This window comes from Acomys russatus, chromosome 9 (assembly GCF_903995435.1).
Source record: "Acomys russatus chromosome 9, mAcoRus1.1, whole genome shotgun sequence".
Classification (NCBI taxonomy): domain Eukaryota; kingdom Metazoa; phylum Chordata; class Mammalia; order Rodentia; family Muridae; genus Acomys; species Acomys russatus.
Window position 1 is genome coordinate 50,482,743 of NC_067145.1, and position 144,179 is coordinate 50,626,921.

Here is a 144,179-nt window from a genome sequence, read left to right on the forward strand (position 1 = left end):
TAGTAGCAGGGGCCATAGAGACTGAAGAGGACACTCTAATTAGACAAGTCTCCTAGCAGAGGGAGGAGAACACCAACCAACCCACAGAAATTTCAACACAAGACTCACCCTGCCTATAAGATGAACAGGGATAAAGACAGAACAGAGATTGGGAGAGCCTCCAACCATTGCCTGGCCCAAGACAAGGTCAATCCCACAGAGAGAGCCAACCCCTGACATTGCAGACAGGAGCCTAGCAGAGTTGTCCTCTGAGAGGCTCCACCCAGCAGTGCTTCAAAACAGATGCTGAGACTCACAGCTAAACTTTGGGCAATGTGTAGGGAGTGTTGGGGAAAAGTGGAGGACAAGAAAAAAAAAAAAAAAAAAAAGGACCTGGAGGAGACAAGAGCTCCACGGGAAGGACCAACAGAGCCAACTAACCAGGCATCAGAGGAGCTTGCTGAGATTGAAGCATCACCCAGGGACCATGCATGGACTGGACCCCCTACAAAGATGTAGGCAATGAGCAGCTCAGGTTTCATGTGGGTCCTCTAGTAATGGGAGCAGAGGCTTTCCCTGACATAGACTCTGTTGCTGCTAGCTTTTTAATCAACTCCCCCTGGTGGAACTGCCTTGTCAGAACACAAGGGAAGAGAGCATGCTCAGTTCTGATGTGACTAGAGTGGATTGGAAGTGGGGCTCCTCTTTTATGAGGAATAGGTGAGGGGGAGGGAAGGAGGGTGGGACTGTGAAGAGAGGAGGGATGGAGCTATAACCAGGATGTTAATTGAGTAAGTAAGTAATTAAAAATAAAGACAAATCTACCTGTGAAACCACATCAAACAAACAAACAAAAGAGCATGCTACTTGAAACCCTACATCCCATAGTCACACCCAGAGGACCAGTAGACTTTTTCTCTTTCTATAGCATACACCATTAAACCTTGCACATGATAGGCAGGCTCTTTGAAATTGAGACTACAGCCCCAACATTACGGTCAGCAAATTTTATGTAAAAAGGCTATATGATAAATATTTTAGCCTTTGTAGAATATTGAGCCCCTGCCAAAGCTACCTGATTTTACTTCTATGCAAAAGTAGCCTTAGACAATCCTAAATGAAAGCATATGTCTGTTTCAATGAAACTTTATTTATTAAAAAAAAAAAAAAAAAACAAGCAATGGCATGGAAATAAGATGAAAAGATAGTTGACTATCACCAGGTCAATTCTGTATGTTTTTAAAAATTAGGTTAGCAATATTATTGGGAAAAGAATTGTTTGATTCAATTCTGTTATGGATAACAAGATGACTCAGAAGGTTAAGGTACCTGCAGCCAAGCCTAATGATCTGAGTTTGATGCCTGGGACCCAGGGGGCTTTTTAATTTCACAATGTCTCATATGCTACTGGGGTCTAATTCAGGAATTTCTTACATCCAAGAACATGAGAGGTCCTTCCATCTTCTAGTGTTTTAATTTAATTTCTCTTGAGTGTTTTAACATTTTCATTATAGTGCTCACTTCCTTCCTTGTCTAAGATTATTCCAAGGTATTTTTTAAAGTAATTTTGAATGATATTGCTTCCATGCCTGCTTCCTCAACATGTTTCTTAGTAGTATATCAGAAGACTACAGAATTTTCTAAGCTAATTTACCTAATTCTAAGCTAAGCTAATATCCTCCTACTTTGTTGAAAGGTTTTAGTGAAAATTTCCCTATTGGCAAAAAAAAAAAAATGTGCTCTTTGAGAATAATATAATAATAATATGGTTGCTGAATAGTTAGCAAACCATAGAATCTGTTAATATCCATGGATTCAGGAGAATAATTTTTTAAAGTGAAACACCTGGAAATATCATCAGCAACATGTTTAATGTTGAATTACCAACCAATTTTCATGGAAACCAGAGGAAAACTACACACAGGTATCTCTGACTTGCCATGGGGCCAGTGCTTCACAGTGACTAAATGATGCCAGTTCATGATGGAATGCTTCCAGCCAACCCTAGTGACAGGAGAAATTAATTAGAAAGGAATCATTATTCTGTAATATCTAATAAAATTATATATTCAGGCAACAATTGCAAATTGGTTAGGGCCATGACATGAGTGACTGGTTGAGAAGCGAATATATAACGCCCAAGGACACCACATGGGTTTCTCACACTTGGAACAGGAAATGTTAATGTCCAGGGAGTGAAGAAGGCCGTTTCTAACACCCTGGCCAATGTTTTAGTGCTTTTCGGGGACCACAGGACATATGGCACGTTTCCTGATTTTCACAATAGGACATCCGCGTCATTTTTCATACAGTCCACTACATACTTAGCATAATCAAGATTTTAGGACCAAATTCCAGGGAACGGAAAATGCAATGCATCAAATTATAAGTTAAATAACATTGTGAGAAAGAAATGGAACAATATCCTGGGAAGTTGAACATTCCTCAAAACAATTGCCCAAGTCTCTATGTTATGAAATGACTTTTGATCAAATGAGAGTTTTGTGAGAGAGGATAACCAGATGAACTGCCGGGCCCTGGATTCAATAATGCTTGTGGTAGTCAACACACACACACACACACACACACACACACACACACACACACACACGGGACATTTAACCAAGTGTGGGACATTTAACCATGAATTGACCATTAGATAACACTTAAAATAATATAAATTGCATTAAGCATGCTTCTAACAGACTTTTAAAATGATTAATCTTGGAAATCACATACCTGGGCAATATGTTGACAGTCTTTCATTAACTTTTTGACAGATGGCATCTCTGATTGAGGCTATCTAACAGGTTTAAGAAACTGGGTAGCAAACAACTCACCCTATCTTTTAGCAGAAACATGCTGTTTTCTAAGTCTCCTGGGCCTGAGGTGAAGGTAGCTTATTTTCTATCTTCCAGCTCTCTGGGAAAAGGAGACCTTTCCTATCATTATAATTAAGTGAAGAGTTAACTATTCTCAATCAGCAATTCCTCATCAGTATTTCCCTAGAATCACAAGGTACAGAACATCCCAGTGAATTACAGATGAAAGAAACCCGTATCTCAGAAAATCTGATTACAATGCATTTATACCACCCTTGATGCCCACCTAAATCACTACATTTCCTTACAGTTCCTTACACAGCCTTTGTATTTCTAACACCCAGGGAACATGGTCTCTTTACAGCCTCTGTAGCCTTCAGTTTGCTAGATATTCAAAGAAATCTTATCTGTTGACCCAACTACTTGTCCATCAACCTAGGATCATGGTTACAACATCAATTATTAGCTTAAAAAAAAACTCTTTATAATAATGAGATTAAAAAAATACTCTCTTCATTCCAACTACCTCACACTGTACAATGCTTCCTATAATAATTCCATTCTTGAGTACAAGCTGTATTGTTTTCCCCCAAGGCAGTTTTAACTAACTGAAAAGACTTGAGCTGTTGGTTGGTATGCTGTTGGTTGGTTTCTCACCTCCCAACTCCAGAATAAAATCTTCTTTGTTGTAGTCACAAATGTCTGCGTATCCCTTGATAACAGGCATGGTGCATAATAGGTGCTTCGTAAAATGTTAATTTGAAATATATATACATATACTTACATTAAATCACATTTCATATTGTATTCATAAAAATTGTGGATGGAAAAATCTGTTTTTCTTCGTTAGACATATGGCTTCCTGTGGAAATGTGTTGACACAAATCGGGAAGGGGACACTTTTCATTTTCTATATGAATGCAGCTTCCACCATGCAGTGTCAGTTAACAAAGAGAGAAAGCAGATGGAGAGGTAAGGGATTCTAACTCACTGTGATTTAAAATCACATGTGAGCATTCTGCTGTGCGCAGCTGGAAGACACCCCTGCGAAGTTCAGGGAGCTGAGTCTTGCAGCACCTGTTTCTGAGCTATAACCTGTTTACACTTTTCATAATAAGATGAAACTCGATGTTTTCAGAAAGCCAGTACATGAATGTTCTAAACATATCCTGTTGGAATTAAATCTTCAGTCCTAAAAATAAAGCTTGCTGTGTTCCAATGAAAGAAAATTAAAACATTTTATTTTTAAAAATGTGACACTGGAAATTATAATCCAAAGGAGCTGTTCCAGTGTGAATAGGAGCATCTTCTCCATCTACAGGCGGCATATATTATCTTAGCATCAGATTTAAATTTGCAGACTACAGAGGCTCTGGCTCAAGAAATACTAGTAGCAAATTTGTATCATATATAGAGATTATATCCCCTAATAATACTGCCATATGCTTAGTATTTTATTAGTTAGCATTGAAAATTTCTATCTTAAATAATAAAGTCCATTCAAAGAAGCCACCGGGGTGATTTGCCTAATGGCTTTGTATCTTTTGGATCCTTCAATATTTCTTTTCATATGGTGTGTGTGTGTGTGTGTGTGTGTGTGTGTGTGTGTGTGTGTGTAAGTGCACACATACCAATGTCGTGGTGTATGTATAGAAGTCAGAGGACAACTATAGATAGTCTGTTCTCTCTTTCCATCTTTACATGGGTTGCAGTGATCAAATTCCATTCAATAGGCTTGACACCAAGCACTTTTACCCACTGAGCTGTGTTGCTAAGTGCTCTTCATGCTATTCAAAACATAGGGCATGATGAGCAAGTATCAGGCATAGCAACATGGTAGCTTTTCTGTCGACAAGTTACCAATTTTATATAACCAGAATTCTTCCCTCGTTGGGTTTAACTTGTTGTTCTTAAGCTTAGTTATCTAAGAAATATAGACTCATATTCAAGGGAAAACCTGCACATGGATGGGATGAAAACAATCTGTCTTTGACAGTAGCTGCATCCAATCAACAGACTGACTGCATAAGCCAGGGAGATGGCTCAAGGGTTAAGGTACTTGCCGCCAAACCAGATGCCATGAGTTTGATCTCCAGGACTCACCTGGTGGAATAAGAGAACTTGCAAGTTGTCCTCTGAAATCCACACCCACAAATGTGCATGTGCACACACGCACACACACACACAAACACACACACTCACACACACACATTTCAAGGTAAATTTTCAAAAGAAGTGGACACTTTTGGAAAACTTACCTAAAATATGTAAATACAAAAGAACAAATTAAAGCAATAAAAACACTAAAGCCAAAGGGGATCTGTTCTAGAAATACAGGGAGATCTTAATTTAATGCATTGTTTTCAATTATATGATTTTTGAGTAGCCACAATACCCTTTTGGCATGAAAGACATTTTCCTGACTTAAGAACACAACAAATCAATACTAAAGTTTATGAGTTTTCCCTATAATGTTTTCTACATGAGCAACAGTACTTGTCATCTAACTTTATCATGAGAATTAGATAAACTATTATTTAAAAGGAACTTATAGCAGTGGTTGATATACAAAATTATTTAAATTTTTATACCTGAAAATGCTAAAAAAAAAAAAATTTAAAAATAAAAACATTCTTAGGAGATTACACCAGACATGCCAGTGACCAGATTTAGTCCATGGGCCACAGTTTGCCAACTCCCAGTCTAGAACTCCATTTCAAATAAAAAAGTGTTTCCATTAAAATTAACACAGGATTCTGAGAAGACTGGATAGCAAGAAGCACTCAAAACTGCCTCCTCCCTCAGACGACGATTGTGGGGGCAGGTCTCACTGATGACCCTCAGACAACCATTGTGGTGGCAGGACTCACTGATGACTCTAGACAATCATTGCGGGGGCAGGTCTCACTGATGACCCTCAGACAACCATTGTGAGGGCAGGTCTCACTGATGAAATCACTTTGAATCTCCTGTATCCACTGAAGGAGGTGACACCTGGTAAATGTCTTGGACAGTAAGCGTAACTAGTTTTTGTCATGTCAGCTCTTGGCTCAGCTGCATCTACTTTACCTCTAGCACCAGGAGAGGCACCGCTGCTCACATTCCTGGAGCAACCTGTACACAGCATGTGGCCGCAAACATGACCCTATCTATAAACGTGGGAGACTTGTGATTGCGCCATCAGTTACTGCTATTGATGACAGGACAGACAAATGGGCAGGCGGCCGCTGTGGTTAGAGCTCCCATGATATTGTAAGCCACTTGTCTGACTATTTATTTCCAGGAGATTTAGAGTGCCAGTTCCCATCTCCCCCACCTTAACTGTTTTCGCCTTTTACAGAAGCTATGTATTAAACACAAGGACAGTCCAACCCAACAATATAGAAGGAGAAAAGTAGGAAGTGACTACATATGCCCATGGAAAGAGGATCGATTGATTTTATACAAGGTCACATATTATTTCAAAGTTGTCAAGACTAGGACAATTGCCATATCACATGAAAATTAAGTTGAATCATAGATATAAAATCTGAAACTATAAAGTCCCATTTTATACTTTATATCTTTATATAATGCATACTTATAAAACAATATATTCACAGCCAAGGACAGGAAAGATTTTTAAAATATGGAAACCAATATGACAAGAAATAGCTTACGTATAAACAAAATTCTAATTACCTAATTATCAAAAGGCATTAAGAAACTAAGAAATTATAAAACTGTGTATTTAAAATTGAGTAGAGAGAGCACTTCAGTTGCAAAATAGGTTATTAGTGCATATATCTGAAAAATTAATAACCAAGAATTACCAAAGGATTCCAATAAATCAACTAGAAAAAGTGTCATCCATCTGGATGTAAGAGAAAAAACTTGAGAATTTCACAATAATACCAATAATACCAAAAACAATTGTCCATAAGCAAAGTTTCTAAGACTCACTAGTCATGAGTGAAAGGGATATTAAAGGCGAGATCCTTATTCTTAGCCTCAAAACGTAGAAGCTTCGAAGAAACAGCCAAAATTGAAGACTGCCAACACTCTATGATTTTAAAGAAAGAAAAAAGCCACATTATTCATGGGACAACTCAGTTGGCAAAGTGCTTTTGGGGTGGGGGTGGGAGGCTGGAAGCATGAAGTTCACAGCACTATAACGTTGGGGGGGGGGGGTGGGCTGCTCCAGTGCTCTGTGTATTCAGACTCTAGATACTGGCCCCCAGGATTTGGTTGCTGTCCAGATAAGCATGTTCTCACGTACACCAATGATGTATAAACTTTGATCCCCGATATTCTCTGACTGGTTAAAATAAAGAAAGGCTGGAGCCTGGACCTCGGCAGAATAGAGGTAGGCGGAGCTTCGGTTCAAGGCTGGAGAGGTTCTCAAACAATTATGATCAAAGAGCAGACACTTGTCATTGCATTTACATTGGCGCTGTAACAGCCACACCGGCTTTTTGAGGTAGAGATCAGAACAGCGGTTGTTTTCCAGACTCTAGATCAGAAAAATAAAATAAAATAAAATAAAATAACCCGAGTTTTCATCTGGGCTAGCCCACATTTGCTGCTATGAGACAGACTGGGTAACTTGTAAACAATGGAATTTGGTTTCTTGCCCATCTGGGGGCAACAGCAAAGTCAGTGTTTGGATGGAAGATGCGTCTTTCTGGCTTCAAATGCAGAATTCTCACGTGAAAGAAGAAACCAAGCCTGAGTTCACACAGTGAGCAAATATGCTTTAGCACAGTTTAAACGGTGTTTATCCCACTCATGTAACCAAGTCAGTGTGACTTAGTCATTTCCAAGGGTCCCGCCTCCTAATAGTCCAGCACTAGCGCTTAGGAATAAATGAATTTCAGAGACGATAGCAAAGCCTAAAACTAGACCAAAACTATTGCCAGTTTTCCATCTTAACACATTCCTTTTCTTCCTCCTCTGTCCTGTGTAGATCTCGGCTCATTTGACCTTCATTTCATAGCTTGCAGAGATATCAAATCTATTCATGGTACAGTCATGCAAACTCTGGACACAGGTTTCCTAGGCAGGTTATTCAGTGGAGAAGGAGACATGGTTTACTATCCTTTAAAAAGCTTTAAGACAATGCAAACCCTCAATGCTTTTCTACAGTGCTCAGGACCTTCCCCCCCCCCCCCCGGGATTCTATGACCCAGTTTCCAGATGTGCTCTGGGCTTCTTCAGTAATCGGAATTTGCCTCACATGCTCTTTTCTCTCTTCTCTTCGCTCCCCTCCGTCCTTTCTCCTCCTCCACCTTGATTTCAAGCACACTTCTGCCCTGAAGAGAACAAAGCCTCTGTAACTACCGTGGAGAGAGAAGATCACACTTGAATAACCCAGCTGGACAAAGGAAGAAGAGGTGAGGGCAGACAGACATACGGCGCAGTTACACAGTACAATGAAAGAGAGTATAGGTCATCTGACTGGGAGAAAGGAATTGCTTTTCTTGGGACCCTGTGTGTCATGACTAAGGGCGAGCTGCAGGCAAACAGACCCTGTCAGGAAGTCCAGTCCACCTTAAAAGCTTGTCAGACTCTGAAATTTCCCTGAGGTGATCTCCAATAGTACAGCTCCCAAGGACCTGGCAAAGCCCATTCTTATGGGCTGAAGAGATGGCTAGGTAAGTGAGATCCTTTGCCCTGGAACCTACAGAAAAAAAGCCTGGTCCCATGGTATATGTCTATAGTCCATGTCTCCTCCAGGGAGATGGGAGGTGGAGACTGGAGAACATCTGGAAGCTAGGTGGCCGCTCCTGGAGTAGAAAGCATGGCAGAAAAACTAGAAAGACCCTGACTCAACCAAATGGGAAGAAAGAACCAATTCCCCAAAGTTGTTCTCTGACCCCCATATGAATGCAATAGCACATGCGCACCTGCACTATACACACACACACACACACACACACACACACACACACACACACACACACACACCTTATACATACACAATAATGACATAATAAAAACCAAATAAAAATGAAAACCCTGTAAATAGAAAAATGATATCTTATTCTCAATATTTTTTTTCTGAAAGCAGCCCTGTGATTTCTAACACCCGGCCTCTAAATAATACCTAAGATCCAATGGAGGCATGGCACCTGAGAGAACACAAGCAGACGTTCGTAGAACGTGTCCCTAAGCTAGAGACAGACCATTTTTAGCGTTTCAGACCCAAGTGTATCACCATGGATTTGGCCTTGGAGGACCATCCCTGTCAACCTGACCTAAGGCTCTACTGTAGCTGCTATGTGGTCCCTGTTGGCATTGTTCCCTCCAGTAGTTATCATAGCACCGAACATTGTCTAGAGTGTCCAAAGATAGTTATTGGACAGATATATTCACTGATGACTTAGGTGAGGCATTGAACGAATTTGGCGTTAAGCAGAAATATACTGATAATCGATAAGCTACATAGCCACACAAGTCAGTGAATAAAGTGGTATTTAATTTAAAATTAATAAGAGCTAGTGGAGCATTAAAACATACATACACTGTTCTGAGAATACACAGACTTTGAAAGCTCTATTTGGCCTTATTTTGAAGTTCTCTGAGAATCCCCACTCCCACAAATAAGAGCACCAAAGCACAGACACACAACGGTTTCCTTGGCTTGTGTGACGACTCAGGGTATAGGGTATAGGATGAGGATTCAGACGGGTGAAGTCAGGGGCCAGTGAGATGGAGCTGCGCCTACGGATACTTGTGAGCAAGCCTGATGCTCTGACTTGGATCCCTGGGCCCCACATGGTGGAAGGAGAGAGCTCACCACATGAATGCAGGAGGTTCAGATTCCAGAGGCCAGGCTTGTGGTCATTTCCTCTGACTGTGTGGAGGATGGTGGATGCAGTCTTTAACCTCATCCTTTCAAAATGTTTCATTGGGCCATAGTTCACTCTAAGACACAGCCAGCTTCTGTGCCCCCTTGATTAAATGTTACTCTCCTTGAAGCTCATCTTTTAATTTTTAAATTGGTTTCCATAGCTACCTAGTTACAGCCTTTAGTCTTCTGTTTACTTTTTAACCATATAAAAGTATTGATGTTCTGAATAAAGCATATTGATATTCAATGAGTTTCTTGTTAGTGGATTCCAATCAGCCCTACTTGTGACAAAACTTAACCCAGCTATGACACAAACTATTGAAATGACAACACGCTTTTCCACTTAAGGTTACTCATATAAAACACATTAGCTGACCGCACTGAAATTTTCCATACAACACCCACATTTTCAAGTTTAATATTCTACACTATGCAAAGATGTGACGTTGTTTAGAATGACATAATCGTTGAGCCCTATCATGTCTGTGCATGGTCTACTGCTTTTTTTAAACTTTTTTTTTTTCAATGTGTATGAGTGTTTTGTCTGAAATATGTGCACTGTGCGCAAGCTTAGTGCACTCAGTGCCCAACAGAGGGTGCTCCGTACCCGGAACTGGAGTTAACAGATAGTTGTAAGCCACCATTTGGATGCTGGGAAGAGAACCCTGGTACCCTGAGCAGTGCTCTTAACTGCTGAGCCATCCCTCCAGCCCCAGGTTACCTGATTTTTAAGCTATTGGTTTCAGTCAAAAGTCCACTTAATAGACTTTCTTATTTGATAACCATGGTTTCTTTGTCAGAAAACAAAGCCATGCTTTCTGTTCTATATACACATTTTTTATGGCATTCATTTCTTCCAATTTTAAGAAGCAAAAGTATACTTCATATCTATTCTGTGATAAAATCAACGTATATAAAATCTTCTATTCTCAGATTTGTTTAGACATCAATATTCTCTTTAGCCAGATATGTGAAATTTGTCATGTATTTAAGTCCAATAGAGATAATATAGAGAATTTCCATAGAAGGAAAGCATGATTTACTTAGATTTAATTTGAAGGTGATAAACTAAGATGATACGGCATTTTAAAGCATGCACACTGTACGGCATCTTAAAGCATGCACACTGTACGGCATCTTAAAGCATGCACATTGTAGACGAGCCACAATGGATTCTGTTGGAGTATTCTCTCCACATTATTTTTTTTCAACACTAATGCAAGATTTCAGAGCATTGAGAAATGCATTCCCTTATTAGATGAAATATTCAGTTAGTGGAAATGTGTCCTGGACTCTCATATGAAGGTAGACCTGGCGTCTAAGAGAATGCAATCCAGGGTACACAATGCACCCCCAACTGAACTAAAACTGTACAGTTAGAATCTCCCATGGGACTCCCATATCTTGCCATCCCATATAGGTCCTAAGAACCAGTTTTGCTTTCATTTCAGTTAAAAATAACTACACAGTAATTCCAGCTACAGTGGGTATCTGCTTGCTGGCTCGAGGCTCTCTTCCAGAAGCATGAACATCTTACAGAGAAAGCACCTTCCCTTCATTACACCGACCAGTCTCCTCAATTTCCTTCCAGGTCACTCTCCAGTCTGCACTTTGCCTTGGTGGTGGTGGGGGCAGGGGAGGGGAGGGTCAACAGATAAGGACCACAGGACAGGTAGGTTCTCCTGCTTCCCATGAAGTTTGTTCTTGGCCAATGAGAGACAAGAGTACTGTTGGGTTGCCTCATGATTGTCACACTCTTCCATGAAGGGTGACAGTTTTCAAAGCATGTTTTCTCCTTCTGCTTCCCAACACCCCATTTTCACTCTTCCCATTGGCCCTGGGGTGACCACAATCCTTCTGTTATTCATTCTCTCTGTCTCTGTCTCTGTCTCTGTCTCTGTCTCTCTCTGTCTCTGTCTCTCCCTATTCTTCCCTGCCTGTCTTTCTTCCATGTCTATACTGCCCATCACCATCTTTACGAAGTACACAAGCATGTGGATTAATGCACCATCAGAATGGTTTTAAAGCTGGAAGATACTCAGACCTGTCATAATTTAGAGGGAAGAAGTGAATTCCTAGAAGAGATGCTGGCATATAAAATAAAACCCACTAAGGGTGTCAAAAAACCATCTCAGTGATGACACCTGTAATCCCCAAATTGGGGAGATGAGGCAAGAGGATTTCAAGTTCAGGACCAGCCAGAGCTGCATATTGAGTCTTCTTCCTAAAAATTAAAGTCTCAACAACCAATAGTTTATCTTATATAAAAAGTAAGAAATATCTTTTGTTTAGTTGGATGATGTAGGTAGAGTATTTTAAATTATTAAAATCAGTTTCTGGTGCTGCAAGCCAGAAGGGCTCCATCTCCACCTGAGAATTTATTACCATTCAGCCATCTGTGACCAATAATCCCCAAAGAATTGTTCCAAATTTATTCTTCCAAGTTAAATCTATGAAAGAAGAAATCTGGCACCTTTTCAGCAGGTGAACAGCTGGGTTCATTTTGAGCAGGTAAAAACCAGATACCTGATATTTTAAATATTTAATGACCACAAGGAATAATGTCAAGATACATTATCCTATTGTAATAAAGTACAAAGAATTAGTTACATAAATTGGAGGAACATGGAAAGTGGTTGGAAGGCCCAAAGGTCTACAAAATTGCACATGTTTAAGAGGGGAAAAGCCGCCATGGTGGGTTGTGTAATCTTGGATTGGAAGTCCTAACTTTTGTTTATATTGAAATTTTATTCATTTAAAATTATTTTCCTGAAGGTGCACATTTAAATATCTGTAAGTTTGATAATATATAAAAGATATGGTAGCATGGACCTCATTCCCTGAGAGCAAAATATATATTTAAAAACTGTGGTAATTAACCTCCTCAGGACATCAAAGCAGGAGAGGAGGAGCAATCAGGAGAACTGTGTTGAATCTACTGCTGCTAGCGGTTCTGTAGCTGGTAAAATGCCTCACAGGTGTCTGCTTTCCCAAGATCCCTTTGTTATTTGACCACCCTGGGCATCAGTGTGGATAGACACGGACTTTGTAACCTCTAAACTTTCTATCTACCTCAACTCGTACTTGGACATAGAGTAGAGGAGAGGAGTCTGTCTTGCCAGGCCACAGGAACAGGATAAGTGCAGGCTTCCTCCACAGAGGACTGTGGGCCCATGAGACCATATGCAGAAGAGGGCAGAGTGTGGTGGAAGAGACAGATCTCAACAAGATAAAACAACTATCACCAGGGTATTGTCTAAAATGGGCGTGCCAATAGTATATGAAGTACCACCAATATCAAGTAAGTACTTTACACTCTCAAAATTCTTATCTAATTGATAAAACTAAAACTACATAGTGGTATAAATTGTATTTCTTTGTCAAAAAGGAACTCCAAATAGTTTTAAGATTTGTACGTGACTAATTAAAGTCATAGTTTTATGTGTGTGTTGCTCACTGTAGACTGTTGTACTTCTGTTTGTATTTATTTATTCTAATTGTGAATATTAGTGTGAGGGGAACACATGTGAGTAAGGTTGCCCACAGAGGCAAGAAAAAAGCATTAGACCTGCCCCCCACCCAAAATCTGAAGTTACATGAAGTTTGGGGCCATGGTAAGAAGGCTGAAAGCAAAACTGAGGTCCTGTGGAATAGCAGCAGGCACTCTGAACCAGTGTGCCATCTCTGTAGCCCTGTTGCTCTTTAAAATGGACTGTATTGGTATATTTTCAACTCTCTCTCTCCTGCCTTCACAGGAGGACATAAAACTCTTAGCTAATTATCCAACACCATGCCTGCATGCATGCCACCCCGCCCTACTCCATGACGAAAAATGACTCACCCTCTAAAACTGTAAGCAAACCCCCAATTAAATTCTTTTATATTATATTATATTATATTTTTATTTATTTAGAGTTGCTTTGTCCATGTCTCTTCACAGCAATACAACAGTAGCTAAGACAGTGAAAGAACACATGTCTTGCAATCTCAAAACCTGACTCAATCCTTGATCCTGCAAATAAAAGCCATGGAGCTCCAGTTTTGCCTTATAGTAACTGGGCTTGCAGATATTTACAATCAAGTATACAGAATAGATTTATTTAAATGGGGAAGTACTAGGGCATTATTTTCTTCTTACTTTCCTTTGTGTCAAAGTAACAGGATAAACTCATTATTTTTAAAAATGTATAGTATTGGTAGCATCTTTTTATAATTTTTTTGTCTTTTTTCATACATGAAACATCCTTTAGAACCATATATATTTTTTTCTTCTAGAGGATCCATAATCATTTTTCAAGAGAATTTTCTTAACCTGCATAATGTTTCTTAACAGCTCAGGGAGATATTTTAAGGCACATAAAAATCTTTTGATGTTCCCTCCAATTTTTATATTTAAATCCTTAAATTTCTACTTAGTACACAGTTCTTCCCTTCTTTCTTACAACGGCTTTCTTTCTTATTCTTTTTTAGAATGAGTAAAAATTCACTATCAGCACAATGATGCAATATTAATGCTAATGATTCAAAAGAAAATGCTGCATTTAAAAATAACTTGGTCCCATGTCACAGTTTGACCCTTTGATTTATTGAGCAACCATGACAAAATGACACAGTGGTCTATGATCATGATATGAACAGGACAAGACTCTGCGGTCAACGTGATTATAAACAGTTATCAGGCTTACCAAACAAAGATGCAAATGTCCAGTTAAATATGAATGCTAGGTAAACATATGTTCACATAAGCATGTCTCAACTATTTCAAGGTATATACTGGTACTTAAAAACAGCTCTTTATCTGAAACCCTGTAGTTCATATGGAAGTTTCAGATGAAGTATCTAATAGAATATTGAAATCCATATATTTTTCTAATGACTGTAAGACAACAGTAGCATTGAGCAATGAACCTAAGTATACTGTATAGAAAGGCAGAAGACAAGAGACTCTCAAGTAAACAAGGATGATCGTATTTTACAGACGGTAGTCACCAGCTGTCTCCAAGAAGGGAAAATTACAAGCAAAGAGGGAGACAAGCAAAGGGCCCTACATAACCGGGACTGCAATCCATTGAGCTGGGAAAGTAACCCACACAAGGAAGTTTATAACAAGGCATAGCATAACCGTTTATTATTCTCAAGTTTAAATTGTGAGAGAAAAATACAGAACATTACACTTCCTTTGTGTTAATTACAAGTCTAAGGGTTATAAGATGTGACATTATTTCTGGTGGAAGAGCTATTTATGGTAAGAGCTATTGCTCCCTCTACTGGTGATAAGAAGGAAAGGCTTCCATTGATAGGAAAGACTGGTATAACATTTCATTATAAAACATTCGCTATTATTCAAATTTTTCTTGGGATACATTATTTTAATCTGTATAAGCGCTCCTTTTATAGAATCTACAATTCACGTATTAATTAGTGAGTGAAAATATACAACAAATTGAGGGATACATTTAAAGTCGTTACATGTTACAAGTCAAGTTGCCTAAATGAAGCTCATTAGAATCCTGGAATTTCTCCCCAAGGCTAGATTTCCTCCCTGTATCATCCAACTGAAATTCCCTGGAGAGAAAATGTAAAATCTGTTACTGAATACATTTTCTAACTACCTAGAATAGAGCTATGTATTCATAAATAAGACTCATCCTGTGAGCTTGGGTGGCGGCAGGGGCGGGGGGGGGGGGGGGGGGGTGCGGCGGAATGGGTTAACAGGGCGACTTGTTTCTAATCTCAAACCTGAAGAACACAAGCATCTCAAGGAGGGCTTAGCGATCCCCACTTGTAGCAGGTGCCCCCAAGCGACTGTTATCGAGCCCATTTGGGAAGCACTTCTCCTTTGCCAGCGCTCCTTAATAAATTAAAGCTCCTTAGCTGCCAACTTGTTGCTGAGCGGCTGATTGACTCCTAAGTACCCTCAATTCATTAGCACCACCTGTTTGACAAATGGAAATTGTTCCCTATTGTCTATTAGATCAACTCTAAAACCTCTCTCTGTTAGAATCTTATTCCCTCCACCAGCTGGGCTTTTCTCTCAGCTCACATCCCTACACAGGGTCCTGATTTCGGAAATGCGTCCCTCTCATTGGCACCTTCTCTGTCATGTGTCTCCTTGCAGAAAAAAAAAAATGTGATTTCATCTTTTCCAAGGCCTGCCTCAAGTTTCAACACCTACCATACTAACCTCTCTACTTAGTCATGACCTTACTAACTTGCTACGTCCTGCACGTTCTTCGTAGTTTGGGCTTGCTCCTATAAGCTCTATACTTGTTCCTTGAGTCTTGTGAATTTTTAGGCTGGGAATATATGCACGTATGAGGAGGGCTTACCACTGGCCACCCTCCTAAGCACACTGGTTCATTGTTACTTCAACATGGATGGGTAAGACAGATGAGCAAAGTAAGAAGACCACAGAAGGACCACAGTGACTACTTTACAATTCCCCAAACTTACCTACCACACTCACCCTGGATGCCATCCCTACAATGTATCCTCTAAAGAGAGCATCATCCCTTTCTGATCAAGGAACTACATAAAAAAATACTCACTGAAGCCACACAACACACACCCCCTCAGGGAAGTTTTAGAAGGATCTTCTTGGTCTTGCCTTTTGATTGCTGTTTATCACAAACTACACCTGGTGTCGACAGCGTTATCTGTCTAGCGTATTCCATGGTCAGATCTCCATCTATTGGTAGATCTTAGCTCTCGCCTAGAATCCATATTCTGACCTTCCATACATCCCCTGGGTTCTCACGAGTCACTGTATGATAAGGCTCTTGATGGGTATGTAGCGAGTTCACTATCATCATAGACAACCACTTTCAGGTTGCCTGATATATCTGCTTCAGGGTATTTAAAATGCTGTAGGCTCAGCTACTAATTACACTATTTCAGTTATCAAGATGCTGGGATACAATTCCTCTCAAAATATATCATCACTTCAACAAAAGCATGCTTTATTAATGTTTTCTTAGAAAATCAGACATTAATAAATCCATAATAGTTACATTTCTAGACTTATGACTGACTAGGTAACTTAATAATAGAAGCATAAAATCATTAGAAAAGATAGTCATTAACAAACATATTTTGAATACAACAAATAGAATGTGAGTATATAGAAGAGAAAAAAAATCAAATAGCCTTAAAAAGTCAAAATTTGCTACATATTTAAGAAAGAATCAAGCAGAATATTAATTTGAAATGTACACATTTTCCCCTGCAACTTTAAAGCATTCTGACTTTAAAGCTATCGTGTTCGCCTTTTGACATGTATTTATCTCTGTCACTATGTCTCTGCTATTTATTACAAGATATAGTAAGGGCTAACTGTCAGCCTGAACTCAGCACAGAGCACGAGACATGGACTATAAACAGTAACAATGGGTGATTTGATTTGAATTGACTGCCCTAATCTGGTTAATAAGCATCAGTTTGACTTAGGAGCAATTATAAATTAAAAAGACAAGTAAATTATCAAAAGGCAAGAAAGCCATGTTCATATAATTGATTTAATGCCTTGTTGTAAAGCAAGTTACTATGAACAGCAGCTTTAACACTGTGAACATTTGTTTTGTCCCAAGTCGGTGGATCAGAAGTCTAGAGTGACAAAGGCTGAGGTGCTTCCGATCTCCAAAGATTAAAGTCAAGTGTCAGCAGATCTGTTTGGTATTTGGAAAGTCTGGAAGGATCCATGCCCAAACCCATGCAGGTTAGTGGGATGTCCCATTCCAGAAGCTAGCAGTGCTGGTTGTCAGGGAACGATCTTGACTCTGATGGCATCCTTACCATCCAGAAAAACAGCAGAAGCCCATCCACTCCTACCCCTTCAACTTTTCTTCTCAGACTGTTTCTCACCAGCTAAACTTTGCTTGCACGATGCTCCTATACAAAATCATACCCACCCAGGCAATTCTCCGTGTCAATATAGGATAGTCAATAGTTAATTTTGTATCCGTAAAATGAGAATGAAACTTAAGCCTATGCAGAGACTTCCCCAAACTCAAAGAGAAGCAGGTGATACAGAGGCAAAAGTGTGATCTTTCAGAGAATTGTGCCTTGTGCACATGTTAAGCAGATTATTTCGTTGATGGTTATGGTTTGCTTAAAAGGCTGAGCATCTATCTATTAACTAACAACTCCAAGTATGTCCCCATGCTATTTTTGAAAACGATGCAAATCATAGTCACACAGGCAATTTATTAATAACTCTTACTACGGTAATAGGTGTAATACAGATGTGTAACCAGAGTCGTGATATAAAGGAGGGAGGAATGGGTTTGACTCTTAACATAGGAGGTAGGTGAGCAAAAACAAGAGACGACAAGGTTCAAGTGGTGGGTCAGATGGCTGAGATTTTACTTCAGTCAGTAATTGAAAAACACAGTGATTGTTCATTATTTAGTAAGAGAAAGACTCGAGATTTCTGCAAACATCAGAAAGCTAGATTTAGCATTGTCAATAGCAATAAACAGTGCAATACCACCTACTATCACTGGTCCTGCACTGGGAGGTGAGAATTTGATAAACCTAGTGGCCAAACACGTTAATACAATTTTACCATCCCATAGTTGCTAGGAAATCTGACTCAGCCTGGCATCTCTTCCATCAGTCCTCCCTGACAACTTCCTAATTTTTCATAATCTACTGTGTCACACTTCCAACATTCTGAGAGCTTCCCACCCACCCTCTGCCAGACTTTTCAACTACTCACAAAGAGTTTCCTTTATAGACCAGAGTTGAGGCTTTGCACACGCTAAAAAAAAAATTAAAAAAAAAAACCCTGCACCTTTTATGCCTGCTGTTGCTTCCTGAGAAAAGGTTACAGGAATCACAAGTAAATTTTAATGAGTAAGCTTTTAAGTTCTCAGAACTGATTTATGTGGGGAAGAGTTTGAGATTTTGTAGTAAGTGCATGGTTGGCATGAATTATCCTGTAGATGTGCACCATTCCACAGGCATAGTCCTCCTGCTTTAAAGAGTAGCTCAGAATAATTTTTAAATGTCAATGTTGGGTCTCTGCTAACTACAAAGCTCTAAGCACTTAGAAAATCAAGTCCTACCCTTAATCCCAGCACTCAGGAGGCAGAGGCAGGTGGATCGCTGTGAGTTCAAGGCCAGCCTGGTCTACAAAGTGAGTCTAGGACAGCCAAGACTACACAGAGAACCCCTGTCTTGAAAAACCAAAAAATAAAAAAAGTAAACATGTGGAGGAAAGTCCACTTCCTGATTGACAAGGTGATCACATGACTGTTTCTATTCCTTTCCCTACTTTGAATACGCCTCCTGTTCTTTCTGCTCACAGACACATGCGTGAGTGACTCCTGAGATTCTATTTGAAATTTTATCTCAACCAGTCCCCTCACAGAATGGAGTTTTCTGTCAAAATCCATGAAAGGAGGGAAAGAAGAAGCCTGAGTTCTCAAAGTTCCAGGTTACTGAGAAAATAGGTGAATCATTGTATATAAAAACAACGATCAAAATATGATTAATAACTTAGAGAAGCACAGTTTCATGCCTCCAAGTGGCACTAATAAACAACTGGATCGGTAAATTAATTCAAGAAACTTTAGATCTATAAATTAATAAAAGAAACGTCTGAATTTCTAAAAAAAAAAAAAAGTTTGCTTTTAGTACTATTGTTTTTAAATTACATGTATTATCAGTAGGCCTGGCTAGCAATCAATTAAGACACAGACACTTGTTATATTTTAAAATAGCCTTAGTTAACCTGGGGCAGGGCAGATATCAATCTTCTAAACTATCTCCCATAGTGTGGCAGGCATGGGATCTCTGCCTCAATCCCATGTCATCTGTTTCTAATAACTTCTATTAAGCTACCTCCCATTCATAATCCCAAATACTTGTTAATGTTCTTCACCTGGGCTGGACCCTCCATCCACGCTGGCCATGTGCTTCTCCTCCATCTAACCCATGGCAGCCTTCCTTTCTTTGCTTCATGTCTCTCTCTTTTTTCCTCTTGGCAGTTCTTCTTCCTCCCAGAATTCCTCTCTCTCTCTCTCTCCTAGCCCCACCTATCTGCTGCCCTGCCCAGGTGGGATGGCTTTTAATTAAGCAAAAGTTGGGTCACAGAGACAGCAAGCTGTAATTAGCATCAAAATACATCAGACCATTCCCCCAACAGAGTACCTACTGTGTGCATAAACTGTCATGGACCTAGGTGACGAGATGGTGAGGAAGGCACCTTTGTAGACTCCACTTTGAGTCCTCAACCATGGAGTGTGTTGGGAACCCACACCTTCTCCGGTCTTCAAATATTCACATCCCAATCCACATGTTAGAACTATAGTAATCTTCCCAACAAAATATTATGATGTCCTATAGTGAGTAATCAAATTTATTCGTGTCTCTTTTGAACCCATTTGTTCATTTTTCTTTATATTCAAATTCAAAATCAAAAGTCAGTTGTCTTTTTGTCACCATTGTCATCCCAACACTATTCACTATACCTTAACAGTCCAACGTCATGAACGCTAAACCTTTCCAGATAAAGACTGTTCCAGATAAAGAACAGGAGGAGTCTAGATCCCCAGAACCAACATAAAGGTAAAGTGATCATGGCAATTTGCCTATAATTCCAGCTTCAGAAAGCAGGGACATGGGATTTCCAGACAAGCTGGCTAATTGTGAAAGACTTGTGCAGCCATTAGTGCACAAGTGTCTTCACATTTGTGGAAGGGTGCTGGTCAATCTGAAACATTCCTGTCAGTTACATTCAGCTGTTCACAAGAGCTAAGGCACAGTGAAGACCCAAAGTACAGGATGTGGAGGAAGAGGCAAGTTATTTAGGCTTTCCTGAGTCTCACACACTGGTTCCTGTGATCTTGTAGACTCATTGGAGAACCTACTACTTTCCCTTTTCCAAAATTACCCCAAAACATAAAGGTCATTGGATTGCGCAAAAACAAGATCCTGTTTTGTGATAAAATAGTATAAAATGTATTTTCTATGATTTAAAGGCTAGCTTACCGTTCCAAGAATACCTCTCCATCAGTTGGCAATCACAAGTGCCAAGCCAACTTGTGTGCAATAAAACCCCATGTGCAATTTTGCAAGCTGAAAAGCTGACTCCTCCTTATCTTCAAAATACAACATTTGGATCGTTTTGATCCACATGTATGATAACATTGAAGTCTAATCTGTTGGGAAAATAGGTTAATAAAGGAAATGCCTTCTGAAGCTCTGAAAAATTAACTAACAGCCTTCAAAATTAAAAACGATTAATTTCGTCTACCCACAAAATCCACATTTATACACATATGTGGAAGGACGGCAGGCGTTGCCTCAGGTGAGGGTGGTCTTGGCGGGCTTTGCCCCTTGGAAACACCTGGCATAGCTCACTGAGATGGACATTGTGATGAACTAAGAGGAGTCATCCTGGGTCCGGAATTGAGAGAAAGAAGCAGAGGTGCCAGCCTGGCTACCGTATTGCAAATCGACCATGGAGGGGAGGAGGGAAGTAGAGGAGAGTCCAGGGGATTGGGCAGAGAGAGAAAGCTGAGGTGGTGTGGATTGCTGCTTCCTCTGGCACTGAATCCGCTTACAGGCTTACAGGCCGGGAGACCCTAAGGAATTTGCCCTGCGGAACAGTTTCCTAGAAGGTTTACTCTTGTTCCCCTCAACCTCTTTTCCCTCCTGTATAGCATAGTTGGGTTGTATAATAAAGTCTAATTGATAAGAGCCAACACACCCAACTTTGCTGAAAGCTCTATTACTGGGAAAGCAGCTTGTACTTTTTCTATCAGTAGCCATGCAAGCTGGCTTGTGAACATTTTTCTTGGTTATATGACCCAATCTTGCATTTTGCACATGAAATGTGGACATAGTGAAAGTATCCTTTGTGTATATATTATGGATTCCGGTTTTGTGTTTTCAGGGGATTCTCAAGTATACAAACATCTGTGTCTCTGCAGCTGTTTCTGGTGCCTTTTCTTTGGTTCTTTTTTCTTCTGGTGTTTTGTCCTATTCTGGTTGTTTTGTTTTATCATTATTTAGATGCCTATTTGTTTTCAAACAAGAGAAAGAAAGGCTGTGGGTTCTGATAGACGGGAAATTGGGGAGTTAGAAGAAGGGACTCTAATCAGAATATATTATAAAAAAATCTATTTTAATAATAAGAGGAAAATAACATAATTACCATTGTCAAACATACTATATCATTCTAATATTTCAGAGTGCTCATTGGATCAATAAGCTTTTTAACAATGTTCTATTTTTACTTTAGTCCATTATTATTAATTATAATTAACATTTTAGAAGAAAGCCTACAGAGCACGCTGAAACAAAAACTTGATTCACCAATGCCTAGTATCTGATATTTTCTCTTGGAAAAGAAGCTATACATCCTAAGGCTCTGATAGAATTGCATCGTAATAGCTAGTGTCAAGAAGGGAAAAAGTAGGGCCAGGCAGAAGGCTCCATAGTTACAGCATGTGAGAACAGGAGGAGTCTAGATCCCCAGAACCAAGATAAAGGTAAAGTGATCGTGGCAATTTGCCTATAATTCCAGCTTCAGAAAGCAAGGAGATGGGATTTCCAGACAAGCTGGCTAGTTGTGAAAGTAACTTTTATTCTCCTGATGTAATTGTCATCTCAGGGGCTTACTGCCTCCATCTGCTAACCTAGGCCTAGTCCTAGAAGCTTCTATCCTCCATACAATCTAATCTATGCCTATAATGTTTTCAGCCTCTGAGACTTACTACCTGAATAAGCTCATCCTTTTTTAGTTCTTTCTGAACTCTGGCTGCATGGTTCTACTCAGCTGTCTCGCTCAAAACTCCTCTCCTAGCTGACTAATACAAACTGGCTTCTCTCAGCTTCTAACTGAATTGCTCTGTTTGGACTCAAACTAACTCTAGCAATCTTTCCTAATCTTCTGGCTCCTTCTGACTCTCCAGCTCTTTTTGTCTTCACCTGTGTCTAGCTTGTTCTTTCTTTAACGTATCTCTGTACAACTCTCCTTGTAAAACTGTCTCCTCCTTCCTTCCCCCTCCCTTTCTCCCCACGCCCTTTCATTCTTTCTTCCCTCTAAGTGACCTCCCTTTTCTGTGCTGTTTTTGTAAGAGCTGGGCACATCCTATTCTGTTAAATCTTTCTCTGATTCATCACTTTTTCTGCCCCTCAAACATGGGTACTTCCTTCTACAACCTAACTTTGCCTTCATTGCTTGGGGTTAAAGGTGTGTACTAAGGGCATGTCTGCATTCCAGCCAGATCACACACCCTAGAAGGTCTTTGGGTGTGATCAGAGCAGCCATGTTGTTGGATGAGGCTATCAATGTCAGCAAGATATCCTTTGACTGCGAGCCCCTGCCTCCATGAACACAATTGGAAGAATGATGGAGGATGATTCCCTACATCAACCTCCAGCCTCCATTTGCATATTCCCCCATGCTCATACACACAAAACACTCATACATGCACAAGTGCACCCTAGGCATATAAGTATGGAGGGGAATAAAATAGAAAAACTATTCTTGTATCGTCGTAGCCATTGTTTGATAACTTGACTTGAAGAATAATGGAGAGGAACAGTTAGTAGCTAAAATGAAGGAAAAGAAACAGGGGAATGCAGCTGTTAAGGATAAAGAAAATCAGGCTGGAGAGATGGCTCAGAGGTTAAGAGCACTGGCTGCTCATCCAAAGGTCTTGAGTTCAATTCCAAGCAACCATATGGTGGCTCACAACCATCTATAATGCCTCTTCTAGCATGCAGGCATCCATGCAGGCAGAACACTGCGTACATAATAAATCTTTTTTTTTAAAAAAAGGATAAAAAAAAATCACATGTTTCCTTGGAATATGGCGAAGCCCTTCAATGCTTCCCACATCAGATAGTATATGTAAATTCTAAATAAAATAATAAAATCAGCTTATAACAAGATGTGTATTGACTCTTTGTTATTGTGACAAGTAACAGAATCATCTACTTTAAAGAAGAGGAGTTATTTTGGCTCACAATTACTGAGGTGTTAGTCTGTGATCAAGTGGCTCCTTTGCTTTTAGTCTGTGGCTAAACAGCATGCCACAGCAAGAGCAATTCTTGCTGAAAACCACTTACATCATGGCTATCAGGTAAAAGAGGAAGAGATCGAAATCCCACTGCCCCCAACAACCACTAGGCTCAAGGTCCGGTGGGTCAGCCTCCTCCCCAAAAGCAACAAGCTAAGAACTAAGCCCTTGACAAATGTGCCTCTAGAGGTGACCAAAAGTGCAATAAGCAACAGTCCACAAAAGCATTTTTGTCTTGTTTTGTTTTTCTGTGTAGCCTGAACTCACTTTGTAGACCAGGTTGGCCTCAAACTCACAAAGATCCTCCTGCCTTTGCCTCCCTGAGTTCTGAGATTACAGGCATATGCCGCCTCGCCCAGCCCACAAAAGCTTTTATTTCAGTACTTTTGTTGTTCTAGTAATTTGTATCCTACATGTAGCATATGTGTGTGTATATTTGTATGCACATGCATATATGGGTATAGTTATATATGTGTAGATAAGCTTATTTGAATGTATAGTGCAAATTACATCAGTTTGTTATGTAATAACATAGATTTTGTTACACATTTAATAAACTCCATTGATTGTCAAAATTTTATGCAATGATGGAATTACTTCCTAGTTGAAATAAATTTCATGGACTGAACAGACAGCTCAGTGATTAAGAGCACATACTACCACTCTTGCAGAGAGCCCAGGTTCAATTCCCAGCACACAAATTGGGTGGCGTATCACCCACTGTAACTCCAGCTACAGAGAAGAATTAGATGGCTCTGGCTACCATGGGCACCTGCATTTATATGCATGTTTACCCGCCCAACACACAAAAACAAAATACACCCCCCCCCAAAAAAAACAAAAATTTCAGACACACACACAAACACACACACACACACACACACACACACACACACACACACACACAACCAGCTTTTAATTTTAAAAAAAAGTTATCAATTTCCTTTATTAGTTACACCAGGTTTTTCTGTAATTGGAAACAATAATTAGGGTTGGTTATATGACAGCTACAGGCCTTTCTGTTTTTTCTTTCTATGTAAACCACAGCATTGCTTTTGTTTTATGTATCATTGGATTTTTTTTTTCTCTTCTTAACATGATTATTTAAAACCACTACTGTATTTAAAGTGATCTGCTAAGACATCATAGAGTTGTGGTTTAAAGACTTTAATTTACTTAAGACAAAATAATGTTATCCCTAGTAATGAGTATGGCTTGCACAGGAAAAGTATGTATTTATTCTCTCTGCCACATATACTTTTTGCTTAGCAATTCATGCATATGTATTTAAATAAATAACTTCTGGTGTTAAGTTCTACAGTAGTATACCGGTAGATAGCCACAATGTACTGTGTCCTTCAAAAAATGAAGGAAAGGGTCTTGAGTGTTTTTCCACAAAGAACTCTTTAATTTGGGCAGATGGGCATGCTCATCTTAATGTACCCTTCTACTGAAATAACATTCAGGCTAAGAAAGAGCAAAATGTGTATTACCTTTCACAACTTTTTTTTTCAAGCAAAATAGTAATGTTGATAATAAAGATGAAAAAAGCTGTATAGCACTCAGAAATGTGTATATTTTATGTGTCATTTAAGAAATAAATAATTAAGCTAGGTGGTAGTGCCTTATGCCTTTAATCCCAGCACTTAGCAGGCAGAGACAGTCTGATCTCTGTGAGTTTAAGGTGAGCCTGGTCTACAAGAAGAACACAGGATAACCAGGGCTATTACACACAGAGAGAAACCCTGTCTCAAAAGACAAAACAACAACAAAAAAAAAAACAAAACCCAAAAATAGTAATTAATATCACATTTTCAAAAATATTGATGAAGAAACAAAAGCTAGAAAAAAAACAAATGAGACAAATATAGTCAATTTTTAAGTATTCCATAATTTTACTTTCTGGGTGATAAGCAATATTAAGATTCTGTTTTATATCTTTTTACCATTATTTTCACATCTGTGTAAGTGAATCATACATCGTGGAGACAAATAAAACATCTTCAAGTCTGTGTGTCTGCAGACTGTCTGGTGCATACTGTACTAAATGATATTCTAAGAAATAAGGAATAAGGACAGAAATAGCTTAAATGGCTTACAAAGGAAGTGACAACAAAGGAGAATAAAATAGATCTGGGACATGGAATAAAAAGGAGAACTTACAAAAATGTAGATAATCTAGAGAAAAGGAGTAAGCTTTAACTGATAATTTGACAGAGCCTGTAGCCATGTCTGTGAGAGCAATCAATCAAGACACAGACACTTGTTATATTTTAAAATAGCCTTAGTTAACCTGGGGCAGGACAGATATCAATCTTCTAAACTATCTCCCATAGTGGGGCAGGCATGAGATCCCTGTCTCAATCCCATGTCATCTATTTTTTAATAACTTTTATCAAACTACCTCCCATTCATAACCCCAAATACTTGTTAATGTTCTTCATCTGGGTGGGATTCTCCATCCACACTGGCCATGTGCTTCTCCTCCATCTAACCGATGGCAGCCTTCCTCTCTTCCCTTCAGGTCTCTCTCCTTTCTCCTTTCTTGTGTCAGTCCTTCTTCCCAGAATTCCTCTCTCTCCTAGCCCCACTTGTCTCCTTTGCCTTGCCCAGGTGGAATGGCTTTTTACTAAGCAAAAGGTTGGTCTCAGAGACAGTAAGCACAAATTAGCATCAAAATACATCAGACCATCCCCCAACAAGAGAGGGATGAAAGAGGAAGAATGCTGATAACTTTTTTAATATCGTGGTTTAAAAAAACAAACAAACAAACAAAAGGTCTGTGTGGTGTTGGAATCTCAATTATTTGATTAATTGTCTTTCTTCCCTTCCTTTCTTCCCTTCCTTTCTTCCCTTCCTTTCTTTCTTGGTTTGACTAGTTCAATTTGCCTTATTTACAAACACATTCCTAGTCTCTCTCTCTCTCTCTCTCTCTCTCTCTCTCTCTCTCTCTCTCTCTCTCTCTCTCTCTCTCTCTCCCCACATACACATGAACGGGAGGCAATCATGCACATGTTTAGCAAACTGAATTTTCTCATCGTGTAATATATCAGAAATATTTTATATTAATAAATTAATCCTTATATTATCTGCATTAATTATTCCAATAACTTGTTCTACATTGATAAATGCTCCATAATTTACTTAAAGAACCCTTACTCTGTGTGCTTTCTCTCATAAACAATCTTTGCACATATATCTGCATGCTTATTTGTAACTTTTCTTCAGGATAAATTTATAGAATCCCATATGCTGGATCAAAGGGTATGTACATTTTTTATGGCTTTTGAGACATGGAGCCAATTTGCCCCCAAAATATGAAATAATTTATCAAGAAATAGCCACATATATTTAATAGCTCGACAGGACTAAAGATAAGTATCTTGCTTTAAGGTTCAATATTTTAGTCACTAGAGCAGGACAATATTTATTCACACCTGAGTTACTTAATTTCTTTTGTAGTTGTAATTGTGCATTTATATTCTGAATTTATTTTTTATGAGGACACACAGCTTTTCATCATTATTGTTATCCTAAATATAAAAGTGACACTTGCTTACTTAGGTGTTGCACTTCTACAGTTTTTAGCAGGTTGATTTAATGACATTTGTTTTTAAATTTTTGTGTTGTTATAATAAAGCCAATCTTTACTTCTACATTTCTGCCTCTGGCTATTGAATTAGAAATTCTTCATGGCTTGGGAATAGCTCAGCCCATAAAGTATTAGCCATGTAAACTTGAGGACCCAAGGGTTACCCATAGAAACCACTTAACAAGCCAGATACCGCAACCAGCTCTATAATCACAGTGCTGGGGATGCAGAGATGAAGGGTGCCCTGTGGCTTGCTGGTCATCAAAGGTAGCCAAATCAGCAGGTACCTAGTCCTAGTGAGAGATCCTGTCTCAAAAAAGCAAAGTGAATGGCTCCTGAGAGGCAACACCTCTGTTTGATCTCTGACCTTATATGCGTGCATATGCATCTATGCCCAATCATACATACACACACACACACACACACACACACACACACACACACACACACACACACAATTTCCCTTGAGTTCCAAGAGTATTCACCCATTCAGTGAATCCTGTTTAGTCTGTTTAGGATGATATTGTTGAACTTTTGGACCACGCTGTTTATAACAACAAAGTGACTATTCTGTCCGGGATTATTTAATGTAGAATGGAAAGTTAAACTATTCTTTAGTATGTTTCCCCAGCAGCTTGACCTATAGCAAGGCTTCATCTAGAGGTGGTAGAAGATTTAAGATGAGTGCCCTGGCAGGCAACTGTGGTTTATGGGATTTGCCCTCCAAGTAGATAATGGGAACACATCCCCATCCCCCATTTTCTTCTCATCCCTGGGTTTGCTCTCCCTCAGAGTCCTCTGAGGAGGTGCCCCCTCTAAGGCCCCAAAGCAGTAGAGCCATTCTATTATAGACTCAAGAGCTGTGAGCCCAACCCAACTTTTGCCTTTTTGAGCTGACTAATATGCCTTGTTCAAAGCATAGCTGTAGTTCTATTTCTTCTTATTCTTGGACCTATTGATTAGGTAAATTATATTAACTGATTTTCTGATATTGCATCATTGTCAAAATACAGTAATAAAAACAGTATTTATTATCATTTTAAGAGCACTAAGACTGTGTTTCAGATTATACTGTGGCTGTGACTATTTTTCAGGCTTATGGATATACTGGCTATATCTACTGGCTAATATCACCAGTGGAGCTCTGTAACACAAGTCATCCACCCTCAGAGATAGAAATCACCTCTCTTTTGTTCTTAACCTTATGGTTTTTATAGTGGGGAAGGTTCTTTTCATTTAAAAAATGTGTTTTACTTTTTCATACTAGAAAATTTTAAACATACACAAAAGTTGATAGAAGTCTAGACTGGACACCCTGAACCCTTCATTATTTGAAACTTCAAAAATGACCATTTTCCCCCTTTTATTGAAAACAGACTCTTTTCTTATACAATATATTCTGGTTATAGTTCGCCCTCCCTTCACTCCTCCTGGCTCCCTTGCATCCAGAACCACTCCCTTTCTATCTCTCCTTAGAGAAGAACAGGCTTCTAAGAGATAATGACAAAATATAACAAAATAAAATATAAAATAAAACAAAGACCATCACATCACAGTTGGACAAGGAAAACCAACAGAAGGAAAAGAGTTTTGAGAGGACAAATAAGAATCAGAGACCCATAGCGGATGCGGTGGCGCAAACCTATAATCCCAGCACTTAGGGAGGCAGAGGCAGGCAGATTTCTATGAGTTTGTGGCTAGCCTGGTCTATAAAGCAAGTCTAGGACAGCCACAGCTACACAGAGAACCGCTGTCTCAAAAAACAAACAAAAGACAAAAAAAAAAAAAAAAAGACCCACTCATTCACACATCCCAGAATCCCATTGAAACACTAAACTAAATCTGATAACATATATGAATGAAGAGGACCTGGTACAGACCCAAGATAAATGGAGTCTTAGACAGCCTTGGTGGGGGAATGGTGAGCATGAGAGAACAGAGGGGCAGAGAGAGAGAGAGAGAGAGAGAGAGAGAGAGAGAGAGAGAGAGAGAGAGAGAGAGAGAGAGAGAGAGAACAAAGCACCAGCCTTTGTTTATAAACCTTGGGCAGTGGGGAGGGCTTTGAGAGTGAATGTGTCTGATTCACTGGGTCTAGAAGTGCCAGGATACTTATTTGATGTACTTGCCTTGGTACAACACCTCACTTACATGAAGTAGCATGGGGTCCTATCACAAGAAGGAAAACATAGTCCTTAATTATCCTATGAATGAGGGAATAGCATCTAGGTACACTTGAAGGTCATTTGCTGGAGACTAGAGTCTCCTTAGCATAGGGTGGGTATCTCCAGGAGTTCTCTAAACCGGTTTCTTATCAGGAAAGGGTAAGGCCTATAATCTTTCCTGAGGGATATGCGTCCCTCCTTACAAGACCAGGCCATGGGGGAAGAGGATACACTCAGTCCTGATATGACTCGGTGAACCTGGGGAGTGGGATGGCAAGGGAGACTCCCCTCTTCTGAGGAAAAGGGGAGGGGGATGTGGGAGAGGGATGGAGGGTGGGGATGGGAGGTGAGGAGGGATGGGGCTACGACCAGTATGTAAAGTGAATAAATAAGTAAGTTAAAAAAAAAAAGCACATGAACAAACAAACCCCAAAATAATAATAAATAATAAAAAAAAATATCAGGGTGGGGGGATATCTGGGGTTACCAGATCAGGCAGAGTGAGGCTGAGAAAGGGGAGTTCATCTTCGTAGATCAATCAAGTGCAAATGGCTAATCCGGAGATGTTGGATTTCAACCGTATCGAGCGGAGTCCCATATCTAAATAATGCAATAAGATGCAAGAGTGATATTTATGCTTAGAGAGTTTCTTCAAGAAGAGAACCTTACCTGATGTAAAGTCTATGGCCACTCCACTGCCTGAGTACATCCGATCATGTGGTCCTGATGTAAGTGGACCAGTCTGTGCTTAGAGCACTCGGCAGAACTTCCTCACGCATCTTCTTAGTCAAACACATCGGAAGTCAGTCCTCCAACACACTTTCCCCATCTCTCTTTTGGTCACCGATCGTTAGAGATCTTACCACATGCTTGATATGTACCTTCAAAACAAATCAACTTTTCTACTCAGAGCTTTTAACTCACTGCTTTCCACTTTTCTCTCTGGAACTTGCCCCATAGCTCTTGGATACATTTAATTATATGAGTTTATTAGAACTTGAATGCTATTTTTAGTTGGCTTCTGCTTGCACCTTCTTGTTAAATAATAAACACCAAAGCCAATATTTTATGATGCTAGTGTTTGTACTTTATCTTAGAAGTTACAGAAAAAATATTTTAAGCAGTTAGTTTTTATTAACATATTATTACTAATCTCTATTTTGTGTCTTGGTTAAAAATATGTCTAAAATAGTCTGGGAGGATGGTTTTGTCAGTTGAGTTCTTGGCATGGAAAATATTAGACCCTGGGTTCTTATTCTTATACTCATTAAAAAAAAAAAAAAACAGTTGTTGTGGCCTGAACCTATAGTCTGAGTGATGGGTATGGGGCAGGGAGACAGGATCTGCAGAGCATCTCCAGAGCAAGTGGCTTCTAGCAGTGTTAGTCATCTCTGAGTTCACTGCACAACCCTGCCTCCAAGAAGAAGGTGGAAAGCAGTTGAGGAAGACTCCCCAAGTCAGCCTCAAGCCTCCAAAGCATATGTGCATGCATGCACTCACAGACATGCAAACACATACATATCCATGATACACACAACAGAGACACATGAAAGAAAAACCCTACATGCTAAACGCAGCATCAAAGCCTGCTTCTCAGAAAACAACCTTATATAACAATGGTATGGCCAGGACTGGACTCATTAAAAGAAAAAAATGGGTAAAGGATTGAAGAGCAGGCACGTGCCATTGGCTAGCAGTGTGGACCTCCTCACTAGTGGCAAGAAAAGCAAGGATAATCCAATAAATTTCATCAATGACAGACTAAGATGACATATCCAAATTGTGGCTCACAGCCACCTCTACCTCCAGTAAGCATATTGTGGACATAAACTCATGCAGACAAAACACACACACTCTCTCTCTCTCTCTCTCTCTCTCTCTCTCTCTCTCTCTCTCTCTCTCTCTCTCTCTCTCTCTCTCTCTCTCTCTCTCTCTCACTGGAATTATTAATTAGTGAGTTAGTTAATTAATTTTAATATTGAAGTTCGGGTCTGAGAGAGCTGCCATGCCGTCTAACAGCCGAGCAGACAGTAAAGAGGCTGATGGGAAAACTATATGATTGGTATCACCTTTCTCTTGTGTGTGTACAAATTTTTCTTCAGAAGAAAGAGATCTAAAGTTATGTCCTTGAAAAGCTGAAAATTCCCTTCATTATACAATTCCTGAAAAAAAAACAAGGAGCACACTTCAACATAAAACTATTTATTACAAGCTATGCCAACACAAAAATATGTCCTTGTAGCATTAGCTGTCTCAAACCTGTACTTCATGTGCTGTGTCAGGATCCTGGGTGTCCTCTCAAAAGCCGCTCTGCCACCATTCTGTAGTGAGAGACCAAAAAGGATTAAAATCTGTATCTCAGGGTCACTGAGGCAAGGTTTTAAGAAGTAGTCTTAAAGGCCTGAGAACAGTTGCAGGGAGGGCCGACCTTGCTCCATGCCTTCCAGGCCACTGGAGGTACAGTTGCTAAGAGGCCAGCCCGAAGTCTAGAGCCCTTTGTTTGTGATTCTGGCGCCCTCTCTTAACCATATCATTTTAAAACACAAGACACCCTTATGTTTCTTAACCAATAGGCGACTGGCAAGCTGGGACACTCGCCTGCTTCTGAGGCATTGGTAGAGGTGGGGGAGAGGGTGGAAGGGGGCTGGGGCGCAACCTATAAGTTACCCTGAGACCAGAGTGCAGTGTAGCCTCCGGATACCACTGCGCTGGTGACAGTCGTGGCCCGGCTCCAGGTATGAATAAAGATCCTTGTGTCTTCGCATCAGTTTCGACTCCTGGTGATTTAGTAGGTACCATAGTAGCAGCAACGTGGTTGCATCAACTGGCCTAGGTGCCAGGTAGTTTCTAATTCATACACCCCAGTTCTCGTAATCACAGAATCTCTGCTTACTTACTGATTTTTGGTTCAAGTCTAAGCCAATCAGAGCGTAGAGAATCTCTGGCAAGAACTAAGGCTAGGGAACTTATCAAAATTACCCAATTATTAAAAACAAAAACAAATAAACAAACAAACAAACAAAAACTTGTTCACAGGCTGAGGAGGTGAAGGAGAGGGGGTGTCCTTCATTCCGTGACAAGAAACAGCTACTGAAGTGTATGTTATATACACCAGATCAGGGGGTGGTAGAATAGAGCTCAAGACATGGCGTCCAGTGTCTGTAAACTCAGCACTCAAGAGGCCCGCGGAGGGAGCATTGCCAGGATATCAAGGCCTTGACTACACTGTGAGTTCCAAGCCATTCTCAGACTCAGTGTGAAACCCTGTCTTCACACGCATACCTGCCTCTGGGGCTGGAGGGGTGGCTGGGTGGCTAAGAGCACTTGCTGCTTTTGTGCACAATCCTGGTTGGGTTTCCAACATCCACATGGCAACTCACAATCATTGATCACTGCAGTTCTATAAGGAATCAACTGCCCTCTCCTGTCCTCTAAGGGCAGTAGGCTCCCATATGATATAGATACATACATTCAGGCAAGCACTCACACACACAAAGAAATAAAAATAGATCTTTAAAACATATTGCATCTCCCCAAAGGAAAAAAAATAATAATACATTCATTTTCTAAATGACATTTTGAGTCATTAGATTAACTCATCCCAACCTAACAAACCATTTCCTATTAGTTCCAGCCATTTCACACTGATATTTTTCTATGACTTGTAGGTGAAATCATTGATGCAGCCAATTATTATTTATTAACTTTTAAATTTTCAAATAAAAATTTCAGTAATACCTAATGCGTACTTATTATGCCTGTACCATCTGCAGTGTTCCAAGAAATCATTTTTTTTGGTGCCTGTGTAGATCTTTTTTAAAAACCTTATTGGAAATAGTTCTTCATACATCTAGTGTGACCCTGGTTCCCCTCCCCAGTCTTCTCCCAGATCCATCTCACCTCCTGCCTCATCCAACACCACGCATGTCTTTTCTCTCTTTACAAAGCTTAATCTTGGCAATTACCTTTATTTCACTCTTTATTCTTTGCCCACTCACCTAACAGTGCTTTATGAATTGCTTGAATCTTTCGTCTGCATTCCAGAAGGACGGCTTCAATTGGCCACTCCAAAGCTGAGCTGATTTTCTACCCATCATTCTCACACCTATGGCATATATTTCTTCCTATGATATGTTGGCTTATTTGTAACCCTCTCCCTAGCTTCCCCTCTTTTGTGACATGTCCTCCTTATTTTTTCATACCAGTTGAAATTTTACCCAATATTTCCCATTCTTAGGACTTTTTCCCTATACAAAAGGATGCTGACAATGCCCTGAGATTCGTTTCCTAAATTATTTTCTATTACAATCGAATTGCCATCCTTGTAGACCCATAGGGCCGTCTATGACCTTCAGCCACAACACATGAAGCCCCCTCTTTTTATCTTTTGCTTAAGTTACATAAATTTCAGTTATTATGTGAAACACGTGTGTATTCCCATAACCACTTTGCTCAATTGTTCTGTGTTAAAGAAAAAAATGAACTGTATTTTTTCATGAATTAAAAAAGAATGTTTTCTACTACCAAAAAGTCAAAAAACATAAAGGTTTGATCTAACTGAAAATAATTGTTCACTTCCTTACATAAAGATAAAAGATGAAAGACAGACTGTGTAGTGTGTGTGTGTGTGTGTGTGTGTGTGTGTGTGTGTGTGTGTGTGTGTGTGTTGCATGCAAATAAGTGTTTGGGTCCATGTGCCTGTACATACACATACAGAGGCCAGAGTTCTGCCTGCATGTACACCTGCAGGCCAGAAGAGGGCATCACATCACATCACATTACAGATGGCTCTGAGATGTGGTTGCTGGGGATTGAACTCAGGACCTTTGGAAGAACAGGTGGTGCTCTTACCCACTAAGCCATCTCTCCAGCCCCAAGTCTCTGTCTCTCTGTCTCTGTCTCTGTCTGTCTGTCTCTCTCCCTCTCTCTTTCTCCCTCTCCCTCCCTCGAATTTTTGAGACAGGGTTTCTCTGTGTAGCGTTGGTTGTCCTGAACTCATTTGTAGACCAGTCTGGCCTCAAACTTACAGAGATCCACTTGCCTCTGCCTCCCGAGTGCTGGGATTAAAGGTGTGAGCCATCACCACCAACCGGCCGCGAGACAGAGTCTCTTGCTGAAGCAGAAGCTTACCGTTTTCACTTAGGGTGACTAGTCATGAAGGTCCCGGGATCACCCTGCCTCAGCCCCACAATGCAGGGGCTACAGTGTGTGCAGCCACATTTGTCAGTTTATAGAGGTCCTGGTCCCCCATGCTTTCGGAGTGAGTAGTCTTACCCAGTGAATCATCTCTCCAGCCCTGGGTGGATGAAAACACAGTCTATCACGCCAAGCAAGATGGTTTAGGGACTGCACATTAACAATACAGTGACACACGAGAATTGAATGTTAACAAAAGGCATCTGGGATTTTCTGTCATTCTCTTTATGTCAGGTAAAAGTGTATTTCCCACTCTTTATATGTCAATTAAAGTAGATAGACAGACAGACAGATAGATAGATAGATAGATAGATAGATAGATAGATAGATATAGATATATAAATCCAGATCTGAAAGCCAAAGAGATAATTGCTCCTGCATTTCAATCCAATGAACACAGAGCAGTACTGTGGCAAAGTCCATAGGTAGCAACACATGATCTTCAGTGTCACTGTTTCCTTCTATTGTCTTTTTCTTTAAATTCCTTCCCTTACTCTGCCAGAAAGTAAGCGTAGGTGGTTATAGTTAAAATTCAATCTTCCCATGCACGTTGTGTGACAGAAGAGTACACAGCTTCAAAAATCATTTTGGTTCATGTCTTGGCATTTGTACAGTTGAGAGTTCTGGGATTACTAAAGAAGAATATTGGTTTCAAATCACCCAAATCAACAACACAGTGCTTATTAACTTGGAAGAGCTAGAGGTTTCTGAATTTCCCAAGGCTAACCACTAGCTAATCTCCCTATCTATGACTTGTGAAGGCTCTTTCTCACCACCTTCTGTGGTCACACTGTGGCTTTGAAAGCTTGCCTTAAACAAACACCATTTCCTGTTTATGTAGGGTTGGGGGACACAGAGCCCTGAGCAGGATAGAGCTGGTGTACTTTTCTCTGGGTTCTCTTTATGACAGAGAAGATGGGGGTCAGGAGTCCCAAGCTATCCTTGTGTGACTTGAAACAACATGAAAGTGTTATTCCTGGGAACACTTGACTACAAAGAGTTGTCTGGCAGAGCTAACACCAATATTATATTAAATGGCATTTTTTTTCTTTTTTTTCTTTTTTATTTTTATTAATTTATTCATATTACATCTCGATTGTTAGCCCTTCCCTTGTTTCCTCCTATTCCTCCCTCCCTCCCACTTCCCCCCTTCTCCCCTCCCCTATGTCTATGATTGAGGGAGACCTCCTCCCCCTATATATGCTCTTAGAGTATCGAGTCTTTTCTTGGTAACTTGCTATCCTTCCTCTGAGTGCTGCCAGGCCTCCCCATCCAGGGGATGTGGTCAGAAAAGGGGCACCAGAGTTCGTGTGAGAGTCAGATCTCACTCTCCATTCACCGGTGGAGAATATCCTGTTCGTCGGCTAGGTCTGGGTAGGGGTTCGAAGTTTACTGCCTATATTCTCCTTGGCTGGTGCCTTAGTTTGAGGAGGACCCCAGGACCCAGATCCACCTGTCATAAAGTTCTTCTTGTAGGTTTCCAGGACCCTCTGGATCCTTCTATTTCCCCATTCTTCCATGCTACTCTCACCTAAAGTCTCAATAGGATGTCCTCTCCTCTGACCCACTTTCCTGGTAAGTAAAGTTTTTCATGGGACGTATCCCTTGTACTAGTGTCTTGATATAAGTGAGTATATACCGTTTGTCTCTTTTAAATAGCATTTGTAAAAGAAGAAATGTAAGTACACATAGGATAGATATTTTTTCCCTCAGAATGGAAATAGCACACAACAATATTTTAAAAATCATAAGAAAAATATGAGAATTATTATGACCTAAGATATTAAAGCAAATACCCGGCTATTTAACAAACTACTAAAATCTGTTTTTTGGTTGTTTGTTTGATTGGATTGGGTTAGGTTTTGGCTATTAATTGCTCTTTAAACAAAAGAACATTCACATATCCTGGAGTTTCTAGAATTTATGTGTTGGGAGAATACAATTATGTCACAATATAATTTAGGCACACACATTTTCAAACTCTGAAATCAAATCTTGTTACAGAGTAAAGGCAGTAACTGAATCCTCTTTAAAAGCAAAGTACTCCGTTCCCCCCCCCCCCACAAAATTCAAATATAATCCAATGGCACCACCTGTTGTTGAGATGGCAGAAGTGACCTAAATGGCAAGATCGCAAACAGAAATGCAAAGTCAAATGAAAGCATAGACCTTTGCTGGGCAGACGATGTAATGAGACGGTTACATGGCGACCAGTCCATTCAGATGCTTCTCTGACCTTAGCTTGATGTAGAACTGAACAGTATGTCTTAAGGACCCATCATTGTATGAGCATAACAGAACACATGATTAAGATTACTTGCCTCTCGTGTATTTAAATGTAAGCCATGGAAGATAATTATTGGTAACATTGATTTGTGTTTGTGCACACATGTGTGCGTTGACTTGCTCATTCTCTATCAATCTTCTGAGACAAAGACTAGCAAGCTCTGGGATCTACTTGTCTCTCCCTGCTCCCAACTGTCATAACACACACACACACACACACACACACACACACACACACACACACACACACCCCACAGAGACACACTAAAAACAAAAGACAAAGCAATAAATCAATGGGTCAAAATTTCCTCGGCTCTTCTGGGAGCTTGTGGGATGTTGCCGGTTGAAACTGAACTACTTTAGACCATACAGCCATGATGGAACCCTGAAGAGAGTTCCATTGAAGGTGAGTTTCTGTCTGAAAATGTTAACAAAGCCAACAAGGACACATTTTATCACCAGTAAGTCAGGAAACATCATAAACCCTCAGGCGCAGTCAAAAAAGTTAGATAAAACTTGTATCATCCAAAATTTATTGAAATTTGAAATTCTGTGAGCTGGGGATAATGTGGGGATAAAAAAAAATTAAGCAGAGACTTGAAGGAAGACTATTAAAAACAACAGGGATAAAGAAATAGAAAATATGAGTGAAATTGGTACATGGAAGACGGAATGAATAAAAACAATGAATTATATTTCTAAAAATTAGCAGTAAACTGTATGGTTGAGGTAAATTACTAAAATTAAAATGGTTGATTTCTCCCAAAATCAATGAAAAACATGAATCTTGTCACAGAAAATGCCCAACTTCCCTCTTCTTCCTTACATCTCTCTCTTTTTCCCTCCTCCCTCTTTCCCTTACTGCCGCCCTGTCTCTTCCTCTCTCCTTTCTGCCACAATGGGGAAAGCAGCTTTGCCCTACTATGTACTTCCACTATGGCACTCTGCCTCACTGCAGGCCTCAAAAGTGCAGCTACATGAGCTGGGGACGAAAGCTTCTAAACTAGGCAACACAAATCTTCCCCCATTTGTGAGTTGGTTACTTCACAGCTTTCACCAGGGTGGTAGAAAGCTAGCAAAAACAACATATTTCCAACCTAAAATAACATATTTCCGACCTACATGTATGAAAGAACAGCAGCAGCCTTTGTGTCTTGCTATTGCTGGCTTAAGATGACACTTAGGTGAGCCAGGCCATGTCCATCTGTCCAGGCTCCAATCTCACTTAAAACTTTTCTTCCTAATGCTGCAGAGTGTGTGGATGAAAAGGTCCAAGTGCACCAAGCATTCATCACCTGGCAAGCATGGCATTCTTTGAGCAAAGGCCATGGTGTTGACCATCACCCCGACAGAGGCAAGGCGTTAATGATCACAGGCCTCTCTCTTCTCTAGTTTTTCAGAACATGGTCCAGCACCAACGTTGAGCCAAGTAAATTTGGCCAGTCCCATGTCAGCTTTTGACTGCATCAACAAATAAATACTTTAGTTATCAACTTAAAAAGAGAAACTGTTTTAGCTGAGTGTTTAAGAGATTTCTGGGCATTGTTGACTCGCTCTATTGCTTGCGGCAGAGTAGCATATTATGCCGGAAGCCCAGATAAATACTGCTCACTTCAGAAAGGTAGGAAGGAAGAAACAGAGGAAGAAGGAAGGAAGGAAGGAAGGGATGGCTGAATGGAGGGAGGGAGGGAGGAAAGAAGGGAGGAAAAATATACAGTATCCTGATGACTTAAGAATGTTGAACTAATCACATTACCTAAAGGTTCCACTCTGTCCCCAGAGAACGACAATATTGATGACCAAACCCATCTAATGTGTTGGTCACTGGGACATTTAAAGTTTGAACTCTAGTAATCTCCTACTTAACAGAACCAAGGCACATAGGCAGACAGGCGGAGAAAAGGCCTCTCAGTTAGAAGAGCAGTATTTGTTTCCATGTGTACTGTCATTGTCTTAGCTCAAGGCTTGTAGAATATCATCTTCTGGCTTTCCAAGTCTATCCAGGTTCAGAGACTGTGACTAGCTGAAATTGATATTCCTCGTCAGGACTATGGAAGGCTGTGTTACCACGCAGCTCAGTTCCATACATATTTAGTGAATCCTTAACCTGTCCAGAGAGGATGAGGTGTGAGGGACTTACAGAGAGACAGTCCCAGCAGAAAGCATGAAAAGCAGTGGGAGAGGAAGCCCCTGAACACCACAGACTAATGAACTACAGAAATATGGAAGAGAGAAGCAGAGCAGACAGCTCAGTGCTTGGAAGCGAGCGCTGCCTCTGCAGAAGACCAGTTGGATTTGGAGCACCCACATCAGGTGGCTAACAACCACCTAATAACTCTAGGTCCAGGGGTTGCCTCTTTTCCCACAGACAGCTGCACTCCCATCCATGTACTCACACACAGACACTCACAGCTACACACACTTAAAAAGAAATCTGAGCAGGAATACAGCAGAGGTACTAACAGCCAAACTGTGACATAATTTTAACTATATTATTATCACACCAATAATGGTAGCTTTCTTTCTTTCTTTTTTTTTTTTGGTTTGTTTGTTTTTTGTTTGTTTGTTTGGAGACAGGGATTCTCTGTGTAGCCTTGCCTGTTCTGCTGTTCTGGACTAACTTTGTAGGCCAGGCTGGCCTCGAACTCACAGCGATCTGCCTGCCTCTGCCTCCAAGTGCTGGGATTAAAGGCATGTGCCACTATCGCCTGGCTAATAATGGTAGCTTTCTATCTTGGTGTTATTTCCCTTCTTCTTCTTTTCCTCCTCCTCCTTCTCCTTCTTTGCCTTTCATCTTCGTCTTCCTCCTATCATCTTGTCTTACTGAGTAAGACCTCTTTTACAATGTTAAAACTAAGTGAGTACTATGGACATCTTTATTTTGTTGGTGGTCAAAAGGGAGAAATGGAATGTGGTGCTGTCTGCCTTTATCCAAAGCCCTGGCAAGCAGAGGCAGGCAGATCTCTGTGAGTCTGGGGCTAGCCTGGCTTACACAGCAAGTTTTACACCATTCAGAGCTACAGAGCGAGACCTTACTTAAAACAAAAAATATAATTTAATTAAAAAATAATCTAAGTTTCTCCTTAAGTGTGACTTTGCCAATGATGTTTTACAAAAATTCCTTGATGCCTGTGATAGAACCGATGACTTGTCACTTAGTGTCGTCTCAATGATCCAGGCAGTCTATCCAACCCAGGCTACTGTAAGTTACTGACCATTAAAGTTTGACAATTGTTCATTTCTACAAAGAGTTACCCTTGGACAAGTTACAACTGAATGCTTTAAATATTCCAGCTCATTATTGGCCATTCCTATGACCTACTGATCATTGTTTTATGGTCTGAGGCAAGGTAACAAGCACAATATGGTGGGAAAGAGACAACCAGTTGACAGAAGCTAAGATAGATAACAAAGACTATCCACTGCATAAGGTTCAAGGAGATGTTGTCAGAGAGAAATTGGTGGGCTTCTACTTAGCGATTAGCATCCTAAGACAAAGTGTGAGATTTAAAATCTCCTTGGTAGCACCTACTAAGAAATGAGAAAAACTTTAAATTCATTTCTTCCAATAAAAAGGGGGAGCATCAAATGGTATATACTCGCTTATAATTGGACACTAGCCCAAGGTCACATGAAAGTCTGCACCTACCAGGAAAGTGGGATAGAGGTGAGAACATCCTATTGAGACTCTAGGTGAGAAAAATATAGGAGATAGGGAAGTAGGTGGATCCAGAGGGTCCTAGAAACCTACAAGAGGAACATTATGATGGGTGGATCTGAGCCCAGGGGTTCTGCTTGATCAAAGGCACCAACCAAGGACAAAATGTGCAGTCATCATCAAACCCCTACCCAGATCGAACCAAGGGACAGAACATTCTCCACAGTTAAGTGGAGACTGGGGACTGACTTTCACAGGATCTCTGGTGCTCCATATTTGGCCATGTCCCTTTGTGGGGGAGGCCCAATGGCACTCGGAGGAAGAATAGCGGACTACCAAGAAGAGACTTGATACCCTAGCATCATATTCTGGGGGAGGAGGGCCCCCTCGGTCACAGTCATAGGGAAGGGGATTGGGGTGAAAGTGGGAGGGAGGGAGGAATGGGAGGATGTAGGGGATGGGATAGAAAGTGAGATGTAATATGAATTATTTTATTTTTCAATAAAAATGTGTTAAAAAACAAATCAAAACACAACAAGAAAAAAAAGGGGGAGCATATAGGATATAAAGCCAGCCAGAATTTACTTTTCAGGCTAGGAAACTATCAGAGAAAACTTAACTCTCATTGCCTAGGTCAGACATGGCTCCATTAATCAAGTGCTCTTGGGTGATGGGATGTGTATTTCTACCCTTGGCTCTTCTTCCTATGTGACTTCAGTGACCTTATGATATGGAATTTGGATTCCAGAAAAACAAAATAGTCAAACTGTTAGGCAGAAGTTGCAATGTCTATAATGATCTTTTTCTAGAAATCTCTTGATTCTTTAGTATTGCACTGGTCACATCATTCAGTGTCCTTATGGGAATAACTGTCAAAGTCATGAATCACTAACTTCCAAACTGAAGGTTGGATGCCACAGGCCACCTGTTGGCCTGTAATTATTCAGATTCCCTAATATTGTTTGTCCACTGCCCAAGAATCCCAAGCATCTCATATTATTAATGTGTCAGCTTTAATTTGTTTTCCAAGCCAGATACAAACATGGATAAGCACCCTCAAGGGCAGTTTCTTAAAGAAGAGCCACATAATCCTGTCTGCATGCCTAGCATGTTGGTAGAGCCAATATCTTCTCATCTGATCTTAAATATAGAGCGTTCACTGAGGATCAGTGAAAGCACAAGTCCTTAGGACGTAATGGAGAGCAGTGGGAAAGGCTGGAGGGATGTGAGCTTACAAGGTCGCAGCTCACTTTTCTAGCCATCTTTGTTGTTTCTGGTGGCTGCTAAAGAAAACACCTAAACTAGTGAGTTACAAACAACAAAACACTATTGCTTCTGGCTTTGGGGACTGGAAAGGACAAGACCAAGGCACTGGCAAATTTGGTGCAATTATTAAGACCTATTCCTGATTTATAAGTGGCATGGTCATTTGTAATTGCATGAAAAGGAAGAGCAAGTTCTTGGTCCCTCCTCTTTCATGAGGACACCAATGCCAGGCAGGAGAATGCCACCTTCGTCACTAAATCACTTCCTCCCAACCCCATCTTCTACTGTCATCCTTTTGTGGGGTAGAATGTCATCAAAAAATTTGGAGTAGGGATCAAATGGACATTAAGGTCACCGAACTAGCAGAGGAAAAGGTGACAAGTCAAGAGCTGGAGGAAGCCTTTTGAGGCTGGAAAAGAAAAGGAAACTCATCTGTCTTTTTAAAATATGATACTTCACATTTTTTGAAATTATACTTAGATCATTTCTTTCCTTCCCTTTTTCTCTCTCCAACCCCTCCCATGGACAACCCCTTGCTCTGTCTCAGATTCACGGCCTTTCTTTTTCCTTAACTGTTGGCCTGTACATAGGTGTGTATACATATTCATGACGTAAATACAACCATTACTGGGCTTGTCTCTGAGGAGGACTATTTCTCCTGCTTTCAGCATTTCTTCGTTCTTTGACTAGGTAGGCTTCAGACCTCGTGAGCTCTCATTGCCTTCATGTCTTCCTGTCAGGTACTGTTATAAAATACAAACATGATATTCTCATACCATGGATAAACACTCTGCTCAGGGTCCTGTTATTTTAATAAATAAGCGTTGTTAGCTTATCTATTGGTGTCTTACTTGTTCTGGCCTTGTTTATGTAGGGAATCCTGGAGCAGCCTGAATGGGGGGTTGGGTGAAGAGGACCAATAGGGAGGGACTAACATGGTACAGTGACTTAAAGGGGGAAATGGAAGAAATTTGGGGCTTTAAATAGGGAGTGAGGAAGGGGGTGAATCAGAAGGAGAGAGGCATATAAAATAACAATAAGGATGCCTAAAAACATCATATGGAACTATTATCTACCTAAAGTCACATATTGGAGTGAGAAGTTTGGCTTCTTTAAAAGCCCAGTTATGTTTTATGAATACGTTTTTGTTTTAATCCCAGGTGTAGGATATGGCGCTGCTTCAGATTGTCCACAGCCCCTAACTATAATTTGTCTTGTATTCAGTGTTTGTGGGGGACATGGTTTTTGCCAGCTGCAGATAGTTTACATTTGGAATTAGGGGCGCTCTGGAGAGCCCTTAGAAGGCCTGGGGCGACTGCTGTCATCCCCTGCCCCCCAGCTGCTGCCTTTGCTGCTGCTGGCCCCTGCCGATGCATTTGCTCTTACTGCATTCCTGAGTTGCTGGATTGCTGGCTGCTGTTTGCTGACAATGATGATTGGGCTTGCCCCAAGGAACTCGACCCCTCTAACCAGCAGGAACTAGTCTAAAGAGGTTTATGCTCCTTTCCCCTCTCATCTTCTCTCTTGCCTACTTAGTGTTCAGAAGTAGGAAGGGATTGGGATGAGTGGTAGATATAGGAACCCAAATAAAGTAGCCAAAAGGCCTGACTGCAGCATATAATGCACACAAGTCTGAGAATACATACAAGTCTGAGTATACATAGACATATATAGTTTAAATGAAATTCTCACATTTGGGCTAGCAATGCTTCCCCAAAGAGCGGCAGACTGGCTAACGAAGACACCACGCGCAGGCATGAGCCTTTCCAGTCAGTCTGTCTGAAAGCCCGCAGAAAGCAGCGCGTACATCTCTGCGGCTACACGGACTCCATATCCTCTCCAGGCCTATAGTTTTTCTTCACTTTCTCCTGTATTAGGATAACAGCGTCATGCAGTTCTCATAGCTCCCCCAGCTAGGTTTCAGGGCCAAGAGGCCTACCATAAACCCCAGCTTTCACGCTGTGGCTTCAGTAAACATCGGATTTCAGAAGTCCAAGATCGAGTTGCTCAGTCCTATTTGCATACACAGAACCAGACAGGCCTGTCTATGTTCTTTCCCATATCTGTTTTTCTATCAACAGAGATGTTAATCATACTTTTAGGGGGAGTCATGTCTCAACTTGTTAATTGGTCCACAAAGGTCATCCGTTCTGCCTCCAAAATGCCTGTGGAATTTGCCACTACCTAAAATCAGCACTGATACTGGTCTAATGCAAGCCCTAAGCTCTTCTCCTGGGGCATTCCAGCCACTTCCTAACTGGCTTAGCAATTTCCCGACTCCCTTTCTTCATTCCATGTCTGCACTCCTCCTGGCCAGGCAGCTTTATAGAATGCACATATGATTGTCTCACTCTGAGGATCAGAACTTTCCTTAAGCTCCTTTTAAAATACAATTTACATTAGAACCAAGCAGTATTTTTAAAAAAATGTTAAAGGGATAGGCTATGAAAGCAAACCTCCTGTCTTAAAACATCTCATGCTAGACCTGGGCATAGTACTTACACTTTCAAGAGACCTAGTAACCTACATCACAGGATGTGAGAGTTATGTATTGTTTTCTATATATGGGTTTAGTACTGAACTGCATAATGCCAAGGCAATAAATAGTAACTTCTGATATTATTTGGGACAGTATCATATGCGTGTGTGTGTGTGCGTGTGTACATATTAAGATCCTAAGCCCTATAATGATCAGCTAGCGATACCCTAATGAAGTATTTCTAACTAGGTGGCCTATACAGACATTATTTTCTTCTTACAGCTCTGGAAGCTAGATTTCCAGCACCAAACAGTGCTAGGGATTGGCTTAGAGCAGTGGTTCTCAACAGTTCCTCATGTTGTGGTGACTCCAACCATAAAATCATTTTCATGGCTACCTTACAACCATGAGCTCACTACTGTTATGAATCATCATGTAAATATATATGCTTTCCAATGGTTTTAGGTGACCCCTGTAAAAGGGTTGTTAGATCCCATCACCACCACCACCAAAGGGGTCATGACCCACAAATTGAGAACTGACAATTTAAAGTGAAACTTCCTTTCTGGATCAGTGGGGCCTGACTGCATTATGTAGTTACATGGTTTTCTCTCTGTGAATAGAGAGAGGGAAGATAAAAGAAAAGAGGAAAAGGAGGGAGGGAGAGAGAGAGAGACAGACACAGACAGACAGACAGACAGACAGACACAGAGACAGAGACAGAGACAGAGACACAGAGAGATACAGGGAATAAATAAATGAATAGATGAATTCTGAGGTTTACTTGAAGAAAATAGAATGCCCATCCTGTTGAATTAAAGGCTGATCCTATGAACTCATTGAACCAGAATTATCTACCAAAAGGTCACATCTCCCAATGCCTTCATGTCTAACCTAAGCTTTAAACATGTAGAATTCAGAGGGAGACCGTTCTGTTCCTGTTTTGTGACTTTCTAGTTACAAATAAATAAATAAATAAATAAATCAGAATCTTTCCACAATAGTATTTCGCACCTAAAAGGCACATACACTATCCTATTATAGATATATATGCACAGATGCATGTGTGCGTATCTGCGTATGTGTGTATATATGTATAATATATATAAATAAAACTTTTCCTTTTAAAAATGTTATTGTATACACACTTGATGTGTGTAGAAGTGTGTGTGTCACAAGGTTATGTAGACTCGATTCTCTCCTTTACATGAGACCCAGGGATTGAACTGAGGTCATCATGACTGCTGGCAAGCATCTTTAGCACTGAGCCATCTTGGCAGCCCTTTCCTATTTTATAGTCAACATCATCTCCGGTTTGAATTTCTCTGGTTTCCTCTGATCAAAATGAAGAACTAACTCTTATTTCAACTTTGATCCTTCCTTTTATGTTGTTTTCTAAGTCAGTAGGTTGAGCAAGAAGGGTATTCTCATTGCTCATGTTTTTCCACTCAGGGTTCACTATTACCTATCACAATAATTTGTTTATCTCACATTGTTTCTCAACATTCTTTTTCCATATGCTTTAAGTCAAACAGAAACAGCTTTTAGAATCATATTAGTTATAACATCTCAAATGGATGAGAACCTGAGAAATTATCTAAACACAGTCTTTAATTTGTAGATGAAGAAAGCAAGAGATAGACAGTGAGGTGACATAAGCAATACCACAGCTGGTGCATTTAGACTTTCTACGTACACTCTAAAGCTTATTCTGCTATTCCACTGATTCCCTAACAGACTTTTCCAGAACACAAATTGTGCAAGAGATGTGACTCAAATGTGTCCCTTCAGTGCTGAGTGCATTTGCCATTCCTGGGGCATTACAGTTAAAATGCTTGCTTAAATTCACTGTTTAGCAGCTAATGGCAACATTCCTTTTCCATCATGTAGCTCCATTGGTAGAAAAATGCTGGCATGTTGTGTTTAGGTATGTACCTTGTGTTCCTTATCTCTCCAAGACTTTAAACATGAATAGGTGTTAGATTTTGTCAAATGCTTTTTTGGCATCTAAGGAGATGATTATGTGGGGTTTTTTTCTTTAGTTTGTTTACATGGTGGATTATACTGATGGATTTCTGTATATTAAACCACCCCTGCATGCCTGGGATGAAGCCTATTTGGTCATGGTGAATGATATCTTTGATGTGTTTGTGGATTCAGTTTGTGAGCATTTTATTGAGTATTTTTGCATCAATGTTCATAAGAGAAATTGACCTGAAATTCTCTTTCTTTGTTGGGTCTTTGTGTGATTTAGGTGTCAAGGTGACTGTGGCCTCAGAGAACAAGTTTGCAATGCTCCTTCCATTTCTATTTTTTGAAATAGTTTGGAATGTATGGGTATTAGGTCTTCTTTGAAGGTCTTGTAGAATCCTGCACTGAAATCATCTGGCTCTGGGTTTTGTTTTATTGTTTTTTTGTTTTTTTTTTCTTGCGAAACTTTCCATAGGGGATATAACACTACTTAATTTCCAGACTCTAGGTGGAGGGTTGAGAGTTGTATGGAAAAGTGGGGGTGGGGTGGGGAATCGTGGAACCTGGAGAGGTCAGATGCTCCACAAGGAGACCATCAAGGCGGTGGATACAGGGGCATCTGCACAAACTAATGCGCCAAATAAGTACAGTACATACAGAGAACCGAGACCCCCTGATCAGATGTAGCTGATGGACAGCTCATTCTCTATGTGGAGGGGCCAGTGGGGAGGAGGGAAATTGGGGACTACCTCTGACAGGAACTCGGGTGCTCAGGATTTGATTACTGCCCCTTGGTGAGGCGATCGTGTGGGCCCACAGAGGAAGGAGATACAGGCTACCCTGTTGAGTCCGGATAGACTGTGGTCAGATGGTGGGGGAGGAGAGTCCCCTCATCCCCATTAAAGGACTAGGGGAGAGGAATAGGGCAGACAAGGGAGGGAGAGTGGTTACAGGAGGATATGAGCAAGGGGGTAACAATCGGGATGTAATAAGAATAAATTATTAAATAAATAAATAAATAAATAAATAAATCTGGGGAGGCGGAAGGAAAGAAATGCTGGCATAATGACACTATACTTGAATGTGACCGTGAGGGATTTGAAAGACTCTCATGCACTCAATATGAAAATCAAGATGAGTAAAGGTTAGGATTATGCAAAATAACATTCATTAAGTTAAGATTTGTGGTTTTACGAAAAGGGAAAGTGTGGATGGAGGAATATCTTGAGTGGATGTAACAACTATCAAAGCACTGTTTAGCCAATCAGCTGGGCAGAAGGACAGGAAGTGGAAAGCGGGACTTCCTGGAGAGGGGGTGGAGCAAAAAATTGACAGTTGAAGGGGATAGAAGGCGGTTGACAGTTGAAGAGGAAGTAGGAAGAAGTGGCCCGAGGATCAGATTGGCAAATTCTTGGGATATATGTATGTTATGAGGTTTAGAACAGTTTGTTTTAATTTACAAGTAGATTAGAATCAGTTTAGATTCTGCCAGGCCGCAGTGATTGCAGCTTTAAAGTGCGCTTCAGTCTCTCTGTGTCAGTTTTCAGCTTCCTAGGCCAAACCGATACAATTTATTGTAACAAATTGGTGCCCAATGTATTTAGTGTATCCATCCCTTGAAAAAGGATACTTTGTTATAGTTTGGTGGGGGAAATAGACTGCTATGTTTCCCCTCCAACTCACTATGGCAGAAGGCTCTTGATCCTTTTTGGCCTTTTCTTAGCTGTTGTTCAGGAAGAAAGGCAGAAAGCTGAGAGATGCTAAGCTAAGTTACCAACAATGAGAAGGGAAGAAGGAACCAAACTCTTATCCATAGAGTTGATAACGTCTGAAATTCAGAACTTATTAGCTGCAAGGTGTTTGTCAGCTCTCTCTGCAAAGGGTCTACCTATGCAAATTAGCAATAACTAAATTCAAAAGAATGGTGGACAGGGCTTCCCTTACAGAAACCTAAATTGGCACAAATGATCCAAGACTTATATTTTTTTGTTAATTTTTGAATATCACTTGAGATTTTTGAAGATTTTGACTGGAATTGAGATGAAATATCTGCGCAGGGTGGTAGTGGCACACACCCTTAATCTTAACACAATGGAGAAAAAGACAGGTGGATCTCTATGAGTTCTAGACCAGCCTAGCCTCCACAGGGTGTGACTCCCCGCTGATAAATTACTTGCAAAAATAGCCCAGGATTGAAACCGACAAATTTTTCATTAACAGACATGCAAACTGCGTGTCTCTCAGGTCGAAAAGTCTTTGTATGCTGAGTTGAGGTGTCACTGCTCTGGCAGGTGGCTTATCCCTCTAAACGTGAGCTATTTTCATGGGGGACAGGTGGCAGTCACACCAGATGGAAAAAGACACCGAGGACTTACAGGTGACAAAGTACAGGTCAGCCTAGTTGGGTCCCCAAAACTCAAAGGCTAAAATTCATATACTTAAAAGGATAACCTCAATGCCTTTTCTTTTGCTCAAGGCAACGAGCCTGTCTCAAAAATGGGATACATTTTCTTGGGAGACCGGTTAAGAAGTTTTGAGTGACTGTTCAGGCAGCAAAGTGTCCCTGTCACTTTTTCATTTTGGAAGCTGTTAATCTGTACTTCCTGTTTACTCGAGTAATTACTTTTATTACTTCTCAAGTCCCTGATGGGGTTGAAGACAGCAAAACCTTATGAGTATAACATGAATATAAGGATTGTTTTGTGGTTCTTGTGTGTGTATATTGGTGTAATAACATAAATGTATAGGTAAAAGTTTTTTTTTTTAATTAGACTAAAAGGGAGAATTGTGGAGGAATGTCTTGAGTGGATGTAATAACTGTCAATAAAGTGCTGTTTAGCCAATCAGCTGGACAGAAGGACAGGAAGTGGAAGGTGGGAAATCCTGGAGAGGGGGAGGAGCGAAGAATTAACAGTTGAAGGGGATAGAGGATGATTGACAGTGGACGAGGAAGGAAGGAGAAGCGGCCTGAGGATCAGATTGGCAAGTGCTTGGGATATATGTATGTTATGAGGTTTAGAGTAGTTTGTTTTAATTTACAAGTAGATTAGAATCAGTTTAGATTCTAGCAGGCCATAGCGCTTGCAGCTTTAAAGTACTCTGTGTCAGTTATCAGCTTCCTAGGCTGAACCGATAAAATTTATTGTAACAGGAGGGAGTATATGAACAAGCTTTATCAATGAAGTGAGGGTGAGACCTTTATAGGATTTATTAATATTGTTGCAGGGTAGGTTTTTAAAGTTTTTTCTTTTATGTTAGTGTAGTGAAATACACTAACTTAGGGTATAAGGGCTCCCATTGAAAAAGAGTTCTTCTCGTAGTCACTTTCAAACAAATAAAAAGCAAAACTATGCTTCTTTTATTTTAAAAGAAACTTGGGAGTAAGACAAAGAAAGCAATTAAACAGAGTTAGTACATATTATTAAATTATTGAATAAGAAAAATTTGAATAAATAAAGCTTAGTATTTTTATTGTAAAAGAAGTTCACAATTTAGATATTATAGTTAAAGAATAGGTAAGCCAACAAATAATTTAACATTAATCAAATATTACTTGATAAAATATGTGCTGCTAATTTAAAAATGTAAAACAGCAAAAATGATAGATACAGTATAAAAGAAGTAACAAGGGCATTTATCAGCGTCTGCTTGAAATTGGCCTCTTTCAGTATAAATTAAAATCCAGAAAAAAAATCACAGGTCAAGATATTTTCTTTTTCTCAAAACCCACTTTTTACATTAAAGCTACTAGAGAAAAAAATAGACAATACTTTACAATATATAAGTGTGTGTGTGTGTTAATGTGTTAATGCTTTCCTAAGAACCAGAGAGTACTAACAAAGCCCCCAGTGCCAGGCATGAGAAACTTTCCTTTGTTAGTCATGGGAATCCAAGACTCTCCCCAAACAATGCTAGCTATTGTCATTGTTCTGGGTTTGCCCCCTGAAAGTAAGACCTTGTTCTGAAAACTCCACACACCTCAGATACTGGACTGAGAAGAACTGAGCTGGAATCAACCTGGAAATCTCCTTGCTGAGGACTAGTTTTCATATAGAAAGGAAGAGAAGCAACCAACAGTCCTATAAACAGTCCTGTAAAGCCTACAGATCATAACACCAACTAGCCTAGCAAGACAAATCCCTAATGGTGCATCAGTGGCACTATTATCTTAAGGGGAAACAACAGTGGGAGGAGAAACAACTAGACTTAAGGTTTCCTCAATAAACAGGAGGGAGTTTATTTATCCATGGTTGGAGAGCTCATAGACTCTAGAAGAGAATCTATTACTGTCATTTTCCTAAAATAATTTCTAGCTATAATTTAAATACTTATCCTTACACTCTCAAATAAGTGTAGCTCTTACCAATCATCAAAGAAGCTACTTCTTTTATTGACCAATGGAAATTATCACACAGACACACACTTGGTCAAAATATGGAGACTAAGTAGCCATAGAATAGCCAACTACAATAGATACATAGGCAACCGGACCCTATATTCCTCAGGCTCAGAGAAAATGACAGAAGAAGGGGCAGAATGTTTGTAAGAGGCAGAAGACCAAGTTACCTGATGCTAGACAATGTTTTATAGACACAGGGGGAAAGCTGTGCCCATGAAAGCTTGTAGGCAGTATGGCTGCCTACAAAAAAGTCTTCACAATGACAACCCCAGCTGTCATGCTGGTGGGGACAGAGGAAGTCTCACATGCTGCCACTCCTACATGAAGATCTACAGGCAAATGTCTGTTGAGAGAGGGAGAATCAGTTTTCTTCAGGGACAAGTTCTACAATCCCAGGTAGCTCTAAACACATGTAACTAAGCACCACACTAAATAGATTCATGCAGGGCGTGTGTAAGGAGAATAAAGAAGAAGTCATGAATTCAAGAGGAAGTTAAGAGGCCATGGGAGGAGCTTGAGAGAGAGAGAGAGAGAGAGAGAGAGAGAGAGAGAGAGAGAGAGAGAGAGAGAGAGAGAAATGACCTAAATATAGTGTGGTGGTTTGTTTGAAAATGGCTCCCACAGGGTCCTAGGTTTGAATACTTATACCTAATTGATGGAAATGTTTCAAAGGAATTAGGAGGTATGGCCTTGTTGGAAGAAGTGTGTTACAAAAGGAAGGCTTTGGAGTCGCCATTCCCAGTGTTCTCTCTGTTCTTGCTTGCAGTTTGAGATGTGATCTCTCAGGTGTTCCTGCTGCCATTCCTTCACTCCACCACCACAGACTCTAACCTCTGGAAGTGAAAGCCCAAATAAGCACATTCTCTTATACATTTCTTAGTCATGGTGTTTTATCACAGCAATAGAAAAGCAGCTAAAACATATAGTATCATGTATGAAGCTTTAAAACTATATTTAAATTAGACAAAAGATGCTCTTAATATATAGCCTTTTCTCTCTGTATTGGTATATATCTGACCAAATTTATAATAACCATCTCTATGGTATAGAGGAAAAACAAATATATTATATAAAAATATTATATATTATGATATAGATTATATAATTTTTAAAAGTATAGTTTTTAAAAAGAGAAATTTGGACTTAAGTTACATCTCCCCTTTCAGATATGTATGTCTTAAGAGTTGGCAAAGCTGCAATGTTGGCTTATCACAGGAAGTAAATTTGAATTCTTAGTTCTACAAATAAGTTTCATCCCTTTGATTAATACTTATTATAATACTTCATGCATCTGTATTTTAAAGAAAAGAGTAAATAGTCCTTTGCAATTTTAAGGATAACAATCATGGTCATAGAGTTACAGATGAAGTACTGTGAAAGTTCATGAGTTTAGACTGGAATGACTAAAGAAATCTCTATACAAAATAGCATGCATGCTCTAGTTTATAAACTAGTTAAGATTCAACATGTAAAAATAGGGTAAAGAAAACTCTAGGGCCAATAAGACAGCGCAGTGAATTAATGAGTTTGCTGCCAATCCTGAAACATGCCTTCCATCCCTGCGACACATGGCTGAATGAAAGAATCCTTTATCAAAAGTTTCCCATTTACCTCTATATGTGTGCCATGATAAGCTGAACTCATATGTGCATGTGTGTTTACATGCACGTGTGTGACCCCCCCCCACACACACACACAATGTAATTAAAAAAAAAAAGAGGATAAAAGGAATTCAAAAGACTATTTTTAAAAGCTCAGGAGGAAGGCCATGTCCACAACAGGCACTTTCGGCAATCCTCTGGCACTGCAGGGAAGAAGAATAAGCACAAATTAGGAAAGCCTTATTTTCAAACTGAATGATTTAAAATGAGTTTATTTATCTTACCTAGCTAATACAAGAGCAATGTTCTGTAAAACATTTGTATTTTGAAATCAGTGAACTATGTGTCTTGATTTTATCATTATATTAAACAAAGTGCCTAAAATGCGGGTCAAAAAGTACAAAAACATTACTGTTGTATCAAATTCCCACAAAATATATTAAGTAATAAAACCTCTCTTGTTTTGTGAATACATTCCACGTGCCAGAAAGTACCGAAATCATTTGCATACATTTTTCTTTTACACCTTACAATATGTGGAAGTGTATGGCAGTTCCTAGTTTAGGGAACAAGCCAAAGAGTTCGTGAAGCTAACTTGATAAACAACACAGAAAAGCCTGGGGGTTTTGTGACTCAGAATCTGACTTCGAAATAACCATGAAATGCAGCTTCCTAGAAACAAACAGGCAAGCAAAGACCCTAAACCCCACAGACTTTTTAAATGCACATTTTCCCTTTCCATTTAATTGTCAACGACAACCAGTAAAAAGTCTTTTTTAAAGTGTTACAAATAATGTTCATATTAAATTCAACAGAATGCTAGTGCTTGAATAAAACGCTGGTCTTTAATCCCACTGCTGCCAGCATTCTGGTCTTAACATTTGGGTGATGAAATCTGTGCTATTTATCAGCAGGTTGCTTAATAGGTCAGCTTAGCTCCAATTAGCTTTGTAATGCTAGCGGTGCACCTGTAGAGTTACTTTTAATACACAAGTGCATTTACAGTTGTAACCCGGTAATGATTTGGTTTATCAAGGGACAGTGGAAGGCAGCTTCTCAGTCAAAGGCTTAGCCATCATCAACTCTAGTTTTGTGCATTATTTTATATTTTTAGGACCAGGTAGTAGAACGAAGGTATCAAAGCCTGGTACAAAAAGTAGAGCAGAGTCCAGGAGAGGAGGGGCGCTCTCAGCCCTCTGACAGGGCAGTGCAATATCCAACAGTCTAAACATCCCAGTCCTAAGCTCTTCCCACTTCCGCTTCCGGGGAAGAGATTCCCAAGCGCTCCGCGGGGCGGGGCGAGAGGAAGCCGGAAGCCAGGCCACTTCCGGAACGGGAAACTCCTGGCTGCGGCTTTGCCCTGTTTGACAGGTTGGGTTTCTGCCGGCGGCGCGCTGACTTCACCTCGCTCGGCCTCGTTCGCGCCCGGCTGCCGCCTTCCCGCTGCCCCTTTCTCGAGCCTCCCCTTCCTTATGTTCCGGGGCCGGAGTCCGGGAAGCAAAGACCCTCTTGCCCAGTCCCCATCATGTCCGAAGTGACCAAAGAGCTTCTGGAGCTGGTGTGGGGCACCAAGAGCAGCCCCGGAGTGTCGGACACCATCTTCTGCCGCTGGACGCAAGGTACTAGGGCAGGGCTCAAGATTTCAGGCGTTCTGCCTGGGCTCTGGGAGTCGGGCGGGGACGCTCCACCACCTCGCCCCGACCCCACCACCTCGGGTGCCTGGCGCTTGGTCCCAGTGTCCTGTACTCTTTACAAGTACCCTTTCTTGGTCCCAGTACCCCGCTTTAGGTACTCTGGCACCCGCGTTCTGTCCTAGTAGCCTGGCTTGGTCTCAGTATCTCAGCTCCATCCGCTCACTCTGTGCTCCCGTCACCCCACCGCCGCCCCCCCCCCCCCCCCCCGTACTTGGCGCTTGGTACCCCGGCTTCAGTCCCACTAGTATCCGCACTCTTTCCTTTTTACCCACCCTTGGTCCCTGTACCCCAGCTCTGGCCCGTCTGCTTCTCGCACTCTTTCCCAGTACCGGTGGTTGGTCCTAATATCACAACTCCAGTCCCTCCGGTACTTGCCCGCCTTCCTACAGAGCTTGATTCCAGTACCCCTGCTCTGCCCTCCCCTCCGCCCCCTAGGACTCTGCGCTCAGTTCTAGATCCGGGCCTTGGTTCCAATAACCCAGCTCGGGGCACCCCCCCCAGGTACCCCGTCTTAGCCTACATTGCCCTGGTACTGTCCTGTCAGATATCCTGTGGAGCTCGGTCCCCTTACACATGCCCCAATCCGTAGTTCTCAATTTCCTTAATGCTGCGACCCTTTAATACAATTCCTCATGTAGTGGTGACCCCCTAATTATAAAGTTTTTGTTATTACTCATAACTGTAATTTTGCCCCCCGATATGACTCTGATAATACGACCCCCCTCAAAGGGGTTGCGACCCACAAGTTGAGAACCACTGCTCTAAACGGAGTTTGATGGGGAAAACTTGCATGGGACAGTGTTTCCCCAAGGAACTTGATGCAGGGTGAAGGAGTGAAAGGGCCCTGGTGGGCTGCGATGTGTGAAGCCTTAGGGGTGCCACCTCCCAGGATCATTACACCTCCCGCTTCCAAGTGAGCCTTAAGTTATCAGCGTTTGGTATATTTTGTGGGTAGGGTAGGGTGGGGTGGTGATCTAGGTGACTAATGCCAGAAAGCAGCTTTATGTTGTAATTATGTGGTTAGGCGTGGCTCTCCAAGTGAAACATAGTATCCCTGATTTTGATACGATGTCTGATACTGTTTGTTTCGGGTGGGTTTTTTTGTTATTGTTGTTGTTTTGATTGTTTGGTTGGTTTGGTTTTTTGTTGTTTGTTTGTTTGTTTTTGTGGGTTTTTTTGTTTTGTTTTGTTTTGTTTTTTGTTTTGTTTTCATGTTTTTCGAGACAAGGTTTCTCTGTGTAGCTCTGGCTGTCCTGGACTTGCTTTGTAGATCATGTTGGTCTCAAAGTCACAGAGATCTGCCTGCCTCTGCCTCTTGAGTGCTGGGATTAAAGGCGCGCACCACCATGCCCAGCTGTTTGTTGTGGTTTTTAAAAGGAATGTGGATCACAGCACTTCCTCTGCCAGTCTAAAGACTTCAGAGTTACCTTTCGGCCGTTGCTAAATGTTGCTTTGGCTGTCTTTGGGGACCGGAGGAGTAGGCATAACGCACTGACTTGCTCGCATTAGTAAAGTGGCTTGATTTTGTGGTCGATAACTGCATTGAATTGGCAACTGCAACCGCAGTCTTCTGAAAATAAGATGCAGGTGTAAAGTGATGGGTGTAAAACAAAGATATACCCAGAGAGATTCCACAGATGAAGTTACATTAGCCAAGCTACTTTGCTTTGCTTATTAAAATAAGTCAACAGAGTAGCGCATAATTGTTTTTCACTGCTATGGCAGTTTCAGTTACTTCTTTTTTACTTGAAGAAGTATACATTTTGGGTTATTTTTGAGCAATCTGTACTTAACGATTTATGTTTTTACTTAGAAATATATGTATATGAGTGTTCTGCTTCCCTGTATGCATGCATACCACATACATGCCTTGTACCTACAGAGGCCAGAAGAGGACACTGGATTCCCTAGACCTGAAGTTATGGTATGGATGGTTGTGAGCCTGCATATGGATGCTGGCAGTTGAACCCCAGTCTACTTCTCAAGCAATCAGTGCCTTTTGCCGCTATGCCATCTCTCCAGCTCTCTAATCTTGTTTAAAGGCAATAAGCCTTTTAAATAAAATGCTTGACGTTAATTTTGATTTTGAAACAAGGTCTCCCTATGTAGTTCTGTCTGGCCACGAACTCACAGAGATCCACCTGCCTTGACCTCTTTCCTGGGTGCGGGGATAAAAGACATTGCCATGTCTTGCCAATCCAAACTGGCTTTAAAAAAAAAAATTTTTTTTTTTAAGTTTGAAATTTGTTTCATTTTTCTTCTGTTCATTTGCCTACCCTATTAAAAATGATTTTTTTCACATTTTTAGTTCATTGGCACCATTTACTCATTTTTTTTTCTTCCTGCAAACCACATTGATGTCCCGAGTCCTTGCAGCTGAAGCCTGGGATAGTGGAGCAAGCGTCAAGTGCCTGCAGGGGCGGTTATTAGGTGAAGGGACAGAGTCCAGGAAACACTTGGAGCCCCTGGAGCCAGTCATGTAGGCATCTGAAGAAAGTGTTCCAGACAGAGGGGCTCACCTCTGTAGAAATCTTAGTGCCAAATGTTCCCCAGACTTTTGATTGGGGAACAGGAAGGAGGTCAGTGTGGCTGGAGAGGGACAGTGTCTGTGTGTGGGATAAACATTCTAAAAGTAATATAGCCATATAAGGCTTTCTAGCCATTGTAAAGGAAGTTGACCCACATTTCTAAATGAACTAGGAGCCACTGGAAGGTTTGGAGCAAAGAAGGCACAGGTTCTGTATTTGGAAGGCTGATTTGGCTCCTGAGGTTGAGGGCTGACAGTGATGAGACAGGAATTAAGATCAGGTGGTCTCCCTGGTCCAGGAGGAAAGATGTGCAGATCAGGATAGTAGCATTGGAGACAGTAGGAAGAGATCAGGTTGATCATGTTCCAGCAGAGCCCAAATTGGCGTCTTCCTGTCTGACAGAAGTAATATCGATCATGCAGATGGGAACATTTGATATACTAGGAGTTCAATTTTCGTAACCAGGAGGGCTGATTTCATAACTCAGTGTTTGGTAGACCTCTTGCAAAGAGGTCTTTCTCAGTGTTTCTCTGGTACTGCTGAAAAGCTGCCGTGGGTAGTGCAGGTTTTTTCAAAAGCTCTTTTATGAAGCATTTGGAGACTGTGCTTTCCCTGACCTTAGTTTAGATTTCAGGAGCTCAGGATCCACACTGTCCTTTCCTCCAAACGTCACGTTGTTTTACTGTATGACCTGGAAAAAAGATGTACTATCTATAGCAGCTTAATGTGACTTCTATCTTTTTGTGATGGGGCAGGGTTATATTTGATTAAAATCAGATTTTAGGGTCTTAAGTAATGAGGGCCAGTCTTTATTAAATAATATGAAAAATAAGATTTTTAACTTAATGAAAAGTGAGGGATCATTTAAAAATACAAAATAGGCCAACAAGAAAGCTCATCAAGGAAAGGTGCTTGCCCCCATGCTGGGCCACCTGAGTTTGATCCTCAGCACGCATAGGTTTGAAGGGGAGAGTCAACACCTGCAAGTTGTCTTCTCACAGCTGCATCCACATCCACACACGCACACACTTCCCCCCCATCCTCCCTCTCTCTCTCTCTCTCTCTCTCTCTCTCTCTCTCTCACACACACACACACACTTCCCCCATCCTCTCTCTCTCTCTCTCTCTCTCACACACACACACACACACACACTTCCCCCATCCTCCCACCCCTCATACACACACATAATTAGTAGATCATTTGTGTTAAAGTTTGAACTTATGTTTTTCTTTCTTTAACAAAACTAAATTGTTATTTATTCACCTAACAAGCAATTAAAACAATCAAAGTTGCAAGCACATGAGAGGGTTAATTACTTGGTAGTTTCAGTATACACTGTAGTTTCTTTACTTTTAAGATTTTAAATATCTATTATATGGCGTTATGTTGTACAGGGTTTTGAAACCTTATTTAACTCTTATCACAACTTTGCAAGTTAGCCAAGGGTAAAGGTCTCTATTCTAACATTATTAGCTAAGGAAATAGGACACCATTCAGGTATTTGACTTAGTTCAGACCCTCTGACTTATCTAACCAAGTCTGTTCCTTGGTTTTACAGTGGTTACTAAGACACTGGTGGCCCTAGTTGAACTGTTTGTTGGAGGGATGTGTATATATGTACAGGCGAGGCTTGAGATTTTTGTTTTTGTTTTTGTTTTGTTTTTTTGTTTGTTTTTCGAGACAGGGTTTCTCTGTGTATCCTTGGCCATCCTGGACTCACTTTGTAGACCAGGCTGGCCTCAAACTCACAGCAATCCGTCTGCCTCTGCCTCCCGAGTGCTGGGATTAAAGGCGTGCGCCACCACGCCCGGCCTGAGGCTTGAGAATTTTAAGACTGGAAATTTGCACAGAGGTTCATGGCTCACATCTAAAGTAGGTGCTATAAAACCTGAAACTTAAGTATGGCCTCGCTGTAAAGTATGTGACAAAGCAGTGTTTGTCAAGCCAGGTATTAGATGCTTAGTTTTAGATTTAGTCATAAAATTATTCTTTTTGTGACAAGCAGATTTCTTTTAAATTTAGGAATAATCCGAGTGAAAAAAATGACGCCTGACAAGAAAAGTAGCCATTTATTAACAAATTCCTATTCAAGGTAGAAATAAAAACAAGTCACTGTAGTGTGGCTATAACTGTGAGCAGCACTCATGGACCTTGATAGTTGCATTGTCGCCATGGACTTTTTAATAATGCTTTTACTTCTTTAACTATTGGTGGGACTTTTAAGGAAGGCTAGCGTTCACTCTTAACTCACTGCTTATTACGTGAACTGAGGGATTGTGGACCCTCGTTGCCCCTCTGCACTTACACGCAGTACCGGGACTTCTTCCTTACTCACCTCCTTGGATAAACAGTGAAGCTCTCTTGGCATCAACTCTCTTATCCCACGTGCTGACGTGATACGTGCTGAACAGATAGTGCTCAGTAGAGGAGAAGATGTGGGGACAGGTGGATTCTCGATGGTATGGCCACAGACTCTTGGCTTCGTTTCTTATTCCTTGGTTGGACCTGAAACTTGCTTTCTACTGTGATAACCAGCACTCTTAGTTGTCACTGTCCTTATTAAGCGTTTTCCATCTATCTTAACTACTCCCAGCTCTCCATTTACTGTTATTGTGAACTCCGTGGTGTAGTGTGCAAGATAACCATGTGCCTGGCATCAGGACAGACAGTAATTACCCCTTAGCCAGGTCCTTCCTGCTTCTACCCTTCAGCCTTGTCCGCTGTCCTTGTGCCTCTCAGACTTAGCATCTAGAAAGTGCCTCATTCCCGGGACTCCAGCCAGTGGCCTCGCTTTACTTTGCTTTAGAAATCTTCCAAGATTTATATCTATTAGGACACCAGCTTTCATGTTCCCGGAACACTCTTAAAATTCAAGGAACTCAACATGAAGGCAGATAGTGTCTTGGTAGTATTGTGTAAACTGCTTTAACTTCAGATGGCCCCTTGCATCAGCCTCTAGTATTATAAATATGTAGGAGGCTGGGGTGGGGGTGGGGGGAACCTCTGCCTGCTGCTATCACCATTGCTGTGTTGCATTTTCTCAGCTCTTGTAAGACAGGGCTTGGGTTTCCTTTTTCCCATATCAGTCACCGAATTGTCTGTCTGTCTGTCTGTCTGTCTGTCTGTCTTTCTATCTATCTATTTATCTATCTATCTAATTTGTTTGTTTCTTTTGAGACAGGGTCTCACCGTGTAGCCCTTGCTGCCTGGAACTCACTAAGTAGACCCAGGTTGGGCTCAAACTCAGAGCTCAGCTGCCTCTTCCTCCCAGGATTAAAAACACATGCTTTTTTTTTTAACTTTTGCTCACACCCTTCATTCTTTTGGCTAACATCAAGTGCCAAAATAATTCTTCATGCTCCCCTCCTTTTTCCTTCTGTGACACTTGCATAACATAGTTTGCTTTTGCTATTTCTCCTGTCATTTAAAGTCTGGCTGTTCTCTCTAGCTCTGAGTTTTCTTTTGTAGTATTTCCAGTGGCGCTTTATGTATAAGCACTTGTCACAGCTGACCACTCTTGTGTCTAATTGTTCTTTTCCTGAGCCTCAGCTACTATATTTCTGTCTTGCCTGGTTTTCTAAGCTGTTACCCTGCGCTGCTGACCCAGGCTCTGCTCACTCTTTTAATGCTCTCAGCTTTGTTACTTTTGCAGGGTATGCTAGCATTCGCTTCACTGACCCGTTTCAGATGGTTGCAATTCTATCTGTTGCCCCAAATCCTGCCCCGAAGTCCAGCATCTCCTGCTTCTTGATGGTAGTAATGGCTGCTTCACATGTTTGACACTGACCTGTTTTACATCCTTGAACCAAACACCCCTTATTGGCTTCCCTTCAGAAGTTCAACAAACATTAATAAGCAGTGAGTATACAGCATATGGTGAAAAAAGCGATCAGTTAAAGATATGATACCCATATAATAAATTAATATAAATGTAGATTATGATAAATGCTGGTTCTGCTGAGGGATGCTAGACTACTTAGAGAGGTTTGCCAGTTATTCTTTATAAGGAGTTAACATCTAAATTGAGTCATGAAGAAAATGAAGACCAGAGTAGAAGGAAGCATTAATAAGGGCTTCAATGCTAAGCAAAGTAAAAGGAAAAGGGGGTCCATTGACTTGGTCGACCTGACCCTACCATGGCTTTAGACCAGAAAAGGGAGCTAAGGTTTTGTTCTGCTTGCAGTGCGAGTCCATAGAAAGATTTTAAGCAGGCTGTGACCAAATCTGGCTTCCATTTCTGAAATACTCTCCAGGCAATACTGATGAATAGGAGGGGTTAAGGAGAGAAGGAGCAGGGAGGTGTGGTGGAAACTTTTATTCTAGATGAGAGGGCATCGTGGTTTGAACTACGAGGCAGATGAGGTATGGGATAGGAATGGACACATTCAAGATAATGTCTCAGAGCCTTGGGCCAAAAGGAAGGAAGACGTGCGAAAGATGAGCCAGCTTCTTCTGAAAGGTCAAGCATGTGTTTGAGGCTGAAGAGCATTATGTACAAAGACATGCCGGAACACACCTGTGACCCCAGGCTTGAGAGGTGGATGCAGGAGTGTTTGAAAACCTGCAAGGATCTCGGCAGTGGGACTGGAGCCACTGTGCAGGGCCACAGATGCTCTGTCTGGTCTGCATTTGGGGATTCCTTGGTCCTAGTCAGTAATGGAAATTGAGGGAGTAGATGAAATTATTAGGGATAGATAAAGTTCTGCATATTACCAGAGAGAGCACACAGGAAGGAAACAGTATAGTCCAAGGCCAGGGGAGCATCAGCATTCAAAAGGTGCTGCAGTGACACTGAGAACACGCAGGGAAAGTGTGCAACAGGAGGGGCAAGGATGCAGGAGGCCAAGTTTTTCCAGGGTTTGTGCTCATGACTTTAGGCAACTCTGAAAGATTAGATGAGCCCTTAAGAGCACACTAGAGAAAACAACAGTGACCGCGGTGAGAGCGAGCTGGGTGCAGCCTGCAGCCGGGGTTGAAAGTGAGCATGTGATGCGAGCTGAAGAGACTGCAGGGAGAAAGGTGGTGGGCTGTTTCATGTAGATAGCCAGGGTGGTGCTGAGAGGTCCAAGATGAGAGGACATGGGGTGGATTTCTTGGTGGAATCACTGATTAAAAAAAAATATATGTGAAATACATATTTCAATGCTGTCTGGAAGAGAAAGGCTAAAGGAGAGGCGTGGTGAGGAAACTTGAGACCTTCAGCATTTTTTATTCTTTTTTTCTTTTTGTCTTTAGAACCTTCAGAGGCAACTCTTCCGTATCAAGCATGCTGCATTTACATATAGTAATCAAAGTTTAATTTCACTTTAGAAATACCATTTGAAAATATCTATTCCTCTCCATAAGGAAAGTAGTTTTTATCAGGTCAGCTCAGTCTCTGAGCCTTCTTATTTCCATCTTTTCAAAAAGAAGAAAACTGTATAGTCCCCAAAAGACCGGAGCTGCTTCCTCAGGCTCATGCACTAAAATTGCCTTTGATCTATTATTTTTTGCTGCTCCTACAGCCCTTTTCCTTTTAAGACTGTGATTCCTTCACCTGACCATCATTTGCCTACCCTTGCTTCCCAGGCGCACATGATCAGCCAAGCCCCCAGCTCATCTGTTACAGTCTGACCCAGGCAGAGTAAGCTGCTCCTTTCTGCGGTCAGGGCACCCATAGCATCCTTCACTCTCCCGTTATATTAGCACGTTCGTTTCATATTACCTATTTCCATGTCTCTTCAGCTGGATTATCAGCTCCTTTAGACCAGAGACTGTAGGTGTCTTGTGTGTGTTCTGAATTGCAGGTAGAAGATCTGGTGTTTATGAAATATAAACAAGTCCAGTGTGCTGGTTGGGCTTCTGAATTTAGCCATTAGTGAAATTCAGTAGATCCCTAGCATGTTGAAGTTGAACGTGAACATTTTAAGAAATGAGTCCAGCAAGCCTCAGGGAAGTGATGCCTTTTCCAGGGTTTCTAGTGGATTCTGACATCTGACGTCTGTTCCAGGGCCATCTGCACAACCTCAGCTGCTGTCAGTTAATGTCGATTAGGAATGTTCAAGTTAAGATAGAGCCAGTGTGTGAACACTTACTACCTATCATGCTGTTTAGTATTTAAATTACAGAATGTTAATCAAGGATTGAAACGAAGTAAGCTGATAGGCAGGTACCCTGGCTACTGCCTGGCCCACTGCTCCCTGGCCCACTGCTCCCGTACAGTGTTCCCAGTAAATATTTTCTTGGGTGGGGCAGAGCTTGACATGAACAGCAACAACAAAAATACTGTTTGGAAAAGGGTGTTTGGATTTCTAGTCTTCTTATAAGCAAATTGAATTATGTAAAAGTAAAGAGACAAGGTGTTGGGGTGTAGCATAGTGCTGAGTATGCCCTGGGCATTCATGAGCTGAATTCAGTCCTCAGACCAAGAAATACATAAAAGTCAGACATAACATCCTCCCAGCGAAGCCCCATGTGAAATTGTGTGTGTGTGTGTGTGTGTGTGTGTGTGTGTGTGTGTGAGAGAGAGAGAGAGAGAGAGAGAGGGAGAGAGAGAGAGAGAGAGAGAGAGAGAGAGAGAGAGAGAGAGAGAGAGAGAGAGATTGATTTCATGAATTTTTTCTGGAGGAAAGCAGTAGTTGTGTAACATTTTCCGTAGCCCTCCTGGTCTCCTGAATGACCGAGTCATTCTCTTCCATAACTGTGGATATTATTGTTGTTGTGAAACATGATCTAAAAGCTAAGTACACAAACAATTCTCTTATAGATGGATGCTACTGGAATTATTTTTAATCCTTGCTACTTGCTTTCATTTTTAGGGTTTGTGTTTAGTGAATCAGAGGGATCTGCGTTAGAGCAGTTTGAAGGTGGCCCCTGTGCTGTTATTGCACCTGTCCAGGTAACATAGACTACTTTACCCACTCCTTAGATAAGGGACATGGTGGAAAGTTGAGCACTTGCCTTTGTTTTCTGTTGTCTGTATTCTGTAGAACAGCCAGATATTGCTGTCTGGCAACTCTTACACAAGGACTTGTAACTATCCAAAATGAAAATGAGTAGAGCATGAGTGAGTCCTTACAACAGTAGCATTTTGACTGTGTTCAAGGAAAAATAAGAGGTATATTCTGATTTTAGAAGATTAAGAATTAGAAGTACATTGTGTAATGTAATGGTCATATTGATTCTGTAAGATCTATACATTGAAATGATATACTAACAGCAATTAGACCTTTGTCATACATTCCTAATACAAAGATGTTCCAGGAAGTTGGAAAAGAGCGCATAATTTCATGGCATAAAACTTTTTAAATCTTTAACATAAGTTAGCTTTATACATTATTTTAGGCTATAGACTGGCCTTTCTAAGTGAGTTACAAACAATTACAAACACGATTTAAAGGATATTTTTTTCATTGCACAAAAGGTAGTTTTATTTTGTTTTCAGAATTTTCTTTTGTTGTTAATCTTAATGGTTTTGAATTTTCAAACTGACTAGTGCTATAAACTGTTAAGTGCTGGAATGGACAGCTTCTGTTTACTGGTACATGTGTGACGGTCAGTGTAACCTCAAAACCGATTATTTATATTGCTAGTCATACTCTAAAATGTCTGTTTAGTAGGAAATGATGCAGATCAGCCACTGATCATGAAGGCTTGGTTTCTAAACTCTTGGTGACATAATATATCCAATAGTGTTGGTGACATAATATATCCAATAGTGTTGGTGACATAATATATCCGACATTACCCTCCACATGCTAACATCACTCAGTTAAAAATGTGTTTCTCACTAAAAGAAAAGCCATCTAGGAATGGAGAGGTGGCTTGGTGGTTTAGGACACTTATTGCTCTGGCAGAGGGCGCAGGTACACACATGGTGCACATATAAAAATACAGGCAAAATATTCATACACATAAAATAAATATAAAAATCTAAAAATAAAAATGAGAAGCAGTCTCCTTGCAACATATACCCTTATAGGCCATCTTGTTTTTATTTTCTCAAAGAATAAAGCTTTTTTTTTCACATTGGTAAAATGATTAAGAAAAATTTGAGTATCTAAATCGTGTCTTAGTGTTGTTAAGTATATAAAGTGGAAATTTAAGTATAGCAATAATTTATATATTCTGTGTGATTACATATATTTATACAATAATAAACATACTGCTACTAATTATTATTATATTTATATTTCTGAGTTAGCAGAGGCAACTTTCAGGTACCAATAGGAAACTCGTCTGCATTTGAAGACTGTTGTCCTGTCATGTGTATTAGATTTAGAAATAGTGTCTGTGGTCAGCAGTAGTGCTATAGGATTGAAGGTCTGTGAAATGGGTAAGCAGAAGATAGACAGAGTACAAGCATTTAAAATTCAGTGCATATAAAATATAAACAAGGGATAGCTTTAACATTAAAATCCGGCTGTCTTGTTACAGACCTTTAAGGCAGTAGGTTTAGTTTGAAAAACATACTAATATTTTCAATCAATAAAATTATTTTCTTTAGCATTTCTGCTTAAACATCAATATTAAATTAAGGATAATGAAAGAACTGAGTATGTCAAAATACTAATAGTAACCTTTTGAGCTATTAACTTTAGACCATGATGCTTCTAGAAAATAGACATGGGAAAAACATTAAACAGACAATTCGTTTATTAAACAAGGATTTACCAAGACCTTATCACACACTGCTATAACAGAGCTCTGCCCAGTGATGGCGTAAAATGAAATTTCATAAACAACCACCAACATGACAAGCAGTTCAAGGGGCAAATGATTCTTGTTCATCTCCTACCATATGCCGAACACATCCATAAGAAACCCAAATATTAATGTACTAATGCTCTAAGAAAAAGGATTAATTTAAGCTCAGAAAAGCCATATTCTCAGTAGTTATTATTATCAAGGGATCTTGTCTGTCTTACACAGGGAGTTAGAACACATTGGATAAGAAAAACATTCCATCCCCACTGGGAAAATGGGCATCACAAAGTAGTTGTTAACAGGTAGAAGGGTGCTAGACGAGAAGAGAGCACAGTCGTTTTCTGAGTGTAGGCCAGTAAAAAACCAAGCTACGGCTTAATTGTGTTTCTTTCTTTTTTCAACTCTATAGATATAAAATTGTTAAGGCATGTGTGGGTGAGATGGTACTGGCACCCTTGAATATTGCTGTCTAGTACAGATTTAAATAAGATTCTGTAAAGGTGTTTTAGATTGTGGTTAGAGCTATGATAATATAGATTCTTGATGCAATAACGTGCTTCTGTGAATCTCTATAAAAATAACCCTTCACATGGAAAAACTCATTTGGAGTAGCATAGTTGCAACCACCTCAATGTATTGTAACAAAATTTAAGTGTGGACATAACAGGTAAATCTTGGGAACTTCATAGAAGTAGTGATTATGGCTATTGATTTCTATGAAAAACAGAAAATGTAGTGCTTAATATATTCATTGTAATTCCTTATTACAAACCAGTTATTAGGAAAGAAATATTATATGTCAACAGCAGTAATACTAGCAGTAAGAAGTACCCTTCCTTTACCTCCAAAATTTGTATTGTAGATAGTTACCCAAGGTAGTTAATTTATGTTGATTGTTGGTGATAGTATATACTTGATTGTAGTGGTTGTTTTATTTCTGTGTAAGTACAGTAGAACTTTACCTTTGGGGGTGGGAAAATTCTGTGAATTGTTGACTTGTCAGGTGCCAGGTAGGATGCTGAATGCATTGCATACATTTTCTCATATAATCCTTACTGAAATCTTTGTAGATTTGTCCTATTGCTTTTGATTAATAGAGTAGTAAATCAAGACCCCAAGTTGAGGTCTGTCTGACTAAAGGAATCTCCATCCTGCTTTCCAGTAGCATAGGAAGAGTCCTATAATACTTCCGGTTCTTAGACTTGCCCTACACAGGTTCAAATGCCCAAGAACCTGCATTTATACAAGTCAATTGCACTGTACCTTAAGGAGGCATCATCCTGTGTCTTGCAGCTTTCCATCACATAGCCAATAAAAGATTAGGAATCATTTGTTTTTCTTTCAAATCATGTAAGTTGATGACTCAGATCATGAAGTTATGAGTTCTTGTGAGAAGTGATTATTCTAATAGTGGGGTTTTCCCTCCCTCCCTCCCTCCGCCCCTCCACCTTCTCCCTCCATCTTTCCTCCCTCCCTCTTCCCTCTTTCTCTTTCCATAGTACTGGGCATCTAGCCCATATTCTTACCATGGTAGGCAAGTGCTCTACTAGTGAGCTTCATCCATAGTGATATTGTATTTTAGCTTAAGATAGGCCTTGCTAAGTTTTCGATGATGGCAGTAGTGGTGTTTGATTAACAGATTGGAGCTGATAGGAAAGAAAAAACCACTGTTGTATTTAGATGTCTCTTACCCCAGAAATCCAAGAAAAATGTAAAGGTGTTCGTGTAAACCTTCACTATGTGAGCCGAACACTAGGTTCCTGTAATTTCCAGTTACCTGTCTATAATGTGAATTAATTCTCTAATAAGAAAGTGTGTGCCTGAGGTGGGTAATCTGTGAATCTGGGATAATGTTTATATTACTGTTTTCTAAGTAAATAACTATATACATTGACTTTTGACTATGGGGGAGACTTTGAAGTTTCAGTAAAACTACTCAAAATATCAGAAAGGTGGTATTGATTTTTTTCATTTTAAAAATAAAAGAGCTAGAAAAGTGTGACTATAATGCATTCTAACTGTTGCTTTAATTGTGTGAAGGCATTCCTTTTGAAGAAGCTTCTGTTTTCCTCTGAGAAGTCATCCTGGCGGGACTGCTCAGGTATGCTGGCCTGCTTTACAGTGTTTAGCCTGTCTTCTCTTTTAACCCTGCCCTACTCAGCATTGATTGTTAGTCATTCATGTTTGAAAAGCCTGTCCTCAATTGGAAACATCAATGACATGGTATTTCTTGAATGTTTCAAAAAGTTTCATAAACAATGACTTTGTTTTAAAATAATCATTTTCAGATTTTTCTTAATAGATGGAAGACCACATTATGAGTAAGGGAAAACACTTGCCCTCTTGCTGAAGTGGCTGATTCTCTTAACCTTTAGATTATAATATACCATAAAGATCACCCATATGCTCTGGTGTTTGACAGGGTCTTGCTGTATGGTAAGGCTATCTTGGAACTCGTGTAGGCCAGGCTCTCCTCAGACTCAAGATGCTTCTACTTTAACTACTTATCACCAGGATTGCATTCTGCACCACCATGCCTGTTTGTTGTTCTTTTTTCTCCTTGTCTTTTCCATTTTTTCCTCCTCCTCCTCCTCCTCCTCCTCCTCCTCCTCCTCCTCCTCCTCCTTTTTGCCTGACTGTGCTCTGATTAAGAGCTCAGCATCGTCGACTTTTTATTCTTTTACCTTTTATTTTAATACATTATTAAATGGGAACTTTGAAAGTTGTTATATTACAGACGAAGCTATCAGTATCCGCAGTTTAAGTAAGATAGATACAAGAGCTGCCTGATGACAAGCGTTCGTATTCCATTTGTCAATTTACAAAGATCTGTCCTCGGATACAGAGTTTCTTGTGAGCCTCATAGTCACTTCTAGAAGAAGGCAGGATATTACAGTGCCAGCTTTGTGCATAAGAACACAACAGCTGCCATTCTAACCCATGGCCACAGAATCTCATCATGATTTTGAACTGAAGAGTTAAAGATGTCCTGATCATATATTTAGTGTTAATATGAAATGCGCAAGTTTAGCAAAGAGACTTTTCAAGAGAGTCAGTTACTAACATGACTTTTAATCACTGAAAATATAAACATTTCTTCCTAAAAAAAAAAAAAAAACCAACCATTTTTTTGACAAAATTGGAAAGCATTATCATATGTCATGAGGGCTGTGGTGCAGTGAATGGAACTGTTACTGACTATAAAGAACTTTGAATCCATTAGAAAAGACAGAAGCTTCTTTTATCATAAAATGAGATACAGGTGCTGGGGAATCGCTCAGCTGTTAACGGCTAGGCTCACAACCAAAAGGATAAAATGAGATAGAGGATGTTGTCACACAGGCTTCATTTGGAAGTTTGAGTGTGATTGTGCACCTGGAAAGGGGCACCACTGAGAGAGGGGGGGGACTGGCTGCCTGTGCCATTCCAACAGAGCACCAGTGCTCAGCTTCCTGTGGGATGGTGCAGTGGCTTCTGGTTTATGCAGAGTGGTCACTTCTGCTATTGTAATGGATTGTGGGTTTTGTATGCTGACAGTGTCTTATTGCCTTGCTTTTATTGCTGTAAACTGGTCAGGATTAGAATTCAGAAGATGAGGACAAAGGTCTCTAGGGCCCTGTGGCTCCTTAGGCCTGATTCTGCAGGAAAGGGAGCCTGAGTGCTCAGATGCTCAAGACAATGACTGGCATATTAGTTCTCATCATGTTAAATTCTGCACGTTTCAGTATTCTTCTTCTAACTGATGCCACTATTTAAAGTGATAATATTTTAATCTTCAGGCACATTGTTTTTCTAAATAATTTACAATCTCCTCTTTATATATGAATTTTCCTAATTTTTATAAAGTACTTTTCATTATTAAGCCAAGGCATTCTTGCTGTTTCTCATGATTGGATTTTCTTTTTCAGACAAACCATTATAACTTATATTTGGTTATTTTTAGAGGAAGAGCAGAAGGAGCTCCTTTGTCATACCTTATGTGATATTTTAGAACGTGCTTGTGACAGCTCCGGGTCATACTGCTTGGTTTCATGGTTGAGAGGAAGGACAACTGAGGAAACGGCGAGTATTTCTGGGAGTCCTGCACAGTCTAGTTGCCAAGTGGAACATTCTTGTAAGATAAATTTTTATTTCATGAAATAATTTCTTGTTCTTTTGTTTTAGTAACTATTGAAAAATTTGAAAAGGAAATATTTTATTTTTATAGCGTCTTTTATATCTTAAATTTAATTAGTAATCTTTAGTATTTTCTATTTCCTTTTCCATTCTTTTAATCACTATAAGACACTGTATTTTTGCAAAAGAGGTTACATTTATCTTTTAAGCATTTTAAAAATGATTCTAGCTAACTTCTGCTTGATGAAATCTCCTTTGAGTAGTAGACCTTATCTAAAAAACATACATTGTATGTTATAGATCCAGGTGCACAGTCTTCTTTAGATGAGAAGGGCTGGCTTTTTACAGCATTAAATGATTAAGTAGCCTTAATTGCTTTCTAAAACAAAGATGGAGCTGTTTTCTTAATTTCTTATATTTCGCTCCTGAACTTTTTGGACATTGTTATGTATTTAGACTAAGGCAATTTTAGTTTTGTCTTACTTATGTCTTAAGTTTTCCACAGCTTGACTGTAGTTTTTCTTTTTAATAATCTAAATAATATCTACTCTTGTTCATAAAAATTACACACTTGAACATTCTTAAAAGTGGCCTAAATACTGCCAAGATGAACTAGTAAATTAGAGACTTCTGGTGGTGGGAAAAATAAATAGGAGTTGCTTTTCTGATGTGCACTTGGAGGGATCATCTTGCTAAGAGGTAATTTTCTGATAGTTGGTAATCTCAAATACATAGACTGGATAAGTGACTATTCCATCTCTACTGCAGTGCACTCACTTCCTTCTACATAAAAACGGTTTTGTAAGAATTAGCTGCCTGGCATTAGGAAGTACATAATTGGTTGTGTGTGATGTGTATCACTTTCCATAGAGAATCATCTATGAAACAGTGTTGCCTCCCCTGAGTGAGATGACCCAGTGTTTTCAACATCTTTTTTTTCTTTTTTTCCTACCTCTACAATTAGAACACCTCGTGTTTGGCAAATTTTAATAGCACATTTGCAAGGAATAATTTAAAAATGTAAACAGGTGTGTAATGTTTCTTTGCAGGCCTTTAAAACATTGCCTTTCAAACAATTTATTTTGGAGTTGGTAATGACATTTAAAGACAAATGAAAAGGATGACAATAAAACATCACTAATTTTTAAATGTTTTGTAAAGTTTACTGTGTGGTATGTGAGCATGCTAATAATTCCATCTGAGATAATAAATTTTGAGAGAGGGATGCTTAAGCTACTGAAAGGGCTTAAGCTCACTTAGTATTTTGGTTTGAGTTTCATTGCATACCATGTGCTTAATAGGGATTAAGTGGTGCATTTCCCCACTGACAGGTTAGGGTGCTCCAGTGTGAAGGGCCTCAAAGCACAGTTAGTCACACAGGTAGTGACCTTAGTAACTAATTTAGATGGGCATGTTATATTGAGTCCCCCTCCAACAAAAGACATGCTGTAGAATATTCTAGTTTTTTAATAACTCATTTTAAATATAAACATGACATAAAACCATATTTGAAATATGCTTTTAATTTCATTTACATTTAAGACATTATATTAACTGAAATTTCAAGAATTTATCTTAAGTACTGAACTGAACTTACATTGAAATATTTGTTCCATATAACAATTTGTTTTACCTGTGTTTCTTTATTTCCAGCTGTGTTCCACCTCTTGTGTTTTGTTTTCCATCATTTCTGACTGCTAAGCTTTATTTTATTTTACTTATTTATTTATTTTGCTTGCCTCTTTAAAGTATTCTCTTTATGTCAACGTTGCAGGGCAACATAAGCAGGCGTTATAAAACAGTGTAATTTGGACAAGGTTAGATAGAATTATTTTATCCTCAAAGTCTAAATGTGAAGTGCTTTCCCTCATTGATATTACATTGGACAGGCATTAAGTCCATTCGCTTTTGTGGTGTGTATAGTTTTTGCTTGTTAGTAATGCACATTTGTTTGCAGTAGTGAATTCTTGGGTTCAATTTCAGTTTGTTTCCCACATAAACCAAAAAAAAAAAAAAAAAAAAAAAATTAATCCATTTGAACTTCTAAAGATTTTGGAAAGTCATTTGAAACACTGAAAAGTTAAAGCAAGGCTATGTAAAGCCAGTATGATGTATAATTTAAAATTGTAAATACAAATTTTAATTCTGATTTTATAATCATTTTTAATCACTAGTGGAAATTTGTATGTATGACTTAATACAATATGCTTCATGAAATTAATTGCTCATTGCTAGAAAGTAGGCATGTTGATAGGCCATGAGTCCATATTTCAGTGTTGATTACACAGTGATGCTCTCAGGATTCCTGTGTGGACCTCAGGTCCCTCTTGTACAGCTAGAGATGATGAGGCCATGACCACTAAATGAGGTCAGGCCTGTCTCCCAAGAGTGTCCGGCATTTAGGAACTGTCATTTTGGTAAAAATGCTTTCTTTGATTTCTTTAAAAATTTTAAAACATACTTTATCAATATAACATTAACAGTTATTTCAAACTATAAATGATTGCATGAATAAGGAAACAAACTTAAATCTGTCCTTGAACCCGTGGTTCAGTGCTATGCCTCTTATACACATTTATCTAGTAAGTGAGCACCAAGCCTAAGGATTTTATATGGAGAAAGAATAGCTCTGATGGTTGCATCTGTTCATAAACTGGGGTGTTACTTTGAGGACACATGACAATGTGTGACAAACAGGCAGTCATCCCTCCTCTTTTGCATGTTCTCCCAGCTGTAGCCAGATTGTACAGAGATGTTCGTTACTTAGTAACCCTTCTACATTCTCAGTACTGTATCCATTTTAGTTATAACCATAGTAACTATGATGAGAAAGTATAAATTCATGTTATTATAAAGTTCAGAGTAAACCGAGAATTGTAAGGGAATAAGAAATAGGGAATGTTCTGATTGCTTGAAAGTATTTACAGCCTGCTGTGTGTATCTTGTGTCATTTATTTGCCATGTGTAGTGCTGAAAAGTGTCTTTTATGTATAGCTGCCTTGGCTGTCGAAGAGCTTGGCTTTGAGCGATTTCATGCATTAATTCAGTAAGTAACATTGAAACATTTAAAATACTTACCTTGTGGACACATTGCCATTTTAAGTCTATTCATACTGTGGAAAGGTCCTTAGATTTACATAGCATGTCTTAACATATACATGAGTCTAAAATACCTTGTTTGAGCATTAATTTACTTTCAAAGTTAAAAAAATAATATATACATATGTATGATTCTATGTCCTAAAGTAACTACCCAAGTACACTTTTTTAAACACTAAATTAAATACCTCTCCATCATTATTAGTAAAAAACAAATTATGGTATTTTTCTATTCTGAATGAATATAAAGCCATTTGTAGAGAGACAAATACTAGGATTATTTTTCTTTCAAAATATGCTTCCTGTAATTTTCATTAAAAATGCCCATATTTCATCAAATCCAAATAAAATCCAAAAATTTTATTATAAACTGAAAAGGAGGCTGCAATGTTGACAGACTTATGGGTGGCATTTTGAAATTTAACATTAACGTCTTTTTAAAAACAGCCACAAATGTCTACTGCAGCTTTAGCCCTCAGATGTTTGTTGAAGAGTTTCCATGCTTTCTATGATGGTTCTTTGGTTATTGAATACCTCTTTGAAGAAGGCCAGTCTGTTGTCTTCATAACACATAGACCCGTAGAACTGGTGCCAAGTATTGAGGTGGAGGCTCCCTGCCAGTACACTCAGGTTATCTTAGTAGACTGGGTTATATATGGTAGGAGCTGTCAGCAATAGTTTTTGCTTTCCATGGCATTTTTTTTTTTAGAATTTGAAGATACTTAATAAAAAATACTTTTTTTATATTGTAAAGAGTAAGATTTTAAATTTGTTCTCAATTCATGAATGGAGTGATCGGGATATTAATACTTAATTCTTCTTCCCCTCCAGAAAAAGATCATTCAGAACTGTATCAGAATTAAAAGATGCTGTCCTGGACCAGTATTCAATGTGGGGAAACAAATTTGGAGTCTTGCTTTTTCTCTATTCAGTATTGCTGACAAAGGTTTGTTTGCTCTCTTAGCTTAGCGCTGTTTTTCCTGTGTGCTCTTAGACACTGTGTGGCTGCTGCTTGTACTTCCAGGATAAGAATCTTGTTGCTGACAAGGAGTTTGCCTCTGACTCCATTCATTCCTCAACCGCACTGCACCCCTCTGCCTGCATGGGCTGCAAAGGGACTGATAATGCTGTGATCATAAACGTTGTCAGTTCTTCCTAATTTTGGTTTCCTTTGATCCTAGCAATATCTAGCACTTGAACTTTTAGTACCTGTAGAAACTCTGAGCCCCACTCTTCTGGACTTATTAGTTAATCATTATGCTAGTTTCTCATACAGTGTCTCATGTTTTTAAAAACATTTTCTTTAGTAATTTTGTTTACTTCTGAATGTGTTCTTGCACTCTTTTCTCCTCTTCTGAATTTTAGAATTCTAGAAGAGTCACTTCCTGGGTCCTGTGGATTCTTATTTTTCTTTAATGAATAGTTATTTCTCTCAGCTCACCTCTCTGCAACTATTCCAGTATGCAGACTTCTCGTTCTGTGCCCTTTTTGCAAATGGCAATTTCTGCTGCTTGTAGCCTTTCAGTCTCACTTGGAATATCTGGGTGATTATTCCCTATCTTTTTTCCCCCATTTTACTAGTGTTTTTTGAGCATTGACTTTATATATGATAGGTATATGATATCCTTTTTTAAAAAGGATTTTTTAGATTTCATTATAAAAATGGCATATTAATAATTCTATTATAGTCATGGTTGGGAGTGTTAGTTTTTAGATGTTTTATTTATTACATGGAGAAGATATCTTGAGAAACTAGATATGACTTAAGTTTGACAACAGGACTCAAGAGCAGACTCTGTATGTAAAGACTTTATGGATGAGAAGAATTTTACAAACAGTATGACCGGCAAGTCTAAAGAGGAAAGGGATTGTGGTATAACGCAGGTTTTGGGGGGGGGGGGGCATAAATACTTCAGTCCTACTGCAGTGTGACATATCTAGGGACAACTGTGAATGGTGGTATTCATATCTTTTATATAAGAACTCTCTTGTGAATTATTCAAAATATGCTTAAGGTTTCATATCAGATTTAGGACACAATACAATATTTGTGGAAATGTAATTTAATATGGAAATGACAAGTTTTTTGTGGATAAAAGATGCCTAAATTGGAATGAAAACTTGTGATGAAGATATTTGGTAAATGGAATACTAGAGTCAAAGAATCTAGGAAAGTAGCATTTATGTAGTAGAAGCCTAAAGCAAATGGTAACCATAAAATGGAAGAGAAGGGGAGCATAGCTAGAATAAAGAATAAGTAATACAATAACTTAACCAAATATTGATGTGAAGTGAGGCAGTTGGGGTAGCAGTAGTGACAGTGGCTAAGGTGCTGCACCCTCATGAACTTTTCTTGACTATTCCCTCTCACCCAGGATTTATGCCTCAATTTCCGATTCTTCTAGCATCCTTTGACCCTTCTGCCATTCTGCTAGTTGTTCCCTTGGGCACCTTTGAACTGTTGCTCTCTGAACTGGCTCCCCCTTCTGACCACTGACTGTGCCACTTGTTCCCAATGAGCATTTTGAGTTTGTGTTGTTGTTCTCCAGGATGACAGGTCAGGATCACACACCGCTCCTTTCCCCCTGTTTCACTTAGACAGTCCTTTAACACTTTGGCTGTTGCTTATCTATATTGTCCTTAGATCAGTGGTTCACATTAGGTCAACAGTGCTGTGGATGTCACCTCATGCCATTTCAGGGTCATGAGGTTGAGCCCCCTCGCTCTTCCTGTGGTTCTCCTGCCTCCTGTTTATAAGAGTGAAAATTGTCAGGGGATTGCTTTTAAGAAATTAGGTACTTCCTGCTTGCATAAAAGATATTTTATTTTATTACTCTATATTTGAGTTACCAGTTTGGGGCAGAAAGTATAGTCATATGTAAATTTTCCATTTTCTTCTGTGCTTATTAAATATTTTATGTATTTAACCTTATATCTCTATCTAAACTCAAAACTCTATGACTTTACTATAAGGTTTTTTTTTTTTAATGGTCTAAAGTAAAATTAGTTTTCTCAGTAGGTATATTAGGTTTCAATTTAATTTAGCCTGAAGTTAAATAAGTATTAACTTTATTGTATTAAATAATTACCTCTTCTCTCTTGAAAATTGTTATCTCTGTCCCTTTAACCAATATTACACTTACTCCCTCTGAGCCCTATGGTGTTCTTTATGGAACCCATGAAAGAAAATGGAGAGTAGGCTTTAGTGAGCTACTTTTTACCATCTCACATGTACCCTCACTTCAGGTCTGGGTAATTTGAATAGTATTTTATTAACATATAGTCCAAAGTGGTCATACTGCATACTTTAGTTTTAAAATGAAGTTAATGAAATCTTGGTCTCTTTAGGGCATTGAAAACATAAAGAATTCAATTGAAGATGCAAATGAGCCTTTGATAGACCCTGTGTACGGGCATGGCAGGTAATGCTGCTCTGTGCTATCTCTTACTTTGATAGACCCTGTATATGGGCGTGGCAGGTAATGGCAGCACTGTGCTATCTCTTACTGAACTATAGCCGCGGAAGGCTTTCTGATAAGTGCATCGGCAGCACAAGTCTCTGGGCTGCTTAGCCCAATGCCACATGCACTGCACTGTGCCAGCCCGTGTTTGCTGTGTGTGGTCAGGGTTGTTTCCACATGACTGTCATTATGAAAACTATCTTGTTTATATTACTAAAGACAAGATATTTTAATAAAGTGTCCTTTACATCCATTTATAGCTTTTTTATAAGTCTTAATTTATTCACATTGACTTAGAAATAAATATTTTCTTACCTCTCTGTGTTAGGTTATTTGAGTGAAAAAAAAAAATCTTTACTAGTTCTTTGTTTTTTGGATTTTTTAAATCTTTTTTTTTTCACCCAAATCAATAAAATAGTGAAAATTAGTCTATTCTCACACAAGTCCTTCCTTTTAGGTGTGTCTGTCTTAGTTGTTAAGATTCACCTATGTTCTATCAAAAACTGCATGTTAAATATAATTGTTACAAAGAGCAGTTCCTTTGGTGAGGGGTGAGAGCTGCATGTGTAAGGATAAGTGTGCTGATTTAGTAAAGCGGCGTTTGTAGGTTCTCCTCCAAGACCCAAGGCTTCACTAGTCAGGTAGTAAGGTTTCCAGTCCCTGTCGGTTCTCTAATACCATGTAGTCAGCCCCTAAATTATGCAAGTAACATCATGTAAACTGAGCAGTTTGTATTTATTTAGGAGAATGTATGCCAATATATATAACAAAAACTGAAGGAAAAATAGCAATTAACTTGACTGCAAGGGGGTATATAGGAGGGGTTGAAGAAAGGAAAGGGAAGGGAAAAATTATATGATTATAATTTTAAAAATTACTATATATAAAAATAAATGTAAACACTAAGGAAACAGACTAAGTTTTATTCATTTAAAGTTGCCCAGCTTCTGAGGTCACAGCAACAAGTGACATTGCAGCACAGCGCTAATGCCTGTACCTAGGCCGGACATAGGAAAGCGAATTGGAGGTGTCCTCTTATTTTGTGTTTTAACATAATTTAATATAAAAAGTTATTTAAAACTCTTCTTCTAGGAATTGCTTGATTTGAAGAACTAGTTTTGTGCCCACTGTAACTGATAATTTCATTTGTGTTGATAGCCAAAGCTTAATTAACCTCCTACTGACGGGGCATGCAGTATCTAATGTATGGGATGGTGATAGAGAGTGCTCAGGAATGCGTAAGTATGTTCTTTGCTGTGTTCCTAGGTGATTAATATGTCAGTTACATATGGGAGGTTCTTATTCATCAGGTTAATGGCTCTGTATTATGTGCATGCTAAGGTAAGTGCTTCTGGTCCCAAGTCAATGTGCTTAGTCAGGCTTGATTCCAGGGCTTTGGTTTTTTCTGATGGTAATCTGTCTCTTAGTGGTTGTAACACACAAGTACTTATCCAGGGGCAGGGCCACATTCAGTGCTGGAATTATGGGAAATTATATAGTAATTGGATTACTTCTTTTGATAGTACCCTGGTTTTTCTACATTACTTTTAATACACACTTTAATATGCTGGGGAGATTCGGTGCTTTCAGAGGCTTTACATCTGCTCACCCTCCATCAGCATGCCCATTTCTGGTTTCAGTCATTTTGTTTCAGTAGCTTCTTACATTGTCACGAACATCAAGTGAAGCACACTGGCCAGTCCGCTCACTTAAGCCAAGCCAGTGCACGGTTGTTAAGAAAAATCTGAGTAAAAATTACAGAACTCCAGAATTTTCAGAACACAGCACAGCCTTCTCCTGTGCTGTTTGGAGATGAAGAGCCTGACCTGCATGGTGATGATGCTGTGACGCTCACTTAGTGGGGAAGTTAGAGCAAGAGCCCAGCTTTGCTAACTGCATAGATAAACACATCCCTACAAGGGCTCTGCACTCTGTGTGCAAGCAAATCCAAAGGACTTTCCATTCTGATTTAGATTTAAAAGCATGTGATCCTGCTAGCTAAAGTGCCAATCTCTCTTGTGCAGTTTCTTTGATTTTTCCATGCTCACCTTCTCCCCCACCCTTCCCTGCCCCTGAAGCTTTCTGGTCTCTGAGCAGTCCGCTGTAATTTCAGATAACTAGGGAAGGAACTGTGGCTCACGTGTCTCTTCCCATCTGGCCTCGAACACAGCTACTTCCTATTGCGTGCTGCGCCATAGCTGTTAGGCTCCTGTTCATTCCTAAGTCACCTGGTTTAGTTTCCTGTGCACTCTACCATCTCTCTCAGGTTATCTTACTGTAAACCCAGATTAGGTACAAGGTTCTTACCATTTTGAGGGCCTTACCTCAGCTACAGAATTTCTCCATCACTTATATAAGCTTTGGTTCCTGATGTGTGCAAATTCATTCTTTTCTGATTCTTGAAGTACTGCCATTCAAGGCCAAGACTGTCATTTTACTATAGGTAGTTTAAAGTATAGTTTAAGGATAAAAACTAAGTAGTGGCTAAAAGATAGAGTTGCCTTCAGAAAGAGAATCACCCAAGTGTATTTAAATTCTCTCTTAAGTACTTAGGAATGTTGATTTGAACTTAATTTTGCATCTAGATGTTCAAGCATAAAATAAAATCCATACATTTATTTAGCATTTCCTGTGTGTATTTCTGGCTTGGACAATATGGTAGTTAAGTGTGGAACATAAATGAAAAGTTATATGGTAGTTTTCAAACACCCAGACAAGTCACTCCCTCTAAACTGCCATTACATACTGATCACCCTAAAAGGTAGGTGCTTGTCCACATAAAAAGAAGTTAATCCAAAGGTCCTTGTCCATAGTATAGATCTGGAAAATGATCATTTCTTCACAGCAATAGAACAGTCACTAAGCCGGCCTATGACTGTGTGACTGTTGACTGATGGTTGACGTGGAAGGGTCTAGCCTGCTGCAATTGCACCACCTCTGGACCGGAGGGCTTGGGCTGTATGTATAAGGACGCTAGCTGGGCATGGGGTTCCAGGGAATGAGGCAGCAAGCTCTGCTTGAGTTCCTGCCCTGGCTTCCCAAGTCATAGCTTGTGACCTGGAAGTATAAACCACTCAACCTTCTTTCCTCCCCTGTGTTGCTTTTGACAGAATGCTTTAGCACTCCAACATAAATGCAGACTAGAACAAATGGGCCTCCAGTTTGTGTTTTGTTTTCATTAAATCTAGCAGCTCTTACTATTCAACACTAGCAGACCAGCTTCTTAGTAACTCCCCAGGTAGCCCTCAGTGGATTTAAACTAGGCCAGCCTCAGTGATGCCCTGCCTCCAAGGCCACACCCACTCCAAGGCCACACCTTCCAATCCTTCTGAAACAGCTCAGCAATTGGTGGCTAAGCGAGCAAACATCCAATCGTCTGGAGCCATTCTCATTCACACTACCACACAAGCCAACCTGATTTGCACTGCTCCTTAACTGATTGAAATTCTCTCTTCCTAGGTGACTCTAGGGCAAAAAGTGAACCTTCACATTTTTCTCATATAATTTAAATTGAGGAATAGTTATTTATTCTTAATTCTCTATTATAAGCACAAAAGTTAATACTTAAGTGATTTTGGGGGAGAGAATCACCACAAAGATCTTTTTAAAAAACAGATTTTAAACTTAAATTGCAGGCACTTTTTCTATAAGTGAAATAATCAGGCTTTTCAGGTGCTTTATTACTTTGTATTTTTAACTGTTTTTAAAAATAATTTAAAACAGATTTTAAACTTAAATTGCAGGCACTTTTTCTACAAGTGAAATAATCAGGCTTTTCAGGTGCTTTATTACTTTGTATTTTTAACTGTTTTTAAAAATAATTTATTATTTTATGTGCATTGGTATTTTGCTTGCTTGTATATCTGTAGGAAGGTGTCAGGTCTTGGATTATAGACAGTTGTGAGCTGCCTTGTGGGTGCTGGGAATTGAATCCAGGTCCTCTGAAAGAGTAGTCAGTGCTTTTAACCACTGAACCATTTCTCCAGCCCAAAGTCTTTTTTTCCCCTGAGACAGGGTTTCTCTGTGTAGCCTTGGGTGTCCTGGACCTGCTTTGTAGACCAGGCTGGCCTCGAACTCACAGCGATCTGCCTGCCTCTCCTTCCCTGAGTGCTGGGATTACAGGCGTGCACCACCGTGCCTGGCTATTGTAACTATTGTATTTTTTTTTTTTTAGGTCCTTTTCCTTTTCTATATTTAAATATGGATTTTTAAAACTTTACTCAAAACCCTGTGTAATTTCCTTCCAGCTCATGTTTTCTACACATAATAAACCTGTGCTTGAGCAAAATACTACTGTTCTTGCATCTGAGGAACTGGGTGTCTTTCCCACCTCTGCCTCTCTAGTCCTTCATGCTCACTTCATATGTCACCTGTTCAAGGACACATTCCAGTTTTCACTGCTGAAAGTGATTGTAACCTCATCTCTGAGCATTTTACTTTTCTGGCACTTTCTACTTCCTACTTGTCCTCTGCTGCCCAAACTAAACTGCTCTTGAGTTAATCATTATCTTTACCTCTAAGCATTTTGGGGGTTTGTTTTGTTTTGTTTTTTAACAGTACTTGACACTCAGGGTGTGTTTGCTACATGTAAAGTGATTACCTGGTTTCCAAAATAGCATCAAATTTGAAAAGTCTAACAGGACTCCTGTCAATTCCCCAACAGTGGTGAGAGGTGACAATTGGTAGTGTAAAAATAACAACCTGAGTGCTAGGAAGCCCAGTCAGCAGTCCCCCACAGGTACGCTTATAGAAACAGAGTGTAAAAATGTGTGTTTGTTGGGGGAGGGGGGCAAAGTGTGCAAGGATATAAAATTTCAGTTAAAAGTAATAAGATTAAGAAATCTATTGTAGCTGGGTATGGTGGCGCACGCCTTTAATCCCAGCACTCGAGAGGCAGAGGCAGGCGGATCACTGTGAGTTCAAGGCTAGCCTGGTCTACAAAGTGAGTCCAGGACAGCCAAGGCTACACAGAGAGACCCTGTTTTAAAAAACAACAAAACAAAACAATACAAAATCTATTGTAAAACATATTGACTGTAGGCAATGACTAGTCTCTGCTTTAAAATTGCCAAGAGTGGACTTTAAGTATTGTCTTTCCTCGTGTGTGTGTGTGTGTGTGTGTGTGTGTGTGTGTGTGTGTGTGTGTACGTGCACCCATATGCATGCATCTATGTATGAGTTTCCAAATGTCTACAGTGGCGCATTTAAAACATCCTGTGACTAAACACGGAAGATTAGGCCTTGGTCTCTCTTGGTGGTGAAGTATCCAGAGCTCGTCAAGAACCACATGCCCAGGTGCCTGGCTTAGGCAACATTTCATTCTTTTTTTCTCCTGAGTTTTTGAGACAATTATGTATATGGTGTTAATAAGTTTAATTTAGCTAATCTATAATATATATATATTTCAGAACATGTTGTGTACTATATACAACTTTTATTTGTGAATTATAGATAAAATTGACTATTACCTTTTGGCCAAAGAATAGTTTTATTTTTCTGCTATCAAGCTAAACAGCAGGCTTGAAAATTCAATCAGGAGTTTAGATGACCTTCAGCACTCACTTATGAGATATTAGTGGCAAAGAAAATAGTTGTAAATTACCAACTTCATGCAAGCAAAAGGTAGACTTTGAGACTTTTAAAGAAAATGTAATGCAAGTCAGTTCTTGAAATGATATGAAAATACTGTTGTGCTTCTTGAAATAAAAATAAAATTAGGTATATTTTAACAGTACTTAAATTTGGTATTCTTAATCTAAGAAGATAATATTAAGTTTATGTCCTGTTTGGGGGCATGAGAATTATGCATTCTGAAGTATCATCGTCCGGTGCTAGTCACGGTAGTCTACTCCTGCATCCCAGAACTTGGAGGGTGAGTGCGGGGGGGGGGGGGGGGGTGGGAGGAGGAGGCTGAAGTTCCGGGGCCACCCTTGGCTCCACAGTGCACTGAGGCAGCTCTGGGAATGTGAGAGCTTTGCTCAACAAGCTTTTCCCAGGAGGGAGAAAGGAATGAAATGTCGCCTAAGCCAGGCACCGAGCATGTGGTTCTTGACGAGCTCTGGATACTTCATCACCAAGAGACCAAGGCCTAATCTTCCGTGTTTAGTCACAGGGTGTTTTAAATGCGCCACTATAGACATTTGACTAGACCAAAGGAACTAGGCGGTGTAGTATCTAGTTGTAACACTAGGTGGTGGTAATCGGTTTTAGGAATAAAATGTAGGCCCTGGTTCTCAACACAAGTGCTTGTTTTTGAAGGAGATTTGTAACTGCTTACGTTTCGGAGGAAAGGAGTTGGGATGTTTGCTAACTGAGGAATATCCTTTCTCCCCAGGCCTGCTTGCTGTGCTCCTGCCCCCTTAGGGGATGCAACCCAAAGAGGAAAACATTTTTATTTCATTCTCTTAATATTCCTAAAATTTATTGAAGATTCCAAAGAGATTTTAATCGTGGAAAGTAACTTTATTTGTGGATAGTAATATTTTTCATATTAGAAACTGTACCTGAGAAAAAGCTTTTAAATCTATGTTTCTAGTCCCGATGTTTTATAGTTCCCCTTACTGTACACTAACTCAAACTGATAGGCTATGAAAAGCTGTCACTGCCGTCCCAGGTCCGTCTGTAGTGAGTGGTGTCCTAGGTCAGCATCCTCTCTGCTTTGGCTGCTACCTCGACTCTACCTCCCTGAGTTTAGATTTATGCTGGTGGTCCATCAGTGTCCAGCCAGGCAGCCTCACCTGTGTTTCTGAGCTGCGCTGACAGAAGCTCATCGCCAGTTTGAAGCCCCCAAAGTACCTCAGGCATGGTTTATAAAAAAGCAAAGTCATGTTCAGTCTTCACACAAATCCAGACCCCGTGTCTTGATTTCTCCCTTTCAGTTAATCACTGTTATCAGGTTTGCCATGTTTTATGTGTTGAGGAACTGGGCATGGTGCAGAAGAGGTTAAGGTGGAAGGACCCTTGAGGCCAAGGGTTTGGGACCATCCTGTGCAACATAGTAAGACCCCATATTGAAAAAGCAGGAAGCTCTGACAAATTTTCATTATTTTTAACTGGGTCAAGAATTTTATTAACCTTTTTCAAACTTATTCCCAGGCTTCTTTAGCTTGGCAAAGAATGAATTGTATATAAGCAAAAACTGAAAAGAGTTGCAGTGTCCAGGGGGCTTGGGCTTAAAAAATCTTAGTGATCTAGATTTTATCAGATCATAAACAAAAGAATGTTAACATGTTTGATTTTTAAATATGTTCACCTCTTCAACACCAGAATTTTGTTTGCCCCTAACTTCTATAAGGAGAACTGCACTTTTTTATCATCTGCTGTGGCTGTTCTGTGAACCACCACCTCCTTTCTGTGAGCAGTTCCTTTCCCACCAATGTCCACTTGTGCCCGCAGTTTGGCCAGTTTTTCCTGGTTTGTGATTGTTTCTTTCATCTTGTTAGAGTAGAAATGGAGTTGCATGGGGGACTAGGGTTTGCACTCAGGGGGTCTCAGCCAGACTAGCTGAGGTAAGGTGCACACACTCTGGGATGCAAGATGGCAGCTAAATTTTCATCTCTTACCTTAATAATTGACTTTCATTCTTCCTTCATATTTCTTGGTTTTAAATGTTCTTATCTTTTCTAGCCTTGAAAGTTTCTACATATGGCACAGGATTCAATTCAGATGTTGCCATTCTTTTAGGACCGCTGTGACACAGAAACAGCTTCTGCCACACTCTGTGCTAGTGTGTGCATGGATATACACGTCCATGGAGAGGGCCCATTGTTTCCATTTGCCCCTCAGTAAACTCGGGCTTTATAAGGCAGAGACTGTTTCCTAGTCGTCACTGTTTCCCCAACCTAAAGCCTACTGCCTGGTTCCATTGAGAGTAGCCCGGGGCAGCTTGAACATCATGTTATGCTGCGCAGCAGTGATGCCCACCTTTAATCTCAGCATTTGGGAGGCAGAGGCAGGTAAATCTGAGTTGAAGGCCAGGCTGGTCTACGAAGCAAGTTCCATAACAGCCAGAGCTACACAGAGAAACCCTATGTTGTAAAACAAAAACAAAAACAAAAACCAAAAAAAAAAAAAAAAAAAAAAAGATAGAAAAGAAATTAAGTGCTGTGTAGGTATGGTTACCACTTTCCATGATAAATACTAATACTTAAGAATTAACATACTCATTTTTCTCTAAATCAGGGTCAGTTCAAGTTAGCCCCTTAGATAGATAGATAGATAGATAGATAGATAGATAGATAGATAGATAGATGTTACAAAGTGATTTTTCTTTAACTATAAAGTTAATATTAAACATAGTTTTATAAATACTTATAGTATATATTTGAACCATTACAATATTTACCAAATGCAAAACTACCTAATGTCGTTTTATGATAGTGATAACATGATTACTTAATGTGACCTTTTTTGCTGTATTTTAGTATAATTTACTTTTCAAAATTCTCTCCTATATTACATTCTGACCGCAGTTTCCTCTCTCTCTCTATCTCCCCAGTCTTTCCTCAACTCTCCTCTCCCTTAAACCTCCCCAACCTGCTTCTCCTCAGAAAAGAATAAGCTGCCAGGGACATCAACCAAACATGGCATAATAAGCTGCACTAAGACCAGGCACATACTATCATTGCTGTGACATATTAATAAATATATGCAAAGGTTTAAAGATAGTTTTAGGTGAAAGAAAAGCTTTTGGCTTGGTTTGTATATAAATATATTTATGCACACATATATACACACAGACTACTCAGACTTACATACACTAATGCAGTGTTAAATTTGGTTTTGTTTATTGTTTTGCAGAACTTCTCGGTATCCATGAGCAAGCAGCTGTAGGATTCTTAACATTAATGGAAGCTTTACGATATTGTAAGGTAAACTGTCTTGAAGGATTTACGTGTGTCCATGCTATGAGCAGTATTTTCATTCTTATGGTAACTAACTTAAACTCTGGCTGTCCGCGCCCATCACTGTCTTACTTCCTTGCTGAACTCCCAACCCAGACGGGCGAAGTGTTAAGAAGTTAAGCTGGCTAATCATACTCATCCTCCTGTGAAGGGGATGGCTGACCGAGCACTGGACAAAACAGTACATAAAGTGGAAATGTATACGGTTGACTACAAAGATGCTTTTAAACTGTCTTGCCTTGAACCTTCATTATTGACCTTGAGGCACCTGCATGTATAATCCGGGGTAACCATTAAATATTGCAAGTGGTTACAAATGAGGTCAGGATTCTCATTTAGAAGATGCCATATTCTTAGATAAAGGATGATGTAGATTTGTGGGGTGTTTTTATCTTAAAATGTTTATTTCATATAGTGGCTCTGCTGATGGTGGCTATTTTTAATAACATTAATAAGTTTCTTAGTCAGGTGATGGTGGCGCACATCTTTAATCCCAGCACTCAAGAGGCAGAGGCAGGTGGATATTTCAGTTCAAGGCCAGCCTAGTCTATAAAGCTGCACAGAGAAACCCTGTCTTGAAACCACCCCCCCCCCCAAAAAAAAAAAAAAAAAAAAGAAAAAAGAACAAGTGTCTTGACCTGTGTGTTTGTGTGTGTGTGTGCGCACACTCATACACATTACTGTTCCTGTTATTGTTTGTCAGACATGATTCCTATTTCATGACAACACATGAACAGAGGTGGTGTAGATGTAAGAACCATACAGGATCTTTTCTGGCCTTACTTGTAAGTAGTGACTATAAACTATAGTAATGCTTAATTTTTTAGTCTTTTTAAATTATACAAATTAATGCTATTCTAAGACAGCCTGGCAATCAGATTTTCAAACTGAATTCCCTACTCCCAATACTCATCTATCCTGGAGGAAAGTTTACACCTATGTGCTTGCTCATGCGCTCTCTCTCTCTCTCTCTCTCTCTCTCTCTCTCTCTCTCTCTCTCTCTCTCTCTCTCTCTCTCTCTCTCTCTCTCACACACACACACACACACACACACACACACACACACACTTGCTTTACAAGTAACCACATTATAGAGATTTTATATTCTGAAATATTTAAGTTTGTTTAGTTTTCTGTTGCTCTGATGAAATAACATGAGCAAAAGCATGTATAGAAGAAAGAATTTACTTTCTAATTTCTGGGGGCACAGAGTCCATCTTGTTAGGGAAGACATGCCACAGTAGGAGGAACAGCAAGCAGGGAACATGGACAATAAGCGGGCCGACTATAAACTCTAAAACTAGTTCCCAGTGTAACGCATCCTTCAGCAAGGGTTAGCCTCCTGAAGGCTTCGTGAAATCCCACACACCACCACCTACTGGCCTGAGCCATCGTTCCAGCCCGCCCTCAGTTACTCTTCACAATATTTGCTAGGAATAACTACTCCATGGTGACTTTTTACTTATTTTTTATCTTGAATTTATTTTCTCTTCTCTTCCTCAATGGCATTACACTCTTACAGGATTATTCTAATGCCTCAGTGCACCGTTGCTTATAAATGAGAGGTAAAGAGAGCTGACAATGGAGCTACTAGTGGCTTCCACCTGAGGACAGGGTAACAGCAAGCTGGAGCTCTAGGCGCAGATTATACGTGGCAAGTGGGGTGAAGTTAGCTTGGTTCCCTAGGCTGTTATGATATGCTAATTCCAGTGGTCTCTGTGCTGTAATGTAACTGTTTGTCTGGCACCTGACATCTGGACAAACAGACTTCCTGGAGTGTGCAGACTATGAAAGGAATGGTGCTGTCCTTAAAGGAGACTGGGTAGTTTATAACCAGGGCATCAAAACTGAGCTGTCAGTTTGTAAGATGCTGTGTGTAAGTTCATCAGTATGTAAGTTCTCACTCAACATATGTTTACATTTCACCAGATAATCAGGGAGATGACATAAAGGAAATGCATTGTGCTTGTATAGATACTGTAATTCTTAGCATTTCTCCACTCTTTGATAGTTTATCAGATTGCTTTCTAATAATGAAAATACCCTTTTACTTACTTTGCCCATATATACTTAGGAACATAAATGAAGTGGTACCTGATTCTAATCCTCCTGCACATACGCACACCTTCACGCGCGCGCACACACACACACACACACACACACACACACACACAAAATGAATGTTATTTGTAACTTGTTAAAAATAAGAAAGATATAACTTTACACGATAGATATCACTGTTTTGGATGTATACAGTCACATAGATTTTGCTATATTATTAAGGCTGTGCAACCATCATCCTTATCTGATTCTGGAAGGTTCTTCACCATGCAAAGAATCTCTAACCTGGCAGTCACTTCCTTCTTCCCAGCTCTAGATATCCCAACTCTGCTCTCTGGCTTTGTGAGTTCCTTTACCTGTGTTTGTACACATTTTTTGTTGAAACCACTCTGTTTTATAGTGTGTCAATTTTGTTTCTATTCATCAACTGATGAATGTTGCAAATTATACATTTTAAAGAAACTGTTTATATTGTAAAACTTTCAATGTAGCTTCTGTCATGAAGAAATTGAGTAACAAGAGTCTTCTCTATTCCTTAATAGTTCATATTTAATACTTTGGAGTGGTAATTTCCAATTTTAGCTGTTATAAATACCGTGATGGTGAACGTTTGTCTGCACTTTTTTTTCAATAGACATATGTTTTTTCACTACTGTGTACGCAGGATTGAAATTGCCTGGACACATGGTAATTCTCTGGTCGATGACTGCAGGGCTGTCAGTTTGCTTCCCAACATAAGGACAAAATTGTGTTCTCGAGGGATTTATTTGTATTATCTACTGTTCCATTAGTACAGCCTTCATTTATCCCTAGTTCCTACTGTAAAATATATCCCCCCTTTAACCCTTCACCTTTTTCTAAGAAATTAAACAGTATCTAGACTGTCTACTCTGTGACAGACACTCAGGCTAGGAGGCAGAGCAACTGCTTGTAGTTGTAGCTTTCTTGGTGCTTGAGTGGAGCCATGCCATGCCGCTCTGCCCCTGAGGCCTCAAGCTGCTCACCTCTACAGCCCCATCTGACACTGATGGAGCACTGTGCCTTTTCTTCTCTGCTGTCCTCTGAGGATCCTTCCTATTCGCCCACTTTTCTGTTGCATGTTAACCCTTCTAACCCACCCCTGCTTCCAGAGCTTTCTGCCCATGAATCCAAAAGCTACAATGGTGCTGAAGCAGGGGCTGCTGGATAAATAGAAAAGAATAAAGGGCCCTGACTGCTGCAAGTAGCTTCTTGTAGTTTTCCAGTCTGAGAAAGGAAAGGACACTAGATTGGTAAGATTAGTTGCTTTTATGGGACATGTCCTCATGGAAGTATGAACTTGATTGATGTAAAATGATGGATGGTGTAAATCTGTTTTGCGTAATCTAAATTAAACCTTTTATCTCAATCACAGATGAAATGCTTACAAGTTTCTTGGCACAATCTTACATATGGATCTATAACCTTTTTTGGAGAACAATCATACACACATACACACATATATACATATATAACCTTGTAGGCAAACTATAGGCACAGCTTTTTATATATTTTAAAGATTATGTGTATATATATCTCATAGAAGTGTGACCTTTTCATGAAGCATCACATAGCAGGAGTCCTTTATATTCTTCAATGTTTTACTGTAAAATTTTTTGTTTTTGTTTTTGTTTTGTGAGACAGGGTTTCTCTGTGTAGCCTTGGCTGTCCTGGACTCACTTTGTAGACCAGGCTGGCCTCAAACTCACAGAAATCATCCTGCCTCTGCCTCCCGCGTCTTGGGATTACAGGTGTGCACCACCACACTGGGTTCCTGTAAACTTTTTTTTTTTTTTACGTGAGATTATTATATTACCCAACACTCTTAAGGAAAAAGATGCCTTTATCTTTTCCCCTTATCTTTTTTATTGATTCACATTATTTACCTTATAAAGTAATTATAAGTTCATGGCTCTAAGTTTGTGCCAAGTGGAAGTTCCTGAAGTGACTGTTCTGTCTGGGAAGTGGATCCTGAGAATGATCTCTAGAGCTAACGTCCTCATTTCTAGCTGTGACACGTGAGAATGTAAGATCTGCATTGCTATGTTCTGCTTTAAACATGCAACATACGCTTAGGAACACTTATTGTCTGCACTTAGTATTTAACCTCTATGGGTACAAAATGTAAGACACCTTTGTTATGTTTCACATATTTCTGTACAGATATTTAAGGGACAGCATAAAATTCTCATATATTTGTTTTACTTTGCTAAATTTATTCTAGGTTGGTTCTTACTTGAAATCTCCAAAATTCCCTATTTGGATTGTTGGCAGCGAAACTCACCTCACCGTATTTTTTGCCAAGGTATGCTTGTAGAGAACTTTGCTTTTTTTGTTTTTTTAAAGAATGTTATTAGGCAAACAAATAGTACTGTGAATCCATATTTAGTTTGATCATTAATCTGATGCCAATCCAACCAGTAATAAATAGAATGTTTCTCAACAATCTTATCAGTTCACACTATAGAAAACACTGTGACTTTGCTCTAAGGTTGAGGTCACCTCAGTTAACTCCATGTCAGCTGCCATGTCTCCAGCTCTGCTGGCCTCAGAACTCTGGCTTTCGGTTTTGCTTAGAAGTCACTGAAATGTGGAAGAAACAACTTCAGCTTTATTTTAGACTCTTAAGGTAAAACAGTTTCTAAATCTTAGGTGTTAGCAAGACGTACTGTTTTCCACAGTGAGGTGGTAAGCACTTTGGCATCAGATACCTTCATGTAAAGCCTAGCTTCTTCCCAGCATCTCTAGGCCTCTTTCCTCTGTTTAATGTAGGGCTTTATAATAGTACCTAGTTCTTAGAAGTGTTGTCAGCCTTAAATCCAAAATATTGAGCAGTGCCTAGCATAAGACAAGTGCTCAGTAACCTTGAGCACTTGTTACCACTGTGGCCCTGGTCATTATTCAGCAAACAGTTATCAGCCACTTTTGACCCTATTAAGAACAAACTGTCAGATGTGGACTAATGAGGGAAGTAGAAAAGTATGATTTTGAGATTCCTTGCTCCCAGGGTGCTTTCCTAATCACTCCAGGAGACTTTGCCGCCTGCTTTTCTCAGCATAAGTTTCCTTCTGTAAGAATTCTATAAATCCCACTGGACTGGCAAGCTCGTTTTATTGTCTTCTTGCTTTTATTGTGGGGTTCAAGGCCCATCTTATAGATATAGAATTAAGTTCCTCTTACTTTTCCTTAGCATGGACAGGCCAGAAGTGCAAGTGTGCAAAAATACAGCCACCCTGCTACATTATTTTTAGTCTGAAAGTTGCTGTTCATTTGCCCTTCAAAGTAGGGAGGATGAAGTCAAACTGAGAACAGAAAGCTTGTGATCCTGAGCAAGCATTCCATCAGTATATAGTTCTAGAAAAGGTAACAGTGTCAATTTACATGAAAAGTGTGGGGTTTTTTTGGTTTTTTGGGTTTTGTTTTTTTGTTTTCCAAGACAGGGTTTCTCTGTGTAGCCTTGGCTGTCTCAGACTCACTCTGTAGACCAGGCTGGCCTCGAACTCAGACTGACCCACCTGCCTCTGCCTCCTAGGTGCTGCAATTAAAGGCATGTGCCACCACACCCAGTGAAAAGTGTGTTTTTAAAAATTATTTTATCTCCAACCCTATTCTTTAACATTAGGAGAACTGATGTGAAACTATATAGGTGGGTTTGTGGAGGGGGCACTTAGGTTTTCTGGGACAAGCTCTCATTATATAGCCAAGGCCGACACTGTACAGAAATCTTCCTACCTCAAGGGGAAACTGCATAAATAGTAAATGAAACTATTAACATTTATTTGGGTTCAATTTCAGATATTTTAAAATATAAAGTATTTGTATATCGTTCAGTTCCTAAAAAGTGCTGGCAGTTCTGTTCTTGGAACTATAAAAGGAACCATTCTCTATTTGGCTTGGTCTTTTTAAAATACTTCATTGTGAGCTCTCACTTGTAGCCATATTTTTGCTGGTTTGTTTGTTGTTTGTTTTTGCTTGTTTGTTTTGAGCTTTTGTCTGCTGTTTTGTGTTACCTTAGTCACTTTGTGTGTCCATTGGCCCCAGAGAAACCTAAGCTTGCCTCCCAGCAATTTCCTAGAAATAAACTAATGTTACATGAAATTGTCCTATGAAACCATTTCCATAAGACTGGCGCTGTCTTCTCATGTTCTGGGATTTTCCTGGTTGGAGTTAGACACCTTTGTTCCTTGCTCATAGGTTTCAGCGGCCTATAAAGAAGCATTGTTTCTTGTCTGCAAGTGGTTGGATACCTTATGCACTGTACATAGGCTGCAGCTGTGTTCACTTATTCCTGTGCTCGGTTATCAGATGTTTTCTAGGGATAGTCTGTGCCTGGACATAGGCCAGATGCTAGGAATACAATGTTAAACAAACAGACATTGTTCTCACTCCTGCGGAGGTTTGTGTAGTAATGGAGGAGGCTGTGGCTGAAGTTACCACTCAGAAATTTCCAAGAGTGATGGTCTTGACAAAGCTTAGGTCTATAATACCATGAGGACTTGCCTGAGTTTTGAAAACTGAGATGTTCCCTGGAAGAATTGATGTCTAAAGTGAGCACTGAGGTAGCAGTGAGATTAAACTAGGGAGGGACTAAGCATTTGCTGCTTGGGAAATAGCTGGAGCGAATACATGTCTGCAGAATGGAGAGCTGATGGAAGCCAACTGAGAGAAAAGCACAGGAGCACTCAAAATCAGGACAGCAGGAGTGAGAGAGTGCTGGGAAGTCAGGCTATTACTACTTAGCCTAAGAGAAGCCATAGCCAGTACCCTTGGTAAAAATTTGGCTGGGATAAGTTTAGGGATGGTAAGAAGAACAGGCTTAAATTTGCATTTTGAAGAGAGCACTGTGGCTAATTGTAGAAAACATATATGTTGAAAAATAACTCAGGTGATACATAAAACAGATTGTTTTCATATTTATGGTGTGGTATAATTCTTATATTTGGTCTGGGGTAATTTCTTTGTTATCCTCTGAGAATTTGACATGTGCATATAATGTATTTATTATTATTATACAATCCCATTCCTTCCTCTAACTTCTCCTGAATCTCCACCCTATATCCCAATTAAAAAATATGATCCAGTGAAACAGTTTGTGCTACTCATGTGAATGGGAGTGGGGCATCCACTGTAGCATGGCCTCTCTACTAGGGACCACACCCCTAAGAAAATAACCACACACACACACCCTCTAGCAATCATCAACTCTATGTAGTTTCTTACCTAGGGGATCTTATGCAGGTCCTGTGTAGGTAACCATGACTGCTGTTGTTTGTGAGCTCATTGGCCCTGTCATGTCCAGAAGACAACTGTTGGACACAGACTTTCCCAACCTCTGGTTCTCACAGTCCCATTTATGACTGAGCACTTCATAAACACTTATTCTCTGCACTTTGAAACTCCTCTATTGAGGACTCAGAACTGCTCAAATCTATGTAAATATATAGGAAGCAGTTTGGTACTGTGTTCATTTAGCAAAATAATAGGCTTAAGTTCACCCGTGGTGTTGTGTTTGTGGGAAGACATGAACCAACATCTACTCACCACAGATGGTAAAAAAGTAAGAATACCACCAAAGTCCAACTTGGTGAACCACTAAATTTTATTGGGATTACATACTTGAGTAGGGGTGAGGGTTGCTTCTGGGGACTATTGGTAGCTGCAAATATTGTGAACTACAGTCAACATGGCAGGTCTAAGTAAAGGGCAAACTGGCATTCCATTTTTGCAGTAACATTAATTTCTATGTGTTTTATATTTTAAAGTATTTTAAATCAATGACATTCCAATGGTTATATGTTGAATCTTTGTAGTAACTTGTACAAAAAAAAAAAAAAAAAAATCACAAAATTTTCACAAATGCCCTTACAGGGCTTTATGGATGACACTGAAAATATACCAGGGTCAAGTAGTTGATGACTTTCGCTGTTTTTTTTTTTTTTTTTTAACATATTTTTAAATAAGTGTTCACATATTTACGTACAAGATAATCAAAGTTTTAAAAAAAAGGTAAGCAAATATATTGACTCACACATTTTTTTCCCTCCTTCGAGACAGGGTTTCCCTGGGTAGCCTTGGCTGTCCTAGACTCACTTTGTAGGCCAGGTTGTCCTGGAACTCACAAAGATCCACCTGCCTCTGCTTTTCCAAGTGCTGAAATTACAGGCATGAGCCACTGTTTCCAGCGTGACCCAAACATTTAATGAAGGTAATAGATTGACCAACTTTTCTATCACTTTTTTTCTAGGAAAAAATTAACTCCTTTACATTAAGACTTCAGTTTTACTGCAAATTATAGTTTATATTTATTCATTTGATTATGTTCTCTACCCTTATTTCTAATCTAATTTAGACAAACTAATGGGCTTAGCTTGAAATTAATAGCTTAGTACTTTTTAAAATATATAATAGTATGTCTCTATTTTCTGATTCCAAAACAGGTTATTTATACCGGTAGATTTTACAGTGCAGAGAAATGCGATGCAAGCTGAAGCATCAAACTTAACCTCACCATCTAAATAATGAGGCTTTCTGAGCAACCCCAGAAAGTGGGTTTTTGCAAACTTTTACCCCAAACAAGAATCCACTTAAGCCTTCTGTATTGTAGCTTATTTATATCTATTCATCTCTTTTAAATTAGAACCTTGGTTTCTTAAATTGAGTTTATTATTTTCTATTTATAGAAAACCTACTATACAAGTGAAAATTATTAATTACTTTGAATTAGTATTCATCCAAGGATTATCAAAATCTTCTTGGCTTCATGTAACACTTTATTGTGCCTAATATAAAAGCTATACATTTTAAGTAAATGAGATGAAGCAGTACAGTAATAATTGAATTGCATAAGTTGTTAGCAGTTCTAAGAGGGCCAGAGAGATGGCTCAGTAGCTAAGAGCACTTGTTGTTCTCAGAGGACTGATTCCCAGACAGCCACATGGTAGCTCACAGCTGTCAGACTCCAGTTTGGGGACCTCTTCGGACCTCAGCAGGTACTGAGCACACATGAGGTACACTCACGTGCATGCAGACACTGAGACACATAAGATAAAAATAGATTAAAAGATCTTTTTAGAAACACTGTTTCTCCTTAGGTCAGATCATCATTGGTTTTAACTGGAGTATGGAAGACATGAGAGGTGCAGTTCACAGCTGGGGACTGTGACAGTGCTGGGAGCAGCATAGCCTGCTTTTAAGCCTTGGGCCGATTTCTAAAGCAAGGGCTGTTTGTTAAATGTTTAGGATTTCCCTAAATTGATTGTGGTGTCTTTTAAATAGCAGTTCTAATGCTTGTAATAACAGAACTTATTTAGCTTAGGTTTTAATATTATTACTAAATAAAGAAACTTTGAAGAGTTATAAGTAAGCAGCATCAAAATGCGTATCATAGTTAAGATGTTGTGACTTGAAGGTAGGTAAAAAGAGCTCTCTTTTGAAGTAACCTGCCATCTTTCTGCCTGGATTCTTTGTTTAGTTTTGTTTTTTTGATAGGAACAACTGACCTTTGGGCTGATTGAATCTTTTAACAAAGAACACCAGTGGAAGTTGGTGACTTCAATTTGGTTGCTGAACTCAGTGGTCACCATGTCATATTTAAGATACTTAGTGACCTAGAACTTCCCTGCTCAGCTGCTGGTATCTCCTTCTTAACCACAGAAGATTGTAAGATTGTAAAAAATTTTTATTGCAAGTTATTTTTGTTAAAAATCAATAGTATAGTGAATTTTTATCATTTTATGAACACATTAGAGGACCATATTAAAAATGTATTCCATATTCTATGGAGTTCCCTCTGATTTTAGATTTGAACTTTCCACTGTGTTTTGGAAATCATCTTTTCTCATATACTATTGTTCTTCTTACAGCTCTTAGTGTGAGCTGTGTTAAAGCAGAGGAGACACTCCTTTACTGACATGTGTCTCAGGGAGTCTGCTAGAGAAACTCACAAAAGCTGCCTGTGGACCATTGTCTAAGGGAGTGTCACAGGATCTCCCTGCAGGAGCCCTATGGGAACTGCAGAGTAGGCGGCCAGTAGAGTTCCCACGGGGCCTTCTAAGGATGTAGGCAGAAAAGATGCAGGAGGTAAATGGACCCTTTCAAGAAGGAAACCTAACTCCTATTGCGTTGAATGGGTAACATTTCACGCGAGCTATCTAAGCTTTGGCAGGACAAAACCTTTAGGTCTGACAAAGGGACTATGCCCTGGGGTACAGGTCTCCAGAAATCCCTCTGATGGTGTTGAGAACTTGCAAACTCACTGCACAAGAGAAAGTCTTTGTGCAGTAGATCCTTTGCAAAGGAGATCCTTAAAGAACTGAAACCATGCTCGAACTTTACCTTGTCTTTTTAAATTGTTTCCCTTTAAGATAAAGCTAGTTCTTACGGAACACAGCTGCATCATGGATGCTAATGTATGTTCAGTGAGTGCTTTCTTTGTGGAAGTAACTGCACCATGCTTCCTTAAGCAGCACATCTCTCAAAACCACATGTGCCTGTTGTCAAGAGTTGGGTCTTTTCACATTTGCATACTTAAAGGCTGCAGTGCTAGCAGGCTGAGTGGCTGGGCACTTTCCGCCTCAGCTTGCTCTTCTCTAACCGTCATTTTTACTTGTGATTCTTTGTCTCTTTTTCATAGTTGGGTTTAAGAATGAATTATTTGGAACAGTGTCTTCTTTGAGAACTAATTATGAAGTCAATTTGCATTATTAACAAAACTTTATATTTGAAAGTTATGCTTTAGATATTATTAGATGATCTATTTATTGTACATTATAACCTAAATATAGGCTAAACATTGCTAATCCAACGTTTTTAAAAAAATGGTACAAACTTATGTACTCAGAGTTTTGTTTTCAAAAGAACAGTCTAAATTCTTTTCAAAGATATTTTACATTTCCTTTGAGGTTGCTGTGATTTTTATAGCCTTGGTTTCATTCTGGTTTGGAATTATAACCCCCCGTGTCTGTGTGTGTGTGCGCGTGTGTGTGTGTGCATGCATGCATGTGCATATGTCATATTTGACCTTTCCTATAATAAAGTACTTTCCTTCTCAGGTAAGAGCCTAGGAATACACATTACCATTTAAACAGAAAAGACACAAAGCTTAATTTAATGCAGTGGAGAAACAGCACACAGCTGTCCCTGCTCCAGTGCCCGGTGCAGAGTCCTTCTGGGGGTGGGATGCAGAGCAGTTGCTTTCTGTGCGGCCTCCATGGACCATTAGGAAGGAGGGCACTACAGGAAAAGTAAGAGGGAGAGTCCTTCTTCAGGGGTTTTTAAATTGCCCACTTCTGTTTAAACGGAAAAAATAAGTTAAATACTGTATAGCTTTTAATGTTTAATATCATGAAGAAAATTCACTATTATGTATCTTTTAATTACTGGATAAAACTCATAAGGATTAAAATACTTAGTTCATGGGCATTTTGTTATAGTTTACTTCTGTATTTTAGTGAAGTTTGGCCATCCCATCCATTTCTTAGATTTTACAATTTCTACTGTTTCCACTTTATAACTTACCCATTACAGAACAGGAATAGACTTATGAAATTAAAGTATTTATTTTTAATTACATTTTTATTTGTGTGACTTAACATCTTTCTTCTAAAATAAATATAACAGATAGTTTTACCTGACATTTCTTGAAAGTTTGATGAGAAGTCTATAGGAATTAACCATTTTCTATCATTTTGGTATTAAAAACATGAAGTTTTAACTGTAGGCTTCCCTAACTGCTTAGAGTATTTGAGGCTAATTTTCTTTAGCAATCTACGATCCTGTTGAGGATTTGTACGATCCTGTTGAGGATTTGTACTTGTAACAAAACAAGGGAAACTTTGTGTTTTAGTGGGAATCTAGAGTAGAGCCTCAGTGTTCTCGCCTGGAAGTCAGCATTGCGTACACTGTTCTACTCTGGCTGCCTGGGTTGTCTCTGTAGATAACTACACTCTCCGTCTCGGGCCACCAGCTTCCCTTGCCTGTTGTCATAGAGAATGCAAATGATTGCAAAAGAAGTTAAAGCATCCTGGGTAAAAGGGCTGAAAGCTGTTCTGTCCTAATAACATCTGACTCTCTCTAGTCAGTAGTTGAGTGCACAGGTCTAACTATTTAATTGAGGGAAAAGATCTAGTCAATAGAGCTTATTACAGGAAGTAGATTTTGTTTTATATAAATCTTACATACTTAAAGTATAACCATTCCTAAATATGTTTATTGAAATCTTGGTCCACATTTTTGGTCAAGCTTTGATATCTTTGGCAATGTGACCACCCACTCTAATTTTGCTTTTTCAGTTCTTAACTGGATTATTCATGTAAAATAGGGTAATTTGAAAGTGCATTTTTTAAGTTCTCCTAAAGGTAGTCCAAATATAGTAACACTCTTAGTACATGTGAAATCATTACAAAGCAGGAGCCTCCGGCATCAGAGGGGAAGCACCTGGGCAGACAAAATGGCTGAGGTGGATTGCACATGGAGAAAGGCCTACTCCTTAACTGCTGGTGACTAATGACTGTTGTACAGGAGTTCCTCCTGCCCCGCAGACACCCTCCCAGTGCTGTGTGCTTCCACTTGCACATGCAGAGCTTAGAGCTGTGTGGAAGCATCACCTCTATAGCTCTTTCTACCCTCATGTCTTTGGCTTTGCTGATACAACATGAAAGGTGCCACACAGCAAGCTGCTGTAGAGATAGCCTGGGGCTTTGCATGTTATGTGAAAATGAAAACTAGAAAGGAAAGACCACCACCTGCCTAGCTTCAAATGATACTGTGTGTTTTGAGAACATTTAACGATTAATTAAAATCTGTGTCTTGATAGTCCCCAAGTAATTTTAAGTATAATCAACAAGACAGAGTCCGGATGAAATAGATTATGACGTGGCTTTAGACTTCGCTAAAAGCTGGAAGGTCAGTTGTATTTTATTGTTTGGAGGGACTCTTAATGGCAATAAAAATGTCTGCAAACTAAATGGCATTTTTCATAGATGCAGCCATTGCACTGGGGAACCTTTCCGAGGTTCTTCATGATAGTGAAGAGAGGTGTGATGAGTAGGTGTAAAGACCTCCTCGGTTCCTCCATAGCAGCTCGCCAGCACAGGCCTCGTGCCTCAGTACACATGAAGGAGAGGTGAAGTTACAGCACTCTAAGATTTAGTGCAATCAAATAACTGTTCTGATCGTACATAGAATGCTGCGTGAAACAGACACGTTATTCAGATTCCTGACTGGGATATTGGGGATTCCCTTTATATGTCAGTCCCTCGCTGCTTTCCTGCTACAGGAAATCACCAGTTAAGTAGACAGAGATGAGCCTGGATGGCCTTAAAGGGGCTAATGCTTATGCTAGCATAAATGCACAATATAGACAGCTAAGGAATAATAGTATCTCTGGTGTTTACAGTTGCTCCCTGAATCTTGAGAGCTGGGAGACAATCGTAGCTTCAGCCAACAAATAGAGCAAAGGCTGTATTGGTGATGTGAGCTTTAAGAATAATTGTTCAAGAGGCTTGTGATGTGGCTTGGTTGGTAGAATGCTTACCTAACATGCATGAAGCCTGGGATCAACCCTAGCCCCTTCTTATAGCCTGGAGAGAGGTGCATGTCTGTTATCCCAATGCTCAGGAGGCAGGTGCCAGAGGATCAGAAGTTCAAGATCATCCCTGGCTGCATAGAGCTTGTGGCCAGCCTGGTATACATGAGACTCTGTCCAAAATAAAACAGTGTTTGAAATAAGTAAACAAACATAATCCACAAGTCTCCAGTCTACCAAAATTATAAATACATTCTTCCTTTAACCCAGCAACCCACTGTAGAGCTCGCCTACAAATATAATTAAGCCTGCATAAAATAATACCTTCGCATTTGCTTGATGCATTGTTTATGACAGCAAAAGGTTAGACACAGCTCACATATCCAGCAATTAAGGAACTGAATCATGTATTCAGAACAGCATTGAGAGTTCAACTAAAGACAACATGTGCGTATGGGCAGGAAATGCAGGAAGGATCCCTGTCTAGGATGGGAAGCAGGAAATGTAATATACGCTACTGAATCAGACAGAATAGCAAGCCCTCCTTTTCATTCTCTTATGGAATACATAAAAATGATAAAGTCGTGTGTGATTGTATTGTTTGATTCCCATTCCTGATGTTTCATGACAGTGGAACACGCTGTTCCATCTTGAGGAAGTTAGTCCTCAGGATCAGGTACGAATTACTCTCACTGGTCTTTCAGTTCCTTCCTTTATAAATGAGAGATGGATGCGTGAGGATATAGGTTAGAGTATCTTTCTTGAAAACTTGCCCATAGAACATTCTAAATTTTAACAATTTTCCTCAAAGTTGTTGTGTTTTGTTTTCTGTGTTTGATTTGGTTTGAGATGATCTTGCTGTGTAGCCCTGGCTGAGGTCCTGAGACAGTGCAAAGGGATGCCTGCTCTCTGACGAGGTGCGGCTCACAAATATAGGTGAAAGCTTAGACAGAAGCTATGGCCAGTCATCAACACAGGGCTCTCAGTTCTGCATTCTTGTTAGACAGAAGTAGGATGTCACAGTGGCTTAGATAAGTGCAGTGGAGCTTGTGTGCTGCAGGTTTGATGAGCAGTGATGCCCAGTGTGCTGAAGAAACTTGATTTATGTGGGAGAAGGAATAACTGTGCCATAGCCTGTCCACTTGGAAGCTACCTTGGACATGCAGAACCTGATGCATCTGTTATGTCATTCTTTCTAAAGTGGTAACTGTCGTTACACTATGTATGCAGTTGTCCATATTAGTCTTTGCTGTTAGAAAAATCTGATAGTCTTGATTACTTGTAAACTAGAGTATATTTTGTTTTATTTTCTGTCTTAGTTTTGATTCATTGGAAATTAGAGGATGTTTTAAGTTTTCTGTCTCTTTACATATGCAGTAATATAAAATTCACTAGTAGGGCATGGACTCACTGAAACTGAATTTTATAATTGCTTTTATAGCATTGGCATGAAATCTTCTCGGTTTTCTGTAGTTAAAGTCTCATTTCCATCCTTCAGAACTGAAATTAAGCACTAGGGAGAGTTGGAGATTTCTCTGGCCACTCACCTATGCAGCATTTATTCTGATATCAAATGCCATCATTTCTCCACCCCACCCTAATGTTTATTGTTAATGTTGGTTTTGTTAATGTAATTGTTGTGACAGTATTAATTTTATTTTATTTTTTTAGGACATGGCTTTAGTTGCCCCTGAAGCGCCTTCTGAACAAGCCAGAAGAGTTTTTCAAACCTATGATCCAGAAGGTAAAAATACCCTCTCAACTGCATTGTATGTCTTGCTGTTTGAAATATATTGAGACTCAGATTCTATTCAAATGATATGTGGCAGTTCTTAAAGAAAAAAAAAAAAAAAAAAACTTAGGGAAAGTGACAAAAATGGAAATCCAAGAGACTAACCAGCAAAGATAGACTGTGGCTCCCCTCAGATTCTGCCACTGAGTGATTGTGTTTACTGGAATCCTAAGTTAAAGTTGACTTACTATTTGATACTAGATGTCAAAGGTCAGGAGTCACTTACAAAGGAGTCTTCCTTATTTCCTCATCCAAATGAACACTGAATAAGCAGATCAGGCTAGAAAGACAGCTCAGCAGTTAGAGGGCGGCTGCTCTTGCAGAAGATCCAAGTGAGGTTCCCAGAACCTACAGGTTGGCTTACCTGTCTTTCTCTCTCCCTCCCTCTCTCTCTCTCTCTCTCTCTCTCTCTCTCTCTCTCTCTCTCTCTCTCTCTCTCTCTCTCTCTCTCTCTCTCTCTCTCTCTCTCTCTCTCTCTCTCTCTCTCTCTCTCTCATAATTGAAAAAAAATTGTCCTGTGGAATATTATCATCCTGATCTTTTACCTTCTGATAATGTTTATTCTACCAAAATTAATTTTGAAAATTTCACATTTTTAATTTAAATGGCCACTGTTACTGTCACCTGAGGAGTTTCAGTGGCCTTTTGTTTATGTATTGAGGAAAACCTTGTGCTTTAACCTTGTATCTCCCTCCCTTAAAGACAGCTTCAAAGTGAACACTTAAATCCTGTGGTAAATTACCACATAGAAGTGAAGTCCTAGGCCAGGAGAGTCCCTGGGAGTCAGAGGAGCTTCAGTTGTCCTTGTGTCCTCTTGTCTTCAGCATTAAGCTCTTTACTCTTGAGAATCTGCCCTTTCCTCTTAGCAAGGCTACTTTCTCATGTTTCTGCTGTCACTGTCCCATCAGGGAGCAGATTTTGTTGTAAGTGACTGAAAAGACAAAAAAATGAAAATTCATTTCAGTGCTAATCCCTAAGCTTGGTTAACCACGGTCAGTGATGAGAAAAGAAAACTTATCTTCATTAAGGAAAACTTGTGTAGAGAGCAATGTCTACCTGAGGGAGAAGAACACATTTTGTTCGCTTACTTTTTATTTAATACTTCAGTTTATATAGCCCTACTAAGGCACAAAACATACATGGGATTCTATTACATTCTCACCATGATAAGTAATGAGTGGACTTGTACTTCAGGCCAGCCACCACCACTTCCTCTGTGAGACCACATCTTGCACCTGCTTTGTTTTTTAAGATTTACTTTTATCTTGTATTTTTGTGTATGTGTGAATGCCGAGTGTGTGAGGTGGAGGGGGTGTGCCATGTGTATGCAGGTACTCTCTGAGGCCAGAGGGTGTCACATGCCCTAGAGCTGGAATTACAAGTGGCTGTGAGTCACCCAATATGAGTCCTGGCATATTCTGCAATAGCAGCAAATCTTCTTAACTACGGAGCTGTTTCTCCAACCCCTACATATTCCATCTTCTAAACATAACGGTGACTGTCATTTGTGTGGAGTATCACAGCTTAGAAAACATTTCACCTCCATGGATGTATAAAAGCCATGCCTTGAATGTGGCTGATGGTAAGGCTCAGCTAGGGATGTATTTGCTATGCTGTCATGAGAACCCACCTAGCCATGGTGGTGTGTGCTCATGGTCCCACTGCTGAGGACTCAGTGATGGGAAGATCCCTGAGCCTCACAGACTGGCCATCTAGCCAAAGTGAATCATTAGGCTTCAGTGAGAGACCCTTCCCCCAAATAAGGTAGAAAGGGACTGAGGAAAACACTCAGTTTCCACCTCTGACCCCCATACATGTGAGCACACAAACCTTCATGAATACATGTCTACACCCACACCAACAAAAACAAAAACTTTGCCATGAACCATGACATGGACCTAGGCATTAGAGAATATCATCATTTTTTTTTTCTTTTTGCTGTGTTGCTTTTGTATGTGTCACTTTCCAAGGTGTATGTGTATTTTTAAGAACCAAGAGTAGACTCTAGATGTTCTAGATCATCAACTCTTGACCCCTCCATACATCACCAATGTCTGTTTTATAGCTAAACTCATAGAGGGTGCTGGAGCCACTCTAACACTGTTGACTAAAATTAGACTGCTGCTGATACTTGGATATTGATGTTCCTTTCGCTTGAGCAATTAGAATAATCTGTATTTTAGAGTCTTCAAGATTCTTATTTATTTTATTCTTTAGACCTCAAATTATTTGTAGCTGGGCAAGTTATAGTTCTACTAGCCCTTCATATTGAACTCTGTGCACTTTCAATCTGTCTTGAAAAGGATGAATACTGCTCAAGATGATTACAAATAGGAAAGGCCTTTGTATAGTCCTAACCTCTTTCCTGCCTGGTAGACTATAGAATTAGGCATCCTCAGTGAGCAGCGGCTTCCTTTATTCTGTATTTGGTTACAGGAGTAGGACTTTTAGACAAGATTTTTTAGAAAATTATCTGGTCCTTGAAGAAGACTTTATGTTGACTGCTAATTTAAAGTAGAGGCAGTCTTCAGGAATGAGTACTTGTGTACTGTGCATTGAAGGTGATAGCCACTGACTGTTTAGAGCTGCTATCATTTCTAACTTTCCTACAAAGGGTTTTGCTTGTGTCATTATAATTTTGGCATCAGCAGAGTTTGGGTCACCTTTTTTGTTTTTGACACTTAAGTTCTTTATAATATTTTAAGCTTATGTATAGTTGCATCATTTCTCCTTCCCTTCCATCTTTGTTCAGGTCTTGTTTAGGCAGCCATGTTGTTGAGATTTGATGGGTGTGGTTTCCCTGACATTTCTAGGAAATGAATTCTCACGGCAGACTTCCTCCAGCTCTCACAATCTTTCTGCCCCACCCCACCAACCACGTGCAGTGTTTCCTGAGCCTTACATGCAGTGATTGTGTTGTAAATGTCAGTTGGGGTTGGGCAGCATTTTGATAGCTTGTGGTTTTCTGACATGGCTTTTGTTACAAAGAGAAGTTTCTTTGATGAAGGAGTGAAAGTTATACTTTCCTGTGGTCATAAAGATAAATACTTAGAATATAGTTAGAAATTATGCTGGCTTAATAAGGCGACAGTTGTAGGTTCTCCTCCAAGATCCATGATCTCACTAGCTCTGGGTAGTTGCTTAGGTTTTCAGTATGAGGGGTGATTTCCCTCTTGCTGAGAGGCCCTTAAGTCCAATTAGAGAGCTGGTGGTTACCAACAGGATATATGTGCCTCTATTACACTCTTAGAGTTATCGTGCCATGCTGACGTCATAGCTGAGCATAGGTACTGGTTGCTTCCCTCTCTTGGAACCTTCAATAATACCTTCTGGTACCATGAAAGCTAGTCTCAGGGAAGAAGCGTTCAGGTTAGATCCAGCTCTGATTCTCTGGGTCCTCTGTCCAAAGTGCATAGTCTCTTCAGCAGTAGAGACTTACCTTCAACCTCTGGGAGGCAACCAAGGATAATAACAAAACCTTATAATAGTTGGGAGTCTCTTGAACAACCCTGACCAGAAGCTCAAAATGAGGGTAGGGGGCATTTCTCATACCTGGTTTTGGGGCTTATGTTAGTCTATGAGGACCATTGTCAACCCATGTGGGGAATTTTCATGTAAACTGAATATGTATACATACATACATACATATATAATTACATATTTAATTTTAGGGAGGTAGATAATATAATTCCTTATGGCTTCTTCAGATATCCTTATCATTACTATATCATTCTGCCTCCATCTGTATCTATTTCCCTTCACCATCTTTAATTCACCTCCTCCTGCCATTTTTTCACACTTCCTCCTTCAAATCACTATACCCTGCTATTCCCCTCTCTGTTGCTCTTGCCCTTTCCTCTTCTTCCATGGTTTCTTTTTACCTGCCCTGGTTCTGTGATTGCTCCAGGTAATATACTTACAACTGGAGATTTAGACATAGGAGCCACAGATGAGAAAGAACCTGTGGCATTTGTCTTTCTGAGTATAAGTTACCTTATTCTAAGATTTTTTTTTTCTAGTTTCATCTATTTACCTGCTATTTTCATGATTTTGTTAGTTTGTTTTGTAGCTGAAACTATTGCTGTGAAAAGACTCCATTACAAAGGCAACTCTTAAAAGAGAAAACATTTAGTTAACAACTTTCTTAACAGTTTCAGAGATTCAGTCCATTTCATCGAGTTGGGGAACATGCAGGCACCCATGTGCTAGAGAAGTAGCTGAGAGCGTTACATCCGGATCTGCAAATAGGCAGAGACAGTCTGGACCTGGCAGTGGCTTTTGAAACCACAAAGCCCACCCCCAATGACACTTCCTCCAACAAGGCCACACCTCCTCATCCTTCTAATTCGTTCAAACAGATCCACTCCCTGTTGACTAAGCATTCAAATATATGAGCCTATGAGGGTAACTCTTATTCAAACCATCACAATAGTGTATATGTACAAAGTTTTCATTCATTAGTTGAAGGACAGTTGGATTATTTCCATTCCTAGCTATTGTGAATAGAGCAGCAATCAGTATGGTTGAGCAAGTATTTGTAGAGTAGGATGCCACTTGACTAAAATTGTTCGTCATTTATAGTAATTTTCTGATAGAATTTTGAGGTATGTTCCCTCTAGTTGTGCTTTCTCTAGGACTTTCATTATGAAAGCATATCAGATTTTGTCAATTTTTCTGCATCTATTGAGATGATCATGTGATTTTTGTCTTTAATTCTACATGACTTATTACATTTGTTGACTTGCATGTGTTGAACCATCCCTGCATCTTCAGCATAAAGCCAATTTGGTTATGGTGGATAATCTTTTTGATATATGCATTTGGCTTGCCAGTATTCTATTAAGGATTTTTTTAATCTATATTTTTTGAGGATATATCTTAGAGTTTTCTTTTTGTGTATGTCTTTACATGGCTTTGGTATTCAAGTGATACTGCCTTCATAGAGTAAGTTTTCCTTCTATTTCCCTTTTTCTTTTTATTCTTTCTTTCTTTTCTTTATTTCTTAAAATAACTTAAGAAGGATTGATCATAGATCTTTGATGGTCTAGTAGAATTATGCTGAGAATCCCTCTGGTCTTAGACATTTTTTTAGTCTGAAGACTTTCTGTTACTGTCTCAGTCTCCTAATTTGTTATGGGTCTGTTTTAGCTGTTGATATCTTCTTAGTTTAATTTCTCTCTCTCTCTCTCTCTCTCTCTCTCTCTCTCTCTCTCTCTCTCTCTCTCTCTCTCTCTCTCTCTCTTTCAATTTAACAATATAATTTTGTTTGTTTGTTGAGACAGGGTTTCTTTGTGTAGCCTTGGCTGTCCTGGACTCCCTTTGTAAACCAGGCTGGCCTCAACCTCACAGAGATCCACTTGCCTCTTAGAGTGCTGGGATTACAAGTATGTGCCACTAGATGTAGCGTCCAACATAATGTTGTAGAGGAATTTTAATCCAGCAACATTGCTGCTCTGGCAAGGGATGACATCCAAAGCCCTAGGTCTATGTGATCTGGCTGGGATACAGACGCACCCTTAGTACACACCTGTAATCTGAAATAGTGACATCTAATAGAGGGGCAGACGAAGAGACAAATCAGAGAAAGATTTGACAGAATGAAGCAGAGATCGGATAAGCCTAACTCTCACAAGAACAGATAGAAAAGAGAAGCTACTTTAAGAGCACTGTGGAGAGAGCGAGCAGGAGAATTCTTGGAGACAGTACAATAGAGTTTGGGAGTACAGAATTGTCCCCGACCCGCGGGTTCAGTTATTCAGGGTCTCGAAGGGGGTCGTGGCCTGTGAAGGAAGAACGGGCGAGAGAGAAGGCACGACTCAAGAAAGTATGTCTTATCAAGAGTCATTTACTGAAAGCAGGTGTATGATTTTTAAAGTGTGCTTCAGGAAGGGTGGGGGAAGGAGGGAGAGCAGTGGGGAAAGTACAGAATCTCTCCGGGGTAGGAACCCTGGGACAATGTGTGGGGCGGGGGGAGGAGACAGGTGGCCCCGCGGTCTTTTCCCAGAGACCACAGCACGTCAGATGTTCATGTACCGTGACTTCTGAGAAAGGCTACAAAGCCATGGTACACTGAGTGTTCCTTTTCTCAGGGCCAAGTTCCCTCTCCTGGGGCCAAGCACGATGTTTGCGGTTTGTCCGTTGCCAGGCGAAATGTTTGATAAGTTCTTTCTGTATAGGCTGGCTGGAAAGGGTCAGCTGGAGTTCAACGCAACCAGGGTCTCTCAGCTCAGCCAGGGTCTCTCGGCTCCCAACACAGAATAGTTCAGTTCAGTTTGGTGCAATTCAGTTGAGTACAGTTGAGTTCAGATGCAGTTTTTCCAAGCAGAACGATTCAGTGAGAAGTGGAGAGAAGCTGGTTTGAATCAGTCAGCTTAGGAGTTTTGAGCCAGAACAGCTAAGTTGAACCAGCCAGCCAGAGCTTAGAAAGAGCTAGAAAGGATAAGCTTATTCAGAAGTAATTCTTGGAGGCTGAAAATATTCTAGGCCTAGGTTAGCAAACAGAGGCAAGGCTGGAAGCTGAAGCCTTCAAGGTCTGGGCTTACAGAAGATTAGATTGTTCAGAGGCTAGACCAAGGGCTATTTAGATACAAACCCGCTCAGCCCAAGCCATGGATTTGTTGAGCTTAAGTATGGCTCTTACCTTATCCCATTATCTGAGGAAATAAAAAACTACATTTACATAATGCAGTCCAAGTTTTTAAAGCATTCCTCTATGATCTGAATTTTTTTGGTGTTTATTGTAATATTTCCCTTTATTATTGTGTTAACATCTTACTCTTAATTTGGTTTTGTTTGTCCTTCCTTCCTTCCTTACTTTCCTTCCTTCCTTCATTTAGTGGAGCCAAGTGTCTGTCTTGTTATCATCTCAGAGAATCAGATCTTGGATTTGTTTATTGTTTTCTATGTTTCTATTCAAATAATTTCTTGCTGATTTTTTTTTCTTGCTGTTTACTGGTTTTGAGTTAGGTTTGTTCTTGATTTTCAAATTTTTGAGATGTATCATTAAGTTATTTATTGGTATTCTTTTTTAAATTTAGGTGCTGAGGACTATAAAGTTCCCTCTTAAAACTGCCCTTAATGAGTCTCAAAGGTTTTGTGTTTTCATTTTCATTTACTTCCAGGAGTATTTTTATTATCTTATTTCTTCTTTGACTCATTTATTATTCAGTAATCAGTTGTTCAATCTTCATAAGTTTGTGTACTTATTAGAGATTTCTTTGGTGTTTAAATTTTGTTGTATTATGGTCAATTATTTCAGTCTTTCTAAATTTAAGATTTGTGTCCCTGGTCAAGATCTATTTTAGAGAAGTGTCTGAGGGCTGCTGAATAGAATGTGTAATCTTTGGTGTTTGGGTGGAGTGTTCTGTAGGTATCTGTTAAGACCATTTATGTGTGATGTCATTTAATTCTGATATTTCTCTGGAATTTTTTCTACATGACTTGTTTCTTGAAGAAAGTAGGGTTTGAAACTACATACTGTTAGTGGATTAAGGCTAGTCTCTGTATTTAATTCTAGAAGTTTGCTTTATGAAATTGGTTGCCCCAAAGTTTGATGCATATACATTTAGGATAATAAAATCCTCTTGGTTAATTGTTCCTTTTATTATAATCAAGTATCTTTCTTTAACCTGTCTATTGGCTTTAGTTTGACTATTTTGTCAGACATTAGAATATCAGTGTCTGTTTGCCTAATTCCACTGATTGGGGTACTTCTGTCTGTCCTTTCTCTCTAAGGTGGTACCTGTCTTTAATATTAAGTTTTCTTGTAAACAGCAGATAGATGGATTTACCTCGATCCATCCAGCCAACTTGAGTCTTTTGATTGGAGCATTGAGGCTGTTAATATTTGAAATTAATGAGACTGTAAATATTTAACATTTTAATGAAAATTGTGTGTCGAGTTTAATCATTGTATTGTTAAATTTTGTATTTTTATTGTTGTTGATTGTATTCTCCTTAGTAATTTGTTTTTTAGTAATTATTTACTAAATTTCTTTTTACTTATTCCTTTCTTCACTCCAAAATATTTTTTGTATTTTGCTTAGGCTTGGTCTGCTGGATGTATATATTTTAGACTGTTTGAATCAAAAAATTTTTTTACTTCTCCTTCAACTCTGAAAGATAGTTTTGCTGGGTGCAGTAGTCTAGTTTGGCAGTCTTGGTCCCTTAGAATTTAGAGTGTGTTGCTCCAGGCTCTTCTGCCTTTCCAAGTATCCTCGGAAAAATCAGCTGTTGTTCTAATAGGTTTTCCTTTATATGTGATTTGTGGTTTTTTCCCTTTCAACACTCTAAGTATGGTATGTTCTGGGGATTTTCTTTCCTCATCTTGTCTGTTGGTGTTCTATGTGCTTCTTGTATCTGTATGGATATGTCTTTCTTAGTTTGGAGATGTTTTATTGTATAATTTTGTTGAAAATCCTGTCTATGCCACTGATATGGGATTCTTCACCCTGGTCTTTGTAATTTAAAGGTTTAGTCTTTTTGTGTGTCCCACATTTCTTACATGTTACTCTCTTGTGTGTTGGGGGAGTTGTTGCTTATTTGTTTGTTTTTGTGATCTTTATCTTCAAGTTCTGATAGTCTATCTTCTGCTGGGTTAATCTACTTGTAAGGCTCTCCCTTAGGTTATTGAGGTTTTCAATTCCATCCTTGGTTCAGCTTTTTTTTTAAATATTTCCTTTCATTGAATTTATTTTTCAGTTCCTATATTATTTTTATTATTTCTGTCAGCATTATGTATAATTTTTTGGGGGGACATGCATTAGTCATGTGTCTATTCTTTTAAGTTCATTATCTCTAAGTTCGTGAAGATGGGTTTGCTTTTGTTCTCTTGGGGTTTTTGTTGTGGTAGTGGTGATGGTGGTTGTTCTTAAAACTACTTCAATTTTTTAAATGAAGTTTATGATGATTCATTATAATTCTGTGTCCTGAAGTTCAGGTAGCTAATTATCATTGGAGAAACTCTCTGTATGGCTGCTGGATTTGGTGGCTTAAGTACTGCCTTGCTCTTTCATATTTTGTATTTTTGCAATGAGATCTGGGTTAGTTTTGTGTTTAATACAGATGCAGTAGGCTAGAAACAGAGCACAGGAGGTGTGAGCCAGGTTGGGCCTGAAGGTTGGATTTTGCTTAGGTAGAATGAAGTCAGATGAACTCCTGGGGCCTGCGCTGGCACACAGGATGTGATTTCTCATCTAAGTCTTGAGTTTGAAGGCAGATCTGGAGTTGGGAGAGATGCATGGAGCAGACCATCAGGGGGAGTTCCTTGCTAGGCCCTCATATGAGATGGATAAGACTTGGCTAGGCAGAAAGGTTAGATACGGGAGCCTGCAGATTATCAGCAGGTGGCATGCTCCTATGTGGAGCCTCAAGTTTGGGGGCAGCACAAACAGGGGTGGCCAGATGAGGCTGGCCACTGGATACGGGTTACAGGCTAGACCTGTGGGTTGGGGAGGTTGAGGCAGACTCACTGTTCTAGGCGGTAGCACGAGATATACAAGACCCTAGTAGCGAGTTTTCTTTTCTTTTTTTAATATATTTTATTAATTTATTCATATTACATCTCAATTGTTATCCCATCCCTTGTATCCTCCCATTCTTCCCTCCCTACCATTTTCCCCTTACTCCTTCCCTATGACTGTGACTGAGGGGGACCTCCTCCCCCTGTATATGCTCATAGGGTATCAAGTCTCTTCTTGGTAGCCTGTAGCAGGTTTTCTATATGATTTTCTTTAATTAAGCCATAAAATGTTTTCTGTGAAGTTTTCATTACCAATATTTGCCTCCTTGTACATTCCAGCTGTAGCTTTTGTGTGGATGTGTTGTTGCTATTTTGTTGTGTTTAGTTTGAACTTTTTAAAAAATTGAATCTATAGTTATTAGTTAAAACCATTTTTTTTTGTTTGTTTTTTGCTTTTACATCATCAGTATCTAAATAGGACTAGATTACTACATTTTAGTAAAATGAGACTAACAAACAGAATTTATACCAGGTGGTAGTAGCTCATGCCTTTAATCTCATCACATGGGAGGAAGAGGCAGGCAGATCTCTGTGAGTTCAAGAGTAGCCTGGTCTACAGAACGAGTTCCAGAACAGTCAGGGCTACACAGTGAAATCCTATCTCAAATAAACAAACAAACAACAGAATTTGTTGTAAAGAATTCTTTTTACTAGATTTCTTCATGACAATTTAAGGATTTACCTAATTACTGAATTATGTTGTCATTTTAAGTGGAAAGAGTCTTGACCCATTTGCAGGTTTGTGAAACTGCTTTAAAAGAAAATAATTTAAATGTAAGGTTTAATTGGAGTTCTTAAGTAGTTCCCCCACCCCTTGAAGATAAATCTCTGCCTGTGTGCCTCAGAAAATTTATCTGAGTGAGTACCTAGGAGTAATAGGCTCTGTAGTATATAAGAACATGTATAGTTCTTGAAATCTTGACTCCTCTAATATGATCCCTTCCTCCCCAGACCCTCGTCACAGCGCTCTTGTTCCAACTTCTCCTTAATGTTTTTTTTCCAGATAATGGATTCATAGCTGACTCCCTTCTAGAAGATGTGATGAAAGCCTTGGACCTTGTTTCAGACCCCGAGTAGTGAGTGAAATTGGAAGTGTTATTTTGATCACTCAAAAAAGATTCCATCAAGTTGAAACATTATACACATTTTTGCCCTTTAAAAAAAAAAGAAAAAATTATATATATATATATGAGAGAGAGAGAGAGAGAGAGAGAGAGAGAGAGAGAGAGAGAGAGAGAGAGAGAGAGAGAGAAGGGCCTAATCCAGTCTGCCTACACAGGCAGGCATATCTACTATAGTCTTGCTTCTTGACTCTCCATTGATTGTCTTGCTTTTAAAAATAAGTCTTTCATTATTAATTTGATTTTTTTTCCTCTCTAGAAAGACTTCCTTTTTTAAGATTTTATATATGCAGTTTTGTTGAAAACAATGACTTTGCCTTTGTTTCCGATTACACTCATGGCCTTCCTCAGGCCTGCTGAAACTCAGGGCTTTGCATAGATCACTAAGTGCCACCAGGGCACGAGGGCCCATGCTGGTCATGCTCCAGAACCTCCTAGTGCTGAGGCCATGTGTCACTGAACCTGCCTAGACACTTCACACAGATGTAACTTTCATAAAACATTTTTTAAAAATAAAGTTTTACCCCTGAACACACCACTTGGATTCCATTTCTAATGAAACAAACAAAACCCCCAGAACTTGACCTAGTCTAAACACAGGTAGAGGAAAGGGGGAGACAGTCAGACAGATAAAGACACCCACCAAACTCCGAGCATGGCCTCCTGCAGAGTCCTCGACCCCCTGTGTCTGGCCACTGCTCCAGCTGTCCACCCCTAAAGAGCCTGAGCCACAGACTCTACCATGAGCACTGGTGAAGTGTCCTGGGGAACTTGATCAGCCACAGTGCATCATAACTCCCAAACATGGTGCTTTGCTTGTTACATAAGAGGCTACGTCTAACCTGGCATTTAGATGGGGGGGGGGGGGAACACCTAAAACCACCATTGACGGTTTGGAAACCCTTTAAGCCGCACTTCACATTTCTATGCCTCCTTGTTCTACTCATCCGTGACATTCTCCACCTGCCTCGATTGCCCCTAAATGGAGAGGGCTGTACAGAGCTTGTTCACTTCAGGTGGCCACTGGACCAGCAAGGGCCATGCCACTGTCTGCAACTCGCTGGACTCGAGCCTTGATGCCCGTAGCCTTGTTCAAGTGAGATTGTCCAAGAATGTTAAGCATCTATCTCATTTATTTCTTACATAACGTTTTGAAAGGCATTTTTTCCTATCTGATGTACCATTGCCTCTTGCCTTGTTTCTTTCTGACTCCTGAAGCCTAAAATAGTTTTTAGAAAAGCAAATGTTCCATTTGATTGTTGAATTCAGCCATACCTAGGGAGCAGAGGGAGTCTGCCTTTGGGAGTTTACAGCTTGAGTTTATAAGCCTTAGTTTTTAAATTACTTTACCTAATAAGGAACAATAGTCTAAAGTCATCGTCATAATTTAAATTTTAAATAGTAACAGATTACTCTGATTTAAAAATAGCCAAGTTTTGGCAAATTAAATGTCATTCCTGTGTATTTGTCATTAAAGTTCTAAAAAGAACAGCTCTTAGGGTTTTGGCATCCAAATGGGTAGTGCCAGAAATTTAATCATGAAAGAACAAAATAGTTTTGTGGGGTTTTGTCTCCTTTGGTATTCACTGTTTTTCTTTCATCCCCCCTATAGTATAAATCTCATGAAGAATAAATTAGATCCAGAAGGATTAGGAATCATATTGTTGGGTCCATTTCTTCAAGAATTTTTTCCTGACCAGGTAACATATCCAAGAGAATATATTAATTCATATGTTATGTTGAGATTGATCATCTTTGAACAGGGATTTATTTTTCCTAAGATGTATATGTGAGACTGAGAAAACACTATTACATAAAGGCCTTTCCATACAGAGTTCAGAAAGATATGTATGCATGTGTTCAGCTGTGTAGTGCTCAGAAGACATGTATGTGTCAGTACCCAGAGTGCCCAGAGGGGTATGTGTTTCAGTACAGCAGTGAAGTGCCCTGACAGCATATAGACTGAGACAGGGATACAGGCAGGGCCCAGAGGGTATGTCTGCATTCCAATACAGCTTTGCAATGCTCTGACGTGGTATGTGCCAGTACAGTGATTGTGTGTGTGTGTGTGTGTGTGTGTGTGTGTGTGTATACACTACTGATATAGCAGCTACCTACCCCTTTCATCAGGTATATGCTATACAATGGGTTTGTGTCCTGGTACAACAATGTAGTCCTCAGAGTATGCATGTCAGCACAGTATATATGTGTGGCACGTGTGCTGGTGTAGCCATGCGCCCCTGTGATTTGGAAGTTTTATGTTACTGCAGTGCTGCAGCTCTCTAACAGCGTCAGTGTACTGTGAACTCTGATGGGTGGCAGAGGACAGTGTAATACTACAAGAAGGATTAAATTAGAAAGTGCGCGAAATAAAGAACAAGAGCACTGTGCTTCCTCCCATCCCTGAGTTCATGCTCCAGGGAACTGCTGTGGACTAGCATGCATCTTAGGACACTGCCGAGCAAGAGAAGGGCAGGAGGCTCCTAAGAGTGAGCCTGCGTTCCACAAGAGAAAGGTGAACGAACGTCCCATTTTTGTTTTTAGTGGAGCCGCCCTGACTCCTCTGGGGACATGTCTTCTGTTGGGCTTTGGTGCCTCAGGTAACAGGGCTCTGTCTGTGCTCACACCATCTCTGTATCCTGCACCTGTCTTTTTCTTTGAGCTAAGTGAAACTTGGTTCACCACTGACCAGAATTATTCAGCTTAAAAACCATGGTCACATCATCCGCTGTCAGCAGTTTAAACTTTCCCACTGGAAATGCCAGTTGTTCAACTACTTAGAGAAGTGTAGTTATTTACTTCTGATATGCTTGTTAATTTGAATCTTGGGTACAACCCTGACTTGAACAGAGTAATCAGTATTACCAGCATCTAGTCCTAATAGTCGAAGACATAGGCTTCTTGTGGTTATGATGAATCAAGGAAGTGAGTGGTAAAATACAGAAAGCAGTCAATACTATAATAGTACAGTAAAAAAATAAATAAATAAAAATAAATAAATAAAAGCAAAACAACAACAACAACAACAAAAAAAAAAACAGAACAGAACAAAGCAACCCTTTTTCCTAACATTGTTGGACTTTACCGTCCAGTGTATTAACATTCCAACTACTGGGCTTTTCTGAAAACTCCATTTTAGAATCTAGCATACTTTGGCTATATCCGTGGGTGATTGATTATAGCATTGTAAAGTTCTGCAATATTTGAGGCTGTGGTTATATCCCAAGAAGCCGATGCCAGTACATTATTAGCAATACTGGTTGTTAGTTTTAGATATGAAACACTCATATTGGGGTGGGGGTTGAAAACTGCCTGTCTGGTATAAGACAGTTAACCAGTTCTTTTGGCTGCGACTGTGTTAATTACAAGATGATGATTAATAATAATTTAACTTATTAGCACCAGGAATTGATAGCTTTCATATTTTATTAATTCTTTGAGAATCTCATACAATATCTGTGATCATACTTACCCCAGCTCCTCTCCTTAACTTCTCCTAGGTCACCCACCTGTGCGTCCTCTTTGTTGTTTTATTTAATAACCATCCTTGAGATGGTAGAGGAACATCCTAGTCGCCTTGTGTTCTACAGGAACCAGCCCTTTCTTCCTAACTGGGTATACTGTGTTCTGAGTCCTCTGACTATTTGCGTACTTCCCTGTGGTCTGAGCAAGGTCTGCATCCCAGCCTGGTTTTCTCGTTGCCCCATGGGACACATGTGAGCCTGCCACCGTTTTCCTTTAGAGCTGTAGGTTCTCAAACTGTAGTATGTAAGAGCTGGTTAGAACTGCAGATGCTCAAGGCTCTCCTTAGATCTAGTGACTCCTCGGGCACTTTAGAGACAGAGCACAGCAATGCTGCCGCACCTCTGAGTGACTCATGGAGTCTGACTTAGAACTGCTGCCTCACAGGAGACCTTTCGCATTTCTACCTGGTCACATCCTATGGGAACTCAGACTGTCTATGTCACATTTACCTTCCCTTCTGACCCACACTGCTGGTGCCCTGACTGTACCCAGAGTGCATTCCAACACCGTTGCTCACTTTGCCACCATACCTAAGGGATGACTACAAGGGTCACTCAGTAAACATGTGCTCAGTTACCTAAGAGTAAGTGAGATAAGTTACAAAAAACAAGTTAGGACAGCACAGGAAATATTTAAGGCAGTAATCTTTGCATGCTTCAAATGGCGGCAGTGCAAGGATGCTGCATTGTTAAATGGCAGGGCAGCTGGCTTACAGTGAGAACAGCAGATGTCTTGGTTAAGCATATCCTGTACACCTTGTAAATTGAGAGCAATTATCCACCCAATTTTGGTAGTGAAGATTAGGAAATGTAAGAGGGTCCAATGTCACTCAGCTGATAACATGGCTGCCAAGAGTGCAACATGGGTCTATGCAGCTACAGAGGCAAAGCAACTTCCTAACACTGCACTGCCTTTGTGGTGCTTCTGTGTGCCAATTGATTGGTTAGCCCCCTCAATAATACAAATAGCATTGATGTAAGAAAAATGTTTATTTTTTAAGTTAAAACAAAGTGTGAAAATCAAGACCCAAATTTCTCAACTAAGTAATCATAGTGACTCATGTGTGCAATTAAGGAAACGATCACCTACGTTCAGTTTATGACAGCTTAGGTTTTACTTGGGAAATATTAAAAGTAAATGTAAAAATGTAAAGTCTTCCAGAATAACATCCCAATCATGGAAAGTCGCAGGAGGCTTACTCTCAAATTAACTGAGACAGCTGTTACTTAAAGCTCCCAGAGAGGTAAGAAGTTCAGCTGGTGTGGTCAGAGAAAACTTTACAGGAAAGTAAGATCTTAGGAAATAAAAGATGGGGAGAATTTTAGAAAGAAATATGAGTCAGGTGCGGTGACACATGCCTATAATCCCAGCACTCAGGAGGCAGAGGCAGGCGGATCTGCCAGCCTGGTCTAGGATAGCCAAGGCTACATAGAAAAACCCTCTCGAGAGAGAGAGAGAGAGAGAGAGAGAGAGAGAGAGAGAGAGAGAAGGGAAGGAAGGAAGGAAGGTGTCATTCGTGTCTGAGGCAGAAGCTGGGGGTCAGACTGAACAGCATATAGAGACCTGCGTTGTTTGGAGATCTGTACTTGCTCTTAGCGTAAGTGGGAAAAAAACTCAAAAGGGAAGACATAGCTCACAGGAACTGAAAGCTTGGGGAAGGGACACTTTCTCTTATTAAAGCTGCGCCCTCTTAGCCCATCTTTTGCTTGGATCTGAAGCAAGAGCTGCCAGCAGCCCACCTCCCACCAAGTAGAAAAGATCCTGTGGAGGGGCTGTGGCCCAGTTTAGTTCATGCCCATTCTAAGTCAGAAATGGCTAGGAAGACAAGCTGAAGGAATGGAAAATTCAGCTAGGAGCCCAGGCACTGTGAATGGGAATAAAGTCTTCTTAGGCATGACTGATGTGTTTTGATTTCTGTGAAATGGTATTTTTTTAATGGAAACTTCTGGTTCAATATGGTGGACCAAACTGAAGATATTGGTACATGTGTATTTGTGGTTGAAGTAGAGGTGGGGTTGCTGTGCTGCGTGTTGAGGAGCAAATGTTTGGCAGAAATGTATTTTAGGAGATATTTGTTAGGATCTTCTCTTGTTTTAATGCAATACATACATCTACTTAGAGACATGAGCAAGCACAAAAGAGCTTTTGCTGGTCGGGACTTCTCTGCTTCCTGAGGCAGCTGTTTCCTTTCTCAGCTTTCCTGGCAGTTAACTCTATTCAACTTGTCTTTATCAAGTGATTCCCCAATAACAAAGATTTAAGAGATTTTCATCTTTATGTTCATTGTTCATTAGAAATTGCCTGATAAAAAGATATAACTTTAAAGTTTTAATAGTACTTTATTTATAATAGGGCTCCAGTGGTCCAGAGTCTTTTACTGTCTACCACTACAATGGATTGAAGCAGTCAAATTATAATGAAAAGGTATGAGAATTCACATAGTAATTTGTCTTGAGCTTGGTTGGTGAACTACATGAGGGCCAAATATGTCTGAGTCCCCTGCAGTTGCTACTTAAGGATGATGCTCCAGGAGTCTCTACTGCCACGTGTGTGTTAGAACTGGCTGGGTTCAGTTTGACTGAGACACAATCTGCCTTCAAGCTGTACATTGAACTATGGAGTGATGACGTCACTGTGGCAAAATAACTGTCTGCTCTATACACAGTGTTACTCTCTCTGCACTGTGGAGTTATTTCCAAATCAGCAATTCTGGGTAATCCGCAAAAGGTTGTTTGTTACTCATCCATTTAAATACCGAAGTAGACAACACTGATTTTTTTTTTTTTTTGAGATTTTTTTTTTTAATTTGCAAAATGGCTTTATTGTACATTTACCTAATCTTTAGTTTCATACCACTTTCTGAGGTCAGTATTGTCTGTATCTGTCTGCGTTGCAGAGGGGCCTAAGTGCAGGTAAGCAGCTTGCCCAGGGCCTGGAAGTGACAGAGCTAGCATGGAAACTTGTCCAATGTAGCCCAGAGCCTCTGCTTCTAGCCCTTTTGCATTGTTCCTCTCCTTTCCAAGCCCTGTGTCTGAGTGCACCAGCCTCAGTCAAGAAAAAAGTTAGTCTGAGCACTTGACTCTTTTGAGTGAAATGCCACTTTTGTGTTCTTGTGGCAAGTCTTTTGTCTTTGCATCTACTCAGGAAACAGTCACAGTAGGTGTGGCCAGGAGTAGAAGAAATAGTGCCTTTTCAGTTTGATCTCAGGCTGGTTCGCAGAGGACTCCAGAAAGTAGGTGGTAATGTAAATTAGGTACACTACGTCAGTAAAACCCAACTAAAGGGCTACATTTTACTTTTATTTTCACAACAAAAATAAAAACCAAAACTTTTCATATATCACAAATCCTTTCCCCAGCCTATTGTTCTCCGTCACAGTCCGATCATCAGGAAACCCCTGGTGCCATTTCTTACTGTCTGTGTCAGTGAGTCTCATCTAGTTGTTGAAGTTTTGCCTAGCTTCATCATCACTAAATATTACTTCACTGCCACAATCCCTGCAAGGTAGTCAAATATTATCCATATTTTACAGATGAGGCCTCTGAGACAGGGAGATTAAGTGACTCAGCCAGAGTCACACAGCAAGTCCTTGACAGAGCTGGGGTTGGGACTGCCCTCCTGATTCCCAATCCTGGCCACGCTACCTGTATATAGTAAGTTTTCAAACTGTGCTTGTGACCAGCGTCTGACATACTAACACAAGAGCAGCAGTGGAGGTATACAGACTATTAACGTGACATACGACATAACAACCCGAAAGCACGCATGCATGCCATTTATGCAAATGTATGGAGCCCTGCAGTTATGCAGTGGCTAGAAACAGGGCTGAGTACCCAGTCAGGGACCACCCAAGATGCAGGAGAATGCTCGCCCAGGCTGCAAGGCAGCAAACACTGTGGAAACCACAGAATAGATTGCACTGCTCTGCCAAGGGCTTCCTGCTCTGATGCTGTAAGCAACTGGAGAAACAGGTCCTATCTTGACTCATATTCCTTTCGGACAACCTTTTAGAAAGTAGCACTTTTGTTTTGAGGTTGAAAATGTGAGTTGTAAATTTAATATGAAAAAAAGTGAATTTCACCTTAATGCCTTTGGACTTCCCTAAAAAGTAAAATTCATAAACCAAATTATGTGACCTAATATAAAATATTCCTTTCCTGCATCAATTGCATTTTTAAGGGAACTTTTGTTGAAGATGGATAAACTTGTTTCTTTTGGCTTCTTGGTCACATTAGCTTATGGCTTTTATGTTAGAACATAGTTGCCATCATGTGTATCAGCCACTGAGTAGGTAAAACGGCATACTTTGGAATAGGGCAGGTCATAGCCATAGCCACTCCTTTCAATTGCATAGTGCTTAATATACACATTGAAGCCTTGATAGTGAATTAGGGTTCTACTGGTATGTCAAATAATTTCAAGTATTTTATTTTTAAAAATAAGGCAAAATAATGTTTGTCTTCCCATCAAATTTTGTTAAATGTGATCATTGCCACAGGTTAGTTTGCTCTGCCACCCTTCCATGACTTTTGTGTCTGTCCTCACATCTTTTGTGATTTTTTTTCCCTCCATTATTTTCATATAAAATATACTCAAGAACTGCATTTCAAAAACATTCAGTCCAGAGACAGCAGAATCCATTAAGAAGCATGCAAGTCATCTTCAAATCTGAACATGCAGTCTGTACTCTGAAAGTAGAAGATGAGGCACTCTCGGAGTGCACAGGCATGCTCTGTTGAGTAGCAGGAGCACCCGGCTGCCTCGGTAGCCTGGCCAGAGAAAGAACAACAAGCAGTCTGGGCACTAGGAAAGAAACACCCTGTTGTCCATCATCAGAAGAATGATGTTTTCTTTATCTAAAAGTTTATGGCTTGTGATTTCACCTATCTTTGTTTGTTTTAGTCTTGATCTTGACTTCTAAATTTTACCAGTTAACTAACAATTAAGATTTGTGTCACCATCTCATTCACAAATTTATTTTGCAGATGCAATAGTTGTGTATAATTCCTACCAAGCAATTAGATGTAAAGTTCCACATAACGAGCTCTTAGACACATACTTGCCTGTGAAGCTGTCTGTAGCCATGTGAGAATTTGCTATGAACGTTAACTGACCTTACTGGCTTTTCCTCTCAACAGGTAATGTATGTCGAAGGGACTGCAGTTGTTATGGGTTTTGAAGACCCCATGCTACAGACAGATGACACTCCTATTAAACGCTGTCTCCAAACCAAATGGCCATACATTGAGTTGCTGTGGGCAACAGACCGCTCTCCTTCACTCAATTGAGTTCATAAGAAAGATGGTAAAAACAGGTGTTGAAAAGGGGAATTCATGACTGGCTACATAAAGCTAAACACTGGTATTGTTGATTAACTGTAAATAACAATTAAAAACACATTTTCAGTGTTTAAGATATGTTTAAATTATTTGTTCTAAAGCTTTATGTTAAAGGTTATCCTATTTTAATCCTTTCTGTGAAATTTACTAACAAAATTAAGCTTTAATTAAAGTTCATCACTTCTGCAGTCAGGTAATTGGCTGTTACCGGATTACAAACGCAATATTACAGCATTTTTATAATGAGAATCAGTCACAAAAATCTGCCTGGGATTTCATTTGATTCAGGTTCGTTCTATTGTATTATTTTTAGCAGCCTCCACACCAAAATGCAGAAGTTAATTTTTGTTATTTTTGTTTTTCATTGCTAAAATCTGTTTTCCATGAGAAATGCTAATAAATATCAAATTATCAGCTCTTGTCCTACTAGCATGTTTACAAAAAAAAAAAAAAGATAATATGTGGGAACTTCCTGTTTGCTCAGAGGTGCTCTGTATTTTTTACAGGGATGGGGAGAGAATCTGTTTGCTTGGTGGTCTTAACACTGTAACTTTCACTGTACTGCTAAATACACTTCTCCACCTTTGTTCCTGTAAGCCAGCTCTCTTGTAATGCTTATAGGCGTGGTAAATGCATGAGAACATCTGTTGTTACATTAGCATATTGCATTATTTATTATGATCCCAGTTAACACCATATAAATAAAGACTCTCCTTTAATTACATGCTTGCCCTTTTACGTTAGTGGCTCATCATGATCAACAAATGCTTATAAACACTTCTGCCTTCCACCCTGTTAACTGCTGCTCACGACGTCTTCTTACTGCTGCTGCATGAAGTGGCACAGCATGATGCTTTGGAGGAATCTTACAAATTGTTACTCAGCACTTTGAGTGAGGGCTGAGGATGTAGCTTAGCAGTAGGTAGGGTGCCTGTCATGCATGAGCCGTGTGCTCAGTGTCCAGCCCAGCACAAAACTGGGCACAGTTTCCCACACCTGCAATCTCAGCTCATCAGAGTTGAAAGTAAAGAGCAGAAGTTCAAGGTGAGATTGAGACCACCTGGGATACATGAAACCCTGTCTTTGGAAGGAAACATTGCACAGTACAGACGGAGCTTGACTGCTGCTCATCTGGAGACTCGGCTGAAATGCCCAGAAGCCATGGCTGGCATCATCTAGACATCGCTAGATGTGTTGACACAGTGACAGGTGTAACTGGGCCAGTCATATTGCTGGAAGTAGCTGAAGTAAGTTTTTGTGTAGGGTCTACATGTAAGTCATCAAAAATAATGCATATTGTGAGATAAAGGTAGTCTAGAAAACTCCCCCAAAATTTAGAAATTAAACCACACATTTTAAGTAGCCCAAAATCCAGAGAGAATTAGAATAAATATTATAGTATAACATTTAGTGAATGCTACTGGAAGTGTGACAGGGCAAGTTACTAATGTCATGCTTAGCAAGGAATATCAATTTTCAACAAATATAGAAAAAAAGGAAACTTTATCATTGGAAACCTAAAGGAAATATCAGGAAGTAAAAATGATAAAAGGCAAAAGATTGAATTTGGACCTCTACCTCACACCTCACTTGAAAATTAACTTTATGTGATCATATGTCCTCTTTTCAAAGCTATGAAAGAAACTAATAGAAATTATGGAGATACATTTTAGTGACCCTGTATTTGGCCAAAATGAAAAGGTCTAGTATTCATCATAATTTAAAATATGTCCAGACACCACCATCAAGACAGGGAAAAAATGATCCATAAAATAACAAAGTATTTGTAAATCATAGCTCAAAAGAATTTTTATAGCATGTAGAAAAACCTCGTAACTCGGGTTTTCAAACGATTTGAAGAGATACTCCTTCTAACATGGTGTTCACATGTCCAGTAAGCATGTAGGATTCTTACCTAAAGTGGGCATTAGAGAAATACATACCAAAATACTTATCAAAGCCATGATACACTCAACACTTGTTAAGCAAGCTAAATCAGAAACACAGCTAAACTGGACAAGGATGCAGAGGCAGGAACCCTCACATACCCCTGGGGTTATAAGTGATAAAGCCACCTTAGAGAACAGCAAAATATCAAGATAGCATTTGCCTCAAGAACCTCCCCTCCCCGCCCCACCCCCTGCCAAAGTATGTTCTCAAAAGAAATGATGAAATGTATATACAAAGGTTCTAGGACAACCTACAGACCAGCATTATTACCATGGGGGGAAAAAATGGACTCAGCCCAAATGTCCAACTGATGATGGGTAAACAAATATAGTATAAAGACACAGTGAAATATCTGCAAATGTGAGAGGATGGTAGTACATGCTAAAGCATAGGTCACTCTTGAAGGCTTTGCACTAAGTAAAGCCAGTCACAAGGGCCATAACTCCGGTTTGCTTGAAATGTTCAGAACAAATGAGCCACACACAGAAAGTGGGTTAGCAGGCACTAATACTGGCATGGGGGTGCACATGGTAGCTGGATTGGGGACTGACTGACTGCTGCTAGGTATGGGGCTTAATTGAAGAGTGACAAAATGGCCTAAAATTAGATTGTAGTCAGTCATAAAATCACTGACTGTAAGGCTAACCAGGAAGGGCAATGAAATACTACAAAAGCTAAGGCCGCTTTTTAAAAATGAGAAAAACAAAACAATGAAAGACAATAAATATAACATTTATATTATACTAAACATTAAAATGATTTGAGGGAGATAAGTTATCATCTGCAAAAATTTTAAGTTAAATGCCCAACTATTTGAAAAATGCAAAATAACAGAATTGGCACCAAAAATGCAATGCTGGCTAAAGAAAATCAGTATTGAGTACATTCTCTACAAGGAAACACCTAACCTGGATGGTATCATTGGCAAACGCTCTTAAACACTTGCTGCTTATATGTCCTAAATATGTATGTATACATGCATATACATATATACACACATAAAGCAAACTATTGAAACACTTGTGTCTTCCATTATGTATATTTGTATGCATACACGTCTATGTTTTTAGTTTATCCAAGCTTTTTATGTGTCCTACATATGTCTCTCTCTCTCTCTCTCTCTCTCTCTCTCTCTCTCTCTCTGTGTGTGTGTGTGTGTGTGTGTGTGTGTGTGTGTGTGTGTGTGTGCCTGGTATATATCTACATACATGTGTGAACACATATATTTCCTCTGGATAGACCGTATATGTATGTGTATACACACACACACAGAGACACAGAGAGAGAGAGAGTTTTTATGCAGAATAACTCCTGTCAATCATAAAGAAAGGTGCAGCCAAATTTAAAATTGTGCAGACTTTAGTCAGCCCTGAACTGAACTACTTTGAACCATGGTAATGGAAGCCTTGAGAACAGTTAACATCACCCATGCTGTCTGTACTGGCTACGTTTATGTCAACTTGACACAAGCTAGAGTCCTCAGAAAGGAAAGAGCCTCAATTGAGAAAATGTCTTCTTAAGATCACGTTGTAGCCAAGCCTGTAGGGCATTTTCTTATTTAGTGATTGGTGAAGGAGGGCCCAGTCCATTGTGGGTGGTACCATCCTGCGCTGGTGGTCCTGGCTTCTATAAGAAAGCAGACTGAGCAAGCCAGTAGGCAACACCCCTCCATGGCCTCTGCATCAGTTCCTGCCCTGCTTGAGTTCCTGCCCTCACTGCTTTTGACCATGAACTGTTATATGGAATTGTGAGTGAAAAACCCTTCCCCTCAACCTCCTCAAGTTGCTTCTGGTCATGGTGTTTTATCACAGCAAGAGTAACCCTAACGAAGACGCTGGCCAAGGCACAAGGACTCTGTACATATTCAGCACAGTAAAGGCAAGGCCTTGTCTCAACTCTGACCACTTGCTCCCAGTATGCACATGAGCAATTCACTTACTATAAGACTCCTTTACATGTAAAGTGGTTGAAAATAAACATCCCTGTCTCAGAAAAAAAAAAAAAAAAAAAAAAAAGAAAGAAAGAAAGAAAAGAAAAGAAAGAAAAGAAGCATCCCATTCAGTCCCAGGAATTGATGGGACGGGCTGCACATACTAGGTAAGTACCCAAAAAAGCATTCTAGCACTCATTAGAGGATGCCTGTGCCCTCTGCTTGCCTCCTCTTCCCTGGGGAAGCATGGATCTTCACATGCACACATCCAACCACACAGAGTCACACCAGCTCAGAGTCAGGTAAGAACTCAATTGCCTACTTTTTCTTAACTATTTTATCCACATCAAAGTTGATAAGGTAAAGTTTGATTTGCACGTGACTTGCCAGCACTTAAGTATACCCTGTATCTACATAAAATATAATGTACAAATTATAAGTGCCACTTAATTGAAGAAGTCCACATATTATGGCCTGTTGCAATTTGATGTTTCGTCACCCTATAAGTGGATGTAACTTGCAACAGTTAACCTAAGCAGGACAAAATTTCCACCAGAAATTTGTCTCAGTGTAAGATAAATGAGTTTCTCACTACACCCAAATCAGAACTAATACTTCAAACGCCCACTGAAGAACACTCACTCCCGTCAATGCAGTTTTTACACTTTGCTGTAGGTTTTCCTTGCCTGCTGATGCCCTTCTTGTCTTGTTTGCACTGCACTGATGTTACAAATTAAAACTATTGACTAATTCTCAACATATTTTGAGTGGCAAAGCAAATATGAACAGTTCCCAGCTGCCTTGTGAAATTAAAACATTTTGCCTATAAATACACAGTTTTAGTGAGGGAAATATACCGTGTCAAAACCACTGTGCTCTGGGGAAACAAAATAATGTGTGTCTGTTCCAATTCTTGTATGCCCACTCACTGCCCATACTGTCTGTGTCTTCCCACTAGCTGAGTCCCCAGGTCCTCACCACACTGCACGGCACTTCTCAGGTATTACAGCCAGGAGACAGGCCGGGGATCCCTGAAAGGGTCGGACCCTCGCGGGGACCACCATTCACCAGCTACAGAGCCTTGGACTCCATACTTGTTTCTGTCCTGTTATCTCCACCTACAAAATGAATTATTCTGGCTCAAAGTAAATACTCAAAAGTATCACCTTTATCAAAAATGATCCTCACTGAAACTGTGATGTGCCATCGAGTGAGGATCTCCTCTGTAAAGGAGATCATACACATATGCATGGTGCAGTAGACAAAAACAAAAAACAAAAAAACAAAACAAAAAAAAACCCATAATATTTAAAATAGTCAAGTCTAGAAGTGGGCTCTAACATCACTGACTGTTAATCACTGGTAAATTTGGACCTTATCAGAGGCAAAAGCTAGACAGATCTTAGTTGCATTTATAGTTCTGGTAGCAGTTCATGGGACAAAGCTGGGACTCAACAATGGTATGTTTAACTCTTATTCAACATATAACCCATTTGTTAGCCTTTATAATCTTCCCCCTCTTAGCGAGGCAAATTACGTAAGTTGATTTTTCTTTCGTTTAAATGCTAAGATTCAAAGAGTTTTTCTCCATTGTCCTCAGGAAGGCAGTGGCCAGTGTAGCCTGAGGATAGAGGCGGAATGTAAGTGAGGGTCCCATACTGAGACTAAGCTGATTGGCATCCCACCTTCCCTGAATGATGCTGCTGAGGAAGGTGGAGAAACAGTGATGACATCTTAGGCCAGGCTGGTTGCTAGATTAAGGCAAAGCCCCTGGCAACAAGCTGGGAATGAAGGCTGAGAAGCAAGCTACTGCCCTCCCCCGTACACACTGCATCCAGCTGTGCGGGACCCCAGCTTTGGTGATGGGGCAGGGTTTTCTATTGCAGCAGACTTGCGTGATGCAGAAGGGTGGGCTGTAGCATTGAGGAGCTTGAATAGTGTAAGTCTGTCCAGGTCCTTCCTGCCTCCAGGAAACTATAGAAAGCAGGTGGCTGCTGGCGTGAAGGGGAGAGATCAAGGGCAAATACTCCGGATATTGTTAACAAAATGAGGCAACACAGTCAGAGCAGGAGGAGTAGCTGGAGTGCAAAACCAGACACCCCCAAAGAGAAGGATGAAATGGACACCTTCCTAGCAGTCCGCAGGAGACAACATCCCGGAAGAGATGGGCGGCACTTAGGAGAGGTCCTGTGCCTTTGCTACAAAAGGCAGAAAGCAGCACCTGATGCTGAGACAGCAGGGACCCCGATACAAGCCTGTCCTTGATCCTTGGCTAGACCATCACAGAGTCTATAATATTCATGAGTAGGACAGGAGGGTATCACCCTTCCTGCATTCAAACATTCTAGCTGGGGGTCCCAAGTTCAGGTCTGTTTCACAAGCTATTGTCCCACCACTTCCAGCCTCTCCTGCTTTTAGAAGAAAATGAAAGGGGCAGGCTGTGGATACAGCTAAATGGCGGTTGTTGCCTGGCAACCGCAGGCCCTGGAATCTACCCACTAGAACCCACCTACCTCTTTCTGAATTTAGGATTGATAACAAACCACAAAGCACTCTTCCAGCAGCAATTAGCCTCCTTGAACTTCTTCCAGTCACCGTGGGATATTTTAACCTCAGGACCTTTGCATCGACTTTCCTGGATATCCGGTCTCACTCCCTGCTATGGTTTGGATGTGGCTTCCTTATTTTGTGTGTTGAATGCTTGTTTCTAAGCATGAAGATTGGTGGATGTGTGACCTAGTAGAAGGTGATGAATATCTTGGGTCTGCCACCCGTGTAAGAGACTTCACAGGTGTCATAATACAGCAAATCTGGCCCCCTATACTCTGGCTTTCTGTCTTGCCATTGTGGTGCCTGATGCCACACTGTCTGCCTATCGACAGTGCCAAAACTGTGAATTATTTAATTTAAATGTAAAAGTCTCCTTGGAAAGCTTCAGTTAACCTTGCCTGAAGAGCTGGTGGTGGACCCTGGCTGCTGACTGGAAGGCCAACTGAGGTACGATTATCAATTCTTTTCTCCATCAGAGCCTGAATCTCCCCCACTGTGCAGAAGCTGGGTTCTAGAACACAGTGTTCTCATGAGACAAGTCCCAAAGGATAAGAGTCAGGTACATCGTGGCAGCTTGGGCTGCTTTAGCTAATGTTAGACATGTTGGCCAGAACTTGAGTATCAAGAAGAGCAGAGAGCACTGGGCCAGCCAATGTATAGCCACCTCAGGAAGAGCCTGTACCAAGCAGACTTGGCATCTCAAATCTCAAACACATCAATTTGTCTAAGTATGAATTAATCCACTTCAACAAACGGCAAACTTACTCAGAAGTGGAAATAACAATCTCTTAATTTTGTGTAGGTAATACACTCTATCAGGACTCAGTACTATGAGTGTGCACACATCATCATGAAAGCTGGAGTAGACACAGGACACCAAATGCAGGCTGCTCCATCACCAAATGCAGGCTGCTCCATCACCAAATGCAAGCTGCTCCATCACCAAATGCAGGTTGCTCCATCACCAAACGCAAGCTGCTCCATCACCAAATGCTTCTCCATCAGCAAACAGAAAACACCAGACAACTCAGAACCAGCAAGCTAATAAGACCTAGTGTGTCACCATTCTCCATGTCAGAGGACATCCCCTCTCTGTTGCTGGAATTCTCCCTGCACCGTACCAGACAGTGAAGACTACATAGCATCTGATCTCTTCATGTGTGAGATGTCTGTGAGGGTATACAAATCAAGGGACTTTCTTTATTGCTTTATTACATTTTTATTTTACTTTATTTTTAAGATAAACTCTCTCACTAAATGAGAAGATCAGCAATTCATCTGCACTGACGAGCCAGTGAGCTCCAAGGATCTGCCTTTCTTTGCCTCCTAACATTTGAGATGCGTACTGCCACGTCTGGCTGGAGTGCTAGGGATCTGAACCCAGGTCCTTGTGCTTGCAGAGCAAGCACTTTACTAAGTCATGTCCCGAGCCCCCTAAATCTCTTCATATGAACCAGGTGGAGTACATACCTACAATTCCAGCACTTAAGAGACTGAGTCAGGTAGACTACTGACAGTTCAAGGAAATGTCCCTCCACTCGGGGGAGGGGGCTGTTATTAAGACCAGAGCAATTATTCTTTCAGAATTAAATACCACCAAGCTACCAAGGACATATTTTCCACTAGTTTAAATTTGTGGTTTCTGGATGAAATTCAAGGATACTAGTTTAAGCAGCAAAATATTTACATAATACATATTAATTACCCAAATGACTAATCACATGGCCCTCATGGTGCCTTCTAGCAAAGACTATAGAAAGTGATGCCTTTTTGGCATGTCTCTAATTCTCAGGAGTGTGCCCTGAGTGGGGTGGGGAACGCAAACCAATGCCTGATATCTTATGTCATAATACTAAGAAAAATAGAAAGATGAAAAAAATCAATGAAGAGGTCATGATTAGGGAAGAAGAAAGAGAATGGCTAAAACAAAGGAAGGAGAGTTATGAGGACTTGGCTGAAGGCAGAATTGGCTACACAAAAAGGAAATAAAGATGCTACCAAAAGTTTTACTTCAGAGGGCCGGGGTTGAGGGAGGAGCTCAAGAGGGAATGGGTTATTGGGAGGATATGCTCAGTTTTGAAATACTTAGCCAATGGGAGTATTTAAATTCTCATTACGTGGCAGGAGCAGTACTGAGCTTTAAGGAGCCAGTTGCAAGTAAGACCTCAAGGATGTTATACTCTGTTCAGAAGAGAAGAGTACCACTATGGAAACAACAACATGCAAGTACTCTTTCAGGAGAAAAATAATACGTTGGATACTTAATGGATGGAACCAACAGGGTGGATGATTAATATATTACCATGATGGTTGTAGATATCAGCAAAGCCCCTGAGACCTGAACAATAAGAATGTGTTAGCCCAGGGCTGGTGAGATGGCTCCATAAGAAAAGGTGCTGGCTGCCAAGCATGAGTATCCAAGTTCAAGCCCCGGCTCCTACATAATAGAGAGAACTGACTCCCATAAGTTGTCTTCTAACCTCTACACACTCACTGTGGCATGTACATGCCCCATCATACACACTCACACACACACACACACACACACACACACACACACACACACACACACACACGCAGATAAATACATGAAAATTTACAAAGAAAATCATTAAAGAACAGACTAGCTTAAATGGTGTCTCAGGAGAAAGCATTGCAGGTGTTACAAACAGGCCCCAAGGTAAGAACCAGTTTAGTATGTTTGAAAGCTGGAAATGAGGTATACAGGGACAGGGTCCCTTTGGGGAGTGTTGGGAGATCAGTTTACATGTGCTTTAAGCCATGGTGCTTTCTTCTTATACAGATAGCATGGCACTGGAACATGTTAAACAACAATGTGCTTGGGTCTGATGAAAAACCACGGTATCTGTACCGTAAATGGCAGAGTGGTGGTAAGAGGAAATCAGGGGCTTCTCTTGGCTGGGGATGTGGGTGTAAACCAGGTGCTAGCAGCAGAGGCATTGAGAACTGTCTGTTTTATAGGCATGCTTCAGCGGAAGAGACCACAGCACCAACTTACAGATCCAAGCAGTAATGTGAGGAAGAGGATATCCATGAAGACTGGAACCTAGCCACTCCAAAGAGAAAGGTAAGAGATGTTGAGGGAGGCTCAGACATATAAAGAAAATCTGACAGCCCCCACCCCCTACCCCCCGGGCAAGATCAGCTAGCCTTTCAAGATGGAAGAGCTCCCTAGACACCTAGAAAGGGTCAGACATCCAGAAGGGTTAAGATGGGACATTGCAGTGGGTGGTTGGGATGAGGACTGCCCTCCATGGGCTCAGGTGTTTGAACACTGTCCCTAGCTGGTGGCCCCATTTGTGGAAGTGGGATGGTCTTCTTGGAGAAAAAACATCACTGGGGAGATCTTTGAGGGTGAGTAGGCCAGCGCCATATCCAGTTCACTCCTTCCTTTTCTTGTTTGTGGTTAAATGTGACTTCTAGGCCTCCTGCCCCCCTCCACCATCCCGGGCTTTCCCTCTGGAACTTTAAGCCCACGTACCCTCTTCCAGCAGTAAGTTGCCTTATCATGTGTTTTATCACAGTGACAGAAGAGTAACTAAAACAAGCATTCTGGTCTCGATATTTGCCATCCGAAAAATGATGGTTGGGATGTTCACACACTCTGATAGACTAGGCGTGGAACGGAAACAACAGGTTATACAAAGGAGAATAGTCCTTAGCAACTAGCAACATGACACAGAGCCAGGGGACTCTTTCAGAGAGAAACGATTGGCATGGGAGAGACTCAAGTCTGCAGAAAGACAGACACCACACCATGTATCAGAGAGCATCTCACAACCAGCCTAACTGATGCCCGAGAGAGGGTTTTTGGCAACTAAAAGGGAATCCCAAGGGCCTGAGTGATTTGACCCGGGATAAGGATGGGGCCAATTAACTTCTAGAAATTCCTAGAAAGCAGTGAAAATTAGATCCATTAACAAGGGGAGGGGAGGTACAAGGCACTTACTACAGAAGCCTGAAGACTCAAGTTCATCCTCTGCCCACAAAGGTTGTCCTCACACCTACATAGGTGTGCTGCACATGCCCTACACCCAGCACACATGGAATCGCTATTTTTTAATGAGGTTCCACCAAACACCATTAGAATGGATAAAACAGGTCACCTTGACACCAACCAGTTGCTGCTGCCAGTTATTGCTGGTGGAACTGCAAATGTTACAGCCGTTCTGGAGGATAGAATGACTTATCCTATTAAACACAGACTGGCCATCTGATCTACCCATCTCACTTCTTAGCACTACTGTGTGTCATCAGAAAACCCAGTGGATGGTTTAATCAAGTTCACTCATAATTACCAAAATCTAGATGCAACCATAATGCCATCAAGAGACAAGTGGATGGGTCAGTAAATCCAGACAGCAGAATATTACTCTGCTTCCTTTTAAATCTGTTAAGGGGCTGGAGAGATGGCTCTGCCGTTAAAAGCATTTACTCTGCAATAACGAGCATCAGATCCCAACGCCCATTCAGGCATACCTAGAAAGGTCTGTAGCCTCAGCTCTGAGGGAGCAGGGACACAGAAGTGTTGCTGAGATTTGCAGGCCTCCTGTTTGAATCCTCAGTGCAGGGAGAGATCCTGGCTCAAAGTAACAAGTAGAGAGTTATAGAGGGCTTCCATTGCCTTTCTCTGACCTCCATATACACATAGAAACATAATTACCCTCCCCCCTCACACACACACACTTACATACTCTACTCACATAGACACACATGTATACATGCAAACTAAAATAAATAAATAGAATGAAATAGCAATCAAGCCATGAAAAGATGAGGTGGAAAGGTTAATGAATACCATCGAAAGAAAGAATCCAGATGGGTATGATTCCAACTATATGACATTTATTCTTGAAGAGATGAAAACTATGGGGACAGGAAAAAGATCGGAGGTTGTCAAGGTTGGGAGATAGGTGCACTGGATAAGCTCACCAAAGATATTTTAGGCACGATGCAATATAAGAGTGCCACGGTACGCGCGTTCACATAAAGTGTGCACCGCCATGAGTGTGAGTCTGAATGTAACATGTGGACTCTGAGTGGTGAGGACGTGCTGCACTGCCGAGGGCTGTTTTGAGCTGGGAGGTTCTCTCACATTCCTTGTCCAGCATGCCAGTGGCCATCTCTGCATCAGACACCCACCACTGGCCCCATTTTCATGGCTCAGCCTCTTCGTCTCATCAGATTACCACTGTAGTTCCCGTTGAGTCCTTGGGGGTTATTCTTAATATAGAGGTTACTAACTTAGCTTCAGTGTGTGGCGGGGGTGTGTGTGGTAGTGTTTTCCATAAGTCAACTCTACTTCTAATCCTCCCAAGGTTCTCCACCTCATTCAGGGTAAAAGAACACCCTGGGTTGGTGAAAATGACCCCACACTGTGGCACCCACTCCTTGGCTCCTCTTGTCAGTTTCAGTTCACACATTGTCCCTGTCTCAGCGCCAGCCATGCCCTTCCTTGCCCCACTGAGGATAGCCTTGAACTTTCTGGCTTTCTGGGTAGAACATTCTAGATACCCATATAGAGGGACCACTCCCTCATTTGTCCCCCTGATCTCTATCATGATGATGCCTTATTGGTAAATACTTCTCAGTCTCTTCCAAATTAAATAATGGTGATGTTCAACTTGATTGACAACTTGAAATGAGAAACACCAGTGAGATTATTATAACACACTTCCGTGGGTACCTGTGAAAGGGTTTCCATGAGGCAGTTAGGTCAGGGGAGGGAGCTGCATGGAACATGGGTGGCATCATCCAATAGGCTGGGGCCCTAGGGGAACAGGAAGAGAAGGAGGTGGAGGCCTACAAGCACATTCGTGTGCACTCTTGGCTCCCTGGCTGCCACGAGGTGAGCAGCCCCAGCTTTACATTCCTCCTGCCATGACACTACATCTCACTCTAGCCTGGAGCAATGGGCCCAGCCATGCAGGGCCTGAAACCTCCATAATAGGAATCAGAATAAACCCTCCTTCCTCTGAAACTGCATCTCAGGAATTTGTCATCTCAACCAAACCCATTACCACCAACTGACAGGCTAGCATCCACAAAGCCCTTCACTGTAGGCCACTCTCCCCATAGCACTTTATAGCATTTGTTATTTGGTGCCCATGTTGATTTACTGCTTTACCGGCCCCCTCTCTCTTCTAGAAGGCAAGCCGCAGGAGACAGGGTATGCTACTTGCTCACTCCTGTGACTTCTCAATATCTGCTGCCTGCCATCAAAACATTTGAAATTTAGCCAGCAAATTACAAGTGTGCTCATAGAAGAAACTTCCAGACTTGTGAAGGTGAGCATGGAAAAGGAACAGGAATGTAGGACAAGGAGGCAGCTGGCAGTTTTCCTAGTCCATTCTTTGCCACAAACCTTGAGGACGACTAACGGCACATTCCACCAATTTGACTGATTAAGGAAGTTCCCGTCTCTTCTGATTACTGTGCACTGCGTGACCAAGCTGATGTGTGCTCTGCATCTTTGACTTACATTCGACTTTTAAAGCTCACTTGCCTAATGCAATCTTTATGAACCAAATTAAGTTGCTAGCATGCATGGAGTTGATTACAAGGCCCAGCGAAGCCTGACTCGTACAAAGGCCCTGTCTTCCGGTGGGCTGTCTCAGCTGCCTTAGCTTGTTCACTAAGATGCAGCATCTGAAAGGAGATACATAAACTCTGTGCTCTCAAGGACTCGATGGCAAGACTAGAGCCGTGTCTACCAAAGCTCGATAAACTCTTCAAACTGCTCTCACCAGTTTACAGCCAAAGCAAATTGCGAACAGGCCAGCCAGGCTTTTAGCAAGACATCAGATTGCTACCACGAAGATGTGATCCGCACAATGACAGTCCATTTGTCTCTTCTCCCAGTGCTTTAATAAAAATATGAAATCATTTAAGCTACATTTGCTGAGCAGATTAACCACCTAAAGGCTTTTTTTTTACAGTGCCATTAAACAAGAAATGTGTGTGTGTGTGTGTGTGTGTGTGTGTGTGTGTACTTTTTCAATAAAGCAGTACCAGTGATATACTTTCATTTTTATTTTTAACCACCAGACTCATGTTAAAAAAATTATGGAATATTCCAGTAGGTGGGGTCAGTAGAATTCAGACTTTATGATACCTTTCAAATTGTAGCTATCTCTTCTGTAATCTCACCATCTTCCTTCAAACTTCAGTGTCTTTCCAGACAATAGCAAGAACTCCTCCCAGAAAAAAATAAAAGTGCCCGGAACCTTCAACATAAAAGAACAATGAGAGTTGCCTTCTGTGTTGTGCTGGGTATTAACAGACAGAAGGGCAAAAGCTAAAGCTGTCTGTCACCGCCATTAAAGACTTCACAAGGGTGGATCTCACTGTAGTGTCATGGCCCATAGTGTTTCTATGGGAGCTGGAAAACACTAACACAGACATCTCCCCCTCCACATTGATGCAACCAGCCTCGGGTAGGAAGTCGCTTCTGCCTACCTTAGTATCTATAGGACCATCTTTGCTCTCCTATTACCTAAATCAACACTAAAATTAATTAGTAATTTCATCTTTGAATCCCATCCACTCCTAATGCTCAACAATTAATGTAGTGTGATACAGTTCCAGAAACAGAGAGATCAGTAGGGTAGAATGAGGTCTAGGAATGGGACCACACACAAGTGGATGCATGTGTATCCAGTTGTGTTTTATTCCCATGGGTTTCACATTAAAAGTGGAAGGATGATTTGTTTTCCCATTGTATCCATAGAGGAAAAATAAATTATTAGACCCCTACCCTGTCTTATATCCTGTACCAAATGCATGCCCAACAGACTGGACGCCATAAGGGTACTGCTAAAAGTTCTAAGTTACTTTCTATCTGGCCTCGAAGGGGAAAAAAATAATTCCCAAACATTGCATAAGTAGGGAAATGGTGGGACTGTTGTATGAAAACTTTCATAATTGTTATAGAGAGAAAAATCATAAAAATTCAAAAGGAAATGGCAAGGTACGAAAAAAATGCTTAACAGTAGCCGACAGAGATTTCACACCACTGCTCAGGCAGAGGACGGACTTCAGCTTAACCCTGCATGCGTTATTGAAAGGCCCACTCTAAACCTGGCTTTCCTCTTGAAGAAAGGGAACAGCGGTAGTTCATGTAAAGAGGTGTCAGCCCCTCAGCTGAAGCCATTGGTAAGAAGGATTACATATGGCTGTGTCTGGGAAGAAGCTTGTTCTCTAAGCACGAAGACATGAGTTCGAGTCCTCACCCAGGGAAAGCAGCATTAACTCCAGCACTGAGAGCCAGGCAGGCAGATCCTGAGAACTGGCTGGCCAGCCAGCTAGCTCACCCAAAAGAGTGAGGATTCTGGGTTCAGTGAGAAACCCCATCTCAAGACAATATGATGGGGAGTGACAGAAGAAGACAACTGTCTTGCTCTAGGTTCCTCGTGCATGCTTATGGGCATACATGCATATGCCACGTCCACAAAAACATCAAATAAGGGAGGAAGGAATGATTGAATGTATTACTATGCAGCGTGCATGTGTTTGTATTGCAAACCAACTCTCAGCTTGCTCAGGGCTATGCAGTGGGGAACTAAAGCTCAGTGTCCCAACAAGTGCCCTGCTCTGGGCAAGCTGGGCTATTAGGTCAGTTTAATATGCACACATCTGTAGCAATGGACTTGCAGGCTGTGTATCAGCTCCTTAGCAGTAATCAATTCTGGTAAGGAAGGTTCTAGAGTCCCTTATTTTCTTTCTTTACTCTTGGTTGTATATTGCAAGTATTCCATAAATAGACATGTTCCTTTTATGAGAACACATTTATTCCACTTAGCATGTCTTAAATTCATGTAGGCCTAGGATATTATTCTAGGTAGAAGATTTTCCAAAATATAGGCTAAGTCAAATATTAGAAATTCATATAATATAAAGAGATCTTCTGGCCCTTAGACATGGTGGTAAAAGTTGCCAAGTTTTTAGAAAGTGCTGCCTGGGCCTATTCTTTATGATTTGATAATCAGTCTGGGAAATAAAAGTGGGCTAATAGAAGATACACTGTCATGCAAATTTTTAGCGCTTCCAAGAAAACCTGAAGCTCCCCCACCCCCACCCCAGGGTGTACCTGGTTCACTTGATGATTACATTCAGAATGTCATGGCGTCAAGCTGTGACTTAGGCATTCAGCTCTTGCCCATTGGTTGTCAAGGCTGTGAGCTAAAATTGGCAACAAAATATTAACTCTTGTGAATTTATTAAATTAAGACTTCCTTAGCTGGGAGCGGTGGTACAAACCTGTAATCCCAGCACTCAGGGAGGCAGAAGTAGGTGGATCTCTGTGAGTTCGAGGTCAGCCTGGTCTACAAAGTGAGTCCAGAACAACCAAGGCTACACAGAAAAACCCTGTCTCAAGAAAAAAAAACTTTCAAGCCGGGCGTGGTGGCGCACGCCTTTAATCCCAGCACTCAGGAGGCAGAGGCAAGCAGATCGCTGTGAGTTCGAGGCCAGCCTGGTCTACAAAGCGAGTCCAGGACAGCCAAGGCTACATAGAGAAAACCCTGTCTCGAAAAACCAAAAAAAAAAAAAAAAAAAAAAAAAAACTTTCTTTTTATATTTGTTAAGGAAACAGTAAATTTCCTTGAATGTCTATCCCATCATTTCAGCAGCATGGAATTACTCCTTGATCTTGTGTTTTATTTTGCTTTGTTTTGGCTTTTCCCCATTTATTTATTCACTTTACACCCTGATTGCAGCCCTCCTCCCTCCTCTCCTCCCAAGACCAGCTGGCTCACACACCCTTCCCCCCACTCTCCTCTCCTCTTCTCTTCAGAAAAGGAGGAGGTCCCCCATTGGTACCAGCCAGGCCTGGCACATTAAGTCCCTGCAGGAATAGGAACATCCTCTCCCACTGAGGCGAGACCAGGCAGCCCAGTTAGGGGACAGGATCCAAAAGCAGGAATCATTTTTTTTTCTAATGAATTCCTTAAAGTTTTAATTTTTTGATAGTTTATGCTTATATATAATGAATTTTGGTCATGTTTGCTTTCCATCAAATTGTAACTTTAAGTTACTTAATATTTGAAGTGGTGCTAATTTAAACATATACATAGAATGAGTGCGTGTGTGTGTGTGGGAGGGGCGTAAGAGAAAGAGAGAGAGTCTAAAAACTTTGGTGAGAACAAAATGAATTATTTTATGGTTCTTTCAATACCCAAGTCTCATGGGGCTGTCAGCTGCATGGATCACAGATGTGACAGGAAAGAACAAATGGCAGGCAGCCTTGCCTTGTGACAAGGAAAAGCTTTTCCATGCACACAGAGTACCAGGCCTATCCTCCTGCCTCTGTGTTCTGTGCTGGCAAGCTGCTAATGGCTTCACTAAGATCTTTCCAGTTATTGTATTTTTGAATGCTTCCACATGAGACTGAGTTGTACAGAGAAAAACATATTTTTTTTTCAAACGCCAAAAGTCTGTGGCAGCTTCTCAAATCCTGTTTCTCAGAGCAAGCTGTAGCTCTCTCTTACACACAGTCTCTCTCTCTCTCTCTCTCCCTCTCTCTCTCTCCACGTTCTCTCTCTCTCTCTCTCTCTCCATCTCTCTCTCTCTCCCCTCTCTCTCCCCTCTCGCTCTCATCTCTCTCTCACTCTCGCTCTCCTCTCCTCTCTCTCTCTCTCTCTCTCTCTCTCACACACACACACACACACACACACACACAACGTGCGCATGCACATACGCGAGCATGCATGCGCACACACATACAAAGAGGGGGAGAGAGAGGGAGGGATAGGGAAAGAGAGAGAAAGAGACATGTGCACACACACACACATACAGACAGAGAGACACGTGCGCACGCACACACACACACACACACACATATATATATATAGAGAGAGATGTGTGCACACACACATATACAAAGGGGGGAGAGAGGGAGGGAGGGAGAGAGAGAGAGAGAGAGAGAGAGAGAGAGAGATGTGTGCACACAAACATACATGTGTGCACACACACACACAGAGACAGACACACACACATACAGAGAGGGAGAGGGAGGAGGAGAGGGAAAGGGAGAGAGAGAGAGAGAGAGAATGAGTGTGTGCACAGCTGGCCAGGGCCTCATGAGAACTCAGACATTCAGTGCTACCCAGGAACCCAGACCTTCTGATTTCAAGAGCTCACCATATTACAAGAACAAATATAGCCATGCAGCCAGTTCTGAATGTAGGATCCCGTTCTGCCCATTACACATTATCACCCCAGCCCTAAAGAATTGCTTGTGTTTATCACCACTAAGGTTTCACTAAGGAGCCCAGATCACACATCAGGGATTGCTTTACTATTACATAAACTCCTCCCTGCCTTTGCCAGAGACAAAGGGTCTCTTCAGCAATTGTAGCTAATCAAAAGCAAATTGAGCTTCGGGGTTTGGCTGCTTAAAAAAAAAGCCAGCAGCACCCCAGGGAATATTCCTCTCCTTTCCACTAGAGAAGGTGCCTCTCAGGTTGCCCTTTCCTCTCACTCCCTTATTCAATGTCCCCATCCCTTCCCCCACCTCTGCAAACTGAAAGGGAGTGCCACAGGTAGGTATGTGTTTTAAAGAATTCTAGATAAGCTCACTTTCAGTCCACTTGTACGATTCTAGAATAGTGATGAAATGTTTACAGGATATCACCATATAGAAGACACAGCCTCATAGCACCAGTGCAGTGCCATAAAAAAAATCATGTACATCCTTGAAGCTACCCAGAGGCAAAGCAGACTTCTGCCAAGGGGTGGTAATGGTTGGGGGGGGGGGGGGGGGGGGTTGGGATGGAGTGGAGTGGGGAGAAGGAGAGAGGGGGGTGGTTGGAGGCAGGGAGTCTGACATGAAATCACCAGACAACCTGCACCACAGTTATGCTAACTTAGAAAGCCAAGACTAGGTCACTCATAAGCCAATGAATGTGGACTGTCTTCCTGGTGTTAAAAAGACGATTGATCACACAGTTCATGAACAACTACGTCTATGTGCTTAGATCTCCCTGAGGGTCAAAAGTGGCACCAATATTCTTTGGGGCTTCCAGTTACTTCATCTTTCTTCCCTCCTTCCTTCCAGTCTGGTATGCAAGCCTAGGTATTTACTTTCCATAAAGTTTTGCGGCTGTCAGACCTAACTGCCTCCTGTAGTGAGACTTCTTGCTTACCTTCCTGCCTCTGCCACCTCCTGTGTTGCTTTGCTCAGGTGTTAATCACACCCCTTACCTGGCCCTCAGACAGGATCTCTGGCTTTAAAGTAAAACACATTTATTGTTTTCATCGAATCAGGGACTCCTGTTTATTTGGGATAGGGTATATCATACACCCTAAGTTAGCTTGCAAAGTATTGTGTCACTGAGGACGACCTTGACTTTCTAATCTTCCTGCCTCTGCCTCCTTAGTGACAGGAACCCAGTCATGCATGCACCACTGCACCCTGTTGACATCGGGCTGGGGACTGAACCTGGGCTTCATGCATGCTAGGCAAATGCTCAGGGACTGAGCTGCATGCTCAGCACCCAGAACAGGGATCTGTGTTCTTCTAGTGCTGAACAACCTTCCTTTCCAGCTACAAGAGTGGGGCACCCTCCTTTTGCTGCCCTCCCACTAACCATGCCGCACCCCCCCCCCCACACACACATGTCTGTTGCTCACCTTGAGGTGAGTGGATGGTGATAGCACCTGTTTTCATTGAGTGACAGATGGAGGGTCACAGCTGCACAGGAGGAGAATCACTCTGAATTCAGACTACAGCAGTAAGTGATCACTTCCACCAAAAAACTGCTCAGACTTAGCAAGCCGCCCTAAGAGATGCTCACTGCTCACAAGAAATAAAACGTGCAAAGGACACCGAAAGACAGCTGAGATAAACACTTATTCAAGGCCACTAACTGCACTGTGCAAATCATACTGAGGGAAAGAAAATCTTTTCTCACAATCTCCTGAAAATGGTCATCCCTCAAAGAATGGGCTGGGGGCAAGTGCATAAGCAAAGACTGCAGTGGGTTTGGTTTCCTTGCTGAGTTCTTCAGACTTTGGAGGAGGGAAAGGCATTCGAAGTGACGTCACTGCACTGCTGAGGCAAAGCAAGGCCCAGAGCCTGGGAAAAGAAGAGTCTAGACAAGCGTCCCATCCACTCTGATTAAAAATATCAGACTTCATGATGAGAAAAACTGAGAAGTGCTTTCTCTACAAATCTCACAAACTCTTTGACAATGACTGAAGGTGGCTGTCAAAGCCCGCTGTGGCTCTTTACAGTTCTGAGGGGCAAATCCAGAAAATGTTATGATGAACACACCAGAGTGGGAGTACAGCCATTTTCAGTCAGTCCTGTGCTAAGTCATCATTGCTTCCCCCATTGTGAGTGAAGGCTGAGAGACCCTTCCTAACTGTCACTGACCCCTAGAGACCTCCAAGTACTCAATCCATACATTTTATCCAAAACCATGGAAATATTTATAAGACCATCCCATCTCTGTCTGTGCATAAAGAAAGCACTATTAATGTATAGTTCCATATTTCTTAGTGTGTATACATTTGAAGTTTATTTCTTTCCTTATTTCAAGTTAAAAAAAAAACATACTAGATATTCTCAGAAAGCAAAGCATGTATGCCACAATATTAACCTCAAGAGCTAACAATCTAGTACGGTAAAAACGTCCTAAATTAAATAATGATACGGCAATTAAGAAATAGCTTGGAGCAAGCACTAATGGCCTGGAGGAAGCAAAAGCAGAAATCTCAGTGGCACCAGCTAATTTTCTGTGCTTTTTTTTCATAAATGTAAAAATAATGGATCAAGTTTTGAATCTGGCTTCCTAACAAAATGTCGCTGAACGTGTGATGGATGGGGATGTGGGTGTTGGGCCTGCGTTATGGTGCTCTATAAATGAAGTAGGGAAGGCGTCCTGGGACATTAGAGGATTGCTAGAGACTCAGAAATCCTCACCCTAGGAGAAATTTCAATCAGATCCCTATAGAATGGCCAGTCAGAATTCCATTCAATATGCATAGCTGGGCCTGGAGAAAGGGTGGGGTGGGGTGGGGCAGATTTGAGAAGATAGAGATTTTGGAAAGAGGTCACTTGTTAAAAGCAAGGAACCTGATTAAATAAAAGGCTTAAACAGAGCTCAGGCAGAATGCTGGAACAGTCCCCCAGTCAAAGTAATTGCAGCAGCTTCTGTTGGAAAGAACGTCACTTTAGGATTCAGGGAGAAGCATTCTGAAAGAGGCTCCCTGGGCTCAGACACTACCTCCTACCAGGTCAGACTGTTTCCTCCCAGAAATGGAAGGCTGGCAACTCCTAGGCCTACTCCCGCCAGATCCTAGCAGTCCCTAGAACATTTTCTAACCTCATACCTCCTAGTGGCTAATGTTGATATCACGAGGTTCTCAGAACCTTTTCCAGAAACATGCTCAGGGACAGAGAAGGTGGAGCAGGAGGCCCAAATCTTAGGAGCCTCAGAAAGACATTGGGCTGTGAAGACTCAGAAGGTAGCATCTCTTATAACCTTGAAACATCTGAAGTTGTAACCTTCTAGCAGCTGGCACGAGTGCACAGTGCACTTTGTCTGGAGGCAAGGCCAGAACTCACAATCGCTTCCCACCCCAGACCATGTCCTCATCCTATGAGGGTCCAGCACTAGTCACTGAACTCCATATATGTATATGGTGACAACTTCGTTAATCCCAGCCAGCTGTTATGGCAACAGTGGTGCCAGGATGGCAGGGGGCCAGCAGAAACGGAACACTGATTAATACCAAAAGGAGTGTTCTGGCCAGGAAATGAGGGTGAGTCACCACGGCTGAATTCTGCTGGATACATGGAGCATTTGCTCTGATTTTCAGAAAGAGGTGTCACTCTGGAGTTATCATCTGAGCGTGAACGGAGGCAACCCACATGGCCAATAGTCTGTACTCAGCAGGCACAGGGAACATATGGAAACAGACTCGGAAGGTCAAGAGCAGCCTGTTTGTTCTGACAGTAGTCATCTGCGCAGTCAGAACTGCAGACCACTGTGCCTCCTGGGTCTGCTGAGCTAGAATACTCAGAGGTGGAATGTTGCCACAAAAGAATTTTTTTTAATGCTAAAAAATGATTTGGAAGCATCGCCAAAGATGTGAACCCTCTGCTTCAGAGGGTTTTTTTTTTTTTTTTAAACACTGAGATGCAAAATGAAAGTTGAATTCTAATACTATAGTTAGTTTCAGAGTAGAAGAGTTGAGTGATGAATAAGGATATCCGAGAGCTAGGACATCTAGAGGTAGGGTGTGCTTGATACTTAGGTGGGAGACAGGGAGGTAGTTACTGACACAGGAATTGGTGGAGAATGAATCTACCTTCCCCACGACATGAATATGCAAAGGCCTCAAATTATGTTTGAGGTTCTGGACTTTAGGAAGTACACGGGAGGGCTCAGAAGATAGCTTGGCGGGTAAGAGCAGTTGTTCTGTAAATACGAGGACCTGAGTTTGAGTCTCCAACACCCAAGCAAGCCAAGCAAAGAGCAATAGAAGAAGACGCCAGATACCCTGCTCTGGCCTCTGAATGTCCTTAAATGGGTGTGCACAGCCACATGCTCACCATCATGCACCACACACACATGTATGCCACACACCTACCACCCCTCACATACACATATGAAATAGATACAAGGGGGATTTGTCTGTGATCACATATTTCCCAAAGAACTAAATACCCTTTTGGGCAAGAATTCAGAGTGAAATGTTTTACATTGTACATTGATATTTTAAGCAAGATAGCTCAGCAGGTAAAATCATTTGCCATGCAAGTCTGACTAACTGAATCTAATCCCCAGAGCCCAAAACTTGTCCTCAGCCCTCCACAAGCAAGGCACGGCGAGGGCACACCCACATGTTCATGTGCATCGACAACACACGTACAATAACACTGATAAGTAAAGTGCAAAACATACAACTGACCAGAGACACTCTCACTCTGGTTTGAATCTGAAATGTCCCCTCCAAGCTCGTGTTTTGATGCTCAGTGCCTCAGTACCACTCCTTTGAAGGCTGTGAGGGCTTTAGGAAGTGGGGCCGAGCTGGTAAAGCAGGGTTTTAGGTGGAGGCTTTGGAGGAGGCTATGTTCCCAGGGGTCCCGCTTAAACTAAGGCACCAGCCACGGACAATACAGGCGGCAAACTTTGAACCCCTACCCAGATCTAGCCAATGGACAGGACATTCTCCACACTTGAGTGGAGAGTGGGATATGACTTTCTCATGTACTCTGGTGCCTCATATTTGACCATGTCCCCTCGAGGGGAGACCTGGTGGCACTCAGAGGAAGGACAGCAGGTTACCAAGAAGAGACTTGATACCCTATGAGCATATACAGGGGGAGATGATCCCCCTCAGAAACAGTCATAGGGGAGGGGAATGGAGGAAAAAGGGGAGGGAGGGAAGAATGGGAGGACACAAGGGATGGGATAACCATTGGGATGTAACAAGAATAAATTAATAATAAAAAAGTTTTTTAAAAAGAGAGAAAAAAAATTTGAGTCACTGCTCTTTTGATAGGATTTTAGCAAATAGAACAATATTCATTTTTAAATTCTTTTTTTAAATTTGTGTTTTTTTTAACATATACATTTATATTATTACACATGGGTAAAATAAACTACATACAGCAGGAAGAACCATGAGACCATTAGGAATTATATAAATGTTACATTCATAGTGATTTGACTCTTTGTATTTGGCAAACTTGAAGTAAACATCTTTCCTATCTTGTTGGGTCTAAATTTCTGAATGGAGATTAATATCTATCATATCTCATCACTATTAACTTAAAACATCTATCTTGATCTAAAAACATCTTAACCCCTAACCTACTAGGCTTAATTGAAAGACTAAACTATTTGGTCTTTGAACCCATCAGAGACTTGAGAAGGCATAAAACTTAAATACAGAGTACAGGTTAGCAGCTTCCAAAATGAAAAACTGACTGAGACAGTTTACTGCCTGAACAGTCACCCAACACTCTCTATAACGTTGGAGCATAATCTTCAGCCTTCTGGCCCAATGTATCTGACAGACATATTTGTGAGGCAGGAACTATTGGGGACTTGTTTACCCTGTCTTAGCAGAGTTTGACTGTCGACTCTGCTTGCATCTAAACCTGCCCACTTTTAGGCAGAATTCTGTCTGTGGCAGAAAAGAGGTAGAAGATGAACCAATGGCAGCATGGCTCTATTCTGACAGCAATTGGAGAGGATGGTGGACACTATGAAAAAGTATAGCCCTTTGAGAAGTGGGACCACTGTAGGGGGTGGGGCATGCAGATTTTCCTATAGACAAATCATTCAGAAGAAATGTCACTTCCAGGCCAGCAAGCCAGAATGATGGGGATTGTCAACATCATCCATTCCTCCATGAGGATACCCTCCCTAATAGCATTGGTAGAAGAATAAATGGTAAGTGGGCCATTCTCCAATACTTCTTTCTATGATTTTTTAGGTAAGTAGGCCACACTTTATATTAGGGCTCTTGATGTAGAAGGCTAATTTCATCAAGACAGTAATGGGTACCAATGGTCCAAATTCCTCGAATGAAATCAGATAAATATCCTATAGACATGCCCATTACTTGGCAGCATAATGAATTTCATGGCAGATACAAGTCTACTGAAAGTTTCTTTGGATCACATTTATGTTTTGGAGGGACCCAGGAGTCAGTAGGGCAGTGTCTTGATATAGGCATAGTACATGGGCTTGTGGTACCTATGTACAAACCGTGTACTATGACGCCGCCATCTTCCTATGTCCTCTCCTCTGCATTCTCTACCTACCATAACTGATGCCTCGTTTCACTTTTGGGTCATTGCATATAAGCTATCCCTCTGTAAGTCAGCACCACCACACTATCTGGGAGCTAAAGGAGTCCCTACAAAGATTGCTTGGTCGCCCAGACAAAGGACCGGGCACCGTGCTGAGTGATGACCCTAGACAATCTAACAGACCACCTCAAGCATCAAAGAGCAACTGATAGGTACAAGTGGCATCAGAGGTGCTGTTCTTTACCTAGCTTGTAGTAAGTATCTGAAAAAAACTTGGCATATATAGACCCAAACT

The 144,179-nt window shown here is 40.5% G+C and overlaps 1 protein-coding gene across 3 annotated transcripts; it reads left to right on the forward strand.

The window, feature by feature from the left end:
- Window positions 1–53,572: 53,572 nt before the first annotated feature.
- Window positions 53,573–120,387, forward strand: Mindy3 (MINDY lysine 48 deubiquitinase 3). Of its 3 annotated transcripts, XM_051151310.1 has the most exons (15): window positions 53,575–53,895; window positions 63,297–63,376; window positions 67,225–67,285; window positions 69,128–69,298; window positions 72,295–72,346; window positions 73,231–73,345; window positions 75,748–75,821; window positions 77,019–77,098; window positions 84,660–84,730; window positions 89,067–89,147; window positions 100,038–100,110; window positions 110,682–110,754; window positions 112,412–112,499; window positions 116,677–116,748; window positions 119,463–120,387. In XM_051151310.1, the coding sequence occupies exons 1-15, from the start codon at window positions 53,802–53,804 to the stop codon at window positions 119,610–119,612; spliced, it is 1,335 nt and encodes a 444-aa protein (XP_051007267.1). In that variant the 5' UTR covers window positions 53,575–53,801; the 3' UTR covers window positions 119,613–120,387. The 3 variants fall into 3 exon arrangements, with proteins under 3 accessions (XP_051007268.1, XP_051007267.1, XP_051007266.1); XM_051151309.1 differs by lacking the exons at window positions 53,575–53,895; window positions 63,297–63,376; window positions 67,225–67,285; window positions 69,128–69,298; window positions 116,677–116,748 and having other exon boundaries at window positions 71,771–72,346; XM_051151311.1 differs by lacking the exons at window positions 63,297–63,376; window positions 67,225–67,285; window positions 69,128–69,298; ... (3 more) ...; window positions 77,019–77,098; window positions 116,677–116,748 and having other exon boundaries at window positions 53,573–53,895.
- The last annotated feature ends 23,792 nt before the right edge of the window (window positions 120,388–144,179 follow it).

Excerpts from the sequence above, each read along its gene's own strand:
- Mindy3 (XM_051151310.1), top strand. The coding sequence starts at position 53,802 with ATGTCCGAAGTGACCAAAGAGCTTCTGGAGCTGGTGTGGGGCACCAAG. Across the intron at positions 110,755-112,411 it reads CTTGTTTCAGACCCCGAGTA|TATAAATCTCATGAAGAATA; the intron begins GTGAGTGAAATT and ends TCCCCCCTATAG. Across the intron at positions 116,749-119,462 it reads AGTCAAATTATAATGAAAAG|GTAATGTATGTCGAAGGGAC; the intron begins GTATGAGAATTC and ends TCCTCTCAACAG.